Raw genomic sequence first — 142113 nt, forward strand, 5'->3', positions numbered from 1 at the left:
CATCGATGAGAGAGAATCATAGACCAGCTGCCTCCTGCACACCCCCCACTGGGGATGTGCCCGCAACCAAGCACATGCCCTTGACCAGAATCGAACCTGGGACCTTTCAGTCCGCAGGCCGACGCTCTATCCACTGAGCCAAACTGGTTTCGGCGCCACTGGTATTTGAGGCAGGACAGTCTCTTACTGGACATTCAGCATCCCTGACCCTGCCTGCCAATTGGCAATAGTCTCTGCAGAACCCAGCGCACCCCTCCCTCACCCCCACCCCCACCCCTCCGTTTCCTGATCTGCCTGTAGCGGTCATAATTGCTTCCCTGTTAAAAACCACTGGACACTCTTCTTTTGGTCATTTCAGCTCTTTATATTCTATCCAAAAGTTGGACTTTTTACAGTTGTCCCTTAGGTTTTTGGTGTTAGGATTGAGTGCAAGAACCCTCATTCAGGCTGCCTACAAACCCAGTCCCTGCCCAGGGCCAGCCTACTGATGATACTTTACTCAAATTCCCAAGTGTGCCTAATCTGAGAACAGTGTTAGACCCTGGCTGCCCCTCCCCTCCCACAAATAAACCCTGAATTTCATTCTCTACACAATGGAATGCTATGCAGCTGTAAGAAAAGAAGCATCTATTACCCTTTGAGATAACATGGAGGGACCTGAAGAGTATCATGCTAAGTGAAATAAGCCAGTCAGAGAAAGACAAATATCTCAACCTCACTTATATGTGGAATCTGATGAACAAAATAAACTGATGAATAAAAATAGATCCAGAGACATGGAAGCATGCAACAGACTTTTGAATCTCAGAAGGCGGGGGGGAGGGAGAAATTAATTAAAGAACTTATATGCATATATGCCTAACCCATGGACACAGACAATAGTGGGGTGAAGGCCTGGGAAGGGGGCAGGAGTGGGGTAGATGGCATCAATGGGGATAAAAAGGGGGACATCTGTAATACTTTTAACAATAAAGGTAAATTTTTAAAGATTACAAAGTATTGGGTGTTTTGTTTTTTTTAAATATATTTTATTGATTTTTTACAGAGAGGAAGGGGGATAGAGAGCTAGAAACATCAACCAGCTGCCTCTTGCACACCCCCTACTGGGAATGTGCCCGCAACCAATGTACGTGCCCTTGACTGGAATTGAACCTGGGACCTTTCAGTCCGCAGACCTACGCTCTATCCACTGAGCCAAACCAGTTTTGGCGGGTGTTTTGTTTTTTAATTCTTTAATAAGAGTTCCTGAGGTGGACCTGTAGGAACTCACAACTCCAGGCACCAGTGAGGGCAGTGGGAGTGCCTGTTCAGGATCTTATGTAAACCAAGTCTCAGACTTCATGGAAAAGATCACTGAGGATCGCTAATAGTTGGCCATCACCCACAATCCCTCCACTTCTCCTAATAAAAAAAGATAAAAAAAGGCAAAACTAGGAAATAATGGCTTCTCCTTCGCTGAGGAGGAGCTGCTCCCATGGAAAAGAAATGTATCCTGAAGAGAATGTAAAGGGCAAAGAGAAAGCAGCCTCGGCCACCCTAGGGACTGACGGAGGCGAGCTTTCGAGGTGCCTTCCAGGAAGAATTACCAGTGGGGAGGTCGGAGGGTTACACGAACAACTGAAATCAGAACAACTGGAATCAAAGAGGCACGAGGGGGCTCACATCTCGGGCAGCCTTCTCCCTGACTCTGCAGACTTGTAAGATGTCCTCAGCGACAACAGGGGCGGAAGCCCGTGGGGAGGTGCCGTGATACGAGCCAGGGGACGGGCAGTGAGTGGCTTCTCCAAACAGAGGGAGCGGGGCAGGAGCCCACTTTTCCTGACTGCGGCTTGGGGTGCCCTCCCCCGAGGAGGAACGGGAGGCTGTGTTCCGTGATTCCTCTGTCTGGGAAAGTCAAGGAAAACAGAGTGAATATGTCATGCTTCCTGTTTTCAAGGAACTTTTAGCCTACCACCAACAGTTCTACTAAAACTATATGTTTTTTAAAATAAATAACTTACATACCACATGCCCAAATCATTTCCAGATGGGTTCAAGAGCGTCTGCAAAACTGGAAGAAATGGCTTTGAGTAGTTAATACAAACTAGGAGGAGGAAGGAATTCCTAAGCTTTTATAAAAGCAATGGGGGGGGGGGGGGGGGGCCGTAAAAGAGGTTTCCATATTTCATTACATAAAAAGTATAACTTCTGGATATAAAAATATAAATAAATCCAGATAATTGGCTGCGAAAACTTTGCTCAAAGTGTGACTGACAATAGGTTAATTTTTTTTTCCTATAAAGAACGCATAAAATAAAAAATCATCATGCCTTAATAGAGAAATAGAGAAAATTCTTTTTTTCCCCCTTAATCCTTACCTGAGGATATATCGTTGTTGTTTTATTAATTTGAGAGAGAGAGAGAGAGAGAGAGAGAGAGAGAGAGAGAGAGAGAGAGAGAGATGGACGTGAGAGAGAAATATCAATTGGTTGCCTCCCATATATACCAGACCAGGGATCAAACCTATAACCCAGATATGTGCCCTGCCTGGGAATCGAACCTGCAACCTTTTGGTATATAGGGCAACGCACTAACCAAGCCACCCAGCCAAGGCGAGAAATGGGTAAAAATCTTGAAAAGTCAGTTCATGGTAAAGAAAATGCATATACCAGTTCCTCACTACCCAGAGAGGGGCCCATCTCAGTTCCCACGTAACGTAAAGGGAAACCCTCACAACGTCCGGATCCCTTGATGTTCGGCAAATGGAGGCGGAGGATGTCCTCAAGTTCCTGGCAGCACGAACCCACTCAGGTGGCACCAACCTTGGCTTCCAGATGCAACAGTACATCTACAAAAAGAACAGGGATGGCATCTGCATCATCAATCTGAAGAGGGCCCTAGCTGGTTTGGCTCTGTGGATAGAGCATTGGACTGGGGACTGGAAGGTCCCAGGTTCAATTCCAGTCAAGGGCACATGCTTGGGTTGTGGGCTCGATCCCTAGTAGGGGGCGTGCAGGAGGCAGCCGAATATTGTTGTTTTCAGAGAGGAAGGGAGAGGGAGAGAGAGATAGAAACATCAATGATGAGAGACTATCATTGATCAGTTGCCGCCTGCACGCCCCCTACTGGGGATCGAGCCCACAACCCGAGCATGTGCCCTTGACTGGAATTGAACCTGGGACCTTCCAGTCCCCAGTCCAATGCTCTATCCACTGAGCCAAACCAGCTAGGGCCAACAAAAATATACATATTTTTTAAAAATCTGAAGAGGACCTGAGAGAAGCTTCTGCTGGTAGCTCGTGCCATTGTTCGCCACTAAAAACCCCGCTGATGTCAGTCAGATCATCCAGGAACACTAGTCAGGGAGCTGTGCCGAAGTCAGTCACATCATCCAGGAACACTGGCCTGCGAGCTGAGCTGAAGTTTGCTGCTGCCCCTGGAGCCCTCCTGTTGCTGTTGCTTCACTCCATTCACCCTTCACCAACCAGACCCAGGCAGCCTTCCTGGAGCCGGGACCTCTGGTGGTTAGGGCCACCAGCATCTCACAGAGGCGTCTTATGTTCACCTGCCTAGCGTTGCTTTGTGCAGCAGACTCTCCTCTGTATGATGTGGGCATTGCCATCGCTCACGACAACAAGGAGGCTCACTCAGTGGGTCTGATGTGGGGGATGCGGGCCTGGGGAGTACTGAGCATACATGGCACCCTCTCCCATGAACACCCATGGGAAGCCATGCCCGATCACGACTTCCAGAGAGATCCTGAAGAGACTGAAGAGGAAGAGCAGGCACTGCTGAAAAGGCTGTGACCAAGGAGGAATCTCGAGGTGAATGGACGGCTCCAGCGCCCAAGTTCACGGCTGCTCGGCTGAGGTCCTCCCCACCCCTCTCCGGTGTCCCCTGCACTGCACCACAGCTGCTGCTTCCAACATGAGCCCATCAGAGCCAGGGGTAGGCGGAGGCCTTGGGAGGTAGTCACCTGGGTGTAACATTTCCTATGGCGCAAAAAACCTCAGGAATCAAGAAAAACAATATTGTAATGCAACTTTTTTTAAATTAGTGAATTTTAAGCACAACTTTTAAAAATATATATTGTTATTAATTTCAGATAGGATGGGAGAGGGAGAGAGATAGAAACATCAACGATAAGAGGGAATCATCCATCAGCTGCCTCCTGCATGCCTCCTAATGGGGACTGAGCCTGCAAACTGAGCACATGCTCCTGACTAGAATCGAACCCGGGACCCTTCAGTCCACAGGCTGACGCTCTATCCACTGAGCCAAAACCAACCAAGGCACAACATTTAACAAGCAAAATAAAATAATCCATGACAAAATGAGGCAATTTTATTTTATTTTTTAATATATTTTATTGACTTTTTTTAATAGAGAGGAAGTGAGAGAGATAGAGAACTAGAAACATCGATGAGAGAGAAACATCAACCAGCTGCCTCTTGCACACCCGCCACTGGGGATGTGCCCGCAACCAATGTACAAGCCCTTGACCGGAATCGAACCCGGGACCCTTCAATCCCCAGGCTGACACTCTATCCACTGAGCCAAACCAGCTTTGACAAAATGAGGCAATTTTAAACAAAGAGTCTATTTATTTTTATTGATTTTAAGAGAGGTAAGAAGGGGGAGAGAAAAACATCAATGTGAGATATATATATATATTTTTAAATAAATTTTTATTGTTCATATTATTACAAATGTTCCTTCTCCCCCCTTCATTGTTCTCCTCCACAAGGTTCCCACCCCACCCTCTGCCCTTTCCCCACCCCCCATTGTCCTCATCCATAGGTGCACAGTTTATGTTCAGTCATGAGAGAGATATTGATCAGTTGCTTCCTGCACCAGGGATACGAGGAACCTGTAACCTAGGTATGTGCCCTGGCTCATAGATTGATGCTCAACCACTGAGCCACACTAGCCAGGCCAGGCAGAATTCCAATTCTTTTGGGGCTGTTGAACCAAGAGCCTCAGTTCCTTGCTGGTTGTCAGTCACGGGCTGCCCTCATTTCCTTGCCATCTGAGCCTCTCCATACAGTGACTCTTAATGTGGTCGCTTGCTTCATCAAAGCTGGTTAGGGCTAGAGTCTGTTAGCAAGACAGAAGTCAGAATCTTCTGTAACCCATTCAGGGACGTGACATCCTGGCACTTTTGCCAAATTCACAGATTCCCACACTCAAATGGAGAGCACTCCAGGGGGCGTGCAGAGCAGGTGGTGGGGACCACTGGGGCCATAGTTGAGGCTGTCCACCACATAAGAGCAACCCAGCAGAATGAGTGTGAGGTTGAAGCCGTAGGTTCCAATCCTCTCACAGAAGAAGGCAAATAGCATTCTTTGGTAAAACTCTCTGGTTTTTCTTAAATTTCAGACTTCAACGTTTGAACATAAATTTATTTAGGCCAACGTTTCAGCCAACAGTGTCTAAACAGAGTCATCCACCTTCATTTGACATTTTGCTGTCATAATGTTATTCATAAATACACACGTGTACCCTGAATTTCTTTTTCACTGCTGTAAATTTCCTCCTGGAAGTAGAATGGCGACACTGTCATTGCAGCAGCAGACCAGTAGATGGCCGAACGCAGAAAGACACAAATAACTGCAGTAAAAGTCTTTACAACTAACTGTACAGAACTACAAAGAAAACTGGTAATGGAAGGTTATGGCGAGAGCTATTTGAAACAAAGTTTGTAATGGTCTTAAGAGTATTTTTAAGTTTTACAAAGAATCAAAATCTCCATCATACTGTTAGAAGTATCTATTTGGTATAACCTTCCCTGAGGGCAATTTACCCAATTCCAAAGTATTTAAAATATGCTTATTCTTTGATTAAACTATTAAAGCATAAGTATATGTAGCAATCCCAAGACATTTAAAATGAGCTACTAGTAAAAGATTCATCTACAGCAGCGGTTCATGGTGGGGGCTACTGGGAAGTGAACGTTGGAGGCTTGTTATTGTCACAACTGGGGGGGAAAGGTTGCTACAGGCATCTGATGGGTGAAGGCCAGAAATGTCATTAAACATTCTACAATGCAGTTCTTTGGCCCTTTGAGTGTGGCTCTTCCACAAAAGACCACCGCCTGGGAGAGTCTATTTTGAAGAAGTGGCGTTAGGAGAAGTTTAAGTTTGAAAAATTTGGCTCTCAAAAGAAATTTCAATCGTTATACTGTTGATATTTGGCTCTGTTGACTAATGAGTTTGCCGACCACTGGAGGCAACCCTGGTCGCGACCCACAGGTTGGGAACCGCTAGCAGGGTCGCCTAAGATCATCTGAAAACACAGATATTTACATTACGATTCATTAACAGTAGCAAAATTATAGTTATGAAGTAGCAAAGGAAATAATTTTATGGCTGGGGGTCACCACAATATGGGGAACTGTATTATTAAAGGGTCGCGGCATTAGAAAGATTGAGAACCGCTGCTCTAGAAGTATGTATCTCATGGTACTGTTTACAAAAGAGAAAAATTTTAAAATACCCTAAATGTCTAAAAACAGGGGACTAGTTCAATAAGTTATGATGAACCATACATATAGTTCAGTCATTAAAGGGGATGTTGTAGAAGTATGTTTATTGTAACAAAATATTCTGTGAATAAACCAACTTACCAAATCCTATATAGACGATAAAGATATGTATATATATATATATATATATATATATATATATATATATATACACTTGAAGGTATAAACAGTGGTTTACCTCTGACTGGTGGCATTTTCTTCTTTTGTGCGTCCTTTTAAATTCTACTTTTTTCTTTAATGAATATATTATATCCAATATTAAAATATTACATATTACATTAAGATCTGGGGACTATAGCAGCTGCTAACTTTCATGAGAAAAATACACCAAAATATTTGAAACTACTTATCAACTTAAAAATAGTGGGGTTTTCATTACATTTGTTCATATTATCTTAACCAGCTGTTTCCTTAGTTCCAGTCACATCCACAATTTTTCCCATGCATTCTATACTGAAATGCTTTTTCTACGGTCAGGGAAGTTAATTTGTTCACCATTTCCTCAAGTGCTTAAAGGGGAATGCAAACCTAAGGATAGATGTAGATATTTGTTATTGGAACAAATCACCAATGTCCTCTTCCATCATTGAATTTCTGGTTGTCCTTTGAGCATTGGTAAGAATGCTGCTGTAAGCTGAGAAAATATGCATTCACCTTCAGTACTATGCAATGGTGGTTGATCACATCCCAGAAAGCTTAGGCAATTGCACTTTTGTTTGCTGATGACTATGTGCTGCTAAGTTAAATCCCTAAATTATGAAGTCTCATTTTGGTTACAGCCAATACAGTAAGAATGCAGGTTTTTTTGTTTGTTTGTTTGTTTCTCTGGAAATTCTAATATTTACAGCCAATGGATGACATTTTAGAATAACTCCACTGGACAATATCCAATTTCCACATGTAAATGAATTGTTAAATGGCAGCAAAATCTTGTATATATATTCCCTGTAAGCCAAAGAAAGCCAGTTATCACCAAATAAGTAAATCAATACTATTATTTTATAAGCATTTCAAATATAATTTCCTCCCAAGGAACTGGAGAGAAAGGTTCAAGAAATAGTCCTAATCGGAGGGGTCAGAGCTCTATCATTCACCGATTTCTTGTCTGAGCAAATACTTCTTTTGCACTCAGAGTTTCACATGTAAAATAATGAGATTATTTACCCTTCCTTCTGCCCTGTATGTCATTCTATTTAAACAGCCCTTCATATTTAGGAACAGTAAAACCTCGATATAAGAGCCTAATTCGGGCCAGGAGGAGTCCGTTAAACCCAAAAGTCTATTATGTAATAAAGTAGGTTTTCCGAATGGGTATGTTACAAATGGACAAATGAGTTAGTTTACCTGTTTTTACTTACATAGGCACGTTTATGTCATTAGAATTGTGTATAAAAAGCTTAATTTCACAGAAAGGCTTTCTATATGTATTACTGTAATTTTAAATTTTTACTGAACAGGTGTAGTAAATGCGTGAATCCACCAGTCACCACGAGTAAGCAAATGCACAAACTGGCACGTGGCTGAGCGCAGCCAGCGGGAGCATGGAACAGGCCCACGTTACAACTGCTGCAGGAAGGCCACAACAGAACCAATACCGAGTGACCACGTGCTAACTGTTCGCTGGATATTGTTTATAAGCCACGACTCTTGGATATAAGTAGGTAGACTATAGTTGTAGAGAGGTAATATTCACGTCGGTGAAATTACTACAATGGTTTTTCCAACACATGGCCTTGTTGCTAAAATGTGTTAGAAATAATAGTGAATTAATAACAACAAAAAATAACCTGTTAATTTAATTATAAGCAAATCTTGGTTAAAAGCATTTTAAAATTAATAGGGTGTTAATTTTCACATATGACATAGGGATAGGAAATTTTGTCCATTAGTCTGTTAAATTGAGATCCACAAAATTGAGGGCTTACTGTATATGTGTACCCACTACACTCTTGGCCGCCTAGGTCAGTTGATTACTCTTGCTTTTTCCACGGTACTTTGTCCCATACTTGATTATGAATAGACTAGAGGCCCGTTGCACAAATTTGTGCATAGGTGGGGTCTGGCCTGCCCGCCCCGATGGGTGCCCAAGGGGCCGGCTGGCTGGGGAGGAGGAGCCGTGGGCAGCTGGCCAGCCCCATCCCCAATCCAGGCCCAGATCAGGCTGGTGGGCTGCCCCAGTGTGTGTCATAGCCACAGGTGGTTCTGGTGGCTCTGCCGGTCCAGTTGCTGGGCTTTTATATATATATATATATATATATATATATATATATATATATATATATATATATATACTCAGTATTAAGGTGATCTTGAAGGGTCCTATCCAACATTACTTCATGGGAAGAGAGAGAAGATAACATGTCTTAGAATCAGGTAGATAGTCTGAGTCTCCAGACTGGGCTTCCAGATATACAATCTGCTCCAGGGAAAATCCCTCATTTTCCTGCAAGGGGAGAACCCAAGATACAGTGGTTTCTAGAAACAGATGTAGATGCTTATAGAGGTCTAGGAGGCCAAAGGATATTTCAGGCTATGAAAAATAACTACCTATTAATTTTGAAAAAAATAGCATGCCCAGGTTATTGGAAGCATTTTTCCTAATCCCCAGGTGAGTTAAACTCAGAAAATTTACCCACGTACTCAGAGAACGAGTGACTCGGTTTGTGTGGGAAGCACATTTTGCACTGTAAAAACCACAGGAGTTGTTTCGCCGGAGCTAAGTTCTCCAGAAAGAAGTGTCTCAGGTTTTAGGGCTGGTCGCCTTTTCCCAGTCCTGGTACTGCGCTGGCGCTGGCGAGGCTGGAGAAGGGGAGGGCCATCGTCAGGGGCTCTAACTCCACCAGGCCGACAGGGGGCGCCCGAGGCCGCGCTTTTCCCGCCAACCCCCGCGGCGCTTTAGCCCCCCCCCCCGCCCCCCCAAACCTCCCCCCTCCTCCCGCTCGCGCAGCCGCCTCTGGAGCCTCCAGCGCTAAACGGGGCTATTCCTCTTCCGGGGCAGCGCGGGACCCGGAAGCAGACGCGAGCGCGGCTATATAAGCGCCGCGCGGGTTGCACGCCTTCCTCTTGGAGGAAGAAGCGGTTGCCGCAGCGCAGCTCCGTCCCGCCCGCCCGCTCCTGACTCACCGCTGTTCGCTCTCGCCGAGGAACAAGTCGGTCAGGAAGCCGCGCCGCAGCCATGGTGAGGCGGAGGGCGGCGCCGCGCGGTGGCGGCGGCCGCGGGGCCCGGGCCCGCGCCTCGCGCTCCGCCGGGGACGGAAGCCGGGCTGGGGGGAGGCGGTGAGTAGCCGAGACTCACTAATGCGGGAGCCCCGGCATGGCGGAGGAGCCCGGGGAGCCGGTGGTGGTAAAAAAAAAAAAAAGGCTCTAAAAATGTTTTTTTTTTTTTTGGCTTTTTATCACCTGCTCCATAGGCTTTTAAAGACACCGGGAAGACGCCCGTGGAACCCGAGGTGGCGATTCACCGCATTCGGATCACGCTGACCAGCCGCAACGTCAAGTCCCTGGAGAAGGGTCAGTGGCTCCTCCGGGGGGCGGGAGGCCTCGGGGCCGAAAGGGCCCTGGAGGTTAGTTTGTTCTGGGCAAGAAGGAAAGGGACACATGTCGCTCACTTTTGAGAAGACAAAGGACTGCGTTTCGTTTCTACTGCGTATTGCGCTCCGTCGCTGGCGATGAGGAGACGATTGCCTGTTGAGTGGCGGTGATAGTTCTGTACGCTATTCTGAGCCAGCACAGCAGCAGACAACCTGTCCTAAGGCGGCTCGGGTTGTTTTCGGGTGAACTGACGGGTGTGTGTGTGTGCTTCTCTCTCCGCAGTGTGTGCTGACCTGATCAGAGGCGCAAAGGAGAAGAATCTCAAAGTGAAAGGGCCAGTCCGCATGCCCACCAAGGTGAAGTAAACCTAAGGGGGGGTTTGCTTACGATCGTGGGTGTGGATGTCCGAGGTTTGACTCGGGATTCCGTTTGCGGTGGTTCCCATTGAGCATCTGATTTTTTTTTTTTTAAAAGAAGCAGCTTGGTGGTGGTGGTGGTGGTGGGGGGGTCTTTACAGCCATAGCTCCAGGGGGGCCGAGGGGAAAGGGACTCGCTGTGGTAAGATGGAAGCATCTGAAACCTGTTTATGGGAAGAGGAGCGGTGCCCTGGGAAACTTTTAAGACGAGTACTTGAGCATCGCTCTCCAGATGTCCCGGGATGAGCATAAAGCCATAAACGCGTGGTTTCCTCTCTTCCCGTGCAGACGCTGAGAATCACTACGAGGAAGACTCCCTGTGGGGAGGGCTCCAAGACCTGGGATCGCTTTCAGATGAGGATCCACAAGCGGCTCATCGACTTGCACAGCCCTTCCGAGATTGTCAAGCAGATCACTTCCATCAGCATCGAGCCGGGAGTGGAGGTTGAAGTCACCATTGCAGATGCTTAAATCAGGCTTTTTTAATAAATTGGCTATCTGTTGTTAAGTTTTGTTTACTTTTATTCAAGATACTGGCAGATCTTAGGGATATAGGTTTGTAGTGTGAAAGGTTTCTGGCATGGTTCTAAATGCACAGTGGATGTGATGTGAACTTCCTTATATGTGAAACAATTAGGAATGATATCCTTATTTACAAAGGGACTTCCTCGTTTTAATTCTGGCTAGAGATCTGAGCATATTGGTATAAACAGCTTTGTAAAAGTAGGATTTTTATTTTAAAATTACTACAGAGACCGATAACAAAACTTTTTTTTGGAGTAAGGCGTTCTAGTGAGTAATAACTCTTTTTATTTTTGAAAGAGCCACAGTTTGCAGACCACTGACCTAGGCTTTAGTGTCTTATGATATGACCTTGGTTATTAGTAGCTGCTGCCCGAAAGCCCCAATTTGCACGGGAGAGTCCTGGTTTATGTCTGTTAACCTCATGTAAATAATGAAGTCTCCCTTTTGCTCTCAAAAATGCCCTAGGTTAGTCCGGGCCAGTGTGGCTCATTTAGATTGACCTGTACACCAAAATGGGTTGGATTCCCGGTTGGCACATACCCAGTTTGGGGAAGGGGAACTGACGGACGTTTCATATGATCTCTTTAAAATGCCGGAGCTTAGATGCTAAGTAATAGACACCACACTGTTTGATTGCTCTCTGCTTTTAGTCCTAACTGCTAGCTATTTAGGATTGTAACAATTTCCTAGATGAAGCATTAAGAGCCAATGGCGGTTCTTACTGCTGATGTCAAAACTTCTTGTTCCAGTCACAGAACTGAGATCACCTGGTATGCCACCATCCCCAAATCTAGAGAATTGATCACAGCCATAGGATACCTGGAACAAGCTGGAGTACTGAAACAATCTTTTGACTATTGGAGGTTGCTTGCAAACTAACATGAAAGTGAAAACCGGGGCTATAATCATGGTATAGGGCCCTTGCACAGATTTTTCCTCAGGGGCCTCACCAGGTAGGTTCCCAGGAGGGTTCCAAAAAGCTCCCTGAGTGAATTGTCTGGGGAAACACTGAGCCTCTTCTCCCTAACAAAGGCCTGACCTCCAAGGGAAAGGACTGAAGAGTCCAATGTGAGACATCCCATCTAAGGAACCCAGCCCTAATTTATCCTACACCAGCCTTTCTGTCTCAAGGTAAACCTGTGAAAATAGGTCCCGGGTTTGATTCCTGGTCAGAGCACATGGCAAGTTGCTGGCTTGATCCCCACCCAGTATTGGGGCATTTAGGAGGCAGCCGATCAATGGTTCTTTCTCATCGTTGATGTTTCTATCTCTCCCTCTGAAATATATATGGGCTTTAACTCACCAATGACACAAAGTCATTGTTTTAAATCCATTCAACCCTAAGGTATATTTCTATAATCACAGTAATGTATAAAATTTTGCAAAATCAGTGAACAATTCCTGAAGTTACAATAAACACCATGTGGTAAGGAATTGAATTAAAACGGAAATCTACTTCAATGACTAAATAAGGAAATGTGCTTATTGTCTACAATTTTCAGTTATTTAAAAATCAACAACCATGGACATCTCTCAGAAGATTGAACTAAACCCACCCTCCCTTTGATATGGGGATGAGGAGGAGGTCTCTGTGGAAACCTCCCTCCCAGGAGAAGGCAGAGCTCTGGATTTGGACATGGGGACCAGGACTTTGTGCCTTCTTTCATAGTGTCTGTTCTCGATAATAAGTCCTTTAAGTAGAAGGCGCTTTCTAAGAAAGTGGGAGCTGACGAGAATCCTGTTTTGGGGAATAAAAAGCCCAGGGGGCTGCCGCTGAGAGGGAAGCATCCTTGGGAGCCTCCAGGAAGAAGACAGTTCAGGGAGCTGGCCTGGGTCCAAGGTTCAGGAGAGGAGAAAGGGTCCCTAGTGTCACAGCCCGAGGGCTCTGGGTTGCCTGGTGGGAGAGGGCGACATTGCATTTCCCTTAGCGAGAGCCCCTCCGGATACCTGGAATATGCTGATTGGATCCCAGCATTTCTCACTTGTAAGTATCCTTAATGCCATTTTCTGAGGCGAAAAACAAAAATCTTTTCTGGGGTGGCTGTTCTGTGTCAGACACTGCAAACATCTTCACACACAGGAGTTCACTTTCTTCTGTCTGCACCCCTGTGGGTGCAGGGCAGCATCCTCAGCCTATATAGATGAGGCTTCACTAATGAAATCCGGTGGCAGCTGTGACTTTGCTCTCCATGGACGGCGAGGGAGAGTCCCGGAGCCCACTGGTCACTGCAGGGGAGGCCTGCCCAGCCTGCCCACACACACTCGGGGCTCACACACACGGGGATGGCACCTCTCCTGGCTCTCCACTGGCACTCCTCTGCTCCTAGGAGATGAATTTTGTCTTCCTCACCCGGGACCCACTATTCCTCATTTTAGCACAGCCAAAGGCCATTCTCCGCACCCAGCACTCCTAAGATCCCCACCTTCCTCTCTTAAAGTTCCTGCCTGTGTTTTGTTTTTTTCTATTTTTGTGGCGGTTGGAGGGAAAGGCAGCTCCTCCCCATGGTACCTGTCCTCAACGGCGGTGTGTGTGTGTATGTGTGTGTGTGTGTGTGTGTGTGTGTGTGTGCAGGAGGCAGCTGATCCATATTCTCTCTCATATTGATGTTTTCTCCCTCCTTCCTCTAAACATTCTCTAAAAATCAATTTTAAAATCTTAAAAAAAACAAAAACCCACATCAATTAATAAAATGGGGCAAATTGTCAGCAGATATACTATACCCCAGATAGCATCATTTAAATTGTACAGTAAGTTGCTTGAGTTCAGGAAAACTTTTAAGTCCCCAACCTAAGAGAGGTTTTTGTGTGAAAAAAAGAAAAGAAAACTAAGATAAATTATAGCCTGGATAAATGATCAGAAACTTTAAGTTCTCTACCAACTGAATCTTAGTGAAATCTGGAAAAACAAAAGCAAAAACTCATCTTATTTGACAGATAACTTCTTTTTGTACATTTTATTTTCATTGTTGAAAGTATTACAGATCCCTCCTCTCCCCCCCCAAACCCCCCCCCCCCCCATTTGACAGATGACTTCTTAATACGAGGCTGCACCTCTTAATCCAAGGCGGGGTGGAAATAATTGCTTTAAGGGTCTATCTTACTATGTCTTTGTGATCAGAGGGGGCAAAAGGACTATTCAAATTACACTAAGGGGGACACATTCTAAGACCCCCAGTAGGTGCCTAGAACTGTGGATAGTAACATATTATGTTTTTCCCTATATATGCATACCTAAGATAAAGTGTAATTTATAAGTTAGGCACAGTAATAAATTAACAATAACTAATAATAAAATAGTACAGTTATAACAATATACATAAAACAGGTGAATGTTCTCTCTCCTCCCCCCTCTCCAGTAGTTTTTCTATTTTTTAGTCCAAACCTAGTCCTGAATTTGTGAAATCACCCCTCACTTACAGTAAATAGATTGGTATCACTCATCTTAAGGGACACCTAGCTGAAGTCTTTGTATAGACTCACTGCTTTCTGGCCCAACATGTCATTAATAAGAACAGGCCTTCTGTTCATATCTTCCACCCGCAAACGTAATGCCCTTTCCATCCTAACTAACACCTGTCACACACCGACATAACTTGTGCAGGTTGAGATGTGACAGCAGAAGTAGCGCAGGTTTCTTTTTCCTTCACAGTTTCACAAACACAAAGTTCGTTCTTATTGTAGATCTTAGCAACCTCAGCATATGACTTCTTTCTTTCTCAAGTTGAGAACGCTCACCCTTTTACGTAAAGGAAGCACTTTGCGGCTTCTCTTTGGCAAAGCCAAATTGCCAGCATCACTGCTCTTGCAGTGTGGAGCCATTCGTAAGTGAAATAAGGGTGATTTGAGAGGTGACAGCTGAGTGACTATCCGGCAGGCAGGGATATATGCGGCATGGAGATGCTGGACAAAGGGATGGATGCTTCATGGCCAAGGCTGGATGGAGCAAGATAACGTGAGATTTCATCATGCCATTCAGAACTGTGTGCAATTTAAAACTTAGGAATTTCTTATTTCTGGACTTTTTCATGTAATATTTTTAGACTGCAGTTGACTGTGGATAACTAAAAACCAAGGAAAGCAAAACCACAGCTAAGTGGGGACTACTATACTAACTGGAGTATTGTTGTTTAAATTCTCAACCAGGCATGTTTTTTATTGACTTGGGTAAGGGGGGGAGGTGTGGAGGGGGAGAGAGAGAGAAAGAGAGAGAGAGAGAACAATTGGTTGCCTTCTTTATGGGCCCTAACCAGGGATGGAACCCGCACAGTTTGTTATATGAGACGATGCTCCAACCAACTGAACCGGCCAGAACTGGAGTGTTTTTCTTTGTCCCACTTTATTCTATATGCCAATTACAGAGGAAATTTGGGGAAAGTAACTTTTGGCCCTTTATACTGTAGGCAAACTGCTACTTTGGTTATTTGCAATTGGAAGGTGCCAGTTATTTCAGCTGTGTTTCTTTTATGACATATTTTTTAAAAGTCATGCTGGTTCAAAAGCAATATATGCTAACCAATCATTTCATTGTTTTCACTTGAGTAATTTTAGACCTTAATTGAGCTCGTGCTTTCCTCTCTCACTGTTTATTCTTACTAAATGTATAAGTTTATGAATAACATGATGATATTAAAATAAGCATAAACTTATTAAGCAAGGAAACTATATGTAAAGTGTTGGGTTAAAGTTAAATAACGCAATATTAATGTATAGCTTTGCAGTTTCTGAAACCTACATATAGAATTGAGATCTACTGTTTTATAAGACTTATTTTGTAAATTTAAAAAATTTTTACTACACTCTTTTGTAAGTTTGTGTTTCTGATGAAATATCTTTCATGCATATTAGTTTTGGACTGAAGTTTTGAACATAAAGTAAACATTTTATAAACAAAATTATTTCCACTTGATTGCTCAAGTCATTTGAGATTATGAATACTTTCTTGGCGGTGGGTGGAGATATGTTGCCCTTTTTTTCTTTCTAGTTTTGAAGTAGAATTGAAGTTTTAACCAAATGTCCTTTTTCTGTCCCAAGATCGCATCTAGAAAGGATAGGGTAAAAGAAGTTACTGAAACCACCATTTGTTCATTTCGTGATAGAACACTAGATGGCGCTGTCCCCTGAGGTATTTGACTGGAATTGACTACCAACCATCGAAGGCTTAGTGTATGGGTTGGTTTGTTACTTTGTGTTTTTCAGGAGTCAGATAAAAACATTCTGTTCACTTGTTCTAATGAAGTTTTAACTTTATAAATAAGGATCTACAATGGAAGAAAAGATGGACTTCTTAAATAATGTAATTGAGATGTTGGATAAAGGTAAATGTCAGGATAGTAACTATGACTTCCTGGTACTAAGAACAAACTTGTTTACTTTTTTTTGTTGTTGCTAATAAACTCTATTTTTAGAAAAGTTTTAGACTTACAGAAAATTTTCAAGGACGGTACAGCGAGTTCTCATTGGCCTTGCATCCAGTTTTCCCTATTTAGTATTGGATTACTATCCTACATTAGTATGGTGCATTTGTCACAAAGAATGAACTGACATTGACATGTTGTTTTTAGTCAAGTACACATTTTATTCAGATTTCCTTAGTTTTAACCAGATGTCCCTTTTCTGTTCCAAGGTCGCATCCAGGTCACCACTTTGCATTTAGCCATTAAGTCTCCTTAGTTTGTTGCTCTTGTTGTAGCAGAATCTCAGACTGTCTTTGATTTTGATGAACTTGATGGCTTGGAAGGTTACTGGTGGGGTCTATTGGAAGATGCCCCTCCTTTGAAATGTATCTGATGCTTTTCTAATGAGCAGACTGGGGCTATGGATTTGGGGGAGAAAGACCAGAGGTAAAATGCCATTTCATCGTCTCATATCAAGCACACACACTATCAATAGGACAAATCACCATTGATGTGGCTTTGATCACCTGCCTGAGGTGGTGCTTGTCAGGCTTCTCCACAGGAAGTTATCTCCCCGTCTGGCCTGACTGCATTCGCTTTGGGAGAAAGTCCATGTGTGCAGTGCACACTTGAGTGGGGTTACGCTTCATCTCTTTGAAGGCAAAATACATAAATTATTTGGGCTTACTTTGCATGGGAAAATTTTCTCTTCTCCTCTATTTATTTATTTATTAAACTATTTATACCAGTATGGATTCATGAGTATTTTTTTTTTCATGCTCTGGTTTGTAATCCAATACTAAGTCACTTATTTTGTTACTCAAATTGTCCCAGTTTTGGCTTTTGGGAAAACTTTCAGTTGGCTCTTGTGTTCCTTTCATAGTCCCAACTATGTGGTGTGTTTTATTTTTAAAAACCAAACTTGTTTATTTTAATTAATTTTGTTCAGTCTACAAAGAGAATTTAGTTCCATTATTCTCTTCTATTCCATTATTAAAGTAATATGTAATAACAGAAATTGAAAGATAGATGAAAACTATCTCAGTTCAATTTTTGTTAAGATTTGAGTGTGCTCTCTTCAAGTGTTTTCTTTTTTCTTTATGACTTTAAAAAGAATAGGTGTAATCATTGTAAATAATTTTATATTCTGATAATTTCTATATTTAAGAATGTATCATGGATATTATCTCACTTCATATGCACTTTCTATGCAATTCAGTTCATCTTTCCTTTCTAATTGGCTAAAATCGGTCCATAAATATCCTCAATGTATTGCATAATTTTGGACCCATATCAGGTCTTTACTACAGAGTGACTGAATAAATAACTCAGCTATTTAAAAAGTTTCAATATTTCTGAACTGTAAATAGTAGTGAAATGAGTACATTGGAGCCTACAAGTTATTCAAGCATTTTTACATTATTTCAGATATTTGAGATTTCTAGAAGTTGATTAGGTCCAATATTTTTAAAGGTTTTGATTAATAATGAGATTTTACAAAACTGGGTCAAATTGTATGAGTCTAACCCAAGGAAAGAAAGGAAAGACGTTGTCCAGACTATGCAAATAAGCAAGGTGTCCCTGGTTGAGAATCTAAATAAAATGAGCTGATAAATGAGAAATAAGGCTTCTCACTGACATGATTTCTAATTGAGAGCCTTGCTGCTACTCTTCTCAGCACCCCATCTCACTGCTGTGCTGAGGTTGGGGAAATTATGTGGTTGGTTCAATTCCGTTTACTTCCAGGAAGGACAGGGGAGAAGAATCCATATTCTGGGCAGCATCAGTGATGAGAACCATTGATCCTGCAACCTGAGTATATGCCCTGCCAAGGAATCTAACCGTGACCTCCTGGTTCATAGGTCAATGCTCAACCACTGAGCCAGCCACTGGGCCCTGTCCCCCTTCCAAGTTAATTCCTAATGTCACTTATGGAAGAAAGCCTGTTCTTGTCATCAGCTCTGTGATCTCAGAATGATCCTCACATTCTGTACCGGTCGTTCCCTGTGGTATTTTCCTTGCTCTACCTGCTTCGGCACAGTACTTGTCCCCGGAGAGCGGGCAACCTGAGACTAGACACCCATGTCCCTCGCACGCCCACAGTTCCTGTGCTCATGGAACTGTTCAATGAAGCACTGTACTGAGTGACTACTATTAGCCCACAGAACACCTGACTTAGGGGTAAGTGCATTAACAAAAAGGAGAGTAGGAGTGATGATCTACTTTGGAAAAACTGTCTTACAAAGAAAGACTTGAAATATAATCCTTTGACAGCAAATGTTTTTAAATGATTTCACTTATCTATCCCATCAAAACACCAGTGCTGTGACTCCCACGAACGGCCATAAGACTTCCTCGTTTGGCAGGCTCCCCGATCTTTCACGCACACCCTGTTGCTCACAACAAAGTGACTTTTCCAGGGTAGCTAAGATTTGAGGCTCTGCCATCAAGCGTTCAGAATAGAACGTAATGCTCCACGTGGTCTGGCTATCGTGTGAAGGAGCATCTTTTTTGAGCTCTGAATGCAGCCTGCTTCTGCATCCCTTCACTATCCTTGCCACCACGGCACCCTGGCAGCTCTTGTGGACGACGGAAGCCACCCGCTATTTTCCCCAACTGATCAGCTAAGTATCAGACCTCCCTGAGGGGCACGTGATCAGAGATTATGTTAATGACTGTGTTGTTTCAAAGAGACACATAACTGTTTTGCATCTTAGAACATGCCTGCATATAATGGGTTTTGGGTAGCCACCCTCCCCATGTCCTCCATTTGAATCAGATACACCACTGATATTAAAAGGTCTCACACATCCTCCCAGCTCCCTGGGTACAGGTCTGTCCCTTTACCCACAATTCCAAAGTCCAAAAAACTCTGAAACCCATCTTGAGCTCATTTGAAGGCAAAATCTGACCTAAAGCAATGTATAGGCTATATTCATCCCACTTAGTATGAGTTCAGGCATGTTTCTGCAGGAATATTTTATTTTATTTTTTAAAATATATTTTATTGATTTTTCACAGAGAGGGAGGGAGAGAGAGAATTAGAAACGCTGATGAGAGGAAAACATTGATCAGCTGCCTCCTGCACACTCCCTGCTGGGGATGTTCCTGCAACCAAGATACATGACCTTGACTGGAATCGAACCTGGGACCTTTTGATCCTCAGGCCGATGCTCTATCCACCAAGCCAAACCGGTTAGGGCGAGAATATTTTATTTGACAAAAGTTGTTATGTGTTTTCTTTTCCCTTGCAGTGTTCACCACCAAATATTTAGTTAATAATCTTTGTATTAACCTTTTAAGTTAAAAACCACAACACAAAAAACAAACCTGAAATCAAAACCCATCTGACCTTAAGGGTAACAGATTATCGATGAAGGGGTCCAAGGTCAGCATCAGTGTAAAACATTTTCAGATTGCCTTCTTGTTCTGAAATATGCATCTACCTTTGGTGCTGGGACTAAAGCCACCTTTGATTCCAGAAGTTCTGTGTTGATATTGCACATTGGCCAAGTCAGATGATTTCTAATGGTTTTCCAAGGACCTAGAGACAAAGGCCACCAAGACTGCCCCAATGCTGTCACATGTAAGGGCTGCAGCCAACATCTCATGGGGGCCGTCTTGAGAATCCTGTGACATTTTTGGCACGCGCTCCTTTCAGAAGCATTTAGACTCACAAGAACACAAAAATCAAATGGGAAGGCTTTCTTCCTATACATCTATCAAATTAGAACTTTCTGGGATAAAATTTTATCAGTTTAATATATCTTCATGTTAGAAAATGGAGCATAAATGTTATCAAAGCATTTTATTCAACAGTATATTCTGTATAAATTGTCTTTTTAAACAATTTATGAAAAAAAATTTATGATGATAAATGCATGCATGACTTTTTTTGTAAAAATGAAATTACTTACAAGAAATTTCCCCTTATATCTTATGTGGACTCCAGTGGAGCATTTTATAAGTAATTCTTTTGCCCACTTAGAATACCTGCCAGGGAGATACCACTAGAAAAGTACTTCATTTTACTAGGAAATAATATGAAACAAACCTATTCCTTATGTGACCTTAAATGCACCTGGTTGTTCAGCTGTGGACTAGTGCTAGCACCTGCCAGACCTTCAGGGGCTGTGATCTGAATGGGAGGTAATTTTATAAAGTGCCCAACCACAAAAGGGAGCAAACACCTCGGGAAGAAGGCAAGGCTTATCTCCACTTAATCTAAAGACTTCTTAGTCAAAATGTAGGGGACACAGAACTGACGTCTCCATTCCACGAAGCAGAAGCAGAAGAGGATGTTCCTGAGGGGAGGCTGGCTGGTGGTGAGGTCTCATCTGAGAGGTGCTTGTGGCCGAGAACACAAGCAATGGATTGGTTGTGGAACGTGGCAGTCAAATCATAATAAGGGCTAGATGAGCCACAGGATGAGCATCTGTGTTGTCAGTGGAATGTGTATCAAGATGTTGGGGTTTCAGCCGAAACCAGTTTGGCTCAGTGGTAGAGCGTCGGTCTGCGGACTGAAAGGTCCCAGGTTCGATTCCGGTCAAGGGCATGTACATTGGTTGCAGGCACATCCCCGGTAGGGGGTGTGCAAGAGGCAGCTGATCGATGTTTCTCTCTCATTGATGTTTCTAGCTCTCTATTCCTCTCTCCTCCTCTCTGTAAAAAAATCAATAAAATACATTAAAAAAAAAAAAAAAAAAAAAAAAAAAGGATGCTGGGGTTTCAGCACTGAGTACCTTTTGGAAGCTACTGCCAGGATGTAGTTGGGTTGAGCAAAGGGAGAGATCAAAAAGAAGCCATTACCACAGGCAAAATTGGAAATGAGTTGATACTTACATCTCAGTGCCCTTGTCCTATCCTCCTGCTATTGACCTCTTGTGCACTTTGGGACAGGGGTCAAGGCTCCCGAGGTTTAGAACCTCTCCTAAAAGAAGGCCTGAACAGTGTGCTTCTCTAGGAGATTCTAGCAGAATCCAGGGAGGCATGCTTGGTGGGCTGTGTTGGCACCTAGTGAGTGTTCCCTTTTTTCTTTCTTTTTTAAAAAAATATATTTTATTGTTTTTTTACAGAGAGGAAGGGAGAGGGATAGAGAGTTAGAAACACTGATCAGCTGCCTCCTGCACACCCCCTCCTGGGGATATACCCGCAACCTAGGTACATGCCCTTGACCGGAATCGAACCTGGGACCCTTCAGTCCACAGGTGGGAGCTCTACCCACTGAGCCAAAACCGGTTGGGCTCCCTTTCTACTAAAGACACCAGTGGGAAGCTTCTAAGTTTCATTAAGTTCAGTGAGCCTTGTGCCCATAAGAAAAGGAAAAGGCAAAAACATTTTCTCCCTTTCTCCTCTATTCCTCCCTTGGGAAAGCAAACCATCTGAGGAAAGAGAAAGCTGATCTGCTGTTGAGATAACTTTGCAAAAGGGGTGAACACTTAGAGGAGTGGCTCTCAGGCCTGAGAAAACATTATATCCACTGGGGAAACTTTCGTTGTGCAAATAGAGGCAGAATCTTGGGGAGCGGGCATTCTATCTTCCAGGTGCTTCGTGGCCTGAGATGTGATGATGAAAATAATTGCTGCACACCACTGGATGCCCTGAGATTATACAAAAACCTACTCGGCCCCTTGTTTTGCCTGTCAGCCACGGGGAGGTGGAATCCCACTGCAAAGGAGCACTATGTGGCTGAAGCACATGCTGGAGGTGAGCGATATGGCCCGAGCTGCTGGAGACCCATGAGGAAGGGACCACATGCTTGACGGAGAGGAGAAGCTGAATGTGAACATGTCAAAAGGAAGCAGAATTGGGAGAGAGAAAACCAGGTGAAGATACATCTAGTCATTCTAGAGACTTCTTTTTGCTTTAGGAATTCTTTACACCTTCTCTCCACGTGATATGTGGGGCCACATGTGTGACTGTGAAAGAAAATGGGTACAGATGGGTGCGCTGGCGTCAATCAAGTGATGAGCTGTGCGGAGATTCCATGATGATAATCTGTCTTGTGAATATGGCACTTGCGAAACAGGTTTGGAGAATATCTTAGAAAGGACATTTTTAAAAATCACACAGGAAAAGGAGATACAAGTTAGGGAAAAGTAGAATATTTTATCCCTTCCCCTAGGTACCCAAGGTCTAGCCAACGCATGCGAGGTGATATTTTAATGGCGTCTGCTAAGCCTAATTGAAAACAAACCCCAAAAAGAGATGTTCAGGCATCCTTTTCAGTTCTCCATGCTGAATTGCTCAAAGGATGGGGGCAGAACTTGTACAAGTCTTTTAAACCATGTAATCATATGGAATCACCTCTCAATCTGGCCCCCCAACTGGTACTCATTTTTACATGGACAAGAGTTGAAAATCTGAGACACAAGTAAAAAGCTTGAGATGTTATTGGACCAGGTGTATTAAAATAAAATCAAAAATAGAAATATTAGATATATACAGGACAGTATAAGTGAAACATGTGACACAGCATTTTCCATTCAAAGCTTACAGTAGTAAGAAAAATTTAGTAAACAAAAACCTCCTCTATCCCTGGCCACAGGGACTCACCGGCGCCTCCTCAGTCGTTCATCTCCTTCATATTCTGTATAAATAGACTCACACACATCTCACACCACTTAGAAAAACTGCTGAATTATAACATAATTATAACACACATGGAGTTTTTACTTCGAGTACAACTAACATTAATATTTGATCATCAAAATAATGTTCAAATCACTTGAAGCGATAAAGGAAATTCTTACGTTTCATAAGGCCCCGTACAGTTCTGCAGAGATTAGAATTGCATTGTTCTTCCAAACTACATTGTCAATGAAAGTCTGCATAGAGGAAGTTGTGGAATCGGAAAGCTGGACCATTGGAAAACAGTCCTTGGTCAGGTAGTCCTGGTAGGTCTGGGCAAGGCCGGGCAGTTGGCGAGGCCCACATCCCTGAACTCAGCAGCTCTGCGTGACTCACAGAGGACAGACACTTCTACAGGAAAGACACTTCTAAAGAAAAGCGTGGCTGCTTCCTCTCCGGGAGCCTGGGCAGTCTCCCCGGACGGAAATGTCCAACAGTCTCAGATGTAGGGGAAGGGGTGATCCCCGAAATCTGGGAAAGGTGTTGAAGCTTCTGACATCACGGGAAAAACCTAACAGGTTGGATTAGTAATGTTTAAACAAAGAAGCCGAAGCACAGGGATACATACTGACACGTGCCACGATAGGCATCGGGTTATTTTACTTTTATAGGTGAGTTCAGTTCTGTTGCTGTGGGGGGATTGACTAAAACGGCCTCGGCACCTTTGAGCCGCACATCCAATTGTAAACAAGAGGCCACAGTGGGCGCCCCTGGGGCAGAGCTGGTGTCTTCTGCACAGGGGGCTGTATTCAGACTCGTGTCCAGCAGAGCAGGATGGCCACCTGGGAGCAAGCCCAGGGGCAGAGCCGGGGGCCTCAGCCTGTGAGAAGAGGATACTTTTCCGCATAGAGAGACTGTCTTCCTGAGTAACGCAGCCTCACTCCAGGAAGCAGGGGTGGCTGATGACCTCAGCACGTGAGAACCTGGGGCTCGGGGGCTTCCTGTGTCCTAAGGCTGCTGCTGATACTGGCCTTCCGTGGCTGTGTAGAAGTCGTCCAGCACGCTCTGCAAGTAATCAAACGTGGGCCTCTCTTCGGCCTTTTCCTTCCAGCACATCTTCATGATCTCATAGAGCTCGTCCGGGCAGTTCTCCATGCGGGGCATCCTGTAGCCCTGCGACAGCGCGGTCATCACGTCCGCGTTCGTTCTCCCTGAAACAGGGGTCGGCAAACTCATTAGTCAACAGAGCCAAATATCAACAGTACAACGATTGAAATTTCTTTGGAGAGACAAACTTGGAGTCTATCTTTTTATGTACAAGTAAACCAACAAACAAAGCAACTGAATGATGAGTTTTATGAAAGAAAGAAAGAGTGGGAAGGAGACCTCAACCAGACCCTAAGAGTCAAGCTGATCCTTGGTAATTAGTCTGTTGTTAGCAAACACCCTTTGGCTGGTGATCTTAAAAGGCAAGCACTTGCATATTCCACCTTTCATTCTCTAAACAAGCACTTATTGAGTACTTACTATGGGTCTTGAGCTAGCACTAAGCTCTGAGACACAGAAAGAAGATGATGACAGAGACTTGTCCTCCAATGGCCCACAGCCCAGTGGGGAAGATGCCCCCAGGGTAGGGAAGTGGGTGGGAGCAGGAAGGGACATCTGGAGTAGGTTTGGAATTAGAAAGACTGAAGGTTGATGAAGAAGCACAGGAAGGAGAAAAATGCAGCAGAGTAGACATTGGAAAAGAACAGGGGGTTAGTGACAGGCGATGGGAGCACAGCAGTCCCAGCAGCCCTGACGTCTTTAAAGACTAAGGGGCTTCTCTGTGTGCGAGAGGGAAGAGGCACCAGCTACCACGGGACCACCGTCTCCCACCCAGCAATGCTTCCAAAGGGGCAAATGAGTTTTTCCTGAGCATGGCTGCGACCCCGGTGAGTGTTATCTGCACAGGATGTGTTTCCTGGCTCTGACTCACAGAGGGCACTGAGATGCTACATGTATCTGGTAAGCAACAGCCAGAAAAGACAAGATGCTTCAGAAAACTTTGCCATTTTTCGAACCTCCTTTCTCTTAATAAGAACAAAGCAAAACAAAACCCAACCACAAAAATCCCCTCTAGTTGCTTCTTAAATATATATATATTTCATTGATTTTTTACAGAGAGGAAGGAAGAGGGACAGAGAGTCAGAAACATCGATGAGAAAGAAACATTGACCAACTGCCTCTGTACACCCCCCAATAGGGATGTGCCAGCAATCAAGGTACATGCCCCTGACCGGAATCGAACCAGGAACCTTGAGTCTGCAGGCTGACACTCTATCCACTGAGCCAAACCGTTTTTGGCTCCCCTAATTTCTTTAGAAATTCATATATAAATATCATTACAGTGTGGCTTTTAAGATAGTGAAGTAGGTACCATTGGCCTCATTTCCTTTCCTCCTCTTTAATTTATCCCCCCTCAAAAGAACAAGAAACAGAAACTTAAAGTCTATCTTTGATGAGCCAGGAGGCACCTGCCAGCCAGAGGCAGAAGTGGTCTGAGCCAAGAGGAGGAACATGAAACTGCAGTGCCTCCCAGAAAGGGACAGCAAGACATGTCATCCCATCAGCTGCACCTGGGAGGCTCCACACAGTTATCACACATGCCAGGGGAGGGGACCGGCCGCAGACAGGACTGTCCCCAGGGACCGCCTGGCAGGTGCCCCGTGACCTCTTGGTTCATAGGTTGACGTTCAACCAAGCCGCACCGACCAGGTCTGCCTTAGGCCTTTTGGTCACATGCATACTTGAACGGAGCAAGGTAAATGAAGGCTACCTGGATAAGGAATTTTCCCATAGGTGACGATCTCATACAGGAGGATGCCGAAGGACCACACATCAGACTTGATAGTGAAACATCCGAAGTTGATGGCTTCTGGGGCGGTCCACTTGATGGGGAATTTAGCACCTAAGAGAGAACACACGGGCGTCTTACTTGTGCCTCTGAGCTGACACAAAAAGGCCATGGCCATGTGACCCTCACAATTTCCTCCTTTTGAGAAAATTACATATTTTTCTTTTTGAATAGGTAACACACACAGTAAGAAATAGCGATGACACAAAATGTTCTACTTAAAATGTCGGCCTCCCTTCTCTGTTTCTCATTTGGGCATTTCCCTGTGAAGAAGCAGAGTTTCCTCCGCCCAGAGATATCCTAACCAGCCCACCCTAACTATACACGCATGCGACGCAGAAGGTAAAGGCGTTTCTTCTTAGCTGGTCCATTTGCCTCCCAACGCCAGTCTCCAAAGCATATACAAGGTGGGACAAAAGTAGGTTTACAGTTATGAGTATGTGAAACAGACTTTATTCACTATTATTTATAGTTGTTGTACTATAAACCCACTTTTGCCCCACCCTGAATATACCTTTCGTGTTTACATTTTCTCTAATAATTAAACCAAACTATGTTTATATGGAATGCAAATACATCTTGATGTACATGTTCCTGTAGATAAAGCTCTTAAGCCTGTACCCAAAGGAACGTCAGATGTTCCTCCAGTCTTTAATGTCTTCTGATTTCCTTTGATGGAACCAAACATTATTAGGCTTTTAGAAATCGGGTAGGATGACAATCTGCCCAGAATGAGACAGTGGTGATCTAAGCTTCTCATCAGAGGCTGGTGAGGCTAAGGGACACCCCGCCACCAGGTCACCCGAGAGGCGAAGCTGGCCCAAGGCCCTCCCTGTCACCTTGAGGAAGGTAGGGGCTCAGGCTGGGATTTCCACCAACAACTTAACAATTTTAAAAAGATGTTTGCCTTTTCATGTCTTTGCTTTATAATGTTTTTGTGGTGTCAGACCAAAATTGGGAATCAGAATAAGAACAAAATGGACAGAAGGGAGCCTCACAGAGCAGCTCTTGTGTGTGGTGCACTCCCTGTAGCACATTCCAGCCCTAAACCCCGCCCTCCCTACTCCTGGGGTAGCAGTCCAGGTGTAGGGTGGAGGGAGGGGGTGGCTGTGGCTGGGTTTGAATGAGATTCTGCTGATCCCAGTGTGCTGTGACCCCCCACAAATTACTACTGCCTTTGTGTCTTCCTGGCACCTCCGTCTGTAAAATGAGGAAACAGCTGAACCCTCCCAGCTGATCTGTGTGCTTGGCTCAGGTGAATACCAATGGAAGGTAAACTGCATTACTGTTTGATTCTAGAATCCGAGCTCTCCACGCCAAGCCACCTGTCTCACTCATGACAACAGTTATTTTTGTGAGACTCCAGGCCTGTGAAATTCAACAAAAGCAGTGGAGTAAATTCCAGCTCATGTATTTTGAAGCTAGATGTCCTGGGTTTGAAAACTAGCTCTACCGCTTACTATGGGACCTCAGAAGCTGCTGGACCTCTCGGTTTCCTCATCTATTAGGCGGAAATCACCATCACCATGATCTCATCATCATCACCACCACATAGGATTATTGTAAAGATCAATGAGATAATGTACGAAAAGTACTTAGAATAGTGCCTGCCACGCTCCAAATACTGACTAGATTTTCGCTACTACTTTTTAAGCTGCGTTTTCTCAAACTGTTCTCCTTCACATGCCTTTTGTTGAGGATAATTAAGGTCAAGGTGAGTAATAAACCACCTGAGAGAACAGAGGATTGAGGCAGGAGGAAAAACTACCTTAAACATGATGGAGGTGAGAGATGCTACACAAATCAAAGCAATGTTTTCCACCTGTCTGTCACCTCTGTAAGTCCTGCAGGCCCTTTCCAGAAATAACACACATGGAGCTAAAAGGAAAATAATCCTTGTTTAATAACTCTTAGGAATGTCAAGAAAGTGCTTGGCTCTTTCGGAAGAGAGAAAGCACTGCAAAGATATTCACTCAATGTTCGTGAGGGAGACCTTCCGAATCCTCAGATCATCAGTGACATGGATGAGTCTTGAACAGGAAAAGCCAGTGAGACTCCAGACGTGGCCCTCCATAAAGGAAAGGAGAGGAGAGGAGAGAAGGGGAGGGGAGGGGAAAAGAGGAGAGGGGAGAGGTGCGGAGGGGAAAGAGGGGAGAGAAGAGGAGGAAAGAGAAATGTGCCAGGAAGTGGGAGATGTATGCCTTTCTGTGCATTTTTGATTCATGTTTATAGTATGAATTGTGGGAAAGTAAGGGAGTGTATTTTTGTAGCATTATATTTACTTCTATGTGTGTAATAACTTCCATGTTTTAATTTGCAATTAAAAGGCCAGAACATAGAATATAAAATTACTGTTGTAAATATTTTCTCTATATAGTGAAGATCTTGTACTTCATTATATGGGTGAAAAGCTTTAACATAGACCATAAACAAAGAATCTTTGACTTGACCAAATCTCTTTTAGTTTTGCTTTCCTTTCTTGAAATACAAAGGATAGATAGCATTTGTAAATGTTATAAAAGTATGGTGTGGGGTTAATCAAGAGAGTAATTTTTTTAGAACAAGTATTAGAATCACAAATAGCAATTATGATACATTAGAGGCCTGGTGCACAAATTCGTTCACAGGTGGGGGGAGTCCAGCCAGCCCACCCTGAATGGGGACAATCGAGGGTGGGGCTGGCTGAGGGTGGGGAGGTGCCACGGGTGGTTGGTTGGCTGGCCCCGCCCCCATTGGAGTCAGGGGTGGGGGGCCACAGTGCACATCAAAGCAACCAGTGGTTCTGGCATTCTGGTCACTTGGCTTTTATATATTTAAATTTAGACTATTCTATCAAATGAATTCATTTTATTAGTGGTGACTACTGTAACTGCTTTGTTAAAAACAGAGAAAACTAAAACTAAATAATAACAATACACCCAGAGATCATTAGCATACCTTCCCTTGCTGTGTACTCATTATCTTCAATTATTCGAGCAAGGCCAAAGTCGGCAATTTTGCACATGAGCGACTCAGAGACTAGGACGTTAGCTGCTCGCAGGTCTCGGTGAATGTAGTTCTTCCTCTCAATGTACGCCATACCCTCTGCGATCTGGACACAAGAAGACATTCGTTTTCAATGTAAGGGTAGACTATCGTAGAAGGCCATCAAGGAAAACCAAAAAAATGGATGAGTTTTTGAAATCCTTTCATATACATTATTCTGATCATTGAAGTTTTAAAACCAGTGGATACATTACAATCACCATTTTGAGTCCTTTCTAACAACTGGCCCCAAATCTCCCATGATGGTAATCAGGTCTCAACATGATCCTTTTATTAATAGCTCCATGTCTCAATGTTTCCTAATATGTGGAGAAGACAACCCTACTAAATTCTTGCAGGTAGATAGATGTCATGATCTCAGTTTTTCAAACGAGAAGACAGGGCTGGAGAAAGTGACCTGCTGATACAAATAAGTTATTGGGGCGTCAAGAACAGGATGGCCCTGGCCGGTGTGGCTCAGTTGGTTGAACATCAATCATCCCATTCACTGAGAGGTCCTTTGTTGGCGCATTCCCACCTGCCCTTTCACCTAGCCATCTCACTCTGCAGAGCTCAGCTGAGAGGACACTTTTTAAAAAATATATATATTTTATTGATTTTTTACAGAGCTGAAGAGAGATGGATAGAGAGTTAGAAACATCGCTGAGAGAGAATCATCAATCAGCTGCCTCTTGCACACCCCCTACTGGGAATGTACCCGCAACCAAGGTACATGCCCTTGACGGGAATCGAACCTGAGACCCTTCAGTCCACAAGCCGACGCTCTATCCACTGAGCCAAACTGGTTTGGGCGATACTTCCTTTAATAAGCTTGGCCCAACTCCTTGTTCAATATGTGTGGTCCCAGCGCTCCCCGATCCTCACCTGTTTACCTGTCTATGATCATGGCAGCAATGTAAACCCCTTAGCACATGTGTAGGGTACGTACTTTGCTGTCCTTGGACACTTATGTAACATTCCAATATTGTACACAAGCTGGGCCAGGAACCCGAATGAACCAAAGTTGGCTACAATTCCAATTTTGGCCTGAAATTGCAGTTGACGGTAGCAATCAGGAACCTGTGCTGGACACTCCTCTAAGGATGCTGACTGACACACGCAGATGTGTGCTAGTGGCCCTGAAAGAACCTCTAAGACATGGTCCCAAGGACCCACATCTCGCTCGTTCTTGGTGATGGATTTGAACGATCAGCTTGTGAAGAATAGTGTTCTGGCCCTGGCTGGGTGGCTCAGTTGGCTGGAACATCCTCCTGTCAGGATTTGAAGTTTTAGAGAGGATTTATGGGAGGATTGAAGTTTTAGAGAGGTTGAAACAAAATCTGGATCTCAACATGCTGCCCATAGACCACCTCCCGGGGGCTGTTGTCCGAAGAATGCTTGGGACAAAAAGTCCCAGTGCAGCTCAATTGCAGAGAAGGAGCAGGACGCGCTGAGCCAGGAGACGGAGGGCCATGTGGGCACGGGACAAGGTACAGGGACAGGTGACAGAGGGGCTAGGAACACCGTGGCCGAAGTCCAAGTCCATCAGTGGCTCAGGACATGGGTCCCTTGAGTTGTCAGTCTTTCCTGTAACTTAGTGAGAGTGGCTCCTTTGGCTGCACAGCTCGGAGGCAGGGGACCCTGGCGTCTCTCCCTCTATATCATGGAAACTGATGTAAACTTTAGGTGTTAAACAATCTGAGGGGGTTTTCTTCATGTTGGGTCATGCCAGCACCATGATGCCATTCCCTGGGCCTTACTCCAGGGGTGGGGAACCTGGTGATGTCCAGACACGTGAGAACCTTGGCTCTTTTTCTAAACCACTTGCCGATGCTAAAAAAATGTCTCATCTTCATGGTGCAAATGCCTAACTCTGGGATCCAGAGTCTGTGTGTGAAGCTACTGGGCATTTGAAGTCAAAAGCAGCCACATTCCCTAAAATGAGAATAACCCCGTAAGGGGATGATGGGAGCCAGCTCTGCACTCCTGATGTAAAGTGAGCTGATTTAGGTTTAGAAGTGCTTTGCAGTTCTCGTGTTCTTCAGCTCAAGTAGCACGGCGAACATACATTTCTCAGTCCCCCTGTTTGTACCTTCAGTGGGAATATAGGATGAGGACATTTTCTCTCTTTGGTGCTGTGTGTGCGTTTACAGAGAGAAACCGCTAGGTAAGAGACTGAGCCGCTGGGATCCCAGCCCGAGTCAGTCACCCACAAGGGTTCTGGTAAAATTCAAGGTAAGTAGTTCCAAGTGAAAGCTCCAGGCACAGAGAAGATATTAAAAACGATGTTTCCTGTCCTCACTGGTATGGCTCAGTGGTTGAACTTTGACCCAGGAGCCAAGAGGTTGCTGGTTTGATTCCCAATCAGGGCACATGCCTGTGTTGTGAGCTGGATCCCCAGTAGGGGGCGTGCAGGAAGCAGTCAATCCTCTCTCATCTATGTTTCTTTCTTTCTATTCCTCTCCCTTTCTCTATCTCTAAATAAAAACATATTTTAAAGAAATGATGTTTCCTGAGTTAAAGGGCAACCTGATCTTATCAGAGCTAAATAAGCAGACTCCCAGTCTCGTGCCATGCAAGTCTCCCCAGAGGCCTTTCAAAGGCGCTATGTGAAGAGAAGGAGCCGGCCACCAGGTGTCTGCCATCAGCCACTGCAAGTCCGAGAAGGGTCGGGGCTAAAAACATACGTGCAACCAAAGAGAGAAGTAAGGTTTTACCGCACGTCTGACCCCAACGAGCAGCCTGCCTCTCCCACGGCTGCTATAAATAGGAAGTGTCAACCCTCCCAACAGATGTCCCCTCCAGGGCTCACGGCCAATTAGGAGAAGGCACCACTTCCTCCAGGTGGAGGTGACCCAGCTGTCATGGCTGGTGGGCAAGCTGATCGGGGATGGATTTCAGTCCCTCATCAGAACCCCAGAGGACCACTGCAGACACACTCTACATGGGAGTGTCACCAGAGTGTATCTGTTTTTCAGTATATGCATGATTTCACACACACACACACACACACACACACACGCACAGAAATACATGTAAGCCGATGGAAAGTTTTCAGAATCCCAACATTTTGTAAAACATTACTGCATCTGCTCCCCTGCTCATCATTTTCTGTCTCTCCGTCCCCTCCCCCCCCACACCATGCTTATTATGGGGATAGGGTGTGGACAGAAGACAAAGTACAGAGTCCCATTTACTTTGCAAATAAGTATTTTTCCAGGGTACAAGGTCAAAAACGTTAAGTCAGACCAAAGTTTTCAGAAGCATTTAAGTTGAACTGAAGTCGTTTAAGTTTAAATGGAAAGTCTGTGTTCCTATCCCCCAAATTACCAAATAGCATGAGCAATCTCAGCCCTGCCTGCACTGCCGGGAGGAAGGCAAGAGAGGATCCTCCCTCCCAAGGAACACAGCTTCGCTCACATATGTTTATTGAGAGGTGAGTTGCCAGTGACCAACTGGGGGTTCGCAGTACGGTTACGTGTGGAGCAGAAACACCTAACAACGAAAGCCTTTGGAGATACACACACACACACACACACACACACACACACACACACTAATAGATATAGTATAGACTTGTTTTATATGGAATACAACTGGAGAAAAAAGTCTTCATCATGTCTTACATACCAAGACAGAGCTCATAAATAATGCCTCTTGTAAGAGACTTTTGTTGCTAGTGATGACAGAGGTCACTCATCCTTTCCTGTTCTTCTCGGAAGCTCAACCAGAAGCGCTGAGATACCTGTAGCCTTCCTTCCTGGAACATGCACTTTGAAAGGTTCGCTCAGCACACAGATGGCTGGTTCCACCGAGACCTTGAGGGATGGATGCTTTGGACAAATAACAGAATGCCTGCGGATGGCCTTGCTCTGCAAGTCTTGCTTTGGTGTTCTTGTGCTCATCCCAATGAGTACCGCTCTTCTGAGAAACTGGCAAGTACCAGGCTACCTTGCCTAGTGAGTGACTTCTTATTTTATGAGAAGAAAGCCACACTTGAGTCAGAAGATGGAGGGACTGAAGGAATGAAAGGAGCCTAACTGAGGGAGCTCAATGGGCGCCCTCAAGCAAAGCTAACATGGACCCCAGGAAACTCCAGCCTAAATGAAAAACTGGAACTGAAAACTCAGCCTGCCTTAGAACTGGCTGTTTGGAAAAGATTTGTCATCTAGACAAGCCATGAGTGAAATTACACAAGAAACCTGCCAATAGGCAGGAAAGAATAAAAATCTGTTTTCCCTGTTGCTTTACCTGTCCTAGTAGGCATTGTTTATCTCATTTTCTAGATATGTACTTCCTTCCTAAACTTGGGAAATGCAGAATTCAAATAACTAATAACTAATACTTTTAAAAGCCCCAGGAAGGCTATGATATAATGATAGTGATATTAATAAATGGGAAAGGAATGAATAGCGATTGGGTAAAACCTAGAGTCTCTCTGAAGGCTTCTTAATAACAGGGAGCCCCTGAGCCCAATCACAAACTGACTTAGGCCATTTAATGACAACAGGAAAATAGAATATAAAGAAAGTTGTACTCCAAATACAACCGCATTTGTTCTATAGCACTTGGCAGTTTTTATAGAAGCACTATCCTATCTATTAATATTCATTGATATTCATACTTCATCCTTACACTCTTAAAGTTTTTTCTTATTGATTTTTAGAGAGAGAAGAAGGGAGAGGAAGAGAGAGAGACATTGATACGAGAGTATCATATCTATCAGCTGCCTCCTGCACGCCCCCTCCTGGGGATCAGCCTGCAATCCAGGCATTTGCCTTCACCTGGAATGGAACCTGGAACCTTTTGGTGCATGGATGATGCTCAACCAGCTGAGTCACACTGGCTATGGCATCCCTACACTCTTTAATCCATAATTTGGATGGAGGAAGGGATAGAAGAGGAACTCATTCCTTGTGGTGTTTGGGGGTCCAAATCCCTAAGAAATTTTGTTTCAGCTTTCGTGGGTTATTATGCAATTTATTCCTCTTTTCTAAACAAAACAATAAAGTCTATTACTTTGATGATGATGATGGTGATGATGATAGTTACCATGCACTGGCTGATTTACTTTGCCCAGGCACCTTGCTGGGCATTTATAATCCTTAAAGCAAGCCTATGAGGTAGTCAATATTAATAGTTAAGGTGAGGAAATTGAGTTTTGGAGAAGTTAAAATTTTTCCTACCATTTATGCTTTTAACCATTCATCCATACTGGCTTTTTCTTTTATAAAGAGGAACAAACAGTAGAATGCTCACAAGTTGATGGCAGGAAAAAGGAAGGGAAAGAGAAATAAGAAAAGTAGGTAATTTAAAATGTGGCCAAGTTAAAGTCTGCAGTCTGTCATTACTTCATAGCTCAAAGTTGAGGGCAGAGTTTGGCACATACGAATGTAGGACTGGTGAGGTTTCTGTGTCTGGTCAAAACTTAAGCCAACAGCATGTAAGGACCCCATAGTGCCACAGCTCTTCATTTCACATTCCTCTTTCCATCCCAGATCCCTGTCTTATGACATCTGACCATCTAGGACAGCTCGATCTGTGTGTCCATGACACCTCAAACCCAGCACAATAAAATTGATTTCATCAGCTAACACCCCACGTCCCCCCTCCCCCAAGCAATAAACCTGATATTTCTGATGTCAATCATTCCTTCACTCAGTCCAAATATCCTAGCAGGCGTCTTTCTTCAATTTCTGTTTCTGCACATGTGCAATGGGGAGCGCTAACTTTCTTTGACCTCTTCTCTCTCCCCAGGACCCCAGGACTTTCTGTCTCCCTTGTTGTCACATTTGTACACTGTGGTCAGGGCAACCTTCACAGCATGAACCTCCTCATATCACATTCCTGCTTAGATGTTCAATTGCTCCCCATTATTCTTACGAATAAGGAACAAAGTCCAACCACCATTTAGGGCTGGAGCCACACACCTGCCACGTGGGAAGCACTGGGAATCCACCTGCGTGAGAGATTGAATTCTCTCCAGACTCAGTGTGAACTCCAACAGATCATACACCAAGGTTCTCTTGGGCTTTGGGATGGGTGGTGGGAGCAGGGAGACAGGACTGGACTGGGTACCGAGAACTCTAGCTCTGAATGGAACAACTTTAGAATGAGTCCTATCTGCTTCAGGTGCATCCTATGAAGAGGAGCTCTGGGCTGGAACTCCGACCCTCCCGTTCCTTTCCCATCCGACCCTTCCTAGTCTCGGGTTTTAACAACAGAACAACAGGGTGGGGCGGGCAGGGAGACAAAACCACACACAAACAGCAACAAAACGAAATCACAGGGGCAGAAAAGCAGAGTGCTCTGCGGTTCGCCAATAGTCAAAACCCACCAGCTTCTACAACGAGCACCTGGGTGTGTGTGTGGGGCGTGGGGAGGCACAAACGCATATCACGGTCAATACAAACTGCACCCACTGACTGCGCCAAGGTGAAACAAAGCTAAGAGAGTAAAACTGTAACTCTTGTGAGACTATTTGCTCAGTCTGCCCATTTTTTGTTTTGTTTTTTTCAAATACATTTCTCCCAATTATACAAGACAGTGATTGCTCCTTCTATACGACTTAAGCTAACACTACCCTGTTTCCCCGAAAATAAGACAGTGTCTTATATTAATTTTTTCTCCCAAAGTTGCGCTAGGTCTTATTTTCAGAGGATGTCTTATTTTCGGGGAAACAAGGTAGTTCCAGTTTCCTAATGTCCATGACTACTTCCCTGGGTCTCCCTTCCCATTCTTCCTACACATCCCATTTACACGCCCCTTGTGCCCCTTTTCTGTGTCCTAGGCACCCAGTTCCTTCAAAGACTCATCCAACTCACTTCTAGGTTTGCAGGACTAACCTGGCTCTTAAGGTCACCTCCTCCAGGAAGCTAGCCCTCTTGCTGCTACCTCCCCACCCTACTAGGTTCCATCTGCTCCACATGCTCTGAAAACAGCCTGCAATACCCTCCCCAGGCAGCCCTTGCCTGTTATGTATCGGCCTCTCACACTAAGCCACATGCTCCTTGAGGCAGACCCGCATCTCGCTCCTCCCACTCTGGCACACGCCTGGCTGTGCTCAGTTAATATTTGTGGGCAAAAAAGAGGCAGGTATGTCGAGAGGGGTGAGGGGAGCTGAGGGAAAGCAAGTCAAGCGCTAAAGATGGATCGGAAGTTACACCCTGCTGCTCCTTCCAAGTGCTTTCCTTCCACTTTTAAATCGTGGGCACTGGTGAAGAACTCTGCCTGACTCTGAAGGACGTCAGCTTAATTAGAGCCTTTAAGGCTCCCATGATGAGTACCTCGAGAGGAAACTGTTTTGTGATGTACACCAGTGCTGACCAGCAATTGCCACCCCCGCACATCCAGGTAAGCGGCAGCACCGGCACACAGACCTAGGTGCCCCCCCTCCCCCATCCCCTTTCCATTCCCTGAAAGCTTCTCATTGGTGCCAGAAAGTTTTGCAGTCAAGATTGGGACAAGAGGCGAAACCAGTTTGGCTCAGTGGTAGAGCGTCGGTCTGCGGACTGAAAGGTCCCAGGTTCGATTCCGGTCAAGGGCATGTACATTAGTTGCGCGCAAATCCCCAGTAGGGGGTGTGCAAGAAGCAGCTGGTCGATGTTTCTCTCTCATTGACGTTTCTAGCTCTCTATCTCTCTCCTTTCCTCTCTGTAAAATATCAATAAAATATATATTTAAAAAAAAAAGATTGGGACAAGAATAACTTCTGCCTATTTGCTATTTTAAACAACCAGTACTACTCCTACTACTACTTAAGGAAGAGAGAGAGAGAGAGAGAGAGAGAGAGAGAGAGAGAGAGAGAGAGAGAGATCCTATTTTATACTATTTTTAAACGGCAGTTTCCTATGCTTTCACCTTTTCACAAGGAAGCTGCATATGATCCAGTCTTGCAATTCTGACAGTAACTGTAGTTTCATTTGTCCATTTTGTACGTTTTCATGACCAAAGTTAGAAGCCTCGGACTAAACTCATTATTTGAAATATATAAATAGAGCGCTTACATGCCTGACATCCGGGTACTACACTCATGTGATACATTTTATATTCCTTTATACTTAGAGGAATGTCAAAATCTCATTTCAATGCCATCTGAATACACTCAAGATCATTAACTACAACTTTTGGGTGATGATCCACACAGATGTTCTGGGTGAGAGGAATGTTTTCTAGTCACACTAGGAAACTGGGGGAGACCCAGTCTGTGCCTCTCATTTCTCAGATGAGGACACGCCTTTCCCAGGCAGAAGGAGGTTTCCCGACTCTCAGCTCAATGCTTCCTCCACCACTAACACCGCCCACAGCTCCATACAAGTGAAGTGATGGTTCTCATCCTGCAGAAAGAGAAAACCACCATGTCTACATTTCATACTGAGAGTGGCTCTCAAACAAGGGCTCTTAAGTGATGTCCACTGGGATCATCACATTCCGATGGCCTTGTGGCCCCTTCTGTCAGAGCAGTGTCTGGCTCAGATGATTTTATGGAATTAACTATCTCTTAAGTGGGCTTCTTCCCTTGAGGAGGCTTTTGTGCTTGAAAGAATTGGGTATGTGGGGGCCTCAATATAGATTCTGGTAGGAGAACTCCCGTTTTAAGGGGTGAGATTAAACAGAAAGTGGGGAGGGGACCTGGCCTGGCTGTGAAGTCTGACCCCTGAGGCTTCCACCTGCCACTGAATCTGATTCAGCATCTCAGTGTGATTCTCCCCCCAGGTTAAGTAAATTAAACGTGATGACACTGTCAATCAAGGATTAATATTAATATGGGTTTTGAAAATAAAGTCGTTGCCTTATTATTGGGGAGAGGCAGAGTAGAAGATAGCCTTGAGCTGCAAATGAGCATGTAACTTATTTTTTTAGGTTCTTTACAAATAAACAAGATAAGGAGACCCACATAGGATGGTGCTGGAAAGTACTCTAGAAACATCCTCAGAACACCTCTACCCCCTCGGCCCCCCGTCATTTCAGACCTGATTTACCACCAACAGACTGGTGGGTCCCAACCTACAGTTAAGTACAAGGAATTCCTAATCTATATATTGTTTTCTCAGTTAGTAGATACTATAATGAGGGAGTACTCAAAACACGCTGATGTCAAAGTCAAAGGCCTTCCTACTCAAAAAGGTTGAGAATCACATAGAGATAGACTGAGGTTTCCCTATCTTCCTCCTTTTACCAATTCCCACCTTTAATGTGGCTTTAAATGTAACACTGGGGGACAAAATGTACCTTGAGCACCATCACTATGTGATATGTCTTGACAATGGAGACTTTTCTGGGGGAAAAAGCTGAAGATATCATTAATTCTGATAAGCAAAATACATAAAGGGGAAAAGCACATGTCAGCATAGTGTCAGATGCAAAGTGATCTTAGGAACAACTCTGATCAGGGAATGACTGTGGGGCACAGAGGAGAGAACCAGTTACCTAAAGTCAGAAGGACCCCGGATCAAGTCCAGCAATTCCTCCGACCAGTTCTATAACTTTGGACAAGTCCAAGCTCACCTCCTCCTTTGTATAATAATATGTATTAATAACAATATAAATGCTCTCAAGGTTGTGGGCTCAAATTAAATGTTGGAAGTAGAAGTGTTTTATTAACTAGAAGGAATTAAAGAAATGTTACCTGCTTCCATGATTATAATAGCAACTTTGGTGTTTCAGTTTTTTTGTTTTTGTTTGTTTTTAAAAAATATATTTTATTGATTTCTACAGAGAGGAAGGGAGAGGGGGAGAGTTAGAAACATCGATGAGGGAGAAGCATAGATCAGCTGCTGCCTCCACACACCCTACTGGGATGTGCCTGCAACCAAGCTACATGCCCTTGATCGGTATGAAACCTTGTGTCTGCAGGCCAATGCTCTATCCACCGAGTCAAACCCGTTAGGGCAGTGTGTTTCAGTTTTTATTGCAGTTTTACTCATATGTAATTGTCCATTTCATTTTTGGTAATTTTTGCACTTCAGGGAAGTTGCCACCGAAGAGCAAGAAATGCTTTGATTCACTTGGCCTGAATGACAGGATGTCTTATCTGGCCTCCATATTGCAACTGTGAATTTCCCATTTCTCTTTTCTCTCAGTTTTATAAGTCTACCATTTTGTCTCAGCTTATGCTGAAGGAAATTCCCACAGATTTCACCTCATTCTCTCCCCAAGTTCATTTCTTCTCTTAGATGAGGCAAAAACTGGAAGGGAATTATGCAAAGACTCTGCTCTGAAAGTATCCGAGTTCCTTTGCAAAGGGGTAACTTTCCTATTTCGACACAAAAAGCTCAACCTGGCTTCATTTAAGATAAGAATGAGAAGCAAGGGGTGAAGCTGCTATAGTTGGGATTGCCTGATCTCCATTCAATGGAGAGGACGGTGTGTGGGCTGATGAGTTGGAGAGTCTGGATTTCAGCTGGGCTCAGTAGAGCCTTTCAGAACACAGCCCGAGACAGGAAGCGATGAAGTCAGTTCTCACATGAACTGAAAGGCGACCATGTGCACTGACCCCACTTCCTGTCTCGGTTGCCATACAGGGGATGGTAAGGGGAAAGTAGAGCATGGGGAAGTAGGGCATGGGTACAGGGAAGAAGAGGCCAGATGGGAGACTGTGGGAAAAGTCCCTTGCTTCTTATTCTTCTGGCCCTGGCGCTGGGATTAAGTAAACTGGTTTGTTTCTACTCTCCATCTCCCATTGTGAAAAACTGCTGAATTGAACTACATCCTTTGCGAACACTCAATGTCTCAACTCTTTGATGAGCTTGACAATGCTAATGGAAGAAAAGTATAGACATGTTATAGAGCCTACTAATTGTTTAGGGCTCAAATGCCAAAGGGACTTAGAGAATACTTCTGCTTTACCCTATTTCCACTCTAAACAGTACAGTGGAGAAAAGGTATAGGAAAGGCTGTATTTTCCGGTATCTAGGCACCAGGTGTCTTCTTATCAGCTTTGGCAAGCTTTATTAATATTTATTATCTTCATGTTATTCACCATGGAAAAGTGACAAAGTTAACTAGCGGCAGATGATGGAGAGGAAAAGGAGAAACAACTCAGAGATGACTTTCTTTGTATGGAGAGATCCTTTCAGAAAGGTACACGGAGAAGGGGGAGGGGTGTTGAGTTGTACCCGTCACAAAGGGAATTGCCCGTATGTATCACAGTGGGACCGGTCACTGCGTGTGGTTAACAGAAATCGGATGTGTGAGGTATGTGCTTTCAGACTGAGGTCCGGGCCCCCTCCTCATGTTATCTATATCCCAACAAGAAAAGCCACAAGCTAATAAAACAGATGATAACTAAGGGTGAGGAACAGGAGGCCCCACGAGCTCCACCTTAAGATAAGACTGGATGAGGTTTGCACCAGGAACAAAGATGAACTCAAAAGGAGGTGGCATTTGCTTGTAAAGGAAATGCATTTCGTGCTGAACACACCTGCTTAGAGAGTCCTGACTGCAGACTCGCCTAATGACACCTAACACTCCACGCACTTAAACTAGATGTTCAGCAGTTCTACCCAGTCATCTCTGCTAGGAAACCCTGAGGCAGATAAACAAGAGTTCACCCAGCATGAGCTGGACTCATACACGGGCTTACATGGAGACCAGTGGGAGTGGCCTTGATTGCTCCTTGCCCTCCCCCCCGGCCCCAAACCTGCAATTTGAAAGTCACAGTCAATGCCAGTCTTTGTGATGATTTACTTTGCAAGCCACAAAGGCTTAGAAAACAACCTTCCCCCGAAAATATTTTCTAAGTTAGAAAAAGGTACCCTTTGTAACAACACTAGTAATTTATAAAGTTAAAGAACAGATACAGAGGCCTTGACCTAAAACTTTGACTATATCAAGATGTGTTTTGAGAAAAGCTATGCAAAATCAAACATAAAATACCAATGTGACAAACTGAAGTCCTTCTCTGGGTATAGGACACACCCCAATTTGCATGATTTCTACCCTACAGAACTGTAGGCACAGATCAGACCCTTGATCCAGGGCACAGTGTAACGGCTATAACCACTCAGGCCCTCAGGTCACATGTCCTAGGTTTCTACATCCTTTCTCAGCCCCTTTCCTTTTCTGAGCAGCAAGTGTGATAAACCTTTACTATACTCCTCAAGTCTGTCATCTAATAGGGGATGTCCAAGTCACTACCCCGGGTAGAGGGCCTCATTTAGCTGGGTCAAGTGTGACAAGTTTATCAGACTTCTGCTTTCTCCATTTCCTGGCTCCCTATCTACATAGGATCTAGAGCTGCACCCATCCAAGTCATTTTTCCTGTTGCTGCAGAGCAGTGGTTTTCAAACTGTGGTCCTGAGACCCTTGGAGTCCCATAGGACCTCTGAGGGCCAGCTTAGAGAGTTTGAGAGGATTAAGAAGTCAAGGCTGCTGGACTCTCCCCTTCCTCCAGTTCTACCATAGCCATTTTGCTTCTTTTCATATTAGAAATTGAAGTTCCAGATGATATTTGAATCTCCTACTCAGATAAAGAACCCACTAAACTCCTCAAATTCTGGTCAGTGAGATAAAGACACCTTTATCTGATGAAGACACCTTTACTGTCACTCCCAAAGTGGGGACTGTTACCCCCAAGTTGTCCTCAGCTTCCACCAACAGGCTCTGAAGTGCTGGGTCCAGGCCAGCTTGTTTGATTTTTAAAATTTTTTTATTATTATTGAAAGTATTACATAGGTCCTCCTTTTTCTTCCATTAAACTCTTCCAGCCCTCTCCCATCTCCCCAACCCCTCACCACACCATTGTCTGAGTCCATGGGTCATGCATATATGCATACAAGTTCATTGGTTGATCTCTTCCCACCCATCCTCTCCTGCCTTCCCTCTGAGGTTCAACAGTCTGATCATGCTTCTATGTCTCTGGGTCTACCCAGCTCGTTTGATTTGACCCTCGACAACATCTCCATAAAGTGAGCATTTCCATTCCCATTTGATAGATGAATAAACCAACCCAAACAGAGAAGGCACTTCCTGAAAATGGCATGGCTACTGAGTGGAAGAGCCAGGAGACAAACTCCAGTCTTCAGATGTGGGCTCCAGCTCTGCCACACACTCTATTGCAGAGTAGGTGCTGTTCCTATCTTTCTTAAATGTACTCATTCATTCCTTTGATCTCATCTCACAAGAAGGCCCATCTATTTCCCAATTAAAAAAAGGTCTGGGGGAAGAAATGGGAGTAAGAAATGAAGATCATAGAAACTGCCCTTTCGTAGAACTTCTAGAAATCTCTGTGGCACTTTGAGTGATATGGCACATGGCCTTCCCTACATGAACCACCTGTGGCCAATATTGAGAGACAAGCGAATTCCTGAATGTGACAAACTAACACAATGCAACCATTAAAAGTCAGTAGCTGGCATCATTCAAATGTGCACTTCCTTGGTGTACCGGGGACATTGCTGGGTTTCTGGGTAACTTCCCTCTGCTCTTAAGTACACTTGGGAACATGCGATTTCAACATAAACAAATTCACAAATTCTAGGCTAGTTCTGGAAATATTATAAATAAATATTTCCCAGAATCCTAAAGGCACACCCAACAAGAAGAACTGAACAGGAAAGGAATACTGTCCCTCTGTTTTCAAGAACACTTAGGACTTACAGGTGACAGTACGTCCCATTAGTAACTTAGATACCACATCGCTTAGAAGGTGCTGCACGTACACGGCATGGGATTGCTTCCCCAAAATGCAGCCCAAAGTGGTCAATTCAGCTGCATGGTTCCTATCGTTTGTGCAGAAATAAATACAAGTAGAAAGAGACTGATTTGTGTTAAAGAAGACGACTCCCAAAGTCAAAATGACACATACACACGCACTCTGTGTACAACACCCAGTACTGTCTCTAAGGAAGTGTACACATAACCACGGCTGGGAAACATTCAACGGAAATGCCTTCTCCTGAAACAATTTCATCATGAATCTGACACAGGGGAGGTCTCTGCAAATTCACACACACACACTGGCTGCTGCATACTTCACCTGAGCAGAAAAGTCAATTAGCTTTGGAAGCTGCACTTTGCCCCCTTCATCGCTCTTCAGGAAATCCAGCAGACTGCCTGTTGACAGAGGAAGAACGAAAGTTAGAAACCCCAAACAAATACAATTCAAGTGATCATTGCTACAGGGGGTGAACCCCACAAAATGCCTTTTCCCCTAGAACTTAAAATGCCAACCTGAGGGCAGCCTTGGACAAGCTACTTATCTGTCTAGGTCCCTGTGAAGTGGGCATGTCCTAGTGGCTATATCAGAGCCCTTAGGAGGATGGGTTGAAGCATGCGCCATGGCGCTTGGCAGGTCATGAGTGCTCAGTAAATGTTCTGCTACCTCATCCACAACACGAAAGCAGGCTGCTTTAGCCCTGAGACTGCTGAAAAGATTGAGTGAGGTCACCCAGGGAAGGGGAGGGTTCGGTGGTGGAACAGCACTGGGCGTCGGGCGCCTCACCCTTGGCCATGTACTCCGTGATGATGTAGATGGGCTCCTCCTTGGTGACCACGGCGTAGAGCCGCACCAGCTTGTCGTGCTGGAGGGTCTTCATGAGGTTGGCTTCTTCCAGGAAAGCTTGCACAGACATCGTGCCTGGCTTCAGCGTTTTCACAGCCACTTTGGTGCTGTTGTGGTAGTAACCTAGGAAGGGAGAAGGGCCATGCTTTACCAAATCGAAAACCCAAAGCCTTCGTGCAGAATCAGAAGAAGGTTTAGTTACAGATAGAAAAAACTTACATAACACTCTATACAGTGTTAACATTAGGGGCAGCTGGGTGAAGGGTACATGGGAATTAGTCTGTACCATCTTTACAAAAGTACCTGAAGTTATTCCACAGTCAAAAGGTTTTTATAAAGCAATAGTTAAAAAGAGAAACACTTCTATATGTACTCCATCCTGGGGACTAAGATTTCCCTCTAATTAATAAAATGTTCTTTATCCAAGATTTAAACACACACACACACACACACACACACACACACACACACCAGTCTAGAAGAAAATACACCAAAATAGCCAAAGCCGGTTTGGCTCAGTGGTAGAGCGTTGGTCTGCGGACTGAAAGGTCCCAGGTTCGATTCCGGGCAAGGGCATGTACCTTGGTTGCGGGCACATCCCCAGTAGGGGGTGTGCAAGAGGCAGCTGGTCGATGTTTCTCTCTCATCGACGTTTCTGGCTCTCTATCTCTCTCCCTTCCTCTCTGTGAAAAATCAATAAAATATATTTAAAAAAAGAAAGAAAGAAAGAAAGAAAGAAAGAATATACACCAAAATATACCAAATACTGGCTATCTCCAATGGTGCAGTTATGGGTGATTTTAATTTTGTTCACCCTATCTTTACTTAACAAGTATTCCATGATGAATATATCTTATTTTTATAATCAGAAAACAAGCTTTGCAGTTAAAAATTTTATTTATATATACTAATTTTAATGTACGATATACTAGAGTCAAATAAGCTTTCCCCAAAGTTTTCAAAGAGAACTGGACTTGGGTGACTCTCCATGAACAAAGGGCTCTGGGCTGAAGGTCTGGGAACCACTGTCTGCCACACCCCGTCCCCACCCAGGAGATGCAGCGTCCTTCAGTGAAGAAACCTGTTCGACTTGGCTAACCTCAGCATTCCCCACACTTTCTCATGTACTTTTTGTTGTTGTTACTAATCCTCACCAAGGATATTTTTTCCATTGTTTTTTAGAGAGAGTGGAAGGGAGAGAGACAGGGAGATAAACATCAATATGAGAGGAAACGTGCCCCGTGGTTTGAGCCTGAATGTCCTCTACCAGAATTGAACCTGAGACCCTTCAGACCAAGGGCCAATGCTCTATCCATTGAGCCAAAGCAGCTAGGACAGTGGTCAGCAAACTGCGGCTCGCGAGCCACATGCGGCTCTCAAGCTGCAGTTTGCCTCTCTGTTGACTAATGGGTTTGTTGACCACTGACCTAGACTCTCGATTCCAATAATTACAGGCTGTTATTGTTCCTTGTGATTAAGCCCTGGCCATGTACATTATTATTTTTTTCATTTTTACAAAATAAATTATTTTTTAAAAGATACTATGTTTCTATTTTCACATCTTCAAATGGGTAAGAGAAAGTATTACTTTACAGCTATCAACCCTAATTAATAATTTTTCTTCTGGTCTTTAACACAGATTTCTCTGTTAAAACTTCCTTTTATATTCCACTTTGATTTGTACTTGGTAGCTTGTAATGCCCTACAGAAAAATGAAGAATGCAGTATATAAAATAAAATAAGAACATATAGAAAAGGCTGTAATAGGAAGCTGACAAAATATTGTCTTGTGTCATTTTCAAAAGCCACAACCTACACAGAACAATAGAATCATGAAAATATAAATGGATTTCCCGTTTGTAAGAAGCTAGGAAAATTCCTTGGCAAATGGAATGGGGAAACTGAGACAAATAGCTGAACAAACTGGCCTAGCAATTTACAGTCAGATATAGAAGGCCACTGTCTTTAGAGATAACATCTAGGCCTCAGTTGTATTTCAGAAAAGCAGCCAAATCAGGAATGACTAATGACCCCTTGCCCTGACACTGACCAATCTGTGGAGACCAGACCCTGAAAGGGCGCTCCTGGAAAAGCTGATGAATATTCTATTGAGAGCTCCGCTAAGACCTCCCCTAAACTCCCAGCCTTAAAAAAAAATGCTCAAAAATGACGGACCCAGAGTGAGCTCTCCCTCCCAGGAATATGCCCACGCATTTCCCTTCTCCCTCTTCTTCTCCAGCAGGCAAGCATCTCCTAAACTCTAATGGTCTCACAGGAGACTTGCAACCAGCAGAGCAAAGGGCAGTAGTGGCTAGTCCCAGGCTAACTCCCTGAATCTGTCTCTAAGGCCCCCCTTTCTCTGACTTCTCAGTGAGCCCTGTCCAGGCTCATTTCTTAACTATAACATTTTTAGAGAACCAAAGCCCCGCCTGGGCCTTCTCTTGTTGCTTCTTCTATCCTAAGCTCTGCCTTGTTTCACCATTCCCAACTTTTATAAACGATCTAATCACCTAGACTCACGCTGGGAAATCTTTCCTGCACCAAGTCAATGACCCATACGCTACTGGCGGGCCCGAGGCAGACACACTTGGGGCCGTTCCCCTTCCCAATGACAGTGTGACTTTTCCTGGGTCTCTTAAGATCACATTTAAAGTAAATCCCACCAACAAAAGTCCTTTAATATTGTATATAGATCAAGAGGATTCCATTATAAATCCATTTAAAAGTTATAAGTAGGTCCTCAGTTACATGAATGTACCTCTGGCAAAGCATAGCAAGAAAATACACTCTCTTTGACACATGTAACTGACAAAGGGCTAGTCTTCCTACAGGTCAGAAAGGAAAATGGAAAAAATAGGCGAAGGCTGAGCTGGGCATTTCTAAAAGAAAAAGAAAAAATATCCAAATGACTAATAAACCCGTGAAAGGAAGATCTCACTAGCAATCACAGACATGCAAATAGAGCCTTAGGGAGAAACCACCACCCAACTTGACAAAAATCTGGAGTTCTGGTGAGCACATATCCCTGGGTAGGGAAACTGGGGCAGCTCCCCTAGGCCCTTCCTTGTCTGTGCTTTTTTAGAGCATCCCTGAAATTCAGTTGTAAAACGTCTCTTTTTAACAATACCCCAAGGGGCCCATGAAGAGTGTTGCCAGGACAGCTTCTTTTTTTTTCTTTCTTTTTTTTATTTCTTTCTTTTTTTTTTTTTTTTAATATATTTTATTGTTTTTTTACAGAGAGGAAGAGAGAGAGGGATAGAGAGTCAGAAACATCGATGAGAGAGAAGCATCGATCAGCTGCCTCTTTCACACCCCCTACTGGGGATGTGCCCGCAACCAAGGCACATGCTCTTGACCGGAATCGAACCCAGGACCTTTCAGTCCTCAGGCCGATGCTCTATCCACTGAGCCAAACCAGTTTGGGCAGGACAGCCTCTTTTTAAGTGCAATTATCTTGAGCAAATTCACTCCCCCCACATACACCACCACACAGGGCTGTGCAAACCCAGGGATCGTGTCTTTGCTGGTAAAAGTCTAAACTGGGACAAGTGCTTGGGAAATGAAATTGGCAGTATTTAACAGACTTGAAGATTCGGGCTCCTAGGATCCAGCAAACCCACTCCTGGTCACAAAAACGGTCACAGCAGCATTGCTCACAGTAGCCAAAACCTGAGAAGAACAACTCCATTCCATCAACACACAGGGAGGTCAACGGATGCACCGGTGTGCATCCGGAATATAAATTCAACACAATACTATGCAGGAATGAGGATGTTCTGTAGCTACCCCCAAAAAACATGAATGAAACAAGCAGATGCTGAATAAAAGAGGCAAGACATAATAGAAGACTACCCTGGTGTAATTCATTTATACACATAAAATTCAAAAACAGGCAGAGCTATTGAATTCCACTGCTTGGGGATGCACACCCACCACAACCAAAAGCAGCAGGTCTCTATAGAAAAGCCAGGGCATTCTCACAAAGGTCAGAGGAGCCGCTGCCTCTGGGGCCCCGGCGGGGTGGTGACTGGAAAGGGATGGGGGAGGCCTTCTGGGTGCCGGCATGTTCCCGCTGTGTGACCTCCGTGGGCACCACACAGGTTTTCACTTTGGAATTCTTTGCTGAGTGTTTGTGTTGTCTGCACTTTTCTGTCTGCTTGTTATATTACCCAGCCATAAAAGTGAAAGAAACAATTATTCTCTTCCAGTCATCGCAGAAGCCATGGGACTCGTTGAGACTTTTACATAACATGAAATTATGGGGGAAGAAGGAAGAAAAAAAAAAAATGCTTTCCAAGGGAGAGGGGAAAGTTTTCAGGAAATACTGCAGCTGCTGAAGATATTTCAAGTGCTGATAAGGAGCTCAACGCGAACGGTGAATAAAACAGCTGTGTCCAACAGCCCAAGAACGGCAGCCGCTCCCACTTAACTGTCACGTCAGAGCTGTGACACGCAAACAGTAGGGCGGATGTTCTTCCCGATGAGTATTCACCACAAAGGGTCAAATGGTACTCTACCAAGACATTCTCAGAGACATGCCGGTTCAGTTCACCTAATCATGGAAACTGGGGTTGACATCACAGATGAAAAGTGATCTTAAAAAGTCTTTGAAGGAAGTAAAGATTTTCTTGTGGAGCGGCACTTGGCCACTGTTCACGAACACTGGTGTGACAATTGGAGAGAGTTCACACTGTGCAGGTGTGACTAATGTGCTCAACAGCACCTAAGGAAGCTGGTTCTAAAAAAAAGATGCAGCTTGAAACTGGTTTGGCTCAGTGGATAGAGCGTCGGCCTGTGGACTGAAAAGTCCCAGGTTCGATTCCAGTCAAGAGCATGTACCTTGGTTGCGGGCACATCCCCAGTGGGGGTGTGCAAGAGGCAGCTGGTCGATGATTCTCTCTCATCGATGTTTCTAACTATCTGTCTCCCTCTCTGTACAAAATCAATAAAATATATTTTTTTTTTTTTAAAAAAAGATCAAGTAGTTGATTTTGGAAGTTGGCTGGTGATTAATTTCAACGCAGTTGGTGCAAATGGTTAATCAAGTAAAGTTCAATTCAAAATAAGTTTGCTTTTCCCCAAAGTCTTTTTTTCATAGACCAAGCCGTAACAGGAAGCATTGCCCTTAGCTTCATGGATCAGTCAGTTCCCTCAGAATCCAGCAGTCCACAGAGGAAAACGTCACCAGGCCAGATGTCAAGAGGATCACACCAACAAGAGGAAACAGCTTGAGGCAGAACCTCCTCCTCCTTCTGTCCCCAATCTCTCTTCCTCCCCACCCTACCCCCCAAAAACAGGTCACTTCCTAGTATTTGTTCACTGCATTTCAGTCCAAATATATTCAGACCATAAAATGTAACTGGTGTTTTATGAACCATTCGTTGTGCTTTACAAAAGGATCAACTTACTTGATTAACAGTGATATAAAATTTAATCTGTTCTTTTTCTGTCAGTGAAAAAAAACCTAGCCTGCTATCCCTTGAGAAATACAAAGTGAATTCTGGCAGCTCGAAATTGCACAGACCTTGCATTATGCCAGCCCTTGGACAGAGTGAGACTCACAAACACACATAGGAGAGGGGGCATCCTTTAACCTCTGTTTTATAACAGAATATCACCAACACCATTCTTTTGGTTGTAATCCCTGTATTTCTCTGCTAAATGCATCCAACAAAGTGATGTTCTTTCAGTAACTAAGGAGGAGATTCCTAACAAAAGATCCCAGTTCAAAATTTTCTATTTTTTCCTTTTGTCTCCTTTCTTTCTCTTCCTTTTCCTTCTTCCTTCCCTCCTTTTCTTTTCTTTAATACAAGACAAAAAAAAAAAAAAAAAAAAAAAGCATGTTTAAAAAGCAAACAACTATCAATGTCAATATCCTGGCAGTGATTTTGTACTATAGTTTTGAAAGATGTTACTACTGGGAGGAACTGGGATCTCTTTGTATTATTTCTTTTATGTATGATAGCTTTTTTTTTGAAATACAATCATATACCATTTACCCACTTAAAGTATATAATTCATTGGTTTTTGTATATTAAGAATTGTGGAACCAACACCACAATCAATTATTATAAGATTTTTCATCTCCCCCAAAAGAAACCCATACCCATTAGCAGTCACTCACCCACCCTTCCCTCCCCCGACCTGAGGCAACCACTCATCTACTTTGTCTCTACAGATTTGTCTACCCTGGACATTTCAAAAAATGGAATCATAAAGTATTATATGTGGTCCTTTGTGTCTAGCTTCTCCCATTTAACATAGTATTTTCAAGGTTCATCCACACTGGAGCATGTGTCAATATTTTATTGCCAAATAATATTCTATTGTATGGCTATGCTACATTTTACTTATCAGTTCATCAACTGATAGATATTTCAATTTTTACACTCCTCAGCTATTACTGAATAATGCCACTTGCTATGAACATTTGTGTAAAAGTATTTGTGTGGATACATAGTTTTCCCCCCTGTTATTTTTTACTACCGCAAATAAATCTATAACTATCTCAAAATTAAAAAGCTTGATTTAAAAAACCAAGAAACAAGTTGTGCTGAGTGGGAAAATGCTAGGTAATTTCTCCCTTCTATTTCATACCCTTTGTCCTATTGTCGCCATACACTCTTTATAATAAAATTAAGTATGTAACAATAACAAAGGTTCTTTGAACGCTGTTGACTGGACTAAGAGCTTATAGGTATCATCTCATTCAATCCTTCCACCATTCCTACAAGATAGGTTCTCTTATGACCCCTTTTAGGATGAGCCTCTGCTGCCTCTCTCTTTTAAAATATCATTAGCAAATCAAACCAATAACCCAATTAAAAAGGGCTTGAATAAACATTTCTCCAAAGAAGAAATGGCCAAAAAATACATGAAAAGATGTTCAACATCGCTAATCATTAGTAAATGCAAATCAAAATATAAGAGACTCTACCTCAGGCCCATTAGGATGGCTACTATAAAATAGAAACAAAAACAAAACACCAGAAAACTACAAGTGTTGGTGAGGATGCAGAGAAACGGAAACACTAGTGCACTGTTGGTGGGAATGTGAAGCGGACCAGCCACTGTGGAGCACAGTATGGCAATTCTTCAAAAATTTTAAACAGAATTGCCAAATGATCTAGCAATCCCACATATCAGATAATAAAGGTAATTGTGCACTCACCTATGATACCCAACTGCCAAAAGGTAGAAGTAACCCAAGTATCCACTGAAGGATGAATGGATACACAAAATCCGTGTATACATACAATGAAATAGAAATCAGCCCACCCCAAAAAGGGAAAGTCTGACATACACTACAACATGGATGAAACTGGAAGACATTATGCTAAATAAAAGAAGCCAGTCACACACATACATAAAAGACAAACACATTATGAGCCCATTTATTTGAGGTACCAGGAGTAGTCACATTTATAAAGACAGACAGTAGAACAGCGGTCGACAGGGGTTGGGAGAGGGGGAAAGGGGAGTTGGTTTTTGAAGAGTATGGAGTCTCATTTTCAGAAGATGAAGAGTTCTGGAAAATGGTTATACAATGTGCTTGTCCAGGATAGAACTGAACTGTACACTGAATTATGTTATGTGAAAACATTAACAAATCTATTAAAAAAATAACTTTTAACAAGATTTCTACCCTCTTCCAAGCAATTTAAATGAAAAGCACCACTCTGAAGAAAACAACTACATATTTTCCAGTGCCCTGCCCTCCTCTCTTCTAAACCTCAGTGGTCTCCCAGGCACCAATGCGGTACATGCAGAATAAAAGTCCTATCCAGTCAGGGTGAATATTTAGCACGTGGCCCGGTGGAAGCCCATGAACAGGAAGAGGTGGGAAATGGGCAGGAGGAGGATTTTGTGCATCTAGAATTCAAAGCAAAGAGGTTTTCTCAGTCCCAGAAAGAACCAATGTGCTGGAGCTCACAGTGACCATTTCAGCGCAGGCGTGAGCTCTCGCAGCAGAACTGTGCTGTGACCAGGTCTATTCAGGCATGTGGCCCCACTGCGACCTTGCTCCTGACTTAACGCCAGCTCATCTAGACTGGACGAGTTGGCTGGCAAGTGGCCCCTGGAAGCACCACCATCATGCCACTGGTAAAGAGGCTACCATTCTACTGGTTAGCAGCCCTCAAGAAAATGTGAACAAAATACAGAATTATCATAATCTCTTCCTCTCAAAGTGATAACCAGCAGATCCTCTCTCTTATCTCTAGGGTGTAAATAGCTCACAATTCAACGCCTTTACCAGGGCTTCACAGCTGAATGGGAGGAGGCTGGTGCAAAACTCCAATCCATCACCTCATACGCAAGGTTGTTGCTGCGGAGCAGACAAGAACACTCCAGCTAAGCTCCCCCTACTTTCCCCTTCATGACGGATATGCAACTCCTTTGCCAACAACTCTCCATGGGAAGGTCCAGCTGGATTCTTTATTGTTTGAATTCATAATTAAAGTTGGAGAAAAGCTATTGAATTACAGCTTCCAAGGGCTATAGTCAAACACGGTAACATGAAAATAATCATAAAAGTAGAGTGCTCAGAGCCAGACACTTTAGAAAACCCTTCAACTACATAACCTCATTCTTCCTTTCAACGAGAGGTGAGCATTGTTTGCCCATTTTACCAATGAGGAATCTGAAGCTTGGGAGGTCAAGTGAACTTGCAGTTTTGCTTAGCAAGTGAGTCCAGCTCTCTGGGACACGGGCTGCAGGCTGGCTCCTACACTGCCCGAATGCCTTCGGGCAAGTTGCTTCTCTGGTTCTCAGTGTCCTCATTTATCTAATGACCATAATCATTCTTACCTTTTCCCTGTAATTGTGATGAGTACAGGCGATAATCCATGGAAGTGTCCCTGGAAATGGGCCCATGGACACCGTATAGCTGGGACACCCTTGGCTCTCCTCCCGTCCTCCCCACCTTCTACCTTGTCATCTCCCCACTCTAAATCCTGGCACACTCAGATAGATTCAGAGACCCAGAGGACAATTCAGTGTAATCATGACCATGTATGTTCCTGACAAGGGGAGGCCAGGAAGAGAAGGCCGAGTCCCTGGTTACTGAAGGGAGCCAGTGGGGCTGGCAGAGACATGGCCTGGGGAGTGTGGAAGGAGGACAGGGGCAAGTGTGGCTTATTAGAGAAGTTATGGCTTCCCAGAGGGAAGAGGATTCAAATGAGTAGGTAATGCCGAAACCATTTGGGGGAAGTTCTTACACAATCCTAATCTCCCCACAGATCATGAATTAATTACAAGGGGGAATGTGAAAGTGTCATTTACAACGGAGAAATCTGGCGGACCTCCTTCAAATGGACACGAAATCAGCAATAATGGGACCAATGAACACACTGTGCCTCCTGCCAGATGCACTGAAGACACAGCATCACTTCGCACTACTCAGGCACAAAGGCATAACCTGAGCCAAGTCTCAAGAAACATCAGAGAAATCCAAATGAAGGACATTCCAAAAACAAGTGACCCATGTTCTACAAAACGTCGTAAAAGATGAAGATGGGCTAAAGGGACCGAATATTCCAGATTAAAGGAGACTAAAGACATGTCAACTAAATGCAAACACATGATCTTAGCAACAAGGACATTCCTGGAACAATCAGGGATATTCAAATACAGACTCGGCATTAGGTAATAGAATGCATCAATGTTAAGTTTCCCGAATGTGATCACTATATTGTGTAAGGTAACGGCCCTGCTCTTAGGAGACACGTGCTTAAGTATTTAGGGAAAGGCGTCTGCATGTCTGCAACTTACTCTCAAGTGATTCAAACAGCAACAATAAAATTTGTTCGTGTATATGTAGAAAAAAGATAAAACAAATATATCAAAATATTAACCAGTAAATCTAGGGGAAGGGTATACCATAATTATTATACTATTCCTGTCCTAATGAAGCACTCATCTTATATAAAAACTGCTATTTGAAATTTTAACCCTGCTATTTGGTTTCTGTAAATGCTTGCTTGCTTAAATAATAAGGAAAACAAGACTACTCCCATTTCAGAGAGGCCATTAAACCTTCCCCAGATGAAGTTATCAGTGCTGGCACCAGGCCAAGCCTTTGGTTGATGTCTCAAAGCCCTAGCATATAGGGCTCTTTAAGAACTTGCAAAGGGGGCCAGAAACACCCCATATTTGGGAGACAAAAAAGATAAAAACATATAAATAGGGCAAGTTCCTCCATGTTGGGACCCAGAATTTGAGAGACATTTTCCTTTGGGCCCGCGCATAATAATAATAATAATAATAATAAATGTAACTCCATCTCTCTAAGTGTTGCTTGGTTCTTTTCCGGTTTTCTGTAACACTAATGTTGTGGATTTGAAAAACAATACATTAAGAAATATATTAGAGGAAAAAGATAAGGTGGCATTAAAAAAAAAATTGCAGATAACAGCTTGATGGTTCTTCAATTAAATGTAGAATTACCATATGACACAACAATTTCATTCCTTCATCCCTAAGAGAAATGAAAATATTTGCCCGCACAATAATTTGTACAAGAATGTTCATAACATCATTCTTCATAAGAGCCAAAAGGTGGAAACAACCCAATGCCCATCAACAGATAAACAGATAAACAAAGTGTGATAAATGCATACAATGGAATATTATTCAGCCTTAAGTCAGAATGAAATTCTGAGGCATGGTACAACAAGGATGAACCTTGAGGATGAACCTTAATAGTAAGTGAAATGAGCCAGTCACCAAGGGACAAATACAATACAATTCTACTTAGATGGGGTACTCAGCACAGTCAAATTCACAGAAGTTGAGGGGGAGGGGAAAGTGGGGAATGGATAGAGTCTTTGCTTTGGGTGATGAAAGCATTTTGGAACTGGATCGAGGTGGTGGTTTGCACGACAATGTGAATGTGGTAAACATCACTGAATTGTTCACTTTAAAATTATTGATTTTATGTTACTTGAATTTTATCTCAATGACAAAGAACAGAGCAAGTTCCCCCTGCACACTCAGAGGCGGGGAATTGATGCCAGTTGGCAGTAGATCACTCAGCTTAGTGTGTGGGGATCTACAACAATAATAAATATAAAACCTGCAGTGCCCCCATCCTCCCAAAAAAGAACAGAGCAGATAGAGAAAGGAGGAGGGTACTCTTATGACTTCATAGCAGAGTGTGAGATGAGACCACGTGTAGAGTGAGCGCTCTCGCCCACAAATCTGCTGATTGGAAGGGAGACCGAGTGCCTGGCATGCACTGCCGACTGGCTCTGAAATGTGCCAGCCAAACGCACGCGAGGTGCGTGACTCCAATCACCTGAATTCTGTGTGTTCACAAACACCTACAGTGCAGTAAGAATTCATTATACGCTGGGTCAGGCTCTGCCAGATGTAAAAGAATCTCGATTAAAGCAGAGCCAACAAGAGAAAGCGGACACAGCTGGGGTGGGTGGCAGGGACCAAGACGAGAGGAACAACCTCTGCCTCAAAGAGCCCAGGATGAGGAAGTGAAATGAAACCAGGCTGGGCGAGTCTGGTTCCTGCTTGGCAAGGGCTTGGACAGTTTTCAGACACTGCCCGCTCTATAGAAATCATGTTTGCTTTCACACACACAAAGCTGGGACAGAAGGAGTGATGGAACAAGGTGTGTATGACTTATCCTTTCCAGAAGTAACTGCCTTTTCAACTAGAACCAGGAAAACACGATGCTTTAAAACAGGGAAGGGGGTGGAGAGAGAGGGTATTCTTATCACAAAAGAACCTCACATTCCCTATAAAAACTTTAGAAAAGACAAATGGGCAAAGGAATCCCCAGGAAAAAGCCAGCGTAAGAAGGCTGTCCTTCATTGTAAGGAATGGTTCACCAATGATGGCGCTTTGAGCATCTTGGTGAGAAATGGCAATAAACGTGGGTGGGGCTTCCTCGCCCAGCCTGCGTGGCTCAGTGGTTGAGCATCAACCTATGAACCAGGAGGTCACGGTTCTATTCTCAGCCAGGGCACATGCCCCGGTTGTGGGCTTGATCCCCAGTGGGGTGTGTGTGTGTGTGTTTTCAGGAGGCAGCCGATCAATGGTTCTCTCTCATAAAAAAACAAATTGTGGGGCCTTCTGAAGCCCACTAGCAAGGATGGTCCTAAACCAAGTGTACCTTCCCCAGAAGCAAATGTCCTGCAGTTAAAATGTGCTGTGTCCAGAGACTCTGGCGCTAAATCATGAAAGAGCAGACAGAATAATCAGGATGAACCCCCAGGGCCCTGTTCCTTACAAACACACAGTCTGAAAGAGAATTACTAAGTCACACGGAGGAGGAATCGTTTTTGCAGGCCAGTTCTTGGTGCCAGGTGGACAGAGGAAAACCAGAGAAGCGAAGCTTCTGACACAGGTGAGTGTTTGGCTGAGAAAAATGATGGGAACTGGCTGGAGCCCCTATTGCTCCTGGCGTCACCTCCAGAGTGACTTCCGCCCACAGACCCGCACACTCACCCATCCAGACTTCCCCGAACTGCCCGGCTCCGAGCTTCTTCACCAGCTTGATGGACTCGCGCGGGATCTCCCAGGCATCTTTGTCCCAGGGCTTTTGTGGTTTGGGGCTGATACAAGCCTTCTCCAATCTTCTGCACAAGCCATCTGACTGCTCTAATTTGAAAGAAAACAAAAACATTTTTAAAAACCGATGATATTTTGTATTTGCCAGTGCCTATGGGGAGGTTTTGACGATTAGTCTTACAATCTCCAGCTTGCCATAAAATGCTTATAGGGCATTTTTATTTTGGACTCTCCGCTTTTGATATTCTTAAACGAAAGACAATTTAAACTTCCTTGATTTTGTTCATTATACTGTTACTCAACTAACACAATAAAAAACAAACAGATAAACAAAGGCTAATGGATTGCTACACTTAAGACAATGTGATTTCAAATTGCTGAGCCCATGTAAGCTCATCATGGCAAAAGGGCATGGGCTTGGTTCTGTCACCAGGGGACCCCCAGGCCCAGGGCAAGGCCAGAGCATAGCAAGTGCTCCACACACACGCCAGATGAATAAGCGAGTGGGACCACAGAGAGGGAGAGGAGGCTCTACAAAATCTGGGGTACCACTCTCTCTCCATATTTTGGGACCTAAGCCTTCAAGCGGGTTGTAGACATGAACAGTGGCCACAGCTGCCCACTACAGCCAACTGCAATCACCCAGGGGATGAACCCAAAGGCTGGTCATGGGTTCAGCTTAACAGGGCTGGAGAGTGGCACTGGTGACAAAGGACCAATGACTTGCCACTGCTAAACCTTTTGGTGTTGCTGCTCTTTCTGTGTTGTTTTACCAAGAGTATGTGTTCCTTACACACACACACACACACACACACACACACACACATCTGCACGTTGCATTCCTCTTCCAGATAGTTCAAGGCATGTTGTAAAAATATGCTCTATGGAAAAAACAGTATTCATTTTCTTTTCATAATTCTGAAACACTAATTGTCAAACACGAGGTATTAGGTGGAAAGGACTGGAATAGTTATTCCCAAGTTTCAAATCTGACTTTGGTTGCATATTTAATTATAGATAAGTTTGGAACATGATCCGCAATTTTATCAAGAAAAAGGTAATGCATAAAAACGTTTACTATGGAAAAGTGTTTGATACCACATAGCTACCATGATACACATATTTGTCTTGTTCGACCTCCAGTTTTTACTTACTTTGGTAATGCTTAATCATGTCACTGATACAGGGAAAAGTGATTCTTGGAGAGATGTAATAGCCCCCATTGTCCAGACTCCTAATTTTGTAGTGCTTAATGACATCACCGTGCAGAGGGTCAAAATCTCTGACAGACAAAGAGTAACTTCCTGGGAGGGAAAAAGTACAAGTAAGGATTATATGCATATTTTATAAATGAGGTCTGCATTACACAATACTATAGTACCTTTTTTGCCACAAAATATAAACCAAGTAGGTATAGTACATAATTTGAAAAGTCCTATAAAAAGTCTACTTGAACCCTAGCCTGTATGGCTCAGCTGGCTGAGCATCATCCTGTGCACCAAAATGTTGCCAGTTCAATTCCTGGTCAGGGCACATGCCCGGATTTTGGGCTCACTCCCTGTTAGGGGACATGCAGGAGGCAGCCGATCCATGTTTTGCTCTCACAACAATGTTTTTCTCCCTCTTCCTTCCTCTCTCTCTAAAAATTAATAATTAAAAGATCTTTAGACAGTGATCCCTAGCAAACAGCCAGAATGAATGTAGTCCTCTTTAAAAAAAAAAAAGTTGATTTGATAAACAAAGCCAGAATTTTGTTTGCTCTGAAGTTTACCAACATGCCATTTTCCTTCTTCATGATGGTTTTTTAAATTATTTTGCTGAATTGAAAAATTGTTTTGATTTCCTTTCTCTTAAAATTTCAGGAGTTACTCTAAATAATAATGTAAGAGACCCAGCAATCATAAAACATGGTGAGAAATGGCCATAGTTATGCCAGTTTTTTATGCTACTTTAGCAAACTAGTAGCAAAATAAATAGAGTTTGTTATGTTTGCAAACTATAAAATTTCACTACCGGGACATAAATATTGAGTTCCTAAGCGGTGTTTATAAGAAGCCTTCTGCCCTTTCTTACCCTTTAATGTTTCACTTTCTCTGATGAGAAAGGACCCGGGGCTGTTCCCTGGTGCCAAAAGCTGTCTTTCGGCATCTTTCCTGGTTATATCCTTGAAAAACCACCTGAGAAGACATTGTCACAGTTCACATTATGCTCCAGGGAAGTAAAGAAAAAAGAATGAATGAGAAATCGGCAAACAAAACCCTCCAAGAAGTCAACAGGCAAAGACTCACTCTTCCGTCTCCAAGGTGTTGACTTTGGCCACGTAGTTGCTGGGGATGAAGCCTTCTCTCTTTGTGGAGAGGGACTTAGCTTTCCACCACTCCCCATGCCTGGAACAGAAACACAGAAAGGGCGTCCAATTACTCAAGAGCTACAAGAGCAATGGTCTGTCTCCAGGTGATTTGGTGGGTGGGGGAGGGTGGGAAGATTCCTGGAACCTGGGAATCCAGTGGGACAATTCACTCCTCTTGCTGAAATAAAAATATGTGTAGAGACTGAAGCAAAGGGAAACGGCCTCACATCCAAGGTGTGGGTGGGTCACTGTGCTCAGCAATGCACAAACAAGAGTTGGTGAAAATGGTTCCATCCCGTAGAAGCAAAAATGCTTGTAGTAATTTCCCAGTGGATATCCAAGAAATGCTTTAGGCCAGTGGTCGGCAAACTCATTAGTCAATAGAGCCAAATATTAAGCGTACAAAGATTGAAATTTCTTTTGAGAGCCAAATTTTTTAATCTTAAACTTCTTCTGATGCACTTCTTCATAATAGACTCGCCCAGGCCGTGGTATTTTGTGGAAGAGCCACACTCAAGGGGCCAAAGAGCTGCATGTGGCTCTCGAGCCAGTTTGCCAACCATGACTTTAGGCTCCTAATAGAAATGGGAGTCAAGGGGATAATGACCTTGTCACTTGCTCTTGCCCTCAAGGAGGAGGATGGGGCAATGAAGGAGGAAAAATTGGATGGTCCCTATGAGCCTTCAAATTCCCACAGGCAGATGGATCCTCATCAGCAAGACATGGAGGGATACAATGGCCACTCATCTATATGCTTACACTGTATACAGTGGTGCCTCACAACGAACTTAATTTGTTCCAGGGGCAAGTTTGTTATGTGAAAAGTTCGTTATGTGAAACGTGTTTTCCCATAACAATACATGTTAAAAAAAATAATTCGTTCTGTAGCATAAAATATGCTAAGATGACATAAAAAAAAATATGCTAAGATGACATATTTTTATTTAGATACATCTAAAAACATAATTTTTTTTAAAAAAAACACACATTTTTTTAATTTTAAGACAGACTAAGTAGAGTCTACCGAATCTTGCACATCTTCATCCATTTTCTGCTTTTTGGCCGATGGTTTCATGAAAAACCTGCCCAAAGTTCGCTGTGCGAGGCGTTCGTTATGCGAGGCACCACTGTATATCCATATGAACATACATACACGTAATCCCCCACATCAGCCATGACAGAGGCCCTGTGAAGCCCATTTTACAAAGGAAGAAACTGAGGTATAGAGTTGAAGTGACCTTTGAAGATCACACAGCAATAAACGGCAGGGCCAGGATTAGGCTCAAGTTCATGCTCAATCAGTAAGCGATAATAGCTCTTAACCACTTAACACCTTATAGTTAATAAAAGGTTTCTCTCCTCTCAGGGTGACAATGTATGCAGATTAGAAGGAAAAGCAAGTTAGAATTGAGATACTGGGAGTTCCTTATTCTCAGTACTGTTCTGAACTCCTACCCCTGTGGTCCAACTAGGGTCACAGGTCTGTGAGTCAGCATGGATGGGGTTAAGCAAATGATGATGTCCAAGGGTCTTCACAGAAGTGTCACATGCTGATAAGGGCTTTATTGAGTTGACCACTGCTTTAGCATAGTGTCCTTAAAACCAAACCCAGTGGGAACCATAAACCCAGTCTGAATGTAGGTACTATAATTAAATAAAAATGTCATTATAATGACACACGTTCTACATATGCCCACACTTCTTAAGGTGGCAGAGATGGATAAGAAAGAAATCAGTGTCTGTCTTCAAAGGGAAACTTCTGGGAGTGCTCACAGAGGACCATTCCTTCAGCCCCACGCCTTCCACTCCCAGCCCTACTCCCAGCAAGGAGCCTGGGAGGCCTCAGCCCACGGAGCGGGTCTGGCTCTTGCTGTGCTGCTGGAAGTAGAACGAGGGGCCAGTGTGCAGGACTCTGTGGCCTGGGTCGAGGGGCGGCAGGTGAGGGGTGCCTGGGTACACTTACTCCTCCAAGACTTTCATCTTCTCTCCTTTCCTGAAAGACAAGTCGTCTGGGTGGATGCCATCATAGGGGTACAAGGCTACCACGATGTCTCCTTGCTCCTCTGGATCTAACAAGAGAGAACACAAAAATGAAGACCTTTAAAAACCCATCAGCAGCAAACGTTTGAACAAATCCTCGTCGGGCACAAAGGATGACAGGGTGTGCTGATGAGAGGGGGAGCTGGACACAGGGGCGTGTGCTTCCTTCCTGGTAGGGCTGAGGGCCTATATGGTCTGCAGCAAATAGCTGTACGCACTGCGTGCAATGGTCGCTATCTCAGATCGCGCAGACCTACACCTCTGATTCTCTCCAACTCTATAGTTAAGAAATGATACACCATAATGCTGTTCATAGCAGCATTATTCACAATAGCTAAAAGGAGGAAACAATTCACTGAGTGGATAAACAAACCGCGATCTACACATACAGCAGCATACTATTCAGCCTTACAAACGGAAGGAAATCCTGACGCCCAGCCACAGCAGGAGTGAGCCGGCAGGACATTACGCTAAGTGAAACAAGCCAGTCACACAAGGACCGATACTCTGATTCCACTTCTATGAGATTCCTAGAGTATCAAACTCACAGAGACGGAAGGTAGAATGGCGGGAGCCAGGGGCTGGGAGGAAGAGCAATGGAGTTCGTGTTTCATGGGTAGGGTTTCAGTTTGAAAAGATGAAAAAATTCTGGAAGTGGATGGGGGTGATGGTTGCACAGCAATGTGAATGCACGTAATGCTACTGTCCAGTACACTTAACAATGGTTAAGATGATCGATTTTATGTTATGTGTATTTTCTCATATAATAATAATAATAATAATAATAATGATAATAATAAAAGTAACAGCCAGGAAAATGGTTTCAAAGAGCCTCTAACAGTAAAAAAAAAAAAAAAAAAAAAAAAAAAAAAAGAAAAAGAAAAAAAAAGAGAAACCACCATGTTGCTATGAAAACGTACCTTTAGTCTGAAACCTCTGTCCTGGCAAAAGCTGAGATTCTGGAACCTAGGAGAGAATATTGGTTAGAAAAGAATGTTTATGTTTAGCTTTTCTCATTCACATTAATGTTGCTGGTTGTATTGTTTTTCTAACAGTAGCCAATGAGGTTTAAAATTGCTAACTTATGAAGCTGGAGGAAAGAGTTCAGGGAAAAAATGTCCGCAGAGCTCTGCCCCGCTCTGTACAGCTCTTCCTTCTAAAAACAGGGGTTTGCCTGTGGCGGCAGGAAATGAGCAGGGCTCTGGGCCGGGGCTGTTGGAGGCTCAGCGGATCATCCCTCTCTCTGTTATTTGGTAACAGAACCCTAATATTATTGGGGAGGCAATTTGCCCAGCTCAGTGACGATGCTTCCAAATTCTCTAGCATTCCGTTCAGGTGGAGGGAGGCAGTGTATCTGTAAACAAAATGGTTGTGTGGGCCTTGGGGCCTGATTCCCTGTAGCCTTGCTCTCGGGGTGAAGGCTGGAGTCTCAGCAGCCGGAAACCAGGCACCAGGGACAGCAGAGCAAAGACGGAAGTGGCCTGGGGAATAGCCATGCAAGCTCAGGACTGCTGATGCCCAAATTTCCCAGGCCCGTTTTAAAAACACTGTGGTAAGGGCTCTGTTACGAGCTGCTGGGAACAAGTCCTGAAGGACCCAGGCTCTCTAAGGCTGACGCTGATTCCATCCTAGGGACAGATGGCATCCCCTGTTATTTTAGTTGGAGATGAACTATCAGGAAGAGCGTGGTGGCACAAAAGGTCACTCTGATTACCTTGAAATCAAATTCCTTTTCTCTCAGTGACCATGAGGAGGATGTATAAGACCTCTTAGGCCTTTTTCAGGAAGGAACTGTTAGAGACCTATCCTGGCAAACCATGTGGCTTTTCTTTCTGATTAGAGTGATTTAATGAAATGGGACAAAAACAGTTCGTACTGAAATTTAAATTTCTGATGAAAGTTAGTCCATAAAATCTGGGCTATGGTGGTGGTGGTGAATTACTATATTTTCTGGTATCAGAAAATCATGGGTCCATATTATCCTTTAATACTTATTTCAAGAAGTTTCCTACTGGTTTTTTAATCATTTGCATAATTAGGATGTCTGACCAGCTTTAAACGACTTAGAAGAAATAATTAAAAGATGAGAAACCAATTAAATAATTTGAAAGCAGCAAGCTGATTTTCAAATATCAGTGTCCTTAATTTGCAAATATTTTAATACACTTTTTATAAGACCAGAACACATACATGCAACTCATCTACTACTATCCCTCATCTCCTTGAAAATGTCTTTTCCTGAGAGTGTGGAGTTGCCTCATCCTCTCCTCAGCACTTCTCTAATCAATCCGGGGAGAGCATTTTGGGCACCTCTGCCGGAGTTGACTTATCTGTGGCCGTGGACTTAGACCAAACTAACCGACTCATAAATCAGGACTTCTGCAACCACAGAAGGCACGAACTAAAATACGGGAATTGAAAGATGTTAAACATGTTTACTACTTCTGCTTTCTTTCTTTTATAAAAAAAATATATATTTTTTGATTTTTTTTTTTATAGAAAGGAAGGGAGAGAGGGATAGAGAGTTAGAAACCTCAATCAGCTGCCTCCCGCACACTCTCCACTGGGGATGTGCCCAAAACCAAGGTACATACCCTTGACTGGAATTGAACCTGGGACCCTTCTTTCACTGAGCCAAACCAATTAGGGCTATTTCTGCTTTCTAACTTAAGTTTTAACCTCCTTTACTTTTAATAAGATGAAAAATGGTAAGTCTGTACTATTTTCCGAATAAAAAAAAAAAATTCTTCGTTCATCATTAATGAAAAAAACACACACCACAAAATTAGGTTTTAAAGTATGTAAAAATCTGGGATATGTGATACCAGGAAAAAGCCAGACTCTTCAAGCCTATTATAATGACTATATGTAACTTTAATTCCTTATATAATTTTATTTTCTACTAATCATATTTATATAATATATAGTTCTATATCTACACCTATTAATGCAATGTTTTTAAATACAGGGGTGGGCAAAAGGAGGTTTACAGTTGTTCATATGGAAAAAATATATAATACAAGAATAAATAATGCCACAAGAGTATGTGTTTTGAGTTCTCACAACTATAAACCTATCTGTAGGATATATTATTTATAAGTAAAATCATTAAAGCTGTTAATAATCTTATACACTTTGAGTTTCTATGTAAAATGACATATTATTATATCTATCCAGAAATACATTCATTCTTTATCTTCACTCTTTTATAAGAAGATCAATAGTGACTTATCAATTTCAACAATGATGGGCGACTTTGACATATGTCATACCTATAGGATAATGGGGAACAGAGGGGGAGAAGGCTGATTGAAGGTCTTGATAACAATAATACACTTCTAGAACGCCAGGAGAAACTATAAGAACAAGGTATTTTGGGTTAACGTGGAATAAGCTGCTTCCAGGTTAAATGCTGAGGAGTTCCATAAATACCTTGAGATTTGTTATGTATGTTATCATCCATAAAGAGAGAGAATCGCCCGGGCCAGGTGGCTCAGTGGGTTGCAGCATCTTCCCCTACACCAAAAAGTTGCGGATTTGATTCCTGGTCAGGGCACATACCTAGGTTGCGGGTCCGATTCCAGGATGGGGAACATATGGGAAGCAACTGATGGATGTTTCTCACATCGATGTTTCTCTCTCTTTCTCTCTTTCCCTCTCTCTCTCTCCCAAAATCAATAAAAACATATCCTCAGTGAGGACTAAATCATAAAAAAAGAGAGAATTGATGGCAAATCTGAGATAAAGTGCATTTAAGGTTGTGATTATCCAAAGCTTTGTTTTTCTTTTCCATAAAATGTGACATTAGTTTTTCCTTTGCCAAACATTCTCAAATTCATCAAATAGCACACCACTCATATAACCTTTCTGGTACAGATCATCCAAGGTTAGTGGGCAGAACTAGCTGTGTGTGTGTTTTTTTTTTTTAAATCTTTTAATTATAGTAAGCCATAGCAGCCTCTATTCTGTACTATTACCTATTAGTTGAAGAATGACAAGATAAGGTAAAGGAGATATTAGCACCTGTATTAGCTTCTGACTTGAATGCAGCACATCCTTCTGCTTCCAGACCATTGCACTAATCTCACTACCTGTCCTAAATCACACAAGCTCAGATAGACACGTGTATATATTTTAAAAAATGGGTATTCACACCAGTGATATGAATGATAATTTTTCTCTACAGAGAAGGTGACCCAGGGCCGCTTTATTGTACAATAAAGTGACCGACCGGTTTTCTCTCAAATGTTTACAGGCTCTTTACAGGATTAAGTTATAAAGCATATCAAAAATTGAGGCCTAAATTACTGATGTGATTTTTTTTGCACGCGCATGTTACAGATTTGGTGTTTAAGTTACGCAGTCATGCTTTGATCCTGCTGTGGGAATTCTCTCCTGAGACTATCTACTTACTGGCCTTTGCTGTTTATTGGACGTTGGATCTCTCACATAAATAGTTCGGTCAGTATTACGTACTGGTTGCGTCTTCAAATCTACTCCATCATCATTCAGACGGTCTTTGCTTTTTGATTTTATACATCCCATATTTCCTGTGGGAATAGAAAAGCAATGACATTATTTTACCATCCTACAACTGGCATCAAGCCACCAAAATCTCTCCATTAGTGAAGAATAAAAACAATGCATATTTCTTCCTTGCCAGAGAGAGTTTAACAAACTCAGATGTGGAGATGGTTTACCGACCAGCCTGCTTATATATTCATTTGTTCAACAACTATTATATTTATAGTGCATCAATGTCATGTCGGCAAGACATGGTCTCTGCTATACAGACGCTCAGATTCTGTGGCAAACATGTGTGAATTGGATTTACAGTACGGTGGTGAGTCAATAACAGAGGATGCACGAGACCTAGGGAAGGACATCTAACTCATGCAAGAGGAAAAGGCGGTGGTCAGGGGAAGCATCCTGCAGGAAATGCTCTGTGAGTCAAAACGGAAGTGACGTCAGCCAGGTGGCAAAGTCAGCAAAGGGATTCCAGGAAGGACCTTCACATGCAAAGTGCTGACCCTAAGATAACACGGCCCCCTCACAGGGAACTAGTTCAATCTCAGTTCTTTAGGAGCCAGTTCATTCTGAGGGGTCAGGGCACTATTTCTATAATGTGGACCCCCCCACACCAAAGGGACGGTGTGGAAGGCCAGGAGTTAGGCTGCAGAGAAGAGGGAGGCACACCTCAGGGGCAATGTTGAGGAGTTTGTTTGCCTCCCCACCCCTCTACCCCCAGGGTGAGTGACACAACATGTAAGGTGAGTAAGAGGCTCGAGGCTTCGCAGGCAAGCATGACTAAGAGGTAGAATGCATGGACTCTGGCCCCAAATGAAGGTGGCTTGGGAAAATGGCAGGGGCCTTCACCAATACGGGAAACAGAGAGGAGACACAGGCATAGGAGAAAAGACGCTTTGTAGGAACATCCAAATGATCAAACCCAGTAAGCTTCCCAGTAAGATGTGTGTCTGCGGAAACTAGGAGAGATGGCAGAGCTATAGTCACAAAGGAGGGCATCAGCAGGCCATGACCGTGCTAAAGACTCCGGAGGAAGACCTGTGGCCAGAGGGGGTTGTGCTTGGCCAGTGCAGAGGGACATAACCCTGCTTCTAAACACTAATGTCTTTTATTCATTTATTCAACTGCCACTAGGAATATATAGAGCACCCCATCAAGTACTCTGGGGACTTAAAGATGTTTTTAAAAAACTGAAATCCGCTATGAATCTTGCCTTACAGTATAGCCCCCTGGTCAAATCTGTTATGAGCTTCATCTGAACATCCTATGGTCACCAGCATCCCCTGGACCCTGGGACCCCACAGAGCAGATTCCCTGGACACTTTCCAGGAAGTTCTCCGGAGGCTCCGTGGGGGCCGGGCTCTCCCGTGTGACCTGTGTCATTCTGAAGCCCGGCCATGTCGGGATCACCGCCAAGAATGTCAGAGAGGGAGAGATGATTTAGAGTTTGGGGAAGGCGGAGTGGCACACGTAGGGAGTGCCTCCCGGGGGAGGGACTGTTCTAAGCAATCTCGAGAGCCCCTCTCTGGACTGCCACCGGCTTGCCCTGTGGCCGCAAGCGTCCAGGTGGCCCTGGGGCTTGTTTATCGTTTCATCCTGAGGTGGAGCCTCCACAGAACAGCCACGCCTCTTTCTGAAACTACTGAGCTGTAGTTCCCAAAATAAAGGGGAAGCAAGTACTTCTTTAACTCAAAACAGCACGTATTTTTCATATGCTAAAGTCTCTGACATGAGCATGGGTTTTAAAGTTGATTTGGAAATAAGCGAGAGGAGTTTTAGAGTTGATGGGTAAAAACAGGTGAGTTCTTTGTTCACTAGTCCCAACTCCTCCCTCACCCCCCTTAACTCCCCCCCCCCCCAAAAAAAAGAGCAGTGTTTAAAATCAGCTGTAAATCGGTGCTGGTTACATGGCGGAATATGGTGCAGCATGGAAGAGGCCTCCCAGCGCAGGCCTCCCGGCACACAGTGAGCTCAGGGAAGGGGGTGGGGGTGGGGGTGGGGGGAGGGTGAGTCCTGGTGGATAGGTAGGGCAAGCAGACACAGGAACCTCACCAAGCCTGGGCTGCCCCTCCACTTCCCCCACAGGTGCCTCATCTCCCTCACCCTCCCCTCCCCCTTCCCTTGTCCTCTCCCTCTAGAGTTCTCTCCTGTTTCAAGTTCTCTATAAGGATGGCAGACAGATCTTCACCAGCCACCTGATTGAAAAGATCACCCCTCTGTCCACGCCTCATAAATTAGTTATCTTTCTTATTACAAACTACATGCCGTTACATGGTGGCTTATTTCTGGTCAGCTCCCAGCCCCTGCACAGGGCCTGCTCCGAGCACGGGCTCTGGGAACATTAAAGAATGGATGGAGCCGCTCTGGGTGCTGCCCTTGGGGCTTCCTACCTGCCCCCGCCCCCCCCCCCCCCCCCCCGGGCCCCTCTTGCCAAAGTGGGGAAGGGGAAGGGAAAGGACCCTTCCCGGCCAGTTGTTATTTTAAGAGAGACAGAGACCTCTAGAACTAACTTCTAGTTTATAGGAAACACGGAATTTAGAGGAACAAAATAAAAAATCCTCAACGTGTGCTAAAGACGACTGGTCTGGATACTTCAAAACATACAGGCGAAGGGATGGGGTGGAGCTATTCCATGTTAAGAGAGACTCAAGAGACAAAATGTGTGAACGTGGAATGAATCTGGGGGAGAGGGGGTTACACCTGCTGGGATAATTGGGGAAATCTGAAAACGTTTGCACATGATATTAGGGGACTGTGTGTTTTATAGGTGTGGTCATGGCATTGAGGGAAGTGTCCACATCTCTGGCGATGCATGCCAGGTGTGTGGGCATGAAGGCTCAGGGGGTCTGCAACTTTCAACACTCCAGTCAAAATGAACCAAAAAAAAAGCAAAAAAAAAAAAAAAAAAAAAAGCAGAGGGGCATGGAGGAAAAAGAGGGGACAAATGTGGCAAAATAATAAAAAATTCATGAATTTAAGTGAGAATATTCTTTCATTGTTTTCTGCCGATTTGAAGTTTTCAAAATAAAAGGTTGGAGGAGGTGCAATAAGGGGATATTATAAACAACTCTCTGCAAAAAACTTTTTCAAAGTGTTAGACACCCCTGTAGCGCGCGTGTCTGTGTGTGTGTGTGTGTGTGTGTGTGTGTGTGTGTGTGTGAAGGCAGAAGATGAGGTCAGAAAAGTGCTGTACAGGTTTTTACTTTTGTGCCCTGTCAGTAGTGTGGCCTTTATTTGTAGCTGTGGAGAGGTTTCTCACTGGGGAAAGGACATGCGGGCATCTGTGCTTCAGGGCGAGGACTCTGTGGGAAGAAGGAGGTGGGAGGGCTGGAGTGGGGACGCCAGAACCAAGGCCTCTGGGGGTGGAGGTGGAGGTGTGGGTTGGGAGGGTCCAGACAGAGAGATGACGAAGATCCCCAGGGCAGTGGCCCTGGAAAGAAAGATGAAGAATGAAAATAAAAAGCAGTGGATGGGAGAGCAGTGGTGACAGTCCAGGGACTATCACTTCCTTATCCTTCGTTCATGTTTTCCCTCCCTCATCAGTAGGGACACCTGAGAGCCAGAGGCATGTGTTGTAGATGAAAACAACTCAACACGGCTCCACAGGCAGAGCTGCTGCTGCTCAGGCCGAGAGGCGGCTTCTTATGCTGTGGGACAGGTGCTGGAAAAGTGTGGGACACAACACAGACGCAAAAGAAACTGAGACACGGGTTCCATGTCTGCAAGTGATAGGAGCTACACTTTACAATGATTCACACCTTGGTACTTTTTAATTAAACAGTTATCATTTTCTGAGCATCTCATTTAATCCTCAAAGAAGTCATGTGAACCAAGAATCATTAACCGCACTTTACAGAGGCGTAAACTGAGGTATAAAGAGATGGAAAGTCTGGCCCAGAGTCACAGCGGCGCACTAGTGAGGGTGGCGTTTGGACTCACACACGGCTTTAAGCCTAAGGTCTTTTCTCTCTTTTTTCCTTCTTATATGATGGCTCTTTAGAAGCTGGTCATTTATCTGCTTATTAATGACAGTAAATAAAGAGATTATAGTTATAGCCTGCTTCTTTCTTAAAAGGATTTGAAATGCTTTTGGGGGAAAACATAAAAAGACAGCGATAAATGAATAAAATGAAAACAGAAAACCCAAGCCAAGGAAGAGAGGTCAGTGCAAATGTGGTAGCAAAGTGGGTACCAGATAGGCTGTGGCAAGTTCCTAACAGGAAGGAACGAGGCCAGCGGGAGTCACGGGACCTCATGGCAGGGAGGGGTGGGGGGAGGAGGGAGGGACAGACGGGAAAGTGAGGCCCTGCAGAAGAATTGTAAGGTTTCTTTTCTTTTTAAATTTTTATTATTATTATTATTATTGATTTCAGAATAGAAGGGAGAGGGCCAGAGAGATAGAAACATCAATGATGAGAAAGAACCATTGGTCGGCTGCCTCCCGCACACCCCCGAGATTGCACACCCGCTATGGGGGATTGAGCTCACAACCCGGGCATGTGCCCTTGACCGGAATTGAACCCGTAACTCTTCAATCTGCAGGCCGAGACTCTATCCATTGAGCCAAGCCGACTAGGGCGAATTGTAAGGTTTCTTATAGACTCCACATAAAGTGCTGTGGGTGATGCAGTTGGCAATGCGTTCATGTTTTCTAACAGTTACATAAAGGGACATTATATGTGGAAACTTTGCGTTAATAATGGTAATAGTTAAATAAAAATCTAGATATGTGCCCTGACCAGGAAGAGAACCTGCAACCTTTTGGTGTATGGGATGACACCCAACCAACTGAGCCACCTGGCCAGGGCCACGTTTTGTTTTTATTATGACTTAGGCATTTTCTGTCCTTATTACAGCAGCCGCCAAAAAGAAACAAAAACTTAAAAAACAAAAAAGCACTTCACCACAACTGCCCAAAACAAATACTTTAATTTGCGTTGAGTTTTCCCAGCAACAAGTGAATTTTTCATCCAAAGGCAATTCATTGGGGGGAGGGGAAGAGGGTTTCCTGAAGTCTTCTTCCTCCTGTTACTGGCCTTCTCTGGCCTGATCTTAAAATACAAGTAGTCACTCTGGAGTAACCAGAAAAGTCTGTGAGGGAAGGAGACAAAAGGGGAGAGGGGAGAAAAGGGAGGAGCAGGCAATTGTCTACTTTGTGCTTGGCACAGAGGAGGAACGCAAAACCCAGAGATAAACCTGTACAGGTCATGGAAGGTCTTAGGTCAGTGGTTCTCAATCTTCCTAATGCCGTGATCCTTTAATACAGTTGTGGTGACCTCCAACCATACAATTATTATTTTTTTTTTTTTTGCTAATTCATTAACTGTAATTTTGCTACTGTTCATGAATCGTAATGTAAGTATCTCTGTTTTCTGATGGTCTTAGGCTCTACAGCAGTGGTTCTCTACATCGCTAGCAGGGTCGCCTAAGAACATTGAAAACAGTTATAAAGTAGCAACGAAAATAATCTTATGGCTGGGGGGTCACTACCACATGAGGAACTGTATTAAAGGGTCACGGCATTAGAAAGGTTGAGAACCACTGTCTTAGGTGAACTTGGTCTACCAGCTTCAAAGCTGCCCAAGGCCTTGCAACCTCTGTGTGGAGTGAGCTCCATTCCCAAAGGAGTTTTTGTTTTGTTTTGTTTTTTTAATTTTCCAAAGGAGTTTTTTGAATTAGAAAGACAAGAGAAAAAGTGAGGAAGCCCCAAGGACAGACAAGCAGATGGTAATAATCCCAAACAAGTGATCTGAGCTTCGAAAGTAGGTTGAGTTTGGTTCAAGGATCACTCCGAGGCATTCATCCCTAAAATAACATCCTCCAGTTTTCATACTTGCATTCCGGGACCAGCTGTTAGCTCCAGAGATTTACTTTGCCCACCCAGCCAGAAACCCCCGATTGTGTTCCTTCTCACTTTCAAGAATGAAACTTTAAAGACGTGTTTAGAGAAGCCAAGTCAATGAGAGAGCTGCCATGTTTTCCCCAAACATTCTATCACAGAAGAGGGGGTCAGAACAGCCTCCCTGGTGTCCTCAGAGGGTGGAAGAGAAGAGAGTGGCCAAACTCAGCTCCACAAACAACTCCATCAATCTTGAGCTTAAGTAGTTGTATTTTATTTTGGTCAATTTTCCTAAACTCCTTTGAAAAAGAATTGAAAAAGGTGTATAACCACACTCAATCTAGGCAACTATGATTTTCCCCCTCACTTACTATGGTAATCATTTTCAAACATTCTTGATATTTTTCCTCTATGAAGCCCTCAGAAAGCCATTGTTGATACAGTTGGTAAGCTGATGACCCAAGTCTGCTTGGCTCCAAACCCTAGCTTTCTTACTTGACCATCCTCTAACAGAAAGCCCTCCCTAAGGGAGAGAGAGAAGCATCAATGTGAGAGTGAAACATCAATTGGCTGTCTCCTGCTTGCTCTCTACCAGGGATTGAGCCCAAAACCTGGATATGTCACCTGGCCAGCCACCTTTCCGGACACGGGTCAACACCCAACCAACCAAGCTACACCCGCCAGGGCCAGGGTTGAAGAATTTTTAGAAATTAGTTTGATTCTCTCTCATCATTGATGTTTCTGTCTCTCCCTTCTCCTCTGAAATCAATGAAAATATATATTTAAAATAATGCATAGTTTTTTTTAAAAAATAGAAATAATATTAAAGAAATAAGTCTTCTGGTAAATTGGAAATTTTGGTACATTTATCAAATTGGCCTTCAGGAAAATGGCTTTTAGAAAACTGATCTAAGTAAAAGAAGCCAGTCAGAGAAGACTAGTACCATATGATTTCACTCATATGTGGAATCTAATGAAGAAAATGAACTAATAAGGAAAATAGAGGCACTCAGAGAGAGCAGGCTGAAAGCTGTAAGGTGGAAATGGAGGTTGCTGGTGGGGTGTGGGGTGGAGGAATTGATTAAAAAAAAAAAAAAAAGAGAGAGAGAGAGAGAGAGTAAAATACCTCATGGACAGAGACAACAGTGTGGTGATTGCTGGGAACAGGGGGGTAGGGAAAAGTGGAGAAGTGAATAGGGGGGATAAATGGTGATGGAAGGAGACTTGTCTTGGGATGAATATACAATACAGTGCACAGATGATGTGTTATGAAATTGTGCACCTGAACCTGTATAATTTTGTTAACCAATATAAATTCAATTAAAAAAAATATAACATTTCACCATAAAAAAAGAACACTATATAGTCATTAAAATATTTATATATATATATATATTTATTGACATAAAAGATATTTAGAATATATCTAAGTGAAATAAAAGTTTAAAAATGGTACATATGGTAGCATTTTTGTGAGGGGAAAAATATATAAATGTGTAGAAAAAGTCTAAGAAGAAATATCCTAAAATATAATGTTTATCTAAAGGTGATGGTATTGCAGGTATTTCTGGTTTTGCCTTTCCAAAATTTAAAATTTTCCTACTATATATTTATATGTCAAAGTTAAAGAACATCAGGTAATATGTTTAGTTATTCTTACTCTAAAATTTTAAAAGACATTTTCCATTTTGTATATGTGTATAAATTACATATGTACAACTGCCATACAACATATTTTTGTTATACACATATAGAACATGTAGTATATAAACACATGTATTTGTGCATGTAGATACATAAACTTGCGCAAAAATTCAAATCATGTTTGAAAAATTTTAAACAAAATAAGAGAATCTGAATGCACGATTTAAGGTCCTTCACACTCTAATACTCTGTGGGAGTGAAGAACTTGGAGAAGATGCAGGTGGAGCCATAGTCCTTGCTAAGAATTTAAAAGGAAATGAAGCCAAAACCGGTTTGATTCAGTGGATAGAGTGTCGGGTGTCGGTCTGCGGACTGAAGGGTCCCAGGTTCGATTCCGGTCAAGGGCATGCACATTGGTTGTGAGCAAATCCCCGGTAGGGGTTGTGCAGGAGGCAGCTGGGCGATGTTTCTCTCTCAACAATGTTTCTAGCTCTCTATCCCTCTTCCTTCTTCTCTGTAAAAAATCAATAAAATATATATAAAAAATGAAAATAAAAGGAAATGAAATGGAAGTTGACAAGTCATGGAGATTTTTCCCAGACGTAAGGAAAAATGCTGGGTGCTCAAGAGGTGCCGTGTGCTCTGGAGGGACGGCAGGGCTCTGCCTGGTGTCTCAGGAGGTGGCAGCTTTTGAAGCCATGAGAGGCAGGTCCAATTGATACCTACCAGCCCACTTCTCTGTGAGTCCTAGCAGAGTTAGGAGGTCTAAGGGGAGGCAGTTCGAGGTAGAAGAAACAGGCTGTGCAAAGGGCCCATAATTGGAATGAGGCGAGGGGCAGAAAAGGAGCTGGGAATGGCTGGAGTGAAGTGAGAAAGGGCCTGAGTAGCAACAGAGAAGGCCTGGGCCCTGAACTTATGACAAGTGCATAACTGACAGCAAATACAGCAAAAATATGGGTGCCATTCCCCTGGCTCAGGGTGCAGTACGGAGCCTCTCCCACATGGCTGAACCCATTTGCATAACTCTTAGTTGAGCAATTTCACACAGAGGAAGAAAACGGGGGATTGCTGAAACAGTGGGGGTTTTTGGGGTTTGTTTCTCTTAACAATAAAAGGGAACACTATGAAAACAAGATGAGCTCACGGAAACTTATGCGTCACAGGGCAATGTGTCGCTTAAAGGACCAGAGAGGACATTAATCGTGGCGTCTAATAACTTATGTACAGCCCACCAAGAAGTGCGCTAACCCCCCAACATTTTTCTAGCCTCCTATTTTTATGACCAATGATCACAGCCACCCATATTGAAAAATGTATATAATTATGGATTGATATCCCACTTTCTGAGTTGTCAGCTTTTCATAACTTCCCAGAACATCAGAGAAACTATTATGAAACCAGGAAAAAGTGAAACGAAGCCCAAGGCAGCCAAAAGAAAAAATTAGTTACTAAAAGACTTTATTTTCACTAAGGGTAACAACAAAAGCTCCTCATTTAGAAATATATGGTGAACAGATAGCTCAGATATAGACCCGAAGAAATGTAGTCAATTGAGTTTAACAAGAAAGCATAGTCAATTAGGTGGAGAAAGGGTAGTCTTTTCAACAAATGGTGCTAAAAATACTGGACAGCCACAAAAATTATGAATGAGATTTTTTTTTTAATGAAAATCAACTCAAAATGGATAACTTATCTACATGTAAAATGCAAAACTATGAAACTTTTAGAAGATAACATAGGAGAAAATGTAGATGACTTTTTAGATATGGCACCAAAAGAATGATCCATGAAAGAAAAATTGGTAAGTTAGATTTCATTAAAATTAAAAACTTTTGCTTTGTAAAAGACAGTTAAGAAAATGAAAAGGCAAGCCACAAAATGATGGAGACAGTGAAAAGATCAGTGGTTGCCAGGAGTTCAAGAGGAGGGAGGGAGGCAGGGATGATGAGCTGGAGCACAGGAGATTTTTAGGGCAGTGAGCTATTCTGTATTCTACTGTCACGGTGGATGCATGTCCTTAATCAGTGGTCAAAACCCACAGAATGTACAACACGAAGAGTGAACCCTACCGAAAACTGTGAACTTTAGTAAATAATAATGTATGACTATTGGCTCATCAATTGTAACAGATGTACCGCACTAATAATGCAAGATGTTATTAATCAGGGGAAACTGGGGTGGGTTGGTGAGTGCCATATGGGAAACTCTCTGTACTTTCCACTCGATTTTTCTGTAAATCTAACACTGCTCTACAAAATGAAGTCTATTCATTCTTTAAAAAGTATATTGTGACAGAATAGGCACTGGTCCACATACTTTTGAGTCAGTATTTCAGAAAACAGATATACTCCGGTTTCTCTCCAGATTGGACAAACGTTTTGCCTTCAGCTAAAACAGATCCTCAATTTTGAAAAGGCTATTGCCTTAAAGTACAATATTATTTCCACTGAGAAAAGTTGCCCACATCCATATAACGTGTTCCTCCTTAACACCCAGTATTCTTTACAGTTACCAAAGGCAGGCTATTGCCTGCTCTGCCTTAATACTTATGATGTAAAACACACTGGGATTTCCTTAAATCTTCTAAACTTAATTCCCAAACTTACACCATTTTAGCTTAGGAAGATAACTGGTAAGAGCAGGAGCAATCTATTGATGTTTAATGATAAAGTCATTATTCCTAACATTATACATATAGCCATTTACAATAAATGCAAAGTACAATTAGATTAGGCTTTTTAAAATGGCACAACATACATCCACTAATGTAGCCCTGAGTTTACACACAGATATCTACATATGAACAGGACTATATCATCACTTAGTAATTCTGTAGAACCACCACTCTCAACCATTGTTCCATAAGTCAATTAAATAAAAAATAATATGGTAGCAGGTACATGCACTTCATGGTACCATTCAAAGACCACTGTAGAGCTGTTGGCATTGAGGTTATGAAAGTGGCTGGATCTAGTAAGTAAAACTGGGTTGGGCAGCGAGGAAGGTAGGGCAGGATATGTTGACGCTTTTTAGTTGTTTTGGTTTTTAAGTTATGTGCACGTATCACCTTGAAAGTGGTAAGAATTAATATTTTCAGGGTGGCTAAAAGAACTATGTAACTAAATAAAAAGTGTTTATAATGCAATTTTTACAAGGCAAGATAAAAAGCTTCATATACATTAACGATTACATTTGTAGAAAAAGTTTGGAAAGGAATGTTAAGATCAAATTAAACCAAAATTAAAATAAAACACTTCTATGCTTCCACAATGAGTCAGTTTTTATTTTTCTCGTTTCCATTGCCAAAATATCGACAACAAGCCACCATGTTTTACTTTTACAAAAACATAGTTGTAAAACTAAAAACCAAACACAATGAGCCACTTATAACCAGTCACCCCCACCCAGAGTGGCCTCTTCCATGTTCCCATTCACTGGGAGACAGCAACTTCTAGATGGTTCTGTCCTGCTGTGATCCTTGCTGTTACAGCAGCTGCAGCTTCCTCAGACATGAATGGGGTAATAGCATTCATCCCCCTGGGGCGATAGTAGAGCTTAAATGTATCCAAGGGAGATCAAGGCATAGAAAGCCCTTCTTCCTTAGCCTGGCACCTACATGAGTTTGTGGTAAGAAGTATGATGGTTAAAAGCCAGGCAGCGATTCTAACCTGGAAGACCAGTGGTCAACAGGGTCAAAACTTTAAACACAAAGACACAAGCTAGAATGAGAACTGAAAACCATTCTCTGGACTGGGGTTGAAGACAAAGCAGTGACTTAAATCAAGTTAGTGTTAGATAGGAGAAGTGGGTTGGAGAGGGTCACTTCAAACTTAATCCAGGAGTGTAAAAGTGAAAAAGGAAACTGGAAGCGAAGGCTGGGTCCAAAATTACTTTCTTAACATAGAGATGGCCGAGAAGTGTCATAAGATTGAGGAGAAGATAAAGAGATGGTAAAGAACAGACCTGTACTGCGCTTCCCAAACTGCATGCCAAGGCACCCCAGCAAATTCACAGAAGTGCCTGGGGACATTTCCAAATTTCAAGGGAAACGCCATGACATCTATCAGACATCATGATAACTACCCTCTCAATGTTTTAATATAACATCCTGTTGTATTCCTATCAACAACCTCAGACTTGTACTAAGCCAGGTTTTCTATAGTTGCTGTGATAAAAACCAAGTATGTATCAGGTGAAGATAAATATGGAATAGAAAGTGAGGATGCTAGTGTTCAAATATGAACCCAAGAGTTGAGAAGTTGCGTGACACAAGTATACACATCACATTAGCCGTGGTCATTTAAGAATAAATCACAATATATATGTATGTACTTTTTTGCTTTCAATGCATGTGTATTATCTTTTCAAATGGTATTAAGTTGTTATAACAAATATGTATGAAGTTGTTTGAACCTAACTACCTAATGCAGTGGTAAGCAAACTCGTTAGTCAACAGAGCCAAATATCAACAGTACAACGATTGAAATTTCTTTATAGAGCCAAATTTTTTTAACTTAAACTATATAGGTAGGTACATTGTTATTAACTTAATTAGGGTACACCTAAGCTGGCCTTTGCTAAAAACTTAAGGGGCTCCTTAAATTTTAAATCACTCAAGCAGAATGACAAATAACCTGTTGAATTTAGTTTTCTCAATGAAAATGTATCATTTTCCTCACCATTCTAGTCAACTAAGGCTCAAAACCTCTGTCATCTTTGTGTCATCTACATAGAGTTTCATTCATTAGAATCAACTCTTCATCACACCATCAGTTTCACAATTTTTGGTTTCTAGGCTTAAGAAGAGGCATGGACCAGATAAACAGTGTATTCTGATGTTTTCCCCCTTAAATATGTCTTTCTCTACCAAACCCTACATGATAGTGTTTACTGAAAGATCCACTTTACATGTCACTATTCTAGGTTGTTACAGTTGCCTCCTAGCTCGTCCCAAGGGCAGTGGTCGGTAAACTCATTAGTCAACAGAGCCAAATATCAACAGTACAATGATTGAAATTTCTTTTGAGAGCCAAATTTTTTAAACTTCTTCAAAATAGATTCGCCCAGGCCATGGTATTTTGTGGAAGAGCCACACTCAAGGGGCCAAAGAGCCACATGTGGCTTGTGAGCCGCAGTTTGCCAACCACGGCCCTAGAGCATCAGTCTTTCCCTACTCTTTGCTCAACATTGTGAATTATATTTTCCTCCTTTACATTAAAAAAAAATCTCCAAAGACTGCCTTCTATTATTTAGCGAATTAAATGAGTTAATGCATGACTATACAAAGAACGGAGCTCAAACACCGTGATGTCCTCTCATTCATTCCCTTCTGATCACTTCTCTAAGTCTATTTCTCCACAGCATTGTTACGAGAATTTAGATTACAACACATTACAAGACCTATTTCATCACCTGTCCTCATGTGATTGTGAGCAGAGATTTTTGTCAGTTCTGTACACTGTTGTAGTGCCAGCACAGAGAACAGTATTTTGTACCTATAGATGTCCTACAAGCATTCATTTGTTGGATAGAGTATCCAGTATGATAAAGGCTCAATAAATGTTAGGCACTATTATTACTATTATACCACCATCTCTAAATATCACTGCATTGCCAACGAGACAAAATTCTCAAATATTCAACTTGCCAGCCACAGCCCCTCAGAGCCTGGTCCTAGTCTGCCTCGCCACCTCACTTATGTTACACCCAAAGGACAGTTCCTGTCATGGACAGATATTTGTATTTATTAACAGGGCAGCAGCATCCTGCCTTTGCGTCTTGGCTCCTACCCACTGAGGCAAATCTACCTATCCTCCCTAGCCTAATCACACCCCATCTTGCCAGGTCTCCCACTGCCTACAGCCTTCTCTCCCTCTGGCTTCTTCTCCCTGCAATCTATATGGAACGTAGCTACAAGCCCCAGAACATCTCTCTCAGCACTGCTTTATGTCATTACGCAACTCTTGAATTGTCTGTCTGTTAATGTGCATAAGGCTCTCTCCTCAACTAGACAGCAAACTCCTAGAGGGTAGGCACTTTTCTATTCCACCGCCTTGTAGACCACCCTGCTTCCACACTGAAACATACACAGAACCACCACCAAGCTACCAAGTCAGCAATTAAACACCATTTGTTGAATTAAAGTTGAACTTAGAAATCCCATTGACTATACTTTGCAACCAGAAGCCATTCTATAAGTAGGACCCATTGTTTTTTGTTTTTGTTTTGTTTTGTTTTTTAAAAAATATATTTTATTGATTTTTTACAGAGAGGAAGGGAGAGAGAGTGCTAGAAATGTCAATGAGAGAGAAACATCGACCAGCTGCCTCTTGAACACCCCCTACCAGGGATGTGTCCGCAACCAATGTACATGCCCTTGACCGGAATCAAACTTGGGACCTTACAGTCCGCAGACCGACACTCTACCACTGAGCCAAACCGGTTTCGGCCCCATTGTTTTTTTGTTTTGTTTTTTTCATTAGCCACATCTATCTGGTTTATAATAATAGATAATCAGTAAATGTCAGTTCCCAAAATGGTTTTAGACATATCTAGACCATGACAACAACCAAAATGTCCCCATTAATTGAGAATCTGTAATCATTTCAAGAAGTTGGGCTAAAAATCTCTACTTAAAAAAAATAATAATTTTCCTGACATTAAGTAGCAAAGGGCTTCAGGATGAGGAAATCTGAGTGCAATCTGGTTCCTCTATTTATTATTAGCCTTAGAAACATCAGCAAGTTACTTAAACTTCATTTTACTCATCTGACGAATGTTGATAATACCCCTCCTTCAAGCGTTATCGTGGGGATTAAATGAAATAGCATGTGTTCAATGCTTCTCTCACAACAAGTGAACAATGTTACTTCCTGTTTTCCCTCGTGTCCCCCAAAACAAGGAGAGCCGGATTGCAGTGATATTATCATACCTCAGTGAAGAAAGGCTCGTATGACCTTTTACACAAACAGAACTGTTAAATCAGGATTGCAGAGAAGGCTTTATGAGTATGGATTCTACTAACGACAAAAGCACCCCAGATACTTTCTGATGAACTCCCCGATCTGCACCTCAATTCCAGCCCTCCCTTTGCTTTACTGAGAGCTAAGTGGCCCAGATTTCAAACCATTCCCCTGCTCACACTGGGCTCAATTAGTCTGCTAAATCCCCCATATTTGGCAGAGAAACCAGTTCTGTACCATTTGCAGGTATTTCTTTTTCAATTGGCTTGGACTTTTTTTTTCTCTGATTGTGTCACCGAGTAAAAATTTAAGAATTCTTTTTTTTTTTTTTTTTTTTTGGCCCTGGCCACGTGGCTCAGTCAGATGGAGTGTCAACCCGTACACCAAAAAGGTTGCAGGTTTGGTTCCCAGTCAGGGCACGTACTTAGGTTGAGGGTTCCATCCCCAGTCGGGCACATATGGGAGGCAGCCAATTGATGTTTCTCTTTCACATTGATCTCTCTCTCTCTCTCTCTCTCTCTCTCTCTCTCTCTCTCCATTCCTCTCTCTCGAATCAATAAAAACATATTCTCAAGTGAGAATTTAAAAGAAAAGGGGGGGGGGGGAGGGTTATCTTTTGGCCCCAAGGCATTTTAGATTGAAGGACAAAGGAGACAGAGGAGCAGAGTGGGGACACAACACAGAATTACAAAGCTGCCTCTAATCAGCTGTTTTGCCTTCGGACCCCTGTCCCAAGCCTCATACCTCAGCCAGTGTGCATCCAGTTACTTGTCCAAACTGGCACATTCCCTCTCCCCATTTCCCCTTGGCCTCTTGGCCGCCTCCGTAGCCGGCCTCACGCTGGCAGGAAGGGGAAGGGGACTCAAGGACTTGGGGCTGGCAGAGAGGGTTTTCAAGCAGCCCCGGAGGAGGAAGTCCCTTGTTCCCACAGACCTGGGCTTCTCTTTCTCTGGGTGTGTTTTCTCTTTCTGAAACCAGGAAGCTAAATTTGCCTAATGGGGTGAAACCCAAAAGGATTACAGATTCTTTCTTCAAGACTCTGCAGGGGCCTGCGTCCATCCCATCCATCCCCCGTGTTAAAAGCAATTTGCTTCCTAGACATTGGCAATGGTGTAAGGAACGCCTGGGAGAGGTAGGTGCAGGGAGGAGGGGGGTCAATGGGGAAAAAAAACAGCTGTAATACTTTCAACAATAATGTTAAAAAAAATTTTTTTTTAAAGCAATTTGTTGCTGAAACCGGTTTGGCTCAGTGGATAGAGCGTCAGTCTGTGGACTGAAGGGTCCCAGGTTTGATTCCAGTCAAGGGCATGTACATTGGTTGTGGGCACATCCCCGATGGGGAGTGTGCAGGAGGCAGCTGGTCAATGTTTCTCTCTCATTGATATTTCTAGCTCTCTATCCCTCTCCTTTCCTCTCTGTGAAAAATCAATAATATATATATATATATATATATATATATATATATATATATATATATATATATATATATATTTTTTTTTTTTTTTTTTTAAAGAGAGAAAGCAATTTGTTTCCAAATCACGCTGACAGAGGAGAGGTTTCCTGGTCTCCTCAGTGGAGCTTATTCTATTCCATTATTTGTATAAAAAGTACTATATGAACAGATCCTTCAGAGTTATGCTTCCCATTCCTCTCACCGAAACTCTAAAAGTGCAAACCCCGAATTATATCTGTTTCCTAAAATGACAAAAATCAACATTTCATTTCCCCCTTTAGTTCCTACTCTCTTTTAGTTCAGAATCTCACACCCATTCTTCACATTTCCGTTAACCAGCCGGGAACGCCAGCAAATTCTGCTTTCCTTGCAATAACGGAGATCCTCTTTCTTGCCTGGCATTTCTGCTAAGCGTGTGTTCTCCCACGGTATCATCCCTGGCACTCAACAGTCTCAGTCAGGAACGTCTCACTAATGTCATCTGTTCCCATGAAAGCCACCTCCCCTGGTCTCAACCTCCAGGCAGGTGCAGAAGCCTCGCCACAGCCCCTGCCTGGCCCCACGAGGGAACCCGGGTGAGATTCACTCAGAATCTCAGTGCAGTCAGGTGGTGTTTGTCAAAGAACTGTGGGCCTGGGCTAGGCTTGAGTCCCAGGTTACTCCTTGACTTTGGGAAGTCATCTCATCCCTCCGTGGCCTCATGTGGAAAACGAGGAAATTGCTACCTCAGGACGAACTGAAGCAATACACTCAGGATGCAGAGTGAGCACTCGGTCTGGAAGGGCTCTTGTCCATATCACTTACATGTAGTGCCCTACAAATGCCTTATTATTCCTTAACAATCCTTCCCAGGTCTTTCATTCTTAATGCTCTTAAACACAGGTTCAGCTGCACCGGCAGTAGGCCTACATTCTGTATTTGCTCTAGCAATCTAGAAAGCCATGATCCTTCACCCTGGCTGCACATCAGAACGAGCTGGGGGCTGTTAAGGAAAATACATGTACCCTGGTTCTACTACAAACCAGTTGAGTCAGAATTTCTGGGGGTTAGGCCTGGGCATCAGTGTTTTAAAATCTCCACACCTAAACAAGTACCTGGAAGTACTTTTAGGCGGTGGGGAAAGCAGTGAAGGAAAAGCAGGGTGACAGGAGGGGGGGGGGGGGAGGAAACAGCCACGCGCACCCACATTGGGGTCAGAGACAGACTGGCGAGTGGGCTGAGCCGAGGCAGCATCAGTGGCAGATCCGCGAGCCGCTGCGGCCCCAGACCACCCGCGTTCCTTCCCGCTGCAGTTTTGCTTGCTCAGCTCTTCGTGTCATTCTGGACAATTTTGTGCAATCCCTCAGCTTCCTTTCCATAATTCCCCATTTTTTGCTTAAGCTAGTCAGAGGAGGTTTCCATGGAAACCAAGGAAACATCAACTAATGCAAGTTATTTGGCTTAGTCTTATTTATGTAGTCATATTTGACAAATCAGGTAATCCGGAGGAATCTATTACCGTTTCCACCACTGAGTATCCCAAACACATTCCTTAGCTTTTTCCGGGCCTACGTCTTCTCATCGCTTGGAAAACAAACGAGCCAAGCAAAATATCCATGTCTTCCAGCTCAAATTCTACATGTCTGCGACTCCGCAATCCTTTTCGCTTGTTGAACAAGTAAGAGTGACACTGGAGGTGTCCGGACACTATGTCTTTGTGTTAACGGAGGAGAATCACCCAGTGTGCCTCTAGTTCGGGAACTCTTCCTCTCCTCCTTTTCTGAGTTCATACCACCAGCTTGTTAGCATCAGCTTCTCCTTCCTCATTCCCTCAACTTCAAGTATGACAAAATATTATCAGTGTATCAATATATAAGAACTTTTAAAGAGTAGTTTCCAAATCATAACTCTCCCTGATTTCGGTCATACTCCAAATGAACAGAAACCTGATTTCTAATTTCTCCACCTGATGCAACACACACACACTCACTCACTCACACCCAGCTTAAGGCGGCATTTATTCTGCACAGTCTGAAGGACAGTGTTCGCAGTCCCACATTTAGAGCCAGCTGGAGGTCAGGCTGTGCTCTTCTCTCAGGGGTGGGGACACTGTGACATTCAGGACATGAGGAGGGATTTATATCTTCCTTTACATCTGGTTCAGGAATCACCATCAAAGACAGGATACCCATCGAGAACAATTGTTCCAGTGTAACGGTCCACAGCCGGCTGCCCGCGGATATAAATATGTCTCCATCACTCTGGGGTCTGCAGTTCGCACACGCCCTTCCAGAGTAGCATCATGTTTAGAAATCAGGCCTGAATCTTTCTGTCACTCAAGCATACTAACAGAGTCCACAAGTAGAAGGCTTAGCCTGAGAAGCGCTATTTTTAAGTGAGAAGATCAGACTGTGTATCTGTGTACAATGGGAACCAACCTCATCAATTCCAAAATTTACTGACATTAAAAGCACATTACTGTTGAACACCCCTAATAAGTCTCTCCAATGTTCCCTTTCTCATAAAAATAAAATGAATGTTTCTTTAAAACCACTACTTCTTTAACCAGTGATCAACTCAATAAATTTCTTCCTGAAGTCTTGGTTAAAAAATAGGACTATCGCAAGAAATAATTTACCATAAAGTATAACTACCAAATTGACTTACTCAAAGTTCTATGTTTTCCTGAATCTGAGATACACCGATTTTATAGCATTATTTTGTGGACTGCTAAAAACAAAGAAAAAAGAATGACTATCCTTTGAAATAAATCAGTTATGATAGCATTAACTGTGATTTCAGAGGGTAATATAAAAATATGTGTGTCAGAGCTTGTACTGTAAGTATATACTTATTGAATATCTATTCTGTTATTTGAGAAATAATAATCCCTTTTCTGGGTTTGTTTGTTTTTTCCCTTTTGGCAGTACTACTTCACATTCTTTTGAAGTAGGGAGAATTCAATTATTATCAAAGTAAGTTTTTTTTTTTTTTTTTTAAATCAATCTTTATTGTTCATATTATTACAAAGGTTCCTCATTTCTTCCCCCCTCCACCAGGTTCCCACCCCACCCTCTGCCCCCTCCCCATCCCCCATTGTCCTCATCCATAGGTGCACAGTTTATGTTCAGTCTCTTCCTCCCTCCCTTTCCCCGATAGTAAATCCCTTTTCAGATAGTAAATCTGTTACTTAGCATTTTCTCATATCAATAATACCTCCACATGCCCAATGATACACTTCACACAAAAGACATTTTCAAATAGGTCAACCAGCCTCATCCAGGCCCCACCCAAGGCACTCACAGATCAACACCCCAGCGCTATACTAACTCAACACATCCAGATCTAAGCCTTCATCACTTGATTCAGCAGACCCTCAAGTTCCTGCAAAAGTTTCCAGCCATGTCTGAGAGGCAGCCGTGGGCAGGTACAGGCGAGAAGCGAGCTGTTTCGGGCCTGGCTGCTCCGGGCCTGGCCTCTGTTGCTCTGGTTCGTTCCACAACCAGCTGCTCCGGGTCTGGTCACTGCCGCTCCCGACCTAGTTGCTCTGGACTTGGCTGTTGCTGCTACAGGCCTGGCCGCACCCGACCCGGCTGCTCTGGGCCCGGTTGCTCCGGTCCCGGCCGCTCCGGGCCTGGCCGCTCCCAGCCTGTCAGCCGCTGCTCCGGGCCTGGCCGCACCAAACCCAGCTGCTCCGGGCCTGGCCGCTCCCAGCCCGGCAGCTGCTGCTCCGGGCCTGGCCGCTCCCAGCCTGGCAGCCACTGATCCGGGCCTGGCCGCACCAGACCCGGCTGCTCCGGGCCTGGCCGCTCCCAGCCTGGCAGCCGCTGCTCCGGGCCTGGCCGCACCAGACCCGGCTGCTCCGGGCCTGGCCGCTCCCAGCCTGGCAGCCACTGATCCGGGCCTGGCCGCACCAGACCCGGCTGCTCCGGGCCTGGCCGCTCCCAGCCTGGCAGCCGCTGCTCCGGGCCTGGCCGCACCAGACCCGGCTGCTCCGGGCCTGGCCGCTCCCAGCCTGGCAGCCGCTGCTCCGGGCCTGGCCACACCAGACCCGGCTGCTCCGGGCCTGGCCGCTCCCAGCCTGGCAGCTGCTGCTCCGGGCCTGGCCGCTCCCAGCCTGGCAGCCGCTGCTCCTGGCCTGGCCGCACCAGACCCGGCTGCTCCGGGCCTGGCCGCTCCCAGCCTGGCAGCTGCTGCTCCGGGCCTGGCCGCTCCCAGCCTGGCAGCCGCTGCTCCGGGCCTGGCCGCACCAGACCCGGCTGCTCCGGGCCTGGCCGCTCCCAGCCTGGCAGCCGCTGCTCCGGGCCTGGCCGCTCCCAGCCTGGCAGCCGCTGCTCCGGGCCTGGCCGCACCAGACCTGGCTGCTCCGGGCCTGGCCGCTCCCAGCCTGGCAGCTGTTGCTCTGGGCCTGGCCGCTCCCAGCCTGGCAGCCGCTGCTCCGGGCCTGGCCACACCAGACCCGGCTGCTCCGGGCCTGGCCACACCAGACCCGGCTGCTCCGGGCCTGGCTGCTCCCAGCCTGGCAGCTGCTGCTCCGGGCCTGGCCGCTCCCAGCCTGGCAGCTGTTTCTCTGGGCCTGGCCGCTCCCAGCCTGGCAGCCGCTGCTCCAGGCCTGACCACACCAGACCCAGCTGCTCCGGGCCTGGCCGCTCCCAGCCTGGCAGCCACTGCTCCGGGCCTGGCCGCACCCGACCCAGCTGCTCCGAGCCTGGCCGCTCCCAGCCTGGATGCTCCGTGCTTGGCTACTGCTGTTCTGGGCCTGGCTGCTCCCAACCCGGCTGCTCTGGGCCCGGCTTCTCCGGGCCCAGCCACTCCGTGTCTGTGTGTTCCTGGACTGGCCACCCTGGGCTTGGCCGCCTCTGCCTCAGGCCTGGCTGCCACTGCCCCAGGTCTGGCTGCTCCAGTGCTGGCCGTTGATGGTCTTGTTCTGGCTGCTGCTGCTCTGGGGCCTGGCCACTGCTGCTCCGGGCCCAGCTGCCACTGCCTTGTGCCTGGCCACTCTAGGCCTGGTCGCCGCTGTTCCAACATTCTGTCCCTTTTTTCTCTTTTTTTTTTTTTTTCTTTTTTTAAAAAACAAAACAAAACGCATTTATGTTGTAATGTTGGCTGGTGTGTTGAGTTCTGACTTAGTCTTTGATTTTTCAAGATCTTCTTTGTATTCTTTCTTAAGTAATTTTACTATCATTTGCTCTCACTTGATTTCTTCACATTGAGAACTTCTTTGGTTTCTTCCTCCTTGTCCTGGGAGCTCAGCAGGTTGGCCTGTGGCACCCCTTTGTTCTCCGCGGGCTCCCGCGCTGCTCCAGCCTGTTGCCGGGGTCGGAGCCGCCCAGGAAGCAGCCCCCCGTCCTTGGCTCCGTTGCCCATGCTCAGCAGTCGAAGGCTCAGGGGCACCCCCCCCCCCCCCCGGGGGCCCCGTCACCCGGCTCCTTGCTGGCGCCCGGCTGGCCGGTGTCCGGCAGGGGCTCCTGCTCCTCGTCGCGTTCCTCCAGTCTGGAGCTTTCTTTCTCCCTCCCACTAGGGGAGTCCAGGATCAGAGTCAACAGACTGTCCTCTGCGCACAGTGTGCGCGACTCCGGGGGCTCGGCCTTTCGCCACGCTCCCAGGACTCCACCTCACAGCTCCGTCTCCCCCTGCCCGAGCCTGGGTCCCCAGGGACTGGCCCAGACCTGGAGTTCGGGGAGGTCTGGACTGAGGCTCAGAGCTACCGCCGGAGGCTTTGTTTCTTCCGGCTAGGGTAATCCAGCATCAGAGTCAACATTCAGTTCTCTGCGCGCCATGTGCGCGCGACTCCGGGGGCCCCGCATTTCGCCGTCCCCCGGGATTGTCTCCCCCTGCCGGAACCTGGGTCCCCAGGGTCTGGCCCATAACTTGGGGCTCAGCGCTGCTGGTTCGGGGGTTCAACCCAGGCTGAGGGTTCTATTTCCTTCCTGCTAGGGAACGCCGGGCAGCACCCAGCCCTCTCCTCCTCTCCGGCTGCGACCTCTCCGCGCGCGCGTGCGTGCGAGCGCGCCGCATGTCTCCGTACCTTAGGCTTTTTTTCAGCTCCTCTGATTTTCCTTCTGGTTTTCTCCCTCCTTCCTATTGTAGAGTTTTCAGTCAGTCGACTACCTGTAGCTCTGGGCAATGTCCACTCTACATTTTAGTTGTATTCCCTTGAAATTGTTGTGAGCTGCTGCGGCTAGGTGTATACCCGAGCAGCCATCTTGGATTCTCTCTCAAAGTAAGTTTTAATGGACTGGAGTAAGAAGCATCATCATCTTTAATCCATGTTGAACTTGCTTTCCAATTCAAACGTTGCCCTGATAATAGCTGATAAAAACTAACATCTACTTAACACTTTCTATGTACTGTCAAGCACTGTAGATAGACTGTTTCATTCAATCCTTACAACAGTTCTTCAGTTACCATATCATCCCCATTTAACAGATGAGAAAGTTGAGGCTTAGAGAGGTAAGGCAACGTCTCCAGGGTGACAGAGGCTGTGCACAATGGAGCCAGAGTTGGGCTGCATGCTCTGGGGTCAGCACCCTTTGCAGCTCGGGAGTATTGGGGTAGACAAGAGTGCCCACTTCAGCCTGAACAGTGAAAGTGAGGACCACGGTCCACCAATACCCACTCCAGACTGGCTCCACACTGTGAGTGGGGAGTGACCTGCCTTCACAGGCCGACAGGTAGAGGATTTCTCAGTGGGTGGGTGAGCTGTTGGGACAGAGAAACAGGACCACAGGGGTGAGACTAAAAGGAGAGTGCAGGAGTAAGGATGGCTTGTGTCCGTTTCTCACCCAACAGCAGCAATCCCATTATCGTGTCCTGTGGCTGGGACAAGCTGGTCAAGGTGAGCTTGGCGCCAGGGTGTAGGGTCTTTGCCAGCTGGAATGTGGAGGTTGAGGGCAGCACTGGGCAGATATACACATCAGTGCAGGAAATGTTACATGTCCCCTCTTAATGCTTTACAGACAAACACCATCAAAATGTTTGAGCCGAAGAATCCATAAGAGGTCATCTAGGCCAGCAGCCTCAACATCTCCTGGGAACAGACTTGAGATGTGAATTCTCAGGCCCCACCCAAACCTGCAGAATCACACTTTCTGCAGTGGAGCCAGCAATTCTGGGTTCCAGAAAACTCGCCAGGGATTCCTATGCCGGCAAAAGTTGTAGAGTCGCTGAGGAACCTGTACAACCTCCTTATTTTACAGAGCAGACAGGGATGCCCGCGGTCCAGCAACACGGACACAGCGAAGTGAAAAAACAGAACCCCAGCCTTCAGAATCTTAGTCTAGAACCTCAAATCCTTCAGTGGTTGGTTCTGTTTTCACAGACATATCCATTTTCAAAAGATATGAATTTAATAAAATATATTTAAATGGGCTATTGTTAACATAATTAAATTTGCATGCCAGAGGTTTGAGGATACCTGCAATTGCAGTATGTAACGTTCACAAAAGATCAAGCAAAGAACAGTGCATGCTACGAAAGCAAGCAGCACCCACTCCTAGGGAGATGGGGCAGCCGCAAAGTGATTGCGTGAGGGCAATCACAATCAGAAGACACATTTCAAAGGGAAGAACAGATAACAACAGATAAGGCTTTAAGATGGAGTGCGGCCTCCGTCATCAACCCACGGTTAATATGATAAGCATTATAACATGGAACTTTTTCATCTAATTAACAGGCCCATTTGTACTCTTCCAGTCTAACTGGACACTATTGCATTATCCTAATTCAAAGCAGGTGAAACCTCAGGCCAATTCTAGTTTAGCCGGCCCCAAATCCCACTTGAAACCGATCCGCTGGCATCGTTCACCTTTTCTGCATTTGAAACTTGGCAAACAAAATGAGCAGGGACAGGGAGTTAAAAGGACAGCAACTTCCTTGATCGTTCTTGCTTTACCAAGTAGCAAATGTGCTGAATTGTGTTCTGTGCGGTATTTTCTCACGTCTGGGAGAGTGAGGCCGGTGGTGGGAGGAGGCACACACGCACAAAAAAAAAACAACACAGCCACCGTGGTGACTCTGCTGTCTGGATTTCCACCAAAATATTGGGACTGGAAGCCTCTGAGAAAGGTACCGGGGCGGGGGGGGGGGGGGGGGGGGGCGGGAGGAGTGGTAACGGAGTGCACTCACATGGCCAGAACCGCTGTGGTCTCACCAGGACTCTGGTCATGGCAGCTGATCAGTTTGATCCACCCACTTAATCACAACCGAACGCTAAAGGAACTGCCCACGGCTCACACTAGCGAAGAGAAACAGTCCCTCCTTTTCTTCCTCACTCTCACGCTAAGAGAACATTCGAATTCTAGTGTATGGGGCTGTCTCAGCATATCTATAACAATAAAGAGGTAATATGCTAGTTAGACCGGACAGCTGAACGGCTTTCCAGACGACGCCAAGGCTGCGAGGGCCGAGCCCTTGGCACAAATTTCGTGCATCGGGCCTCTAGTTTTATGATAAATAGATAACATGCTTTTAGGGGGCAGCAGGTTGTACTCCTGAGGATACATTCAGTGTCCACCCGCCATCCTCCTCAGGATTTGTGCCTGAATAATCACAATCCACCTCTCATTCCCAAGGACTTGCTTCAGGACCCTTCCACTGCCTCACCTGAGCTGCACTGAAATCTCTCTGACCTGGAACGTTACCCATCACCATTCTCTCTCTGAACATCACCATTCTCTCTCTCTCTCTCTCTCTCTCTCTCTCTCTCTCTCTCTCTGTCTTCTCCCCCTCCCCCCCCCGCCCCTCACCCCCCACTCTCCAACCAGCATGAGCTGCCCTAGTTATCTTTCCAAAAACAACAACTCTCTCTGCGCTCATTTCCTCTTTCCTCACACGATCAACTTGGCAAGTAACTCCCTTCACAATAGCCTCCCTCCCTGGTTTTATAAGCCGCTCACCTCATTCCAACCCATCCTACAGACCACGGAAACCCAACACCCTCAGCCCTTCCTCCCTCCCCCACGCAGTTGCCCTTGCTTTCTTCCTGGAATCCCCCTCCCAATAAACAGCCTCCTTCCGGTTCCAGATAACCCACTTCAAATACCATGTCCTGCGTGAAAAACTGTCCTCAATGACTGCACACCCTGCCTTCCACGCCCCCACCTGCCTCGGGCCCAGCACTGTTTGCATCTCAGTCCACTCAGTGTCGTCAGAGCCCAGGGCACTGCCAAGCCCCTTCGAAGATACTCGACAAACGTTGCTGAATTCTTTAACTAATAAAATAATTTATGTGCCATTTCTTCTCCAGCCTCTCAAAAGGCACCTTTGCTCATACCTTCAATAGAGTTAGAATTCAACAATTACTCCTTCAATCCTTTCCATCACACCTTCAATCCTTTCATCCCAGTGTTTTCCAGGTTTGCTAGTTCACAAGAATGACTGGGTATTTGTTAAAAATACAGGTTATTGGGCCCTGCACGAGGCAGACCCTGAATTAGAATCCTTATGTGAGTCACACACATTTGTAGCCAGGAATTGAGGCTGCAACCTAGGTGTATACCTTAGACCAGGAATTGAGACTCTGGCCCTTTGGTATGCCGGGTGACACTCTAACCACAGAGCAACACTGGCCAGGGCACATCCTACATTTTTATTTGCCGATTCTGGCAACCCTACCTATCCCCACGCTCTCCCACACAACTGAAACGTCATTAATTAAAACCCTCTCACAGCTTTCTTCAGAATGGGGAATAAAATGCAAGTTCTTTTCCACGGTCTTTAGGGCCTTGAGCGGAGAAGGGTGGAGACCGCCTTCTGCTTGCCTCTCCAACCCTGCCCACCCTCCGGCTGCAGCCCGGGAGCCTTCTCTGCAGACCCCCACGCTCATCGCCACCTCAGGACCTTTGCCCGTGCTGTCCCCTCTGCCGAGAACCCTCCCCCTGTCCTTGTCGCCCACATCATGAAGATCACAGCTAAGACACTGCCCTGCCCTGCAAACTGCGGCTCGCAAGTCACATGCAGCTCTTTGGCCCCTTGAGTGTGGCTCTTCCACAAAATACTACGGTCTGGGCGAGTCTATGTTGAAGAAGTGGCATTAGAAGAAGTTTAAGTTTAAAAAATTTGGCTCTCAAACAAAATTTCAATCGTTGTACTGTTGATGTTTGGCTCTGTTGACTAATGAGTTTGCCGACCACTGACTTAGTCTTATTTCCCCCAAGGCCCTTCATCCATCCTGAAGGTGTTTATCACTACACCGTATTTTTGTCCCACTGGCCATGCATGCACCATTAGAGCAAAGACTTGGCTCCTGTTCACTGTCTCCAGAAGCACCTAGAATCACACCTGGCATTTACCAGGCCCTCAATGTCTATTTGCTCATGAATGAACGAAGCGTTTCCCATCTGTAAAACGAGATTTCCTTAAATTCTAAGGCATCTTCTTCACTTGTGCATGTCCGACTTTGACAAGAATATGTTGACATCCTTCAACAACCTTGCCTGTACCCAATTCAGAATTTTTCCCAACAAGCAACGAATTCCCATTCCCATCTGTGGCACAGTGTTGCTGCCCGCCTTCTCCCTCCAGCTCAGAGCCATCAGCAGCCATGTTGGTTGGTGCGGTTATTTGAGTGTTTCATTGCATTTTAAACTTGTGATTTTAAACGCTTAGTAGAAATCCAAAAGACCAAGGTGTTGAAATAAATGGTATGAAAAGCAGAGATGCCATCAGCTGAATTCAACTGAACAAGACGGAAATCACAAGAGAGGCTGAAAGCAGGGGCTTTTGAACAGTAAGCAAAACAGTCTTTTTGATGGAAGCTGGTAGCCTTATTGTGAAGGAAATGCATAAAATTAGACTGAAAAACGGTCTAACAGGAATGTGCAATTAAAAATGGTACAACTTGTTCATCAGGAAATGGAAGCTGTTATCACATAGAACTCTATTTTTGGCTCTCAGGCTTAGGAGAGGAACAAGGGGCTGCCCTTGGAACATCTGTGAACCATCTAAAAAGCAGTAAGGCCATGTCTGTCAACAGCAACATACGATAACCCCTCCCGCTATTTCCCCATCATCCTTATTCCTTGAAATTGTGGGGTTTCTGAGGAAGAAAAGTGTGAAGTTTTGGTTTCAACTTCTCTGAGCTGCAAGGAGTGTGAAATATTTGCAGTGGTCATCCAGGCCCTTTGGTCTCCTTTAGATAGACCATTAGAAGGCGGGACAGGAAACCACAGGCACAGGAGGAAGTCAAGAGTCTAACTCACAGGGTGGGTGGTGGGGATCCATAAGCTGACTCCAGCAGGAAAGAAGAAAAGAGATACCACATGCATGTTGGATAGAAGGAGATAGTTCTAGGAAGTCCTACTAAAAGCTCCCCATTTTGGGGCTCTAAATTCTCCCATAGTTTCTTTTACCATTTTACAGATATAGTTCTAAAATTATGGGCACCTATTTTCTTTAGGAAAAACTTGGAAATGTGCCAAGCCAAGTTTGGACACAGGGACCAATTGGTGTTCAGCACGTTTTCATGAAAGCCCAACATGGATGCCAGGAAAACAAGGATGAGCAAGGCAGTCTCTGCCCTGGGGAGGATAGAGCACAGTGGGAGAAACAGGCAGGTGCTCACGGTGATGAGATGTGACCGGTGCCACAACAAAGGCAAGTTAGACAAGCTTCAGGGCCCTGAGAAAAGCAGACAGCCTGAGTGTCAGGGTTGGCTGAATTCATGTACACACAAGGTTAATGCCTCAGTCACAGATTCATTGGACCTCACCCTGTGACATTATTTTTAGTTTTGTTTTTAAAACTTTTATTTATTGATTTGAGAGAGAGAGAGGAAGTGGGGAGAGAAACATCAGTTTGTTGTTCCACTTATTTATGATTTATGCAGTCATTGGTTGCTTCTTGTGTGTGCCCTGACTGGAGATCAAACCTGCAACCTTGGTGTATTAGGATGACACTAACCAACTGAGCTACTTTGTGTTTCTACTTGAGGTAAAATGTATATGCAGTGTTCTGGAGATGGAGGGCAGTGAGGGCTGCACAACGATGGGGATGTACTTAATGCCACAGTGCACTTAAAAATGGTCAAATTGGTAAATGTCATATATATATATATATATATATATATATATATATATATATATATTGTATATATCCACAATTTAGAAAAAATGAGAAAAATAAATTTTGATTAACCACCATAAAAAATGTATAGTGTGAAATACACAGCTCGTAAATGTTGTGAGATCGGTTTTGATCTGTGTCTACACCCACATCTCCTCCTTCCAAAACAACATACAGAAAGAACATTTCTATCACCTCCACAGTCCTCTGGGTCCCTTCCTAAGCCACCCCTCCCTGCAATCACTGTTCTGAACTTCATACACATGAAATCATACAGTATGTGTTTTCATCGTCTGACTTGTTTCACTTACTATAATGTGTTGGAATTCAACCAGTTGTTGCATGTATCAGTGTCCTTTTTTTTTTTTTTGACTTGGTAGTGTCTTATTTGATGAATATATCATCCAAATGTATTAAACAACTCATCTGGTAATGAATATTGGAGACATTTCCAGGGACCTTTAAAAAGTTTATTATGAAAAAAGCTGTTACATACATCGTTGTACACATCTTTCTGTGGACATGTTTTCTTTTCTTTTTCTTTTTTTATGTGTGTAAATACCTAGGGATGGAACTGCTAAGAGATCAGGCAGATGTAAGCTGAATTTTATAAGGAACTGCTAAAGGGTTTCCTGCAGCGGTGTCTCCCCACATCCTGACCAGCATGTCAGTGTTGTCAGCCTTATTATTAGTTAATTAATTAATTAAAATCCTGACCCAAGGATATTTTTTCCATTGCTTTTCAGAGAGTGGAAGGGAAAGAGAGAGAGAGAGAGAGAGAGAGAGAGAGAGAGAGAGAGAGAGAGAGAGAGGAACTTAGATGTGAGTGAGACACATTGATTAGCTGCCTCCCATATACCCCTGAACAGGGCCGGGGGATCGAACCTGCAACTGAGGTATGTGCCCTTGTCTGGGCATCGAACCTGAGACCCTTTAGTCCTCGGACCAACACTCTTAGCTACTGATCAACTGATCAGGGCTTTTTTTTTTTTTTTTTTTTTTTTTAAATGGAGAGTGATAGCTCACTACATCACCGTGAATGATACAGAAAGAGGAAAATACCCCTCGGACAGGGTCACTGGTTTCCTCAGGGCTCGATCCCCACAGGCAGGAGGGCTCACATCTCTGAGTCAGCTGGAGTTTGAATGGGAGTTCATTTCATTTATTTCCTTAAAAAAAAAAAAAAAAAAAAAAGGCACCCTCACATACTCTTTCACAACCAATCCTGATAAGGAATTATAACAGATGGTGAAAGAGCAGCTCAATCTCATTTGCCTAGAGTTTGCAGGAAAGACCTCACCATCCCAGCCCTCTGATGAAAGAGATGCCCCATTTCTGAGCATATTAGTCAACCTGTTGTATGTAAAAAGGAGAAAACAATACTGAATGATGAGTTATGATGGAACTATGGTACTTCCTGGTTTCCTACTGCATACTCCTTTCTTTTCCATGGGTTACGTTTCAGAAGTCAACTTTCATATCATATTTTTGCTTCTGTAAATATTATCTTTTCTAAATCATTTGTTCTAAAATCTGAAAGACAAAATTAGAAATTATCTAGTCCTGAATTTGGTTACACTATAGACATAAAGAAAACAGTAATATTTACAAATTATTAGCTTTGGGGTATATTTTATGAAAAACATTATTCACTTCATACTTACCTCAGGTTTATCAATTATAACACTATTATTTTTCCTTTATTTCAAGAAACACTCCACCTTATTATTTCTAGCCACCTTTCAGAGAACAAATATTTTTATGATTGATAAAAACAATGCTACTTCATGTTGAAAACCTCAAGATCTCCATAAAGGGCAAAACCCTAAATTCTAGATAAACAAACAATAGGCAGACTAATCATAAGTAGAAAACAAATTACTTTCAAATGGGAGGGTCTCCATGAATCCCAATGTATTCAGACTGGAACTTCTAATAACAGAGAAATAAAAAGTGCAGTGAAAAACAGCTCCCTAGACCACTTATCCCCTGATCTTAAAGGTAAAACTTGGAACAGAAGAAAATTTCCAACCTGTTCTTTTCATGAAACGTGGGTACTCAATACATTAGAAGTGATTCAGTTCATTCTTCTTCTCTTGAGCTCAGGTTTAGTTTATCTTTTCTAATGTTACTCTGCATCTTGCATACAAAAGCCTAAATAATTTTCATTATTCCCCACTAGCTCACTTTGTTCTTGAAATAAATACCTAAAAAAGGGGCTTCTCTCTTCTATTTGCTCTACTGTGAAGACACCGTCCTAGTCATATAAATCAGTAAGTCCTCACTTAACATCATTAATAGGTCTTGGAAACTGCGACTTTAGGCGAGATGACATATAACGAAACTAATTTTACCCTAGGCTGATTGATCTAGTCAAGAGTTAAGTTCCTACAGCCTATTTCTGGTTATAAAAACACCACAAACTTCTAAATAAAGTCCCCAAACACTTCTAATGTTAGACACTCATATAAACTTGAGCTACACAGACATTTAAGAAAGATGAATAAGAATAAGTAATAATAATAATAATAAAATGGTTCCAATTCAGGGTCCCAGTGCCTGCGGCCAATCCCAGCAGCTCGGGGAGCAAGGCGTCAGGACGCCTTCCCTCACAGGGCCACTCACATCCACACTCACTCAGATGGGGACAATGTGGTCACCCAGATTCACCTCATGCGCACATCTTTGGGATGTGGGAGGAAACCAGGGAACCTGGAGAAAACCCACGCAGGCATGGGGAGAATGTGCATGCACCACACAGACAGTGGCCCTGGCCCAGAATCAATGTTTTATTATTATTATTATTGTTTTTTATTATTATTTATTATTATTATTATTATTATTATTATTATTATTATTATTAAATCAATGTTATGATGAAAGGATGTTACTGGAGGACCTGCCATAGAGAGTTTTTTTTTAATGATGATACATCATCTCTGACTCAGTTGGCTCTCTAACTGCCAGATTCTTTCCTGTGTCTATGCAGCAATGAATCTGTCACTTCCTGGGGTAGCACATTAACCTAAATCACAGTCCGAATGCCCCATCTGGCCTAGGTTCTTCTCACCTGTTTATTTTTGGTTGAGCCAGGAAGTGCAACTAGGTTAGGGGTGGGGAACCTTAGGCCCTTGTGCAATATAGCCAGAGAAATCATTTGGTCTGGCCCTGCCAAGGCATTAGGGGTTAGTTAATTAAATGTTTGACCAAATTAAATAAATTAATTAATTAAACGTTTGACCAAATATAGCAAGCTATTTTTTAAGTTGATAATTTTGGCCCTGGGATAGGTAATGACTTAGCACAAGCTATTCAGCTGAGACTTCTCTCCTTGCTGTATCCAGCTCAGCCTTGCAAAGATCTCCAGTGGTCAGTCTAGAATGGGCAGTGGTTCTTACTGGCCCAGCAAAAGGCCCAAATTGTCAACGGGATTTATTTAAGTGCATCCCTCCATGTTCCTTCTGAAAAGACAAAGACTTTTGATACAAGATTCCCTAGCTTTACCCCCAGCCGCACTGAAAGCAACAGTGACCTAGCACCTCTGCCTGAAGCCAAGCCTTAAGCTGCCTTATTTGGGGAAAATTAGTCCAGGAAGATCACCGGAAGCGGATCCAGTTAGGCCACGAGGTGTCCAAAAAGGACCCTGCATGAGCCCCCGAATAAGAGCAAGGGCTGGCACTGGCATTAAACAGCTCCTTTTATGTTCAAGTCAATGTCGAAACACCTCCACTTACATCAACTTGGTCAAGGCCAGAGAAAACTGGGGTTTTGTTTAGTCACCTGACACTCCAGGAGTGAAAGGAAGTAGAGGCCATCCTACTACATTTTCCTTTTTAAAGGGAAAGTTGAAATCTTATCCGTCTTTCTTTTCACTTCTTTTTAGAAAACTATCATTCAGAAATGGAAAGAACCTATGGAGACTCCAGTCATGGAGTGCCCAGTACTGAGCAAAAGGCAATGGCCTTTTCACACTGCTTTCTGGGGGTTCAGCTGGTTTACCTCAGGCATCTAAACACATTGCTGCAAATGCCAAGGAAAAGCGAGGGGGAGTGAGCTGAAGATAGCTGTGCAACTCAGCCAGTCTGTGACTACTTGCTGATGTGTTACTTATAATCTTAACTTTTCCAAGTCCAAGATCTTGTAGCAGTAATGATAAGGTAAAGAGATATCAAAAGTTACTTTTAGTCCTTTTTGTTTTGTTGGTTTTTTTGGTTTTTTTTTTACCCCTTAATTCTCAGCAGAGGATAAATTCACTGATTTTACAGAGAAAGGAAGGGAGGGAGGGAGGGAAGGAGGAAAGGAGAGAGCGGCATGTCATCGGGCAAGTCAATTAACCTTTATTTATCTGTAAAACAGAGATGATAACTGTACCAATTTCATAAGGTTCTTGTGAGCATTAAATGAGCAAAAGCTTAGCAAGCCTTTAGAATAATGAATGATACACATGTAAGTTTAATAAATGTTTGCTGCACCATATTTATTAATACTCTCCCAGGAGCAATCATATTGTCCTGTGTTTACATTTAAGTTAATGTATAACATCAACTTGATAAACTAAAGTCAAGAACTCTACCCTGCACGTATTATAACCATGATTTTTTTTTTTAAATGACCTTTTGAAGTTAAATAAAACACATCAGCTTGAGAGTCGAGCTGCCTTAGATTCCATGTACTTAGTAGCTAAAGGAGCAAACTTATTTACTATCCGAGCCCTGGTTTCCTTTATTAATAACAAGAATGTCAATAACACACCCTTGTGGCTTTTAGTACATTCACAGCATTTCTTTTTGGAGTGATGATGAAAATGCTCTCAAATTTACTTTGATGGCTGCACAACTCTGCGAATGTACTAACAACCACTGACTTATATACCCGAAATGAGAGAATTATCTGATATGTGAATTATATTTCAAGGAATTGGTCACCTAATGAAGGTCACACAGTCAATAAATGATTGCTATTTTTGATTATACTTTCTATGAAAAGTAAATTATTGCCTGATATAAAAGGGAAACACATAATAGCCGTGGTGGCATCATTAAAAAATTCCTCCATTAAGAAAGAAAACAGCTCTCCCTTCTGTGCCAAAACTAATTACTCCCTGCTCCCTTTTCTCCTTGGCCCTCCTCCATCAGTCTTTAGTCCAAAGAAAACTACTTCGGATTGGATCCATGGCTCACCATTAGCTAGTCTCCAGTAAGACCGTCTGGGTTTGAGGCCCTTGGGGCCAGAAAGCTCCGTTAGCTCCCCACGGAGACCACGCATGGAAAACTTAAGTCCTCCTGGGGTGGGTTTCTCCCTTGTCCATCGTTCACCAAACATTTTCCCCTGTTAGCAACACACTGTGCTTCTAAGCTTCAACAAGGATTTCAAAACGTAGTGCTGGATAAAGTCCAAGTGTGCATCGTAGTTCAGACTATCACAATCTTTTCAGAAATTTCCATATCTTGCACAGATTAAGTTCCCTAAAGACCACAGTGACCCTCAAATGATTACTTTAGCAAAGAGAAAAGCAAATACTAAATATTTGTTAGGCCTCTATTATGTTTCAAGTACATCCACATAAATAATCACAGCTACACTTCAAAAGACCTTCTTTTATTCATTGTCACATAAGAGAAGGCCGCAGGGAGACTAGGAGAAATTAAGTGACTTATCTCAGATTATATCCCCAACAGTGGGAATGCATACCTCCAAATGTGGAGCCAGGTCACATGACCAGGTCTCTCTGTCCATCATCCCTACACGACAGTGCCTCTCACAAAGAACAAATTTACTAAGAAGTACTGGCTCAAACGATCATATTTCACCGGATGCTTGGGAAAGCCTACAAGAAGCTATGAGCCTGTCTATTCTCTAGGTGGGGGAGCTGGGGTTCAAAGAGAACACTCCTCAAGGTAACCTCAGGAATCCAGAGCACCGCCATCACCCCAGACAGCAGGGGGCTGGGCAGCAGAATGCAGCAGGACAAAAATGCCCACAGTGTACCCACAAAATTGAAAACTCAGCTTTCTAGGATTCCCTCCCAAATAACTTCCATTCCAGTATGACTAACTCTGCCCTTTACCATTCTGGAAGATTCTTATGGAGAGGACCTTTAATTCGGTGTGTGTGTGTGTGTGTGTGTGTGTGTGTGTGTTTTCTTCTTCTTTGCAACTTTATTGTCTTCTCCTCAAACTACCAGGCTTATTTGTCACCCTTTGTGCAAACAACATGAATTATTACATATACCAAATTAAGCAAAGAAGGGTGAGAGTGGGAGGGTTAAGACCAGCATAAAGTGAAATGTTAACAGCATAGGATATATCAGTGTGGGGAAGATTCCAAGGCTCCATCTTTTTGTTTTGTTTTTAAGTATAAGATCTAAAAGAAAATAATGATTCTGAGCATCCTCCTTGATAAAAGACACAATAAAGATCTCACTTCCAACAATATTAAGCTTTATAGAAATTGCATTATAAGCCACACCTCACCTGCAAAGTTAAATTAGTAAAACTGGAAACTGTTCAGTCCGGGAAACATCAAAAGCCCTGCACAAAATATGGTCAAAAACAGTTGCCTGGAATCTATAGATAGGAAGTAGATTAGTGGCTGCCCAGGGCAAGGAGGGTGTGGGGTGGGGAGATATGGGGAATGACTGCTGATGGGTACGGCATTTCTTTTTGGAGTGATAAAATGTTCTCAAATTGACTGTAGTGCTGCACAACTCTGTGAATGTATTAAAATCCACTGAATTGTGTACCTGAGATGAGTGAATTATGATATGTGAATTATATCTCAATAAAGCCATATTGTAAAAAAGATCACATACAGTATGATTTCTATTTATATTACATTCTGGAAAAGGCAAAACTAAAGGGACAGAAAACAGATCTGTGGCTGTCAGAAGGTAGGGAGTTTTTTATTGAGAGGGAAATAGAATTGTTCTACGTCTTTATTATGATGGCAGTTAAATACATCTACATATCTATTTAAAATTATAGAAATATATAGCATATATATATATATATATATATATATATATATATATATATATATACAAAAAAAAGTTATTTCCTAAAATCAAATCTACTTTGTTTTTGTTACTCTTTTCATAAGAAACAACTGTTTACTAATCTTAAAAAGTTATTCTGATGGTCTAGAGTGCTACATCCATATACTAAAAGGATTTTAAAATAGTTTGGGGTACATGTTAAGCAGTAGGTTTTCCATTAAACTACGGGAGAAACCAAAGTAGAGGAAGCCAATACGAGAGAGAGACTGTGGGGACCACCAGTTGGACTGTTGTTAGAACTCAGGGTGCAGTCAAGGCCCCTGTAAACACCACAGGTGAAGTTAGAGGTGCGCTCAGCATCTGAAAAGCTAGTTCCTGATCTCAAGGTGTTTTTAACTCAGTAAGACTTTAAGCACAGTATCATTTATTATTGTACTGAAGAGGGGGGAGAGTACTATCTAAGATAGAATAGCGAAAACGCGACTTTCCTGAATTGATAACCTGAATTGTCACTTATGTGGCATGATAAGAGTCACATGAATCAAAACTCTAATGTACTAATGTTTGCTCCTCATCTCCTTGTCAGGAGAAAATTGGCCAGGTTTGCTATGCGGTCAACCAGAGGATACACGTGCACGTGGAGCCTGCAGAAAATGAGCTCTCCAGTCTGTGCATGGCTCTCCATCCAGTAAAGCAGACTGCAGTTATTTCCCTGAGGGGGGGGGGAGGGGGGGGAGGTACGGGGAGAGGGAATATTTACCTGGAGTGAGGGAACCTGCGGACACAGTTCTACCAAATTAGGCAAGGTTTTTATTCACTGTTTCTCCATCTATTATATAAAACTACTTTTTTTCTTAATTGCTTCAACTTACCATGCTTAAGGATTGCCTACTAATAAAAGAGAATATATTTACGCCCTGACCAGTTTGGCTGACCAGTGGATAGAGAGTCGCCCTGCAAACTGAAGGTTCGATTCTGGTCAAGGGCATGTACCTTGGTTGCGGGCACATCCCCAGGGGGAGGTGTGCAGGAGACAGCTGATCGATGTTTCTGACTCTCTATCCCTCTCCCTTCCTCTCTGTAAAAAATCAATGAAATATATTAAAAAAAGAAAAATAAAATATATTCCCTTTGCCTTCTGCAACATTTTATAAAGAATGAATCTTCCTCAGATGTGAAACCAAGACTCGGTGTCACCCAGGACTTGGGGTGAGGTATGAATGAATCCAATCAAAACAATCCAGGGGTACCTACCAAGAATGCGGAAGGAGGCAGGGACCCTCCATAGCAAGAAAAGGCAAAAGGTACTAAAGTTGAACCCAAAACAGTCCAAAGTGTGTCTTGAGTGAGATTTCTCCAAGAGCTCTCGGGGATATGACCTCACTTAATCTTTGCAACAATGAGTCAAGCACATTATTATTACTGTCTTATGGATTAGGAAAATGTGGCCAGATGAGCTTAAAGAACTGTACCTAATGCCCCCTCTCTTCTCTCCTCTCCCCTGCGGCCCCCCCCCCCCCCTCTTAGATCCCAAGACTAGTATGGCTTAAAGCCTGACCCTTCATTAGTGACCATGCATTACACTGCTCTCAGACACTCCAGGGTTCATCCGGAGCCACGTGCTTCTTACAAGCCACGCTACTGTTTCTGTTGCACACCCTACTCTCTTCAGCAGGATAAGGAAGGAACCCAGCTAAGTTGTTTCCCATCTTCTCTTTTCGTATTCTCAGCTGAGACATGCACATCTTCATGGGAAAATTACTCTGCTCTGGTCCTTGGTCTAATCCATTCCTCCCTCCATTCCCCGGACTCACTCCTTGTTCAAATCAGTGAAACTGTAGGGATGCCAAGCATCAGAAACTGTGGTCTGGGGAAAATGCAGTGGGGCCAGCGGGCAGTCACTGCCTCCTGGTTATTCCCGACCTTGATCTGATCACAATTTCGACCTTTTCACAGGAAGAAACACCTCGGTACTCTGCTGCCTGAGTGTGCTCTTCTCACTGCCTGTGAAATAGAAATGTCTACTCCTCATTTTAGTTTTTCAAATATTTTAACTTCCTGAGTATATACGGGACAATTCTGCTATTGAGAGCTAATGAATGTGACTGCAAGCCCTACTCATGCATATTCATGGACCAGTGAGGATCCAAGAAATGTTTTCTGAATGATGAATAAATGAAGCATTACTTCATGGATTCATAAATCCCACAGGTCAAACCATGGCTCTCTCTCTCACCCCCAACAAAAATAAATGTCAAAACTACACGAGGCAGAGCAAACAGTCGGTAATAAAGATGCTGTGTTCCTTCACATCGGAAAAGGGAGTTCTCCTTGACTGAGGAAAAGCATGACTGAATGCACAAAGCCAGTCAGTACTTCCAATGTCTGTGCACAGACCGGCTCTGTGTTCTGCAGCAGGATGTTTGATTACATGTGGGCCCTTGGAAACCGCCCTATCACACCCGCATTTATAAATGTGCATTTATAAACATACTTAGCTATGCAGAGATGGGTAAAAAAACAACAACAAGCTATAGGTGGCTACTGCCATCTGATTATATTACCTAATGGCTGAATGAAAGCTGTTTGAGTAAGGCTCTGATCAAGCTCACCTGTGAGAATCTGAGCAGCTGAAGACTGGCGTATAGAACAGGACAAGGACCTGGGCTCTGCCTGCATCTCAGTAATTCAACACACAGAGATGCCTGGGCCAGCCAAACCCACAGCTTGAAAACCTGCTTCTCTGCCAAACCAAATGGCTTTGTGCCGCTTTTCAATCTCTTACATTTTCTTATTACAACACCAACCCTGGAAAGTAAGCTAAAGCCAGGAGCAGGAGGGTAGGAGCCTTTGAGGAGAGAGTGTTTGGGGGTGCCCAGGGGGGCAGTGGGTGTGAGCACCGCTCTGCTTTATGATCTGGGGGTGTTACATGATGGTTTGCTTTGAGTTAGACTTGTCTGTTTTCTGTCATTAGCCATTTGTATGTTATACTTATATTAAAGGGAAAAAACACCAGTATTGGAGAAACTCTTTAAAAACTCCCCTTTAACTCCATCAAAAAAAATAGCCTTTCCTATTCTATCATTTAGAATCAGTGAGTATCCATGGCTAGAAATAACAGAATTGTCAAGTCAGAAAGCATCTTTTAGGGCCATTGAGTTCAACTTTTTCTAAAATGTCCTGTAAGAGATTCACTTAGACAGTGATTACAAACTTCTAATGACGGAGAAGGAGGAGAAGGACCCCTTCATACTCGAGCCAGCGCTGATGGTCAGAAAGCTCCTCCTTGTTCTCTAATCCTCAAAATCTCTTCCTTAACATTCTCAGTGATCTCACTGTCTCTCACACACACCACAGGCATTTCCATATCTTGTCAGCCATCAATCCACGTGGCCCTGCAGTAAATGATACAGTTAAATAAAGACCCCATGCCTCAAAAAAGTGAACACCAGTCAGCTTGATGGGCTAATCCCCAGGTCAGAATAAGGGGAATTTATCAAACTTAATAAAATATCCTCTATCTAGACCACTCTCACCTACTTGTACACATGTCTGCTTATCGAGCAACTTTAAAAAAAAATCATTTTTAAATTGTGATTTAAAAAAGCATATCAATTTAGATCTAAACCATTAAGTGTGCAATTCAGTGGCACTAGGGCACTCATATTCTGGTACAACCATCATCACCACCCACCTCCAGAACGCTTTTCCTCTCATAAAACTAAAAGTCTAGTCCCATTAAAGAATAATTCCATTTTCCCCTCCTCCAGTTTCTGACAACCACCATTGTCCTTTCTGTCCCTCTGAATCTGACTACTCTGAGTACCTCATGTAAAGAGATGCATCCAGTATTTGTCCTTTTGTGGCTGGCTTATTTCTCTTAACATACTGTTCTCCAAGTTCATTCATGTTTTGGCATAGGTCAAAATCTTCTTGTTAAGGCTGAATACTATTCCATTGTATGTACACACCATATTTTAGCCATTCATCCATTGAGAGAAACTTGAATTGCTTCTATCCCTTTGCTAATGTGAATAACACTGCTAGGAACATCAGTATGTAAATGTTTCTCTGAGACGCTGCTTTCAATTCTTTGGGGTATATATCCAGGAATGGAATTGCTGGATCATATGGTAATTCTACGTTAGTTTTAAAAAATATGTCTTTATTGATTTTAGAGATAGAGAAAGGGAAAGGGAGAGAGAAGCATCAATCAGCTGCCTCCTGCACGGCCCCTACTAAAGATGGAGCCTGAAACCTGGGCTTGTGCCCCAACCAAGAACTGGTGTGTGACCTCTTGGTGTGTGGGATGCCGCCAATCAACTAAACCACCTCGGCCAGGGCCATGCTTAACTTTGCTGTTTTGAGGAACTGCCATACCATTTTCCGTAACAGTTGTACCATTTTACTTTCTCACTAGCAGTGCACAAGGGTTCGTTTCTCCACATCCTCATCAACACTTACTTTCTGCTTTTGTTTGGGTGGCTGTTTGGTTTTGTTTGACAGTAGCGACCCAAAGCAACTTTCTTTTGATAACAACAATAACAATGACTACCACTAGCCATCTGCCTCTCGTGTGTCCAGCTCTGAATCCATTGCACATTGCACATTGCACCATGGAATCCTCCCATCCAGCATTTGAAGTTTACCCCATGGCTAGGTTGGGACAGACATGGAATTTGGCTCAAATGTGATTAACTCCATTTCCTGTGCTCTCACCACCCCACTCACTGCTCCGTCCTCACCGGAAATGGTTTCTATGCACTGATTCAGGTGCCCCAGGGATCTCCTGAGCACAAAAGTATTGTCCCGCCCACAACCACAGCACATTAATTTGTCAGCCTTCTGGTCTGTGCACAGCCCAGAGAGATTAGAGTACAATGAACTCTTGTAGGGAAGGAACCTCATACTTAGCAATGTTTATGTTTCTTCCCAAGCACTCACTACAAAGCCTCACACACAATACACATGTAAAAATAAATTACGGTTTCAGAAGCCCAATTGCCAGCATTAATGCCATGCCAACTGTGTGACTAGAGCAGCGGTTCTCAACCTTTCTAATACCGCGACCCTTTAATACAGTTCCTCATGTTGTGGTGACCCCCAACCATAAAATTATTTTCATTGCTACTTCATAGCTGTAATTTTGCTACTGTTATGAATGTAATGTAAATATCTGTCTTTTCCTATGGTATTGGTTCTACAGCAGCGCTTCACAACCTGTGCGTCTCAACCCACAGGTTGAGAACCGCTAGCAGGGTCGCCTTCCCATAAGACAACATTAATTTGAAGTCAGGGATGGCATCCATTTCCACATTTGTCTGTCACTCTGCATATGATGAAGCCTCTCATTATTTAAGGATGAAGTCCACCCCTGTCGCCCAGGCCAGGGGAACCCACGCCTTTCTGGAATCCCCGGGCTCTTTCACAACCTTTGCACTTTCCCTTAAGGCCTCCAGCGGGAGAATTCCTTCTTCCCCTACCAGACCCTGCTCCAGCATCTTCTCCTCACGATGGCCACCAGCCCTTCCTTCTGCTGGCAGAGCACTTTGTACTGTAGGACAGCATCAGTCACACTCTGAAGACCATGTTTATGTCTCCATACCCCCACTATTTCCAGCACCTTTGGATGCAGAGACCATCCTGTTGACCCCTGTAACCTCTGGCAATTTTTGCTACCTTGTAAGCAGATCAGAAGTTCAACTGACCAGATGCCTGAGCCTCTAGCAAACAAGCACTGTGGTAAGTAGGATGGTTTATGATTGACTCCCCCACCAGACTCTGAACTTTTCCCTGACTATTTCATTTTATAAACATTTTACTTACTCCAATTGACCCTTGAACAATGCTGGGGGTAGGGAGTGCCAACCTCTATGCATTTGAAAATCTGCATATAAGTTTTGTCTCCTCCAAAATTTAACTGCAATCACCCCTGTTAGTATCTGTGAGGGACTGGTTCCAGGACTCCTGAAGGATGCTCAAGTCCCTTATATAACATGACACAGAACAATGCATACAGTTGGCCTTCCCTATCCCCAGATTCCTAACTGCAGTTCAACAATACTATCAATCCCCAAATAAGTAGACTCAGGCCATTCAAATCTGTGTTGTTCAAGGGTCAACTGTATGTTTGTTGATGGAAGGAATTAACAGAATTTCTCCCCTCTAAGAGGGAAGCCCACAGTCTAGTAGTAAAAACAGGACCCTTTTGTTATGTGTCTACAGTGTTCCAGGAAAAATATTAAGAGGTTATATATTAGCTTTGTTAATCACCACCACAAACCTGAGGAGTGGATATTGTTATCTTCCTATATAATAAAGAGCTAATATGCTCATTAGACCGGGTGGCAGAATGACCTTCCGTAACGACCTTCCATGATGATCAGTGGGCAGGGCTGTGAGGCTTTGAGAGCCGAACCCCTTGCAAAAATTGGGTACATCGAGCCTCTAGACATTTTATAAATAAACCTAGAGGCCCTGTGCACGAATTCATGCACAGATGGGGTCCAGCCAGCCCGATCCTGATTCGGGCAGATCAGGGCCGGGCCTGTCAGTTGGAGGAGACTCGCTGGCCGGGGCCCGCCCCAATCGGGGCCCCATCAAGGCTGGGCTGGAAATTATCAAGTTCCTCAGCTTAATCTCTGTGGAAGTCCCTGTGGGTTCTTCAGTTAATCATCAAAGCCGCTAGCCTTGCCCCTGATCGGAGGGGGCGGGGCCAAACAGGGTGGAGCTGGATAGGGGGCGGGGCTAGGGGCTAATCAGGGTGAGGCCAGTCAGGAGGAGGGACTGTGGGCAGTAGGCCAGCCCTGCCCCCAAAATGGGTGGGGGGCGGATCAGGGGTCAGCAACCAGGAGGAGGGGCTGTGGGTGGTTGGCTGGCCACCCTACCTCCGATTGGTTTGGGGGGCCTATCACGGGTGGGGCCAGGTGCAGGAGGTTGGCCAGCCACGCTCTCTTGATGGGGTGGGAGAGCCAACCGGGGGGTGGGGCCGACCAGCCAATCTCCTGCAGCCCCTCCCCACCCCCAATCAGGCCAGTTCTCTGGCCAGAGTGGGTGTCATAGTGACTGGATATTCCAGTCATTACAGCATTTTGGTCCCTGGCTTTTTATATATATAGATAAATGGTGAGAATAAGTAACTAAAGTCACAAGCACTGGTGTCTAGGAAGGAACTCAGACCCATTTTTTCCCCACTGTATTATATTATCTCCTCTCAAATTTAAAATTAATAATCAGCATTGGTTATTCATGTATTACTCTTATTAATAATGTTAACAATTGATTTATTAATATTATTAAGTAGTAATAATAGACATCAAATACAGTAGATATTAAGTATGCTAAATCTGATCACACAAAGTAATTATCTGCATAATTGAAAATTATGTCATTTTGACCAAATATTGCCACTCCTAATTATGGTATGCTTTTAATGAACTATTTTTATATAGCAAAGGCACAATTCCAACACAACAGTAAGCTGCTGCTTTACAACATAATCTCCTTCAAGATAAAGAGGAAAATACTACTAACCCCACAGAAACTTAGCCCTCAACTCCAAATGGCTTATTTCTTCAATAGTGTTGCCATCATCAAAAAGATACAGATAAATGTTTGGGCAAGATCAACACCGCTTAGGATACTTATCAAGTTCCTCATGCTAATCTCTGTGGAAGTCCCTGTGGCTTCCTCGGTTAATCATCCACCTATTCAAAGCAGTAAGTGACGCTCACTGTCTTCTCATGATTTATCACCATCATAAATACCCGGTGATGGAGAAGTCTAGGCAAGAAGCTGATTATGATAGAAAAATAGGCTTCCCACTAAAAGGCTCCAATGATTCCCTACTGTTTATACGACAAAATCCAAAATTAAGTTCTGGACAAGGATCCTCCATTGCCTTGAACAAGGGTCCGTCACACCTTCTGACCACATGGCCAGACCGAGTTCTCTGGTCTGATACCTGCTCCAACTAAATACCAGAAGTGGACTGTTCTTTTTTTTTTAAGAAAATATCTCTATAAATTTTGGCCAGTTAGCTGAATTGGTTAGTGTCCTCCTGGTATGCAGGTTCCATCCCCAGTCAGGGCATGCAGATAATTAATGCATAAATGAGTGGAACAAATCGATGTTCCTCTCTCTTTTCCTCTCTCTCTAAAACCAACTTTTTAAAAAGATTAAGAAGAAAGAAAATACCTTTATTTTCAATACACATAGCACCTTACATCCTCCAGAGGCGGTCTGCTTACAACTTTACCCACACAAATGTCACCACAACCACTTTTACTCCAAAGTTTACTGATGGCACCTACATTTCTTCTGCAGTCACAATGGCTCCACATCATTGCTTATTATACTGCTGTTTTAAAGTCATGTAAGTAACATTCATTTCTATTTAAAAAAAAAAAAAATGTACCTAAGAAAAAAAGTCAGCACTTGCCCATCCCTCAGAAATAATCACTATTAAAACTTTCATATAAAAATTAGTGATACACATAGCTTACAAATTGTGTCCTACATGTAAATATTTCATTTCAGAAATGGTATTATACATTACTTAACAGTTTGGGTTCAGCTTCAAAAACTATCTCTCACATTAGTAAGTGTAATTTAATACGATTTTAAGATAGCTACAAGGTACACCATTGTAGAGGTGTGTCTTAATTTGTATTTGTTTAATGAACTTCCTCTTGGACTGGAGCTTGTGGAATGGCTGGGCCTGCCTCTGTATGCTTTCAATTCTGACAGATCTCACAAGCTGGTCTCAAAAGGACTGTTCTGATCCCATAACCTGAAGGAGTGGCTCTTCGACCAAGCTTCTTTCTTTTTTTTTCCTTCTTCTTTTTTTTCATACAGAAAAATGTGCATTTGAGCACAAGGTCAAATATGTTTTGGAATTTGGCTTGTGGTCAAAGACTCGGAAAGCCACTGCTCAGTCCCAAAAATATTTAACCACAGGCTTATAGCTTAAGTAATATTAAAGACAGCCCCCAACCATTGTAGTTAGGATTGTGAAATTACTAGGTTGCCTATACACTAAAGGATTTCAAAACATCTACTCAGGAGTTTCACAATGGTTTCCATGATGGCGAATTTCAAAATGTACATTCTCCTGTTGGTGAACACTCAAACATGGCCACCATGGGCTTTGCCAAGAGAAGGCTCTACAGTGATGACTAGATTCATTCTTTTTCTCTCTTGCCCTCCCTGCCTGCCCCCTTCACAAGGGCAAACTGAGAATGAGCAGAGCAGAGGGTGGCAGAAAGAAGCCTTCGGAAAAAGCAGGGCTGATGGTGAGAAAGGTGGGGCTGCAGGCAAACGACAGGCCTGGTGCCCTCGAAGCAGGAGGAAGTATCACTTCCTCGCCGCCTCCTCCCTCGGGCCTCTCTCTCAGGCCTCTCGCGGCAGTTCTGCTCTCCGTGACACGGCTTCCCAGTGGAAAGCAGAAGTGGTCCTCCCTCTCCCCACGTGGCTCTAAAACAAGCTTCTCCATTCCCCTCCCCTCCGGGGGGGCTAACACTTACAGGAAGAGTGGAGGCGCCCAAAGGCCCAACACCAAGATGTCCTCGCTCTAGTTAGGGAGACAGAATGAATCCAGACCCATCTCTCCAACCTCACTGTGCTCTCTCACCAGCACAGAAAAGTGGGCCCAAAGCAGTCATGACAGCTCCCAGCTACCCGGTGTGCCAACGGAGAGAGAAAGGAGACTTGGGGAGAAGTTTCCAATCGGCAAAGAGCTTCCGATTGGCATGGATTATGGTCAATAAAGAGTAGTGAGAGTGATCTTAGACGTTCACAGAAAGATGGGAGTGTTGACAGCCCAGCATTATCTGACTTTAAAGTATGAACCTTAAGAGGCAAAGACCCCCGGAGCTACAGGAATGAGGCCTTCTTCCCAGAGCCTAGACCATTAAGAAACACCCTCTCAAATGGATTCTGAAAATGCATCCTATTTGTGTAACCTTATGGAATTTATATATCTTAGCGTTCTAAAAAATGAACAGAGCTACAATGAGACTAACCGAAAATTTCTTCCCTTATGCGGTCCACTCCTATCATGTCAATTCAACTTTCGAGAAGTAGCTTGGTGGCAAAGAAGGAAAGTTGACGGCCTATTCATTGCTTCGGGGAAAGTAAAGTACAAGGATGAAGGACAAAGGCCATTAGAGGGCCCTGCAGGTCAGCGTGGACGAGCCTTTTAACACATCATCCCAAGTAATTATGTCAGCTTGCAACTCTACATTGAAAGAGAGCTCTTCCAGCTAACTTAAGCCAAAGATATCTAGAAGGTCCCAGACTTTCAACTGGCCTGTTCCCAAACCTCGAATTCCTCCATTGGCAGATTTCCACATTATTTTCTACACTTGGGCTTCTCCGCCAGATGGGAACTTACTCAAAGGGAATTTTAGAAATGATGATAGAGTGAACTCAACATTTTAGAATTTAAGCATCAGGAAGCTAGGCAGCTGTAAGAAAACTTTCGATATTTCTAACTAACCCAAAAAACAAAAAACAAAAAACACAACTTCCTCTTCTATGTCCTAGTCTTCATTGCAATCTTAAAAGATGGAGGCAAGGTCTATCTGTCTATTGGAGCATGGGCTTGGGACAGCATTTTGCTCATAGAAGGCGCTCAATAAGTGGGGTTCATGTTTTAATGTGTATCCTATAGGCCCTATCTCCTTTATTAGCTTCACCCTGGATGATGCTCACACTGATACAGGGGTGGACAAAAGTAAGTTTACATAAGTATGTAAAACAGCTTATTCTTGTATTATTATTTATTAATTGTTGTATTGTTTTCCATATAAACAACTGTAAATCTACTTCTGCCCACCCCTGTATAACAACCACATAAGGAGGCTCATTGGGAACAAACTGGAGGGAATTCCTTTGCAAAGTATTACCGGTATGTGGGCGCTTCTGCATTAGCCAATAGGCACCGGATGGTAGTCAGTGGAACTGCCCTGCCACCTTGACCTCTCCAAGCAGAAAGCCATGGGGAAAGCACAGAAGCTCAGCTTTCCATTCCAGCTAAGAACCCTAGTTGGTGCATTTGTCCTGAGGGGTTAGTCACGTAGTTGAGATAATTACCAAGTGATGGCAGAAAATGACCTGTGATGCTGTTTTAAAGATGTATATTAGGCTGGTGTGGCTCAGAGGTTAAGCATTAACCTATGAACCAGGAGGTCATGGTTAGATTCTGGTCAGGGCACATGCCCAGGTTACAGGCTCTATCCCCAGTGGTGGCGGAAGGGCTAGGAGTGTAGGAGGAAGCCAGTCAATGATTCTCTCTCATCATTAATGTTTCTATCTCCCTCTCCCTTCCTCTCTGAAATAAAAATACATATATTAAGGAAAAAAAAGATGCCTCTGTTAAAAAAAGAATTTTAGAAAATAAATAAAAATGCATATTAAATGATAAAATAATTTCTTTACTTTTAGGTAAATGAGTACCTACTACAGGTCCAAAGGTAAAAAAAAAAAGGGGGGGGAGGAGAAGCCCTAAAGTTGGAGCCAGAAAATATACCTACCCTGCCCAACAGTGTCACTTAACCAGATCTGTGACCTTGAACATGTCACCAAACTTATTTTTCTATATCTGTCCCTGCCAAGCTTGGAAGGTCATGAGGGAGTCAAATGAATTCAGAGCTCAAGAAGGCTTCAGAAGCCTGGGTAAGGAAACCATTTTGGCATCCTCATTGCCCAAGAGAGGACTGGCATGTCATTGATCAATGCTCCCATTAATGATGGTGGTGATCTTTCAATATTAATACTATCCATGTCTGAGGACATGGAGGTCATTGATATCAGCAGAGTGAGAGAGCTGTAACAATGTTCCATGCTCTGCATGTGTACACACTGTCTTCTTATTTATATAGATTTAAAATTAGTATGGATTTATGGATGATACAGTTTAAAAATGATTAAACGACAACTCTATATATGCCTTTGAATCAACTGGCAACTCAGATGTTTTGGTGATTGATTTCTGAATACAAATATCATGGAATTTTGTAAAAGGCTTTGAAAATCATTGATTTGCAGACCATTGGAAAATCACTGGACTACTTTGCTGCTGAAAGAATGCCATGGAAGGAGAGGGGGCAAGCAACATCACAACTTCTCCACATACCTTTCCAGCACCGATGACTCTAAGATAGAGTGGGTCTGGTCTTTTGGAATTAGGCAAACAACTTTTGCAGGCTTTGTCTTAGACTGCAAATCAAGCCCCCTGTGCAGGTAATGCAGCAGAATCCCCAGTCCTGAGTAGAGCACCAGCACGGGGATAACTTAGCAATCCCAAAAGTCCCTCAAATCCTCAGGTTAGAAACCAGGAGGGAGGGCCAGTCGGCTTCAAATGCCTTGGAAACCCAATCCCCGTTCCTTCTGCCTGGTGCAGGACCAGCAGACTGCCTTCCATTCCTTCTTCTCTATCTGCAGTCTCAACTATGTGACAGGCTCCAGGGCTAGTGTTTCCGGACAAGACAGATAAAGCTGCTGTCAATGGAGCTTTCTTGTAGTTGCTAATATTAGACTAGACACATGGGGCCAAGTCATACTCCAACTCTGATTACTGTAATAAAGGAAATACTGGCTGAATGAAGGGTCCAAGGAACATATCCAAAATCAGGGCTCGGAGACCCAAACTCGGGTTTCCTGGCTGCTGTTTCCTCTTACACGGGGCCCTCCACCCTTCCCTCAGAAAGAGGATGACCCTACTCGGCCTCCGTAGAAGCCCGGTTACCATTAGTCTCATGTTGATCAAATTTCTTCAAGCTTCAAGACATCCTGATCACCAAATTCAATCCGGGCACTATCTGAATCCCACCCGTTTCCAGCAGAACTTAACCTTACTGGGGAAGGGCTCTGAGTGCTTAGTCAATGCCTGAGCAGTCAGTGTCTACTCCCCTCCACACTGGTCGAGGTGGTCCCAGTACGGAGAGGACACCCCTGCCCTCCAGATCCCTACAGCCGGCTGGGGGCAGCCAACACATCCAAAGTCAGCCACACATCCTTACTGGCTAGCTCTTAGGGTGAACCAGACTCCTGGTCCTGCTTTTGGGACAGCAAACCTCTGGTAGATTAAGCAGACTGACCAATAAGGCCATGTGGCTGAAACGGACAGATTCAAAAACCATCAAACTGCGAAGAACCAGGAGCCTCAGTTTTTTGTTTGTTTGTTTGTTTTTTTGTTTTTATGTTCAGAATAAATTGCAATAAATAATAGCGTCATTCATGAAATGCCTAGGACGTGTTTGGGGCTTTATGAGCAATGGTCTCCCAAAGATGAGGAATTTCACCCAAACAGGTAATTTCAGTCATGGGCCCAAGCTAGGAACTTGCAAGGCCCTCATTCAGCTCGGGTTGCTGAGATGGTAAAAAAGTTGGATGGTAAAAAAGATACACACACACAAGCACATTTGGAGACACGATCACACAATCGCAGGCCGGGCGGGCCATTAGAAGGCACATTGCAAATGCACAATTATCCTGACACAGTCGGTCCAGACAGCGCTCGCAGGGAAGTGGGAACTGACGTTTTACACCCCCCCCCCCCCGTCCTCCCGCCTCCCCCCCCCCCCCCCCCCCCGCGAAGGAAAGGCAACCCCCGAATTCTAAAAATAACTTTCGTTTCCTCTTGGAGGCGGAGGCTGGGACTGTCGCTCTGCAGGGCTCTGCAGGCTGAGAGGCGCCTGGCTGGGCGGGAGGGTGCCCCGCTGCCTCCCCGCATCCCCTCGACGTCACGCTCCCGCCCGCGCTCCCCAGGAACTGCCCGCGGGCCCGGGAGAGCTCCCGGGGCCGAGCCCCACCCCTTGCCTCTAGGATCAAGGGCCCAGGGGCGGGGTGGGGAGCTCAGATTGTGCAACCTGAGGAGTCCCCGACAAGGTCCCGGCCAGGATCCCGACAGCGCGCGCGCTCCCGGTCTGCTCCGCGCGGAGAGGGGCTTCCCCGCTGCGCTCCGGGCTTAGCCGGAGCCGGACGGCATCCGGCCCTGCCCCCGGGCACCCGCCCCCGCCCCTCCCACCGCCCCTCTGCGTGGCCCTGCGGCGGGGACACCTGCGGAGCAGCCCGCGCCCGCCTCCTCCCCACCCTCCCTCCCCACCCCGGGGGGGGGGGGCGGTCACCCACAGACCGAAGTCACCTGGGTGCCCAGCCCGCGGGACCTGCAGCCAGGGCGGCCAGGGAGGGAGCGCCGCGCGCCCCAGGCTCCGGCGATCCGAGCAGACCGACCGACCCCCACGTCCAGGGCCGACCCCACGCCGCCCCGGACTCCCTCCCGTGGCACAGCCGGGCCTACCCCCCCCCCCCTCCCCGTCCATCCGCCGTAGGGTCCCTGCTCCCGCCCGGGACTCACCAGCTCGCCGTGGAAGTTGCGGATCGGCGGGGGCGGTGGCCGCGGCGCTCCACGGTGACTTGAGCTCCGAGCGGGGGGGACGCGACGGGGCGGCCCGGCGGGGCCCGCGGGGAGAGGGGTCTGCGGGCTGGGGAGCGGGGACGATCTGCGCGGCGGCGAGGGGCTCGGGCTCGGGCCCGGCGAGGCGCGGCCGCCCTGCCCGCTGCCTCCCGGGCTGGAGCTGCAGCGCGTCCGGCCCAGAGGCGCCGCCGGCGGCCGGGAGCAAGCGGTGGGCGGCCGGGCGCGGCGGCGGGAGAGGAACTGACTGTCGCTGGGCTCTGCCGGGAGGTCCCAGCGACTTCCTGGTGCTCGGATTTGCATACTGCACGGGGGGCGGGGAAGTGACCGTCTGGCCTCTGCCCAAGCTTTGGATCTGTGGTGTGGCCGTCGCGCAGAGCTCTGCGAGCAGAGAGACCTGGTGTCCCCGGGAGGAAGCAAAGCCGCCGCCTCGGGCCCAGCGTTCTCTCTCCTGGTAGAGAGACAGAAGGATTTTCCAGGGAGAACCTCTTGAGTTTCCTTTCCTCCTCTTCCAGCCTACTACTCTCCAAGGGGGTTAGGAAGCGGGGTGCCCCTGGAAGCAAAGGGGGCGCACGCTGATCCCTTGGAGTTCTGTAGAGACGGTAAGATGCGCCAAGTGGAAGCTAAGCTCGTTGGATTCTTAATTCTTATCTAGTAAAAGCTCCTTAAGAGTGTACACTGAAGGGATGTTCAGGGTATTGAAGGGGTGTGGAGAGTTGGGGGGGGGGGGAGGGTGCGAAAGGGGTTGTGGAGGTAAATGGTCTGGCAATTGTTTCCTCAAAACTTCTGCTTCTCCCCGGGGACATGGAGGTAAGGATGCCTACCGCGCAGGACCACCAGGAGGATGACATGCCTTCTGCAAAGGACTCGAAGTGTGCCTGGCATACAGGCATGGTCGCTGTTATTCTTCCATTTCTACTGCCTTTGTATCTTACGTGTAAACATTGTGTCTTGGCACGTGCCGATTGTGCCAAAGAATGACTGCATCTCCAAGCTCATGCTCCCAGTCAGTCCATGCCACTTACAAACCCGAGATATGAGGCTAGTCTCAGTCTTCGTGGATGTCCACCGGACAGCAAGGCTCTGCTCTCCGGGGTGCCAGCATCGCACAACACTGTAGAACTTACAAGGACCTACCGTGAACAGTGCCCTGGGGAAAACTTGGTCTGTGTGTTCAAAATAGCCAACACTTACTGGGGGTCTATTGGGTACCAGACTCAGAGCTAAGCACTTCGGACCTTTTATTAGGAATGCCCTTAAGAGGCTGGCCCCACCTAAGAAGGCTACAGCCCCAGCCCAGCCACCTTGTAACAATCCATACATCAGTCATTTGTCACTGGAACGAAGAGTAAACCTGTGAGTGAAATCTGTCACCATCCCATGGAGTCATCCACTGCCCCAGGGCCCATTTCCTGGATTTTCCTTCATAATGACCTCTCAACGACATTGGCCCTAAATCATCTACTATATAGTATCTGCTATTTCCAATGGCTCCTGGCTAAAGGTGTGGGGCAATAAAGATTGGGACACAAAAGGTAGCCCATCTGGAATATCCTGTGATTTATTTTTTTGGTAAAATGTCTCTTGAAATAAAGAGCAAAGTATCATCAGGCAGAACTGGCTTGACCCCAGCTCCACCACTTCTGAGTCCTCCGTCCCTAGCATCCCAGTTTATCATTACTCATCATTACTCATCTAGAGCGCTCAACGTAGGCAACATCCGCTGTAAACTAGACGTGGGTACTTTCTAGTATTGCCTGCCTTTTTTCGCATGTTAACTTTCTCTCAAGGAAGTAGGTAGTAAGTAAATCCCTCTCTGGAAGGCATTGCTCTTTCCCGCTGTACCTCTCAAAAATTCTGTTAGGTGGCCCGGCCAGCGTGGCTCAGTGGTTGGACATTGACCTATGAGCCCGGAGGTCATGGTTCCATTCCAGGTCGGGGCACATGCCTGGGTTGTGAGCTTGATCCCCAGTGGGGGGGCATCCAGGAGGCAGCCGATCAATGATTCTCTCTCATCATCGATGTTTCTCTCTCTCTCTCCCTCTCTCACTTCATCTCTGAAATCAATAAAAAAAATTTGGGGGGAAAATTCTGTTAGGTGTTTTAAAATACTTCATTAATATTGATGGATTGGTTCATTGGTTGAGGGACTCCAAAAGTTGTCTATTATTGAGAATTGAGCACAGAATGGAATGATTAGAGGCATCAACAAAGTCGCCTTCACAGGGTAAGCAGGCTTTGCAGAAGGTGAGGGATGTGATGGAAGAGGACAGAAGGAGCAAGGAGTGGAAATGGCATCAAGATTCACTTACTAAGATGTATTTGCAACCCCTCAATCAATACTTAACTTTCGCCGCAGCCATTCATGGACATGAGCACAGCGGTGAACATTTGAGTTTCTCCGCGCTCACAGTCCCAGCTGAGGCCAAGCGAAGCGATGATGCTCCGCCTTCCAGTATTAGCTCCTTAGCCTGCCCTTTATTGAGGACCATTCCTCAGTCTTTTTTTGTGCTTCAAAACACTGACATTTTATTTATTTTTTTAAAGTACAGACCAGTTAATTTGTAGAATTCCCTCCATTGTGGCTTATGTGATACTTCCTCACACATTGACTCGAGCTAGGCATTTTGGGCAGGAGTGTTACTAAAGGGACGTGCTTTTAAGACCCGACAGTTTGGATGAGGAGCAAGTGGTCATGGGGTGCGTGACGTCATGAAGGGAGGTGGCCTATGGGGATGTAAGTCAGTGCCCTCAGGAGGCAGGCGCTGGGGAGGAAAGGGCTGCAGAGAGACACCTGCACACCGCACACCCTGGCCCTGGGGCGAACTTAGCCTCTGCTCCAGAATCCAGAAGTGCCTCCTGCAGGCGTTGATCTTCACAGGCGCGCTTATCACTTAATTCCTTCCGGAAAACTCAGCTCCACCAATCACCTCCAGGGGTGAGCAGAGGCCATCAACCCCACTCTCCAAAACTGGTAGGTGTCCTGCTCAAATGAGCAGAGCTGGACACACACACACACACACACACACACACACACACGAGTGTGGCCAGTGAATTTCAGCTGCAGTGTTTCTACTCCTTTCTCTTTTAAGTTCCCCTCCCTCTCCCCTTCCAGAAAGCAAAGGCCTCCTGGGGCAGTTAGGGACAAGGGGAACATGAGGGTCTGGGAACAGGGCTGGCCCAGGGCACTGGGTTCCAGTTCCAGAGCTGGGGGTGCAGGCCTCCAGCCAGGCTCACCTGCCTTCCTCCAGCTCAGGGCCTGGAGGCTGACCTCAGTAGAGGTTCTTTCCCTTCTCAGAGACAAGGCTGTCCCCACTCCCTGTGTTCTCTTCTCTACTGCACATGCTAGCAGTCCACTGCTACTCTCATATGGGCTCTGCCACCCGCCCACCTGGAAACCGGCTGTCTTAACAACAGCAACCTCATCCACGACCATCCGGGACCTCCATGGTTAAGAGAGCTGCATACAGCCCCTGGCTGGGTGGCTCAGTTGGTTGGAGTGTCATTCCGTGCACCAAAATGTTGTGGGTTCAATTCCCAGTCAGGGCACATACCTAAGTTGTGGGTTTTATTCCCAGTGCATGGCAAAGTATTCATGGTCAAATTGGTTTGGAGGCTTTGAGTTGAACACAATCTCAGAGGCATAGCACAGGAAGGGACTAAAGTGTGTGTCCTCACGCACCTAGGTGATGAGCATGCTGAGAGAGGCATTTGGGACCAGCGACCAAAGAGAAAACACCGCTGCTTACGTTAATGGAGCCCTCGGCTCCTGCATGGTGCCAGTGGGTGTCTGAGGCTCCTGGAGTTGTGGCCACTGCGATACATGTGAGAGCAAAACAGCTAACATCGCACACGTGAAAGTAATGCAAACTGGATGTCTACACTGTGTACTACACAGCATGTTAACAAACCCGGTCTCTTTCCCGGGGCTTTACATCAGTCTATGCTGACAGAATTGTCCGTCAAAACCTTTCAGGATGAACGGTCAGGGGCCCTTTGAGGTCTGGTTAATGCCATCACCCCTCTCTCAGCCCATGTTTCTGCTCACTGAGTACCTCCTGTGGGCCGGAAGCAAGAGGCGTGCTGAATCCACTTCCAAGAAAGCACTTTGGTAACAGCTGGGGGGTGAAGACATAGCCAGATGAGGCTGTTTATGGAAAGTTGACAATGATTTCATATTCTGGTAACATTCTTTTTTTTTAAAATTGCTGACACTATTACAGAGTGGCTCCTTGAGCCACCTCCCCTTGACCCACCTCCACCCATTCCCTGCCCCCTCTGGCCATCACCACACTGTTGTCTGTGAACAGGAGTTATGCATATATGTTCTTTGGCTGGTCCCTTCCCCTTCTTTCATCCAGTCGCTCCCAACCTCTCCCCTCTAACCTCTGTCAGTCTGTTGCCTGCTTCCATGCCTCTGGTTCTATTTTGATCGTCAGTTTATTTTGTTCATTAGATTCTACATGTAAGTGAGATCACAGGGTATTTGTCTTTCTCTAAATGGCTTGTTTTGCTTAGCATAATAATCTCCAGGTCCATCCATGCTGTTTCGAAAGATAAGAGCTCCTTCTTTTTTAGAGCTGCGCAGTATTCCATTATGTAAATGTACCACAGCTTTAAAAACAAAGCAACAACTGCATTAGTACAATGTCACATAATAAGTATTCATCTTTTTTAAATGTATTTTTTTACAGAGAGAAAGGGAGCGGGATAGAAAGTTAGAAACATTGATAAGTGAGAAACATTGATCAGCTGCCCCCTGCACATACTAGGGATGTACTCATAACCAAGGTACATGCCCTTGACTGGAATCAAACCATGAACCCTTCAGTCCACAGGCTGGTGCTCTATCCACTGAACCAAACCGGTCAGGGCTAACACAGCTTTTTTTAATCTACTCCTCTACTGATGGGCACCTGGGTTGTTTCCCAGACCTTGACTATTATAAATAACACTGCTAAGTTTATTAGCATTGACCAATGTTGTATCACTGTTATGTATGTATGCACGCATGCATGTATATATGTATCTAGTTTGATGACCATCTTGGCTGGTATTTCTGTCTGTCCTACCTTTGAATGAATTTAGTTTCAATGGCTACTTCTATGCTTTGCCCTAGTAGGAAGCATCAAAGAATTCTTCCAGATGTCTTTGGGGATAGCCTGATAACATTTCTTACACATGCGTGGCCACCGTTGCTCTAAGATGAGAAGTAGGTATCTATGGATGATGTGTGAAGAGGCATTGCTGTGATTTAATATGAACCCTTTGGCTTGTCTTCACAGAGCATGTCAAAACAGCAAGCTGGCGACAGCTTATGCCAGGCAAAATGTTAGGGTAGACCTCAATGGCTTCATTCTTATTTCCACCTCCAAAAAAGTGCAGGAAGTGCAGAGTATTCTTCAGGTCACTCAGTAAAATCTCTACCATCCTCTAAACGTAGAGGTCATTACAGGGTGGGTGTATGGCTTTCTGGACTCTGGGTGGGTCTTTCGGTGGATCTAAATAGTTTATGCGCGTCTCTTCCTCAGAAGTCCTGTTTATTTAGACAAGTTATTGTTAAGCTCTAAGAATACTGCTATTATAACAATACAACTGTCCTATGAAATGTAATATTTGGTTCTTAGGGATCCCTCAGATCTGCCTGGGGGTAGGATTCACAATTACAAGAGGAAAAAACTCATGTTAGTAAAGTTAGAAATTAAGACTATATGTATGACAGGCAGCAAAATCTTAGACATATGCCAAAAGAACTTCTTCACTGATACTGCCCCTAAGGCAATGGAAGCTAAAGAGAAAATAAATAAATGGGACTACATCAAAATAAAAAGCTTTTTTACAGCAAAAGAACAACAAGAAAGTCCACTGTGTGGGAGAACATATTTGCAAATGTTACCACTGATAAAGGTTTAATCTCCAACTTCTACAGACAGCTTATACAACTAAATAAAAGGAAGATGAATGATCCAATTAAAAAATGGGCAATGGACCTAAATAGAATATTTTCAAAAGAAGACAGAAGGAAGGCCAAAAGGCACATGAAAACATGCTCAAAGTCACTAATTATCTGAGAAATGCAAATCAAAACAACAATGCGGTACCATCTCACACCTGTCAGAATGGCCAACATCAACAAATCAACAAACGACAAGTGTTGGCGAGGTTGCGGAGAAAAAGGAACCCTCGTGCACTGCTGGTGGGAATGCAGACTGGTGCAACCACTGTGGAAAACAGTATGGAGTTTCCTCAAAAAACTGAAAATGGAACTGCCATTTGACCCAGTAATCTCACTCCTAGGAATATATCCCAAGAAACTAGAAACACCAATCAGAAAGGATATATGCACCCCTATGTTCATAGCAGCACAATCTACAATAGCTAGAATTTGGAAACAGCCTATGTGCCCGTCAGCAGATGATTGTATCCAAAAACTATGGTACATCTACACAATGGAATACTATGCTGCCATAAAAAAGAAGGAATTCTCATCATTTGCAGCAACCTGGATGGAATTGGAGAACATCATGCTGAGTGAAATAAGCCAGTCAATGAAAGAGAAACACCACATGACCTCACTCATTTATGGATAATAAAGAACATTATAAGCTGATGAACCAAAAGATAGGTATAGAGATGGTAAAGCAACAAGCAGGCTGTCAAATTACAGCAGGTAGGGTAGGGAGATCTGGGGGAGATAATAGATCAACCGAAGGACTTGTATACATGCATATAAGTACAACCAATGGACACAAAACTCTGGGGAGGGAGGATATATATGGGAGGGGGGGGGCAATGTTAAAATATGTACACAGATAATAATTTAATTTTAAAAATGTAAAAAAAAAAAAAAAAAAAAGACTATATGTATGTATTTACCTTACTACCCAGCAGGAGAGTTTTGACTGACTTAATATGATGTTGAAACTGAATTGCTCTGCATGACCCAAGGATATCAGAAGAGGCTCTTCTGGATTCCTGGGTAAACTACACTCAATTTGACCCTGTTTGCTTATCTGCAAAGTGAGTCACATCTAGCTCACACAAGTTCCGTGAAGGCTGTGGAGTGACCCAGTTTTCCTAATCTATGCATGACATGGCGATGGCATGAGGTGGGGAAAGAAGTGGAAGAAGGAACAGAAGCCCAACTAATCCTCTGAGTACACAGAACATGGAGGACATTTTTACGTATCTTCCAACACACCTACAGATAACTTTATGTCTTTGTGTTAACCTGTCCCCCTTTCCTTCTGTCTTCATGTGGCCAATTCTTACCCATCCTTCAAATGCCACCTCATCCAAATAGCCTTCTTTGGATACAATGCATCTCTTGCTCCTTGGAATCCTATGGGAAGTTATCTCTAGTTCTTAATGATCATCACTAAACACAGTGCATATAAGCAGAAAGTACTGAGTGAGCAGAGGAAGTCTGACAAGCGAAGAGTTAAAATGGTAACAGCTGGAGGGGTGTGTGTGTGTGTGAAGACATAGCCAGATGCTACCACCCTGTTTCCCCGAAAATAAGACAGTGTCTTATATTAACTTTTGCTCCCAAAGATGCGCTAGGTCTTATTTTCAGGGGATGTCTTATTTTTCCATGAAGAAGAATTCGGTACACATTTATTGTTAAATGAAAATAAAGGAAATTTATTACCTGAATACAGTATGGTAGTACGGTAGTTGTCAACAGAAACCAGACAAACTGTGAATCCTACAGTATCAAGAATTTACTCATTTATTCAATGACAATCATGTCATCATCTTCTGGAACATCATCATAACAAGCCAACTCCTGAATTTCCTGGTGAATTTCTTGTGACTTCATTTCTTTCAGAATCAGAGGACCAAATCTCTCATGTTTAGCCTAGTTGGGGGGCCTTATTTTCAGGGAGATGCCTTATATTTCACTCAGAAGGAAACCTGTAAGTAGATCTTATTTTCGGAGGATGTCTTATTTTCGGGGAAACACGGTATGACTGTGTAGGAACCCTGAGAGACAACATGTTGCTTTGGTTTATGGGGAAAATCTACCATTAGTCATTGTTATGGGTTGAATTGTGTTCTCCCAAAATATACAGAAGTGCTTATCTCTAGTGTCTGAGACCCTACTTGGAAACCTGTTAACCCTTTCCAGATGATCCAGTTAGGAGGTCATCCAGGGTGACCCCAATTTAATATGACTCCAACCTTATTTAAAAAAAAAAAAAGGGGGCAAATTTTAACAAAAATAGATTTGTTTGCACATAGGGAAAATGCTATTTGAAGAGACAGGCACACATCAGAGTGCTGCATCTGCAATCCAAGGCATGCCAACTATTGCCAGGAAACCACCAGGAGCCAGGAGAGAGGCACGCAGGAGGAACCGACCCTGCCCACACTTGGACCTTGCACTTCTGGTCTTAGGAACAGAGACAGATTTCTGTTGTTTGGGCCTCCAGTTTGCGGTACTTGATTACAGCAGCCCTAGCAACAATTTATATACTGTTACATGGGAATTAGATATCCTACCTCGTACTTTCTCTGGCCTTTGTGTGTGTTTTTATAAGGTGGTTGGGGCCACACAGATGGAAAGAAATATGGAATAAGATGGTAGCTATGATAATATAGTGAGAAAAGAAATATCATTGCAATATTTAACAAATATTTTAGAATGCATGATTTCATTCAATCGTACAAGAAGTTTGCCTTTACAAGAGGTAGGAAGGGTAAATGTGATTGCCAACCCAGCTTTTCAACAAGGAGAAGGGAACTACATTTATTGAGTGCTAGGTATTGTTCAAAGTACATTATGCATACAATGTCATTTAGCCCCCAAAACCACACTGACGTGGCTACTCTGGCCCTCATTCTACAAAGGAGAAAAGTATGACATGACAGAAATTAAGAGTCTTGCTCCAAGTCACATTGACAGGTGAGTGGGGAGTGCTGGGATTCAACTCAGATCTTCTGTGGTAGAACCAGGGTGCATCCCAGTGGTTTGGTTTCTGTGCCATTGTTTGATGATGAGTCACCTCAGCTGTCCATCCTCTAGCTCAGTGTTTCCCAAAGTGTGGTGCGCGTACCCCCAGGGGTACGGGAAGAGTTTGGTGGTGGCACGCGTTGCACCGGAGTTCGGTGGGGATATGCATTGCACTGTGCTTAGCTGTGCCTAATTCTATATTCTCATGAGTACGAGGGGTACTCAGCATTACGAAAATTATAGAAGGGGTACACATATGTCAAAAGTTTGGGAAACACTGCAGCTCAACTGTAGATGATATATGTCCACATCCCAAGTCAGTGTGCCACTGGCAGGTCCTGGGCTGGGTTAGAGTTAAGGTTAGAGTTTCTTTAAGCTGAGGAGAGTGTCACCTTTATATTCCTGAGCCTAGCACAATGCCAGGCGTGAAAATGCTCAATAAATGATGTTAGATAAATAAGTTCTTCAGTGCATTAATAGTTGATTTTAGCCTGGCCAGTGTGGCTCAGTGGTTGAAGGTCAACCTATGCACTAGAATGCTGCCGGTTTGATTCCCAGACAGGGCACATGCTCAGGTTGCAGGTTTCTATTTCTCTTTTCCTTTCCCTTCTTCTCTTTCTAAAAATCAATAAAAAGATATTTGTAAAAAATGATCTTATAAACAAAATAAATTTATGCTTTTATGTATGAATAAAGCCTAAATTCTCTGAAAAATAACCTTTTTTTCTGGGGTTGGGGGGGGCAATAAGAATAACCTTTCTTTGATAGAAAGAACATTATATAGGAATGATAAGATCTCCGTTTCAGCCCTAGATTCACCATCTATTAGCTATGAAACCTGACGTCCTCATTTTTAAACTTAGAGGTGGACCTGCATGGTATCTGTAGTAACTATAGGTTTCAGATTCTATGCTTCTGACAGTAGGACTCACTCTGAGGACTTTCAATCCCAGTTTAGGGCATTTTATCTAGGGAAATAATTCATTGTGACCTGGAACAATTAACTGAGACCATAAAGCAACATTTTTGTTTAGGCCAATCAGAAGCAGCTTTTCACTTCAATAAGGACCATCCTTTGAGGGGCATCTGCATACAAAAGAATGAATAAGAAGATTGCTGGTATTAAGGAGCTTAATTAACCCTTCACCAACTATTCTGCACGTTTATAAACCAGTCCAACCAGAAGCATCTGTTCAGTGGGGAGAAAGAAAACCTTACAGTTTCTGGAACCCAGCATTAAACCTTCTGAAGTTCCTTTACGTGTGAATATTTTTTGTGATCTGAACCTAAAAGCTTAGAACACTGCTAGTGTACATGGCTGAATGAGGCACCTTCCCAGCAGAGTGCAGATAATCCAGAGAGATCGTTTGCCAGTTTTTGCCTATTCCTTTGGCAGTTCCTGGTTTAACCCTAAGAGAAAGGTGCCCTGAAGAAATGGGCCCAGGAAACAATTTAGAACTCATGAAGCTATAGTAATCACATACCTTAGGCTACAGACAAATTGAGGGGGTTGGGGGGGAATCAGATTTTAGGACAATTTCTTTTTTTCTTTCTTTTTAAAAAAAATATATATTTTATTGATTTTTTTACAGAGAGGAAGAGAGAGGGATAGAGAGTTAGAAACATCAATGAGAGAAAAACATTGATCAGCTGCCTCTTGCACACCCCCTACTGGGGATGTGCCCGCAACCAAGGTACATGCCCTTGACCGGAATGGAACTTGGGACCTTTCAGTCCGCAGGCCGACGCTCTATCCACTGAGCCAAACCGGTTTCGGCTAGGACAATTTTTTAAATGAAGATAAAAGGCAATAATTGTGTATAAGCTAAGGTGACCAGATGTCCCGGGACTTTTTTTAAAATGTCGCGGGACAAGGGACAAATTGTTAAAAATCGGGACTGTCCCACCAAAAGCGGGACGTCTGGTCACCTTAGTTATGGCATGTGTGTAAATAAATCTGGAAACAGGAATAAGAAGGCTGTTGGAAGTAGATGAAGGATTTAGGCTGGAATTGCCCAGACCCAGTTTTTAAGTCTGAGATAGTCATTGGCAGAGCGCTGACAAGAAGTAGGGAAATTCAAACATGTGGTGGGCTTCCTGAAACCTAGACTCTGTTTCCAGCTTTTCCATGAATTTATATATCTTGTACACCTTGCATTGCACTGATGAAGAAACATGAATGATGTTGAGTTGGTTAATAAACTAACTATGGGGCTGATGATAAAAAGGAAATGAAAGCTACGACTATTATTGACCCTTTGTACACATGATTGTATCCCATTTGCCACACAAAACTTCCTTTTAGACATCACCTATTTTCAATATGTGCTACCTATGTATAAAACTATCATCTGTCCTGAGGAGTACCACTGCCATTCTCCTCATAGACTTCTATAAGATTTCTGATAGATTCTCCACGTATAGATGAAGTAATCTATCTATGGTAATAACACTATTTTCTCGCTCCAATAAACTCTGTCAAGTTTTGCTACTATTTTTCACTTTAATGTCACAGCTAAAGATAATTAAAACGAAGCAAGAACGGGAAAGTGTTCTGGGGGTTTTACACGCTTACTTTTGGTTCATCTCTGTAAGAAAATTGAGGGGCAGAAAAGAGAAAGTCCTTGTCTGATATTAAACTAGTAAATTGTTGGTTCCAGGACAAAGCACAGGTTTTTTGTTTTTGGTTTTTGGTTTTTTTTTACTCCAGAACTTGTGGGCATTCCACTTCCCCTCCCACATGTGCTTCGTTTTCATTATGTGGTAAGCAGGATGCTTGCTGTAGGCTGTTTTATTTACTTCTCTCAACAATGATTTGCTGTTGGTGTTGTTAGCCTGAAGGTTGCAGTTGAAGACAGTAACCTCACAGAGGCTGAAGCAACTTGCCCAATTACCACCAAGGCAGTAAGTGGTGAGAAAGAATAATTATCATAGCCATGCATTCCCTTTGTGTAAATATATTAATATCTACAATTAAATGTTTGGTCTAGTTCAACTAGCCATATGTTTTTCCTTTGGATGATAACTCGAGTTCCATTTTAACTTGAGCTGCATTATAACTTCCTGGTGAGAAATACAATGCGTAAGAAATTGGAGGACATTTGTGAAAACCAGATACAACTTAGTTTGTTCATGTTTACAAAGGGTCATTGTCATCGTTATTAGCTAAAGAATCCATGAATTATATTCTTTAAGTAAAACCTCAGTAATAACTTGTTAGTTTAATTGTTCATCCTTTTTATACATATCCACTGAATTTTGTTATAAGTTTTTGAATTCTCAACTATTTTATTGGTGGCCCAGTAGGCTGCTGTCTGCTTGATTTGATGATTCTTTCAACATTCTGTTGGAAAGAAATATAAAATCATTTCAAAGTAGATATGGAAACTCGGTATGAAATAGCATGTCACCAAAGAAAAGTTGCATGTTCTTTATCCTCTCAGAGAGGTTCCATATTTTCCAAGAAAAGCAAAAAAAAAAAAAAAAAAAAAAAAAAAAAAAAAAAAAATAGCCAAAACCAAGCACCAGCAAAAGTGAGGATGAGGGGAGAGGAGAGTACAAATGAGTAAAAATCAATAGAAAGGGGATATGTACTCTAAAGTAGAAATCTATTCTGCAGGGATGTTATTACATACAGCATTTCACCAATACTCTCTTTTTATACATGAATGCAACTATAATTCTAGCATGTTTTAGTATTTGGTTAACATTCAATTGCCTTTGCACCTCCTGCAGAACCAAAAAGAAGAAAAAGGAAGAAAGAAAAAATTAGAAGCATTGGAAAAACTGCACAGCAACTACAGGATGTCCTGTTACATTTATCGGGTAAGACAGACCCATGACTCACTATAATACTTGACACATCGGAAATGGTTTTATTGTGCATGGTACTTAACTCCTCATAAATATTAAACACATAGATTGGAGGATAACAGGCTGTATTTGTTCCTGGTATAATGGTATCCTCTTATAATTCTTTCTGAAGTGAAAGAAATTTAGCGTAGCCATGTAGATAATGGGATGCCAGGTCATATAAGCAGCAGCAAGTCAAGCCTGATATTTGATTTCTCAAAGTTCACAGAGTTCCCCCCTCCTTAAGTTGTTGATAACCAAGGTATGAGGAAGATATCTCCTGATTGAATCTCTCTGTTTTGTCATTGTTGTTGCAAAGCTAGGATACACTTGCTCAATTAAGAAAGCCTCTTTAGCCTTGAGCCATGGAAAACTGTTATGTTGCAAAAAATTATGAGTGATCGAATAATAATAAAGAAAAGAATAGCAGCGTCACATAAAAAGGGATGCCAACTTTCTCATTGTGATGAAGCTTTCAATGCCATAAGCCTTTCAGACAAAGCAGACACAAAATGAAGACACAAAGGTGTCTTCCTCCTCCTCTTTCTTAAACTGCAGTTATCCATGCTGTCTTATTTCAGTTGCCTAAAGTGTTTCCTCTGCACAAAACTTCGCAATTACATTTCTCTTCCCAGTATACATTTATTGGCAAAGCACATTATTTAAAGATACATATTTAACAAAGAAAGAACATTTCCCTCAGTTTCATCTTTGGGATTGTTAAATGATAAAAGGTAGCCCTGGTTTCTTTCACTTTTCATTCATATTCAGATACTGGCCTGGTTGTGCATGTGTGCGTAAGGTGTGTGTGTGTGTATGTGTGCATGTGCAGGTATGTGTGTATAGGAATGGAATTTGTATGTGTGTCTATAATAGGCATATATATATATATATATATATATATACACACACACACACACACATATATATATATATATATATGTGTGTGTGTGTGTGAGAGAGAGAGAGAGAGAGAGAGAGAGAGAGAGAGAGTGTATGTATGTGTGCAGGGTCTGAGTATGTGTAAAGACATTTGTATATGTAGAATGTATGTTTATGCTCAGGGAGTGTGTGAGTAAGGATATTTATGTAGGGGTGTGTTGTATGTAAGGATGTGTTTGTGTTTGTGTGTTTATGCATGTGTGGGCATGCAGTGATGTATTTAGGAGTGTGTTAAATGTATGTTTGTAGGTAGGTTTGTGTGCCTGCAGACATGTGTCTATGTGTGCAGAGGTGTGTGGAGAGGTGTGTGTGTGTGTGTGGAGAAAGTGTGAGAAACAGAAACAGACACACAGAGAGAGTGTGTTTATAATGTCGGGGGGGAAAGTTTTGAAAAGTGGGTCAACCATGAGAAGTTAAGGAAGCTCAGAAAATAAAGAAGACAGGGAGGTTGAAGACATTGTGTGGTCTTGAATACTCAGGTAAATCAATTGTGACTTCCTTTAATAACCAGTGGAGAGATGCTGGCCATTGTTAGTAGGGGTAAGGAGGGGCAATGGTATGAAGGGGCTCCGGGGGCTCCTGCCTGGTGCTAGGCTTTGATGGAGGAGTTGGAATTTGATGGATGGGTTGGGAAGTGTAAGGTGAGGAGACTAACAAGTGTCTAATGGTCACATCTGGCAGTGACAAGTGCTGAGTTATCCTTGAGCCAGAGCTCAAGATTGACAGTTTCTGGTTTTTAAAATGGAAAGTGCAGGCTGTCAAATTACAGCGGGGAGGGTAGGGAGATATGGGGGAGATAAGAGATCAACCGAAGGACTTGTATGCATGCATATAAGCATAACCAATGGACGCAAAACTCTGGGAGGGAGGGCATGTATGGGAGTGGAGGGGGGGCAATGGTAAGATATGTACACATATAATACCTTAATAAAAAAGTGAAAAATAAATAAATAAATAAAATGGAAAGCACAAGGCCCTATAGGACTGGTTTGAGGATTAAGTGAGATAGTACACATAAAGGATTGAGTTCGCCAGAAATTCTCAATAGATAATATGAAAGGAGAAGGAGAAGAGGTAGAAGAGGAAGAAGAAATGTCTGGAAAATGCAAGGAATGCATCCATTGGGGAGAGAAAAGGGAACTGCTCTGTTTCCCACTTTTCAAACTCTTTCTACTGTGTCTAATTCAGACTCACAGTGCAAATGCCTCAGTCTGCATGGCGTAAAATTTGCAACATTACAGATTCAGGGAGCTGATGGAAGGAAAGAGGACAACCCCGGGGAGAGAATACAGTGCATTTTTACTCACACGGGATGTGCTGTCCCCCCAAACTGTTTCTTAACTGTGATGGCAAGAGAGGGATGACTGACTCTCTGAGATTCAGGAGGAATCATAAATGCATTTCCAGGGTGAAGGGCTGGGCATAAAGTTGGGATATCAGTCCAGTGCACAAAATAAAATAAAGGAAAGTGTGATGATCTATGTCATCTACCATATAATTATAAAGATACTGGAGGCCTGGTGCATGACATTCAAGCACTGGGTGGGTGTGGGGGGCGGGGGGAGAAATCCCTCAGCCCAGCCCGCCCCCTATTATAGTCCTGGAGCCCCTAGAGGGATGTCCTACTGTGGGGAGCAGGCCTAAGCCTCAGTCTGGCCTCCCTCTGTGGGAGGCAACTGGGCTGATCAAGGGAAGGCACTACCCCCATCACCCCACTGCTGCTGCCACTGCTGGCCACCATAGCCACCAAGGTGTTTTCATCAACACAGACTCCAGTCCCTTCACCATGAAAAAATGACAACTTTCTTTAGGCATTTTCAAGAGGTCTCTTTCATAGAATAGGACATTTCTTTTCTTTTTCTTTTTTTTATCCTCACATGAGGATATTTTCCCATTGATTTTTAGAGACTGTAGAAAAGAGAGAGGGGAAGACAGAAAGAAACATCAGTGTGAGAGGCACACTTTGATTGGTTGCCTCCTGCATGAGCCCTGACCTGGGCCCCAGCTGGGAGGAGCCTGCAACCTAGTACATGCCCTTAATCAGAATCAAACCTGCCCCCCTTGTGGGTTTGTGTCTCAGCTCTGGCCCCAGGAGGCTGTTCTCTTTCGCTCCAGGGCCAGACCCAGGCTACCTGTCTGTCGTTCTCTCAGGTTCTGGGTCCGCACCAGGTCCCTCCTCCTGAGCCAGTTGTGACCATTATGGTGTCCCGGCCTAATTTGCATTCTCTCTCTCTCTCTCTGATCTGGTCTTTTTCCCACATTGTGCTACGTGAATGAGAAAATAGAGACTAGGAAGAAAAGGAACAAAATATCTGATTAATCATAAAATCAGCTTTAAAATTCTTTATAAGATAAAGTTACTTTTTATCTAAATTTAACATTCCTATTGGTTTTGATGTTGCTGATAAGTTTCAGCCTACTAAATACTAATGTGGAAAAAAAGTGAGATGGAAATAAATGAAGAAGAATTTTTTTCTCTTATGGTCTTATTGAGACATTAAAAAATGAAAATACGGTGAAAGAAAAAAAAAAAATTTTGAGAACCAGAAACATTTCAATATTGTTTTTGCTTACCTTGAGGCTCAATCTTAACTAATAAATTTTTAATAAATTAATAAATTCTAGAAAGATATTTTCAGAATATTAAATAAGAAAAGTAAAATGATAAATTTAATATAATTGCACTACAAATATTGTGGGGAATAAATCTCGACAGACTTATGGGAATGGCCCAGAATAGAAGGAAGTCATGAACTGAAGGCAGACTTGACCCATTGCACAATTTAGACTGGATTTCCCCATTAAATTCCCCACTAAAGGAAGGGAATTACGAGCTGGCTTGTTTCAAGAATCTTTATTATTATTTGTTTTGACATGCCTTGATTTATGACATCTAGACCTTTGGAAATCACATGCTCATTTTTTTCTGGTAAGTCAACTGTTACGTGCCGAGTTGTACCTCCACCCACCCCAACTCATAAGTTGAAGCTCTCTAACCTTGAGCAGCTGAGAAGGTGACTGTACTTGGAGATAGGACCTTCAAAGAGGTATTTAAGTTAAGATGAGGTCATATGGCTGGGCTCTGTGCTGATATGACTGGTTTCCTTATAAGAAGAGGAAGTTAGGTCATAACACATAGACCAAGGGAAGAGCGTGTGATGACATGGGGGAAGAAAGCCCATGTACAATTCAAGGAGAGAGGGCTCGAGAGAAACCAACCCTGCTGACTCCTTGATCTCAGACTTCCAGCCTCCACAAGTGTGGGAAAATAAATTCCTGGTGTTTAAGTCACCCTGCCTGGGGTATTTAGTTATGATAGCTCCAGCAGACTAATATGCCAACCAAGCAACCAACAAACATAAACCAGGAAAGAGCCAAACCTTCATGACCCCAAACTGAATGGCAGCATCTCCCCTATCATCTCAATCTCCAATGACAGAATCACATGTTAGGGAGATATATAAAGAAAAATAAATATCAATGTACTGTGTAAAAGTGTGCAAGTACAATCCTTCTCTTTTTTCATTCTGCTTACAAAGATGGCTGGGGAGAAGCACTATCCCAATAAAAATGAATACCCACCGTGCTTAGATCTTGACTTCTAACTACCATTCTCCTCTTAAAAAAAACAAAATACAGGATTCCTTGGAGAAATATTCAATTCCAAGGCTAGAACAAGGAAAGTACAAGATGAGGTTGGAACATGTTGTTGGAACAAAAAGCAAGAAAGTACTCAAAAAAATGATGGCACCTGGCAAAAGGCACTGAAACCACTTTTTTTTTTTTTTTTTTTTTTTTTTTTTAGAATTCCTTCTTTTTTATTTTTTTATTTATAAATTTTTATTGTTCATATTATTACAAATGTTCCTTCCCCCCCCTTCTCACCCCACCCTCTGCCCTTTCCCCACCCCCCATTGTCCTCATCCATAGGTGCACAGTTTATGTTCAGTCTCTTCCCACATCCCTCTCTCCCCTTTTCCCCAAGAATCGTCAGTTCACTCCCCTTCCATACCTCTGATTCTATTATATTCAACAGTTAATATTGTTCATCAGATTTTTAAAAAAATTTCATTGGTTTTTAGATTCACTTGTTGATAGTTACATATTTGTTGTTCATAATTTTTATCTTTATTTACTTTCTCTTCTGAAAGAACCCCCTTCAGCAATTCATATAATTCTGGTTTGGTGGTGATGAACTCCTTTAGCTTTTTTTTATTAGTGAAGCTCTTTATCTGACCTTCGAATCTGAGTGATAGCTTTGCTGGATAGATTATCTTTGGCTGTAGGTTCTTACTATTCATCACCTTGAATATTTCTTGCCATTCCCGTCTGGCCTGCATGGTTTCTGTTGAGAAATCAGCTGACAATCGTATAGGTGCTCCTTTATAGGTAACAACCTGCTTAGCTCTTGCTGCTTTTAATACTCTCTCTTTGTCTTTTGCTCTTGGAATCTTAATTATGATTTGTCTTGGTGTGGTCCTCTTTGGATTCCTTTTATTTGGAGTTCTGTGTGCTTCCTGGACTTGTAAGTCCAATTCTTTCACCAGGTGGGGGAAGTTTTCTGTCACTATTTCTTCAGTGGGGGAAGTTTTCTGTCACTATTTCTTTCAGTATGTTTTCGATATCTTGCTCTCTCTCATCTTCTGGGACCCCTATAATTCTGATGTTGGATCGTTTGAAGTTGTCCCAGAGGTTCCTTACATTATCTTCAATTTTCTGGATTCTCTTGCCTTCTAGCTTCTGCAGAGGAGTGTCTTCTGGCTCTTTATGTTCCAAATCTTTGACTTGATTCTTGCAATCTTCTATTCTGTTTTTAGGACTCTGTATAATATTTTTTATTTCAGACAATGTATATTTTATTTCTTGTTGATCCCTTTTCATATCCTCATAGGTCTCATTTATTTTATCGGCCTTTTCTAGGAAACTCTTGAAAAACCTTGTAAGTGAGGTTTTGAACTCTATATCGAGTCGCTTTTTGTCCTCCATTTCTTTCGTTTGTGATCTATTTGGTTTAGGCATTTTTGCAGGCAGCTTTCCTGATGGGGCGGGGTTTCAGGGTGGAGCCTACAGCCTTGGCTTCCATCAGCCCCGCCCTATGCGACTCCTGAGACTCAGGGTCCTTCAGTACTTGTTGCAAGCGCCTCTGAGAGAAAGGTGCCCTCGATTTTCGCCTGCTGCCAAACTGTCTATGCTCTCCCCCAATGAGTCCGGTATTGGGGTTCAGTTCAGTTGGTAGTGGGATTGGAGGTGGCGTTCAAAGCAGTCTGGAGCCCCTGTCTCCTTCCCGTCAGGGCAATCCTGCGGCACAGCCGGCTGGCCCTTCTCTGCGCGCAGTGTGCTCGCCTCCGGGACCTCCTTTTGCTGCTCCCCAGGGTTCCGCCTTACAGCCCAGCTCCCTATGGATGAGCCTGGGTCCCCAGGGTCTGGCCTAGAATTGGGGTTCAGAGCAGTTGGAGCTGGGCCCAGCACAGTCGGAGCTTTTCTCTCCTTCCCGCTTGGGAACGCCAGCCAGGCACTCAGCCTCCCTCCTCTCGGGCTCCGTCCTCTCCGCGCGCGCTGCGTTTCTCCGTACCTTGGGCTTTTACAGCTCCTCCGCACTTCCTTCTGGTTTTCTCCTTGCTTCTTGTTGTAGAGTTTCCAGTCAGTCGACTTTCCTGTAGTTCTGGGTAATGTCCATTTTATATTTTAGTTGTATTTTATTGAAATTGTTGTGTGCGGCTGCAGCTAGTTGCCTACCCGAGCAGCCATCTTGGATTCTCCTTTCTGAAACCACTTTCAAGGGACTCCATCTTGCCAGATCTGGGTCAATTTCAGTATGGAATAAATAATAAGAGAAACAAGTTAAAACGAATTATCAGCAACAGGTCATAACCGATTGAATAATATAGCAACCATGAGTTTATGCTCATTTGTAAATTGAAAGTTAGATGAGAAACAGGATATTTACATAGTTTCAAAGTTTCTCTGCAAGGACAAATTTGTTTTAAATCAGACAAAATAGACTTTAAAACAAAGACTGTAATAAAAGACAAAAAATTGCATAGTGATAAAAGGGTTAATCCAATAAGAAGATATAACATTTGTAAATATTTATTCATCCAACACAGGAGAACCTGAATATATAATGCAAATATTAACAGGCCTAAAGGGAGAAATAGATAGCAATACAATAGTAGTAGGGGACTTCAATACCCAACTTACATCAATGGATACGTAACACAGACAGAAAACAACAGCGAGACATTAGCCTTAAGTAAATGACAGATTAGACCAGATGAGCTTAGATATTTATAGCAAATTCTATCCAAATAAACAGAATACACATTCTTCTCAAGGGCACATTAAATATTTTCCAAGATAAATCCTACGTTAGGCCTCAAAACACATAATAAATTTAAGAGGACTGAAAAAATCATGTCAAGCATCTTTTTGGACCACAATGGTATAAAACTAGAAATTAATTACACAAAGAAAACTGGGAAACTCAGAAATAAGTCCCTCATATGTGAGGTGAGGAGTATGAAGAGATTATTTTCTCATAGTTACATTCATGGAAGATAGAACTGTAATGAGATAATATATTCAGGAAAGTAAAGAGTTTTGAAGAATGTGATTCTTTGAATGTGACTCTGTGAGTCACCAAAGCTGAGCTATTCAATATTGTACTCTGTAGGTACAAGAACACTAGCAAATAGGAATAAAAGGTAGAGAGAAAAAGAGAAAAGGAGATATTACCCCAAATCTTGATGATCAGAGAAATTTAACATGAAGCTACTTTGTTTCAGCATGCATGAGCTTACTGTACTGTATGGCTTACTCATCTCTCGTTTTTGTTGTATATGACACATGAAGTGTGAGCTAACCTGTTCTGAGGTGCAGCGGGAAGACAAGTGGAGGTGACTGGCAAAGCCCAGGTGGGCATGGGCAGTGATGGCAGAAGTCAGATGTCCCATGTGTCTGACCTAGTGAGGCACCAGTTATGTTAACAAAGATCACTCGGGCCTTTCAAGCATTTAAAACAAAACTTCACACCCGGGATAAAAGTTTGAAAGGATCTGAAAAGTATCACTCTCTTCAAGTTTTTGGAAAAGGACATCGTCTCTGGGGTGTGTCTGCTCTATACTATTAATAAGAAGGACTGTTTTTTTACAACACTTTTTGGGGAAAGCTCTAGCCCTCTGGTGACTGAAACAGACATCAAACCAAGACACGGGGACCTTGGAGGCCTGGCAGGGGCCATGATCCCAGGGACCCAGGCACGCCCGGAAGCAGAGGCATATCATTGGCTCTGTCAGAAACTTGTTGTTTGGACAGTCATTCTCTGAGTAGCTGCTTCTTGAGTAGCCCTTCCCTTTGTTTTATAAATGCCAGGCTTCTGTGTTAAGCTAAGTAGAATCCCAGGAATTTCATCTGTTTGGATCCCTCCTGGAAGTACTTAGAATAATACAAAGAAGCAGTGTTCATGGAACCCCAATGTTTTTCCTTGAATCCACCTTCTGCAGGCACCGGACCAGAGGAAATGCATGAGCAGGAGTTTGCACGAAGGAAAAATAGTTTCATATTAAAGTGGCCAATCAGAGATGGGGAGCTAATGCTGGAAACCCAACTCTCCGATACCGTGTAGGTCACAGATAATGTAGGGCAAAGTCACAAGACATTGTGGGTTAGGGGGTTTGTGCTTGAGCGGAAGCTGGTTGATAAGGATGATGAATCATTTCTACAGGTCCGAGGCCAGCTCTGAGGCCTGTTCTGCCAGCCTTCTGTCCAGTCTCACAGTAGAGTAGCCACGGAGTTGTTCTACCTTGGGGCTCCAGAACTGAAACATAACTGAGGCCAAGATGCTATCTTTAGCCTGCCCGAGGTTCGGACAGTTTCAGACAGTGTCACCATTGCCTGGCCGAGTGACTGTCTTCTGCTGCCTCGCTGTGGACCTCCTGTTTATTGGGGGTGAGGGGTGGGGAGCTGGGTCTTATGAGGAGTGGAGAAAGAGATGGAGGAAGAGAGAGGGAGAGAGGTGATTTCTAGAGCTAGTACCATGTTTCCCCGAAAATAAGACATCCCCTGAGAATAAGACCTAGTGCAACTTTGGGAGAAAAAATTAATACAAGACACTGTCTTATTTTCGGGGAAACAGGGTATTACAGAAAATGGGAGAAGAACCAAGCAACACTTAGAGAGATGGAGTTACATTTATTGTGCGCCTGCCCAGAAGAAAATGTCTCTCAAATTCTAGGCTCCAACATGGAGGAACTTTCCCTATTTATGTGTTTTTATCTTCTTTGTCTCCCAAATTTAAACACTCAGGATGATCACTGCCCGTAATAAAGGCAATAACAGCCTAAACTGGTTTGGCTCAGTGGATAGAGCGTCAGCCTATCGATTCCAGTCAGGGGCATGTACCTTGGTTGCGGGCACATCCCTAAATGGGGGGTGTGCAGGAGGCAGCTGATCGATATTTCTCTCTCTCCGATGTTTCTATCTCTCTCCCTTCCTCTCTGTAAAAAATCAATAATAAAAATATATATATATATATATATATATATATATTTAAAAATAAAGGCAGTAACTACACTCCTCCGTAATAAAAAATAGTACCACAGGTAATTTAATGTAAAAAGCAATGACCACATATAATCAATCCTGTTGAGAAAGAAAATCCTTTTTGTCCAAATTTCATGGCAGACAGGGCATTTGCAAAAACGTCTTAAACTGCATAGACGGGCCCTAGCCGACTTGGCTCAGTGGATAGAGTGTTGGCCTGCCGACTCAAGGGTCCCAGGTTCGATTCTGGCCAAGGGCACATACCTGGGTTGCAGGCTCAATCCCCAGTGGGGGTCGTGCAGGAGGCAGCCAATCAATGATTCTCTCTCATCATTGATGTTTCTATCTCTCTCTCCTTCTCCCTTCCTTTCTGAAATCAATAAAGAAATATATTAAAAAAAAAAAACAACTTTATAGACAGTCATTCAAGTGTCCTGGGGAGCAGACCAGAATGCTGGGATCTGAGTGCCTCTTAGAAAACCAGCCACTTAGAGCCCTGGCGACTGGTTGAGACCCTCTGATGCAGCAAGGAGCCCGCAGCTGCAGGGACGAACCTTAACTGGGACCCGTTAAGGGTGAGTGTGCGCTGTGAGCGTGGTTTCCCGAAGCCGGAAAAGATCAGACACACGCAGTCCCTCCCTTGACCTTGGGACTCGCCCCGTGGACTTGGAGTTGTCTCCTCTCCAGGCCCAGCAGAACTCAGTCCTGAGGGCACAATGTCCCCTCCACAGGGCACAACGGAGCCTTGTTCGGGGAGTCACAATGAGGAGCTTGGGGAGAGACCGAGACACCCTCCTGGGGTTTCTCTTTGAAATTGTTCCAGGATCTGAGACTGAAGACAGGCACCGGGGAGATCTCTGGGTGCAGGGGGCGGCCTCACAAAAGGCACCCACATGATCTTTATCGTCGCTGGCCTCCACCCACCCCCTCGGCACCGTGGGAGGCTTCTCCGGAGAAGAGCATCCGAGTGGCAGTTGGGGCCACTACCGTCCCCCTCATTGTCTCTCCAGCCCTGGCCTGGATTCCTCTGGCCTCAGCCTGAGGACCTGAGGTGGACACTGCAAGCTGTGCGGGCATCCCTGCCTAATGCACACTTCTGCACGTTTCAGATCTATGCTCTCAGAGAGAGAGTTTATTCCAACTATACAAAATACCATCCTCTTCTCTATCTGTAGAACTTTCTGCATCTACTCAGGCAGGCCTTAGAGACAGATGCTGAGTGGAAAAGGATAAGGTATCTTTTTTTTTTTTTTTTTTTTTTTTTTTAATAACCCCCCAGCCCCATGAGCCACCGTTCACACAGACATCTCACTCAGAGGACAGCATTCATCTCAGCATCCTTTCATGAGGCCGCCTTTGTTGGAGATCCTGGGCTAGGCACTGGGGACACAAAGACACCTGCTAACTCCACCTGGAGGGAAGCCAGCTGCGTCCAAATAAGGTCCCGATGAGTTACAGGGTTAAATGTGCCCGGTGAGTTGCTGCATTACGGGTACGCCTAGATAGGTGTGCAACGTATTTTCGAGAAGTGACTGGCCTAGGGAGACACAGGCAGTGCACTGATTATGAAAGAGAAGGGAAGCTTTCGGCTAGAGGTTGAAGAACAGACTTGGATATTTCTGTTTTTAAGAAACTAGCAAGGTGCATATTAGATCATAGGGACGGAAGCTTGAAATCGAAAAGGTAATTTAATGGTTAAATGGCTTCATCCAAATTAGGAAGAAAACAAGACCAAACCAAACTGGAAGAGGGGCTACGAACTTGATATTCTTATAAGCATCGAAGTTATCCTCGCCGAAGTCAGAGCGTTCTTGGTCCTTGCGTTGCCTGTATTATTCAGAGCTGCTTTCATTTTGTGTCGCCCATGAGCAGGGAGGGGTGAGGTGGTACATCTTCCCAGTGCCTTGTGGCGGGGGGGGGGGGGGGGGGGGTGTCCTGAGGTCTTATTCCAGGACCTGTGACAGAGTTCTCATTATTTCAAATGTATTTTTATTGATTTCAGAGAGGAAGAGAGAGGGAAAGAGAGAAACATCAATGATGAGAGGGAAACATGGATCGCCTGCCTCCTGCATGCCCCTCACTGGGGATGGAGCGTGCAACCTGGACATGTGCCCTTGACCTGGAATCAAACTCTGACCCACTGGTTCATGGGTCAATGCTCAACCACGAAGCGCCAGTGACCTAATTTTAATTCATTTCCCCAAATAGTTAACTAATTTGTTGGAGAAAAATATCTGTTCTATCAGAATATAAATCCTTCCTTGCTCCTTGTGTTGAGCAGCTACTATCATTACCAACCTGCTTACTGGGTTCGTGATGATGGAAAAGAAGGTTTGCAGCCTCCAAGAAAGGCTAGACAGACCATGTCGGTAGAGCAGAAGTGGTGTAACATCACACTCCCCACCCCCTTGCTATAGGGCTTCATCAGTCTACAGAGACCGGGCCAGCTGTCACCCAGCTGGTCTGGTCACCCAGGAGGAAGCCCAGGGAATGGAGAAGTGAGAGCGTTCAGCAATGCAACTAAGTGCACAGCCTCCCTGACCGTGGCCGGAAAACCGCAAATGGAACAAGAAAAAACTGCCCTGAGAAACCTTTGAGAACTTGCAGTAAGTGCACAGTATTAGCACCGGGGCTTGATTTCCTTACCGGCACACACACACACACACACACACACACACACACACACACACACACACACACACTTCTTTTTAGTGGCAGGGACTCCTCTCCCTCGCTAGCCCAATGCTCAGCATCTTACAAAGGGCTCAGCTGAAAAAGGCAAGGCTTGGAGATGCCCCTCCGCTTAGTTTGCAGGGAGGGTGTGGGTGAGTTTGGTGAGCGTGGTCACCCAGCTGAGGGGTTCCTCAGTTCCTCACCCACGCCCTAGAGCTCCTCCTCTGCTCTGGCTCCTCCACCGTGCGGTGGGGTGGCTCTGAGCTCAGATTCCTTATCTGTCAAGTGGAACCAATAGTGGCACTGCTCTCCTGGACTATTGTAAGAGTCAATGATAGGAGGTCCAAGAAAACCACTTGGTAAAGCCTTAACGCACTCGCTCATTCGTTGATTTACTGCGAACTAAAAGAATTACTACCCACACCAACTTTCTCCCTCTCTTTTCTCACTTCTTCTTTTTTTTTTTTTTTTATAAAATCAAGTCACACATTTTGTTATTCGAGTAGGTCAATAAAAGTTCTACAAGGACACTGAGCTGAATAGGTTGGGGGTTGAAATTCCCTCAAGAATCTTACTATCTCGTTGGGGAAAAAACACATAAACACATTAGAGGGTTTTAAAGGGTACTCATGTCAAATTATAAAAGAGCGATGGAAGAGATCTCTCTCTCAATGAAAGATTTATTACTGTAACTATCAATAGTTTGCTAAGGGCTGACATAGTAGGGTACCACTGACTGAGGGGCTTTTAAGCAGCAGAAATTAATTTTCTCACAGTTATAAGGTGTCCACAGTTTTCTTCTGAGTCTTCTCTCCTTGGCTAGTAAATGGCCTTCCTTTTCCTGGGTCTTCACCTACTCTTGCCTCAATGTGAATCTGTGTTATAATAGTTTCTTTTTTTAAGAAGAAAATATTTTTATTGATTTCAAAGAGGAAGAGAGAGGGAGAGAGAGAGACAGAACATCAGTGGGAGAGAGAATCATTGATGGACTGCCTCCCAAATGCCCCTCAATGGGGATCAAGCCCACAATCTGGGAATGTGCCCCAAAAGGGAATCGAACTGTGACCTGCTGGTTCATAGATCAATGCCCGACCACTAAACCACACCATTTGGGCCTGATAGTTTCTTATAAGGACACTAGTCCTTTTGGATTGAGGCTCACCCTAACGACCTTATTTTAATTTAATTACACATTTAAAGACCCTTTTCCCAAGTACAGCCACGTTCTCAGGTTCTGGAGACTAATACTTCAACATATGAATTTGGGGGGACACAGTTCAGGCCATAACATTTGCTAAATAAATGCTGTAGACTAGGGGTCCAGATACACAAAGGGACTTCTTCGAGAAGGCTCAGACAGACCCAAATATGCAAATCCACCTCTGGTTCTTTTGGTGATAGATGTGCTTGCAAATGAGTGCTTCTTAGCTATCTTCTAGTTAGATAAGTTCAGCAACTCCCGGTTTATTTTCATGTCTACTCTCGTATCAAATATTTGAATGAAATGAAAAAGTTCAAATAATCATTTGAATAAATGACTTTGCTTATGAAAAACAGTAATTAAATTTGTTGCAAATTATTTTAATCTTTCTCTTCTCTTCTTTCCTTATTGCTTTGGAATGGGAAGCCTCCTCAGGCTGGGGAGACTTTGATGACAAGGGGACCATGGTAAGAGCAGAGTTGGATAATAAATGCAGAACTGTGGGCAGGAGAGATCACAGGAAGCTTGGTGGTGTAGAACCTCTTTATGGAGGAGGTGGTTCTTAACCTGGAGACTTGAGTGGGTCAATATATCAATACATCCAGTTCTACCAGATGGCCCCACTGGCTGTACCGAACTTCTCTATTGGGTTTTACATAGTATTTTTACAATAGTTCTAAATAGTTCTAAATAGTATTTCTCTACATGTACGTACCACAATCTATTTAAAAATCCTCTGTTTTGGAAACCCAGGCTGTCTACAGCTCTGTACCCAAAAGAACATCTATACTATGAGGTTGTTTTTAAAAATAATATCTATACTATGAGGTTGTTTTTAAAAATAACATATTTATTATTTTTATAATAAATATATTTATTGATTTTTTTATAGAGAAGAAGGGAGAGGGATAGAGAGCTAGAAACATCAATGATGAACATTGACCAGCTGCCTCCTCCATGCCCCCTACTGGGGATGTGCCCGCAACCAATGTACATGCCCTTGACCAGAATTGAACCTGGGACCTTTGAGTCCGCAGGCTGACGCTCTACCCACTGAGCCAAACAGCTATACTATGAGTTTTAACTTTGCATTTGAATTCGTACTTTTAAAGCTTGACTTTTTGTAGTACAAGCAAAATTTTTGGTTCGCTGGATCTATGATAACATTCCTGGCTTGCTTCTGGTGATAAGTCATGAGGATGATACTCACCTACTGAGCTGGTGTGGCTCTTACACTCTTCACACACACACACACACACACACACACACACACACACACACACACCTCAATGACTGGTTCCACTGGAAGGGGACACAGGTAGAAGGAAGGAGCAGCAAAATGAAAGGCTAATGCAGCCCTGGAGCCTGGAGTCAGTAAGCATCCAGAGTCTTGTAAAGAAAAGCCTTTGACATTCTAGGTAGGCTTCAATCTAGTCAGCATTATCGAGGCTGCCTTGCCACAAAGTAAAACGGAGAATTAAGGGAATTATTTCAATACCTTCTGCTAAAATTTTGAATAATTTAGCTGATGACTATACTGTAATTTCATTTTCTACAGTATCAATTTCAACTTAATGCCTATCCTATAACAATTGTTTTTCTTTCTTTTTAAAAAAATATATTTTATTGATTTTTGTACAGAGAGGAAGGGAGAGAGTTAGAAACATCGATGAGAGAAAGTCATTGATCAGCTGCCTCTTGCACACCCCCTACTGGGGATATGCCCCAACCAAGGTACATGCCCTTGACCGGAATCGAACTCGGGGCCCTTCAGC

At 44.0% G+C, this 142113-nt stretch overlaps 2 protein-coding genes and 1 pseudogene across 4 annotated transcripts; 2 read left to right on the top strand and 1 right to left on the bottom strand.

Annotated features, from left to right (window-relative positions):
* The first annotated feature begins 2741 nt into the window (after window positions 1–2741).
* Window positions 2742–3910, top strand: LOC311611778 (small ribosomal subunit protein uS2-like; annotated as a pseudogene). Its single transcript has 2 exons — window positions 2742–2883; window positions 3317–3910. The product of its transcript is annotated as a small ribosomal subunit protein uS2-like (transcript).
* Window positions 3911–9519: 5609 nt separating this feature from the next.
* RPS20 (ribosomal protein S20) lies at window positions 9520–10978 on the top strand. Its single transcript, XM_084864932.1, has 4 exons — window positions 9520–9701; window positions 9934–10033; window positions 10337–10410; window positions 10759–10978. Exons 1-4 carry the CDS (start codon window positions 9699–9701, stop codon window positions 10939–10941), a joined length of 360 nt encoding a protein of 119 aa, XP_084721058.1. The 5' UTR covers window positions 9520–9698; the 3' UTR covers window positions 10942–10978.
* A 3014-nt stretch (window positions 10979–13992) lies between these two features.
* LYN (LYN proto-oncogene, Src family tyrosine kinase) lies at window positions 13993–114556 on the bottom strand. Of its 2 annotated transcripts, none has more exons than XM_084864910.1 (13): window positions 114117–114556; window positions 64773–64846; window positions 61217–61262; window positions 60220–60325; window positions 58195–58293; window positions 57980–58083; window positions 57061–57210; window positions 55844–55996; window positions 43322–43504; window positions 42857–42933; window positions 28792–28945; window positions 25777–25908; window positions 13993–24169 (listed from the first exon to the last, which is right to left on the bottom strand). In XM_084864910.1, exons 2-13 carry the CDS (start codon window positions 64839–64841, stop codon window positions 23967–23969), a joined length of 1476 nt encoding a protein of 491 aa, XP_084721036.1. In that variant the 5' UTR covers window positions 64842–64846; window positions 114117–114556; the 3' UTR covers window positions 13993–23966. The 2 variants fall into 2 exon arrangements, with proteins under 2 accessions (XP_084721036.1, XP_084721035.1); XM_084864909.1 differs by having other exon boundaries at window positions 64710–64846; window positions 114117–114555.
* Window positions 114557–142113: the final 27557 nt, after the last annotated feature.

The sequence above is a fragment of the Pipistrellus hanaki genome (assembly GCF_964339955.1).
Source record: "Pipistrellus hanaki genome assembly, chromosome: 17".
NCBI lineage: Eukaryota > Metazoa > Chordata > Mammalia > Chiroptera > Vespertilionidae > Pipistrellus > Pipistrellus hanaki.

Excerpts from the sequence above, each read along its gene's own strand:
- LYN (XM_084864909.1), bottom strand. The coding sequence starts at position 64,841 with ATGGGATGTATAAAATCAAAAAGCAAAGACCGTCTGAATGATGATGGA. Across the intron at positions 58,294-60,219 it reads AAGATGAAAGTCTTGGAGGA|GCATGGGGAGTGGTGGAAAG; the intron begins GTAAGTGTACCC and ends TTTCTGTTCCAG. Across the intron at positions 28,946-42,856 it reads TAATTGACTTTTCTGCTCAG|ATCGCAGAGGGTATGGCGTA; the intron begins GTGAAGTATGCA and ends TCTTGTGTCCAG.
- RPS20 (XM_084864932.1), top strand. Across the intron at positions 10,034-10,336 it reads CGTCAAGTCCCTGGAGAAGG|TGTGTGCTGACCTGATCAGA; the intron begins GTCAGTGGCTCC and ends CTCTCTCCGCAG. Across the intron at positions 10,411-10,758 it reads CAGTCCGCATGCCCACCAAG|ACGCTGAGAATCACTACGAG; the intron begins GTGAAGTAAACC and ends CTTCCCGTGCAG.